The sequence below is a fragment of the Lepeophtheirus salmonis genome, chromosome 14 (assembly GCF_016086655.4).
Source record: "Lepeophtheirus salmonis chromosome 14, UVic_Lsal_1.4, whole genome shotgun sequence".
NCBI classification, from domain to species: domain Eukaryota; kingdom Metazoa; phylum Arthropoda; class Copepoda; order Siphonostomatoida; family Caligidae; genus Lepeophtheirus; species Lepeophtheirus salmonis.
The window spans coordinates 26,079,762-26,218,758 of record NC_052144.2 but is presented as its reverse complement, the minus strand read 5'-3'; the positions used below and the strand labels follow the sequence as shown (position 1 = coordinate 26,218,758).

The 138,997-nt window shown below is 30.8% G+C and overlaps 1 long non-coding RNA gene across 50 annotated transcripts; it reads right to left on the bottom strand.

Moving 5' to 3' along the window:
- Positions 1-71,351: 71,351 nt before the first annotated feature.
- On the bottom strand, positions 71,352-138,312 carry LOC121129277 (uncharacterized). 50 transcript variants are annotated; one of them, XR_011783538.1, is made up of 11 exons: positions 137,941-138,278; positions 137,791-137,877; positions 137,559-137,741; positions 137,088-137,437; positions 136,599-137,002; positions 134,970-135,815; positions 134,561-134,906; positions 133,958-134,482; positions 133,802-133,893; positions 133,644-133,728; positions 71,352-72,089 (listed from the first exon to the last, which is right to left on the bottom strand). It is a non-coding gene; the product is annotated as an uncharacterized lncRNA (long non-coding RNA). The 50 variants fall into 50 exon arrangements; XR_011783539.1 differs by having other exon boundaries at positions 134,970-135,608; positions 135,668-135,815; positions 137,056-137,741; positions 137,941-138,277; XR_011783532.1 differs by having other exon boundaries at positions 133,644-133,893; positions 134,970-135,608; positions 135,668-135,815; ... (1 more) ...; positions 137,056-137,437; positions 137,941-138,276.
- Positions 138,313-138,997: the final 685 nt, after the last annotated feature.

Here is a 138,997-nt window from a genome sequence, read left to right as displayed (position 1 = left end):
AGCTGTATTAAAGGATGGTCCTTTTTCTTGAATTCTTTTACACATTTAAATATCAGATGAAGATGTAAAATGCAAGTTATGGTAGCCTTTGCTCTTTTTGACCAATTAAAACAAAATGAAAATGAAAAACTTATAAAGTATTTTCGATAGAAAATTTGTTTAGCTAAATTTCTTGAAATATACGTTTTGTTGTAACACGAAGTGTTTAGATGATATTTTGATAAAAACACTCTCTTTCGAAGAAAATGATCAAATTTCAAAACTTTGAAGCCGTTCAGCTACTTCTAAATATTTTTTTAAACCGTTCAAAATTTATATACGATGCCTTTTGTATAAAACGAAAAATTTGCAACCCTTGCGGCTCAACATTAATCATATTTAAGAAATAAGCTTCATCCTAATGAACAGCTATGGATTTTAGAAAATAAATTCCCCAAAAATTGATTTTTGGGAATAGTTATGGATTTTTGATTTTGATTTTTCCAAAAAATTGAGTTTTGAAATATTTTTTGAATAGCTATGGATTTTTTTTCCATTTTTTTTTTTTCATAAAACATCCAAAAACCAACCCCCTCTAAAGTATAATCTTGCGGAAGCCCCTGTAAATATTGGCTAATGAAATGTCATGGAAGGAAAATATATATATTCAAAGAACTATTATTAATTAATCCTCTTGTGGTTTTTTAGTTTTTTTTAAGGTTCAAATTATTTTTACTACAAAATATCCAATAAAACTACTTGTATATTATATTTGTGGTTTGGGATTAATTATATTGCACAAAATTAATTAACAAGCTAGAAGCTACCGTTTCATTTTGAATACGTATTAATTTTACATGTACAATTATTATAAAAAATGAAAATAATAAAGTATAACTTTTTCCATGAATAGTATGGAAAAATTTCTTTGTCTCCCTAAGATTAGATTTTAGAAAGATTCCTACGTCCAATTTTCCATGTCTGTGTATACACTCACATGATAAAAAAGTTATTCATGTAGTAATATATTAAGGGAAATATAATGTAATCGGATGAATGGCAATATTGTCAATGTTTTTTCTAAACTAATTTAGGAACGATAAAAGGAATTATATATATATATATTTGTTTTATTGATTTTTTTTGAAAAAAAATTTAAAAATTAAAAATTTTTCAAAAAAATATCAAAAATACAAAGCAATTCACAAAAAAATTAAATTTTTTTTGAAAAAAATATTCAAAAATTAAATTTCAAATTTTCTATTTTTTGATAAAAAATATCAAAAATCGGTAGTTATTTACAAGAAATTAAATTTTTTGAAATAAAATCAAAAAAATTAATTTTCAAATGTCGTATGTTTTGGAAAATATTTCTAAAATGAAGAGCTATTTACAAAAATTGTTTTTTGTGGAAAAAATACAAAAATCCATAGCTGTTCACAAAAAAATACATTTTTTTGTAAATAAATTTTTCGGAAATGGAAAAAAAAGATGATTTTTTTACTTTTTTCGATTTTTTTTTTTTCAAAAATTTAAACCAATTTAAATAAAATTTTAAAAATCTATAGCTATTCACATAAAATTCAAGAATTAACAGGTGTTCACAAAAAATATGCTTATTTTCCTACTATCAGTATTATGCACGTTCCTTTGTTACTGATTCCCAAATATTAACTAATTTTATTATAGGAATCACAGTCGTCATAGACTCAAAATTATGCTATATATACAAACATCCGGATATTGTATACATTTGTACTCTTACCAAAAATAGACTGACATGCAGATTTAATAATCAATTCTTCAATATGATGCCTAGAGACTAAATGAGAAAGAGTTTTTCCTAGAACTCTAGATGCTCCTTTATGAACTCTATTATTTGATGCTTTTGTATCAAAAGACATAGCGGATATTTTTTTAATTCATATTCCACGCGATCATAGAATAATTACATGTAGCATTAGCCTATAGTTCAACAGTTGCTCTTTCAATTATAGGGATAGCCAATATTTTTTCCTTAAAAGAGGCTCCAATTGCAGCAAATGTCAATCTCTCTACATTTTATACCATTTTTGAATCCCAGTGAATTGTTATTCCCCTCGGAGACTTGGATGTTACTTCTCGGAAATAGTATTTCACTTCTTTGTATATATTGGTGCGTGTATACGGAGATGCGATAACTCATTTGGGCAAGGTCACTTTCTGATTTATTGAAGCGATTTGATCAGAGAACAAATTCTAAATCCTTTTGAACTGAGCTTCCTGGTTTAATCATGGGATTTAATCATCTTTATTTGAAAAACCATTATCGTTTGCATTATCAAGCCGCTCTTTTTCTTTTTCGAAACGTTGCTTTTCTTCTGATTAATTTCTTTTTAAACCATATTATGCCAACTAAGATTTTTGTGTCAAATTTTAAAAGATTTGATGCATCTTTGTTTGTTAAATGTAAAATTACGCTTTTTGTAGAGGTTGGACTTTTTGGGGTCCCAAAAACGCCTAATCTCTTTATGTCTTTTAGACATAATATTCATCCTTACTGACTTCAATCTTTTATAGTATAATTCCACAATTTCTCTACTAAATCCTTGAAAATCATTTTTTTTGTCTTTCGTCTAAAGACTAAAAACAGTATAGTGGATAAACATTATTGACCGATGCATTTACACAAAATCGGAAAAGAGGGCACTTCGTAAATTAATCCTATAATTACTCAGTTTTGGTCTAATCTGTCAACTATACCCATAAATTTATTTTATTATAAACTGAAATTAAGTTGGGCTGTTCAATGTTGAATCTACCACCTTCTTCTTTGATCTACCGACGTGCAATTTTTACTGGTTCCTTTATATATTATGTTAAAGCAACAATAACGGCCTTATTAACTCTCCATTGAACAAGATTGATGCTATACTTTCTTTCGTTTCCTACAAAAGAGGTTAATCTAACTATTTTTTTTTATATCAATGACTTCAATCAAGGCTGTATTCCCAATTATATTAGGTCGAGTTGTTCCAGTTGCAGCAATTCTAAAGTGTAGGGCTTGTAGTAAAGAAGTTATCCATTTTTACATGGTAGTTCGAGTGGGAAGTTTTTGGAAACTGAGTCATAAGTTTAATCACAACAAATCCTTCAAGTCCGATATCTTTGTTATAATACCTGTATCTTCCTGCATACTGATAAAATTGTATGGCGTAGCCAAGTGGTGTCACCGTAACCCATAATTTGTATCCAAATTTGACTGGTTTGTTTTGGATGTACTGTTTACAACTATGACGCCCATAATAAGGTATCATTGATTCATCGATACTTACATTCCATTCTAGAATAATATTATTGGCGTAGTTTTCGTTCACCATTTTTAGTAGGGCTGATCCAAATTTATCGTGAGGGTCCAATTCGTCATTGTCAGCAAAATGCAAAAACTTTAATATGTCATTGAGACGATTTTTCGTAAAAATATCAGTAACAATTGAATTCCTCATATCAGAACAGATTTCCCGATACGTAGATCGTCTAGGGCATGTAACATGAGCAATACAGTAATAAATGATTTCAACTCATCAGCCTCAATTCTAAAAATTGTACTTTCCTTTTTGAGCAGTGTACCTTGCAAATAGGATCAAATGTGAATGAGAATCAATTTCATAAAATATTACAAAGAAATTAAATATGTCCTACTATTATGAACAAAATGTACTTTCCCGCAACTTTTGTCCTTCTAAAACTTCACCATGAATAAAACACTGTAATAACCAGCTTCAGCTTAAACTGACGCTCAAAAGCATCGATTTTCGGAAAATATAATGTTTGTATTTAGAAAACTTATTTTTTTCAAGAGAAAATATAGATTATAATTAATAATTTTTTTATTTTAAAATTCATATTTATCATATTTAAAAAATCAATTGAAATTTCTATAAAACAAATCCGTTTCCAATAAATATTTGTAAATATCAATTACTTTTTAGATGAGAAAAACTCATTTATTGGAAATTACATATAATTATATATCAATCTGAAATTTAAAGTCATATGTTTAAAAAAAAAATATGTATAAAATATGTGTTAATTTTCTTTTTGTAAGCCTTATCTTTCGTAATTTGTCAGAAGAGGTTTCCGTACAGGCTGGCGACATCCTCGATGTACATCCAGCAAGTCAAATAAAACGTACCTTGGATGTTTTTTATTCTTCTAAGAAGTAGTGAAATCTTCGTTCCACTTATTTTATTTTTGTGATCTAGTGAGACCTCTAATACCTATGGTGGAGGGTATCATTACCAATAGGTTTGGCATATGTCTGCAGGTGTCACATTGGCTCATTACTCTTACAATGAGAGGATAAAATTATTTTAAAGTAGAAGCTATAATAACAAAGACTCTCACGATAAATTAGCCATGCAAATCAAAAAGGACTCCTCTTCCAAAACAATCGTGAGATATTTGGCCCCTATGGAATTTTAAACTAATACACATTTTATATTTTCATTTTATAAAGGGGACTTTTACCTCATCTTTTAATGACTTTTAAATCTTTCATCATGTATTTAAAAAACAATTGTTTTTGAGATGAGATTAATGAAGCATTTTAGAACTATCTCTATTGGGCAATTTCTATGCCTATCTTCTTTAGATTTTCATGTAACATATGGAACAAAACAAAAAGTATGGGTCCACACGTCCCGGTAACAATTGAGTTGGAGGTTCTCAGTGTACATTATGTTTAAAAGGAACTCGTTAAAATGAAAATATACAATCCCCTAATGCTTATTAGATCTCCGGCTGGGTATACCGGCTTATATTTCCCTCCCCCTTATTTGTTGGTTCGTTTTTTTCTTTTTTTTGTAACCCACTGTATTGTGTTTAATATCGGTATGTTATATGTCGTTATTTTTATTGTATAACGCAACCTTTCCTCCAAAAAGAAACAGAAAAAAGACCCAAAATCATCTGGTAGTTAGTCAAATAAGTCAATCACACCAAGCGCTATTTATATCTTATATTCTCGCAGACTATCACTGTCATATTATTTCTTCACCATTTTTAAAATGAATGACATATTATTTAATTTGATACTGTATTATTATAGTATTGCTTGGTAATATTTGATTAAAAGAGTCGTTATGATTTGTTATTATATTATTTCTAGGAAGAAATAGGCAAAATTTCTTCCTAGAAATAAAAAAATGGGCAATATATATATTATATAAACGGCGAGGGATCAACAAAAAATTGTATTCCTGTTCTTTAGGAAACTGAGCATATGTATGGAATAACTTATTACTTTGTGTATAAATGAAAAAGAAGAAATGATGAAATAGCCATCAATGATCAAGGGAGAAGAGGGAATCGACAGCTGAGAACAAAACACATAGGTAACGCCGTGGTTATATTGAATTTTTCCTTTGTCTATTTATTTTAATTTATTGGTTTTATCACCATTTAGAATAAGGACATGCTTTTTTTCTTTAAAAGAATACAATTTATAAAAATAATAGATAATAATTCAGCAGTTGAGAAGTATTTGCTAACTACCAATTTTGTATGAAAGGATTGAATGTAGAAAACAAATTCATAGAGAAAACTCGAGAGCAATAGTTTTGTCCACTGCAAATAGATATGGTGCCTTTTCTTTGAAAATAACAAAGTTGGGTGGTGATTCCTGGGATCATGCTATTGACATTGTCAAATACAAACTGTCAGATTTGACTAGATATATGACTAACTTGAAAACAATTGTTTGAAGGTATGAAGGCTTTCATTGAGAGAGGCCAATGGATTTATCTTTATGTTTTGAATAGTTGATTGTGTGATTGCTTATATAATTTCGGGATCGTTGGAATGTTTCATCTTTTTTGGATGTAGGTTTGGGCTAGGAGGCCTAACTTTAAGCTAAAATGCTTATGCAAGTTAATGTAAGGCAATTCCTTCTAGCAATTCATATTATATTATTTTACGTTTTGTATACATACTCGTGTCTATATGTATGATGTGAATAGATATATAAAGGTTACAAGAAAGGTAACGATGTGTAGAATTAAAACCCTTTATATGCATTTATTCTTCATAAATTGATATTTAGTGCATAACCCAAGGTGTTATGCCTTTAAAGGTTGAACTTACAATTACATTGTTTTTTAGATGTAGAAACACTTTTTCCTCATTATAATTAGTAAAAATGTTTTATTTTAGATTGTATATGTACAACAATAAAAAATTCTGGAAAAACTCTGAAGTGTATATTTAGAAATATATTTGTTTATCTCGATTATCTACAATTTTGTATAAGTACTCTTATTTATTATTTCGCTATATTTATCATTGAAAATTATTAGCGAGTAAGACACACTACAGAGATCTCCGTCAGCAGATATGTCGTCTCTTAAAGTTACTATATGTTTTAAAACATTCTCTCAGGCGAGGAAGACATTTCAACAATTTTAACATCCCAAACAACAATTAAAATTCTATTTCAGCTCCTCCTTCCCTATATTAGTGTTCTGGATTTGGATTTTCTGATCTCCTGTAACAATTTATAAGTTAGGAATATACGAACTATTAAAAAACAAAGAGTCTACGAGTTGAAGAGAAAGGCGTCACAGAATCACTACGAGTCAACTTCGAGTCCTTCTTCTTATTAGTTTTAGAGGTTAAATTTGAGAGATACAAAGAAGATTCATATGTATATTAGTTTTATCATTGTAGATCTACACCTGAAATTAATGTATTTATCGTTAAGATATAAATATCTGAAATTTTAAGTTGTGAACAATAAAATATTTCTAGAGAATGATATAATTACTTAAGTACTATACGGATCTAAACAGCACATTTCTCAAAAATCTTTAATCTTTGTGACTGAAGCCATATTTTCAGTAGATTTACTTGAAAATCAGCTTGAATTGTCCATATAAATGTTGGAAAAAAGTTTATTTGATGTATCTGTCTCCAGTATGAATCATGGGCTGAATTTAGACTCGTAAGGAGTAGAAAGAGTTGCCGAGGTAGTTCCATGGCATGTTATTCAAAGTCTCCTTGGCGGAGGCATTCAGAGAGTTATTGATGGCATAAACTGATGGCTAAATTTATTTTAGACTCAAGATTTAGGTATGGATTTTGGGGCCCTTATTTCATTCACAATGAAATCATAGCAGTACAGCTTTTTTGCAGGTGGGGACGGATCTCGGATCATAAGACTCCAAAATAGCATTACAAATATTTTGCATTCTAGGGATTGGGACGGCGGTCACATTTGAGACCTTCCTTTTTAAAATGTCCATGTTGTTACTTATGAAAATCGTTATAGTCAAGGCATAACAGAGTTCCTTCTCTGTAAATTCAATCACCTTTATATCTGGATCAGCCGTCGCCATGATCGCAAAAATTCACTTAAGTTTGTTGGCACAACAACATTTCTAACATGCATAAAAATGACCCCCATCGTACAACTGCACTATAACATAATATCTACAACTAAGCCACAAGTAATTTTCTTAATGTTTCGAATCACCTTCTTTATGAGGATCAACACCTCTTTAATTGGATATTTTTGTTTTGTTGACAAATGAAAAATTTATTATGTGATAAACATATATAGATACAATTTCAATACTTTCAATTTACTTTAACATTCAATGGATGGTTTCTGTAAAATCATAATAATACAACCAAAAATATTAATATTACTGCGTCAAAGATATTTCAGCCAAATTTGGAAAAAATCTTTGTTTTAGAAAAAACTTGTTTTATTTTATATTTCATAAGTACATCAGTAACTATCAACGGATTCGAGAAGCTCGTGAAAATCATTATACTTTAAGAGTTGAAGAGGGCCGACCGGTGTATGGCCCGTCCTTCTCTTACTTTTAAATATTAAATTATTTTTTATAATCTGATATTTTGTATTTATTTTTTTATATGCTGTTAAATTAATTTTACAACAAAAAGTCGTCATTCATATCTTATTTCAAATTATCACAGTCTAATTTTACTCAAAATACAATAAAACTATTATCATCGACATGTAAATAGTTGAAAATCACAAAAATATATTTATATTTGCCTAGTCTACGCAAAAATAGCTAAAAGGATTTTTTTGAAATTGAATGTTAATTAGATTTGTATTCTTTAATAAATTGTCATTAATTTCTACTTCAAGTTATTCTTAATAACCCATTGAAGACATAATAAATTGTACTCAAATAAGAAAAAGTAAATCTTTCAATAAAAGAATGATAGATTCATGGAATCCATCAGACAAATTAAAATTTCTCATATCAAATAAATGTTTCAAACTATTGCTAAAATTTTTTGGCATTTCAACACATCCTACAAATTTGAATACAATACCTATTATTAATATTAATATGTCAATGAATTAAATGATGTAAGACATTAAATTAGGATTTTCTCCTATTGTTGAATTTTTGTTCACGGCTGGTTTTAAGTTGATGCACGACATATATAGAAGAATTCCATTGCTAAATTATTCAAATGATCCTTTTGGGAGATTGTTTTTATCTCATTGAAGAGTACTGAACCATAGAGTTTCTAAAAAGCTTTTTGTAAAGCAAATATAACAATATTAAATTTTTTTGTAAGAAATATTATGAATTCAACTGTACTTTTTTAGTATGAATTTAAATGGGATTTCTAAAGATTGTTTTAGGTGTGAAATCATTTTTCTCTTCAATCTATTATGATACAAATTTAAAAGCACAGGCACAATGCCTCTAAAAATGCATAAATACATGCATATATAACGGCATTATAATAAAATATAAGGAATGCAATCGTTCTCTTTGCTTAATCACATAATTAATAAAACCTTTATCATTCTCTTATTTTAAAAAAGTACGTTTAAACAATGAAAATAACCAGAATCATATATCTTCTCATTTTGTAAATACTCGTATTATGAATAAATGAGCTTAAAAGTAAACATGAATAATTTATAATGTTTTTTTTTCTTTGTTAGTCATTTTGTATTGTAAATTTTGTGTGTAAATACATTGCATCAGAGCAGGAGAGAAGACATGTTTTGGATTTATAAATATTTTTATCTATCAATTAATCACTCTTAATATAAAGAAATATGCAAACGAAGTTTGCTAAATCATACATTTGGTATTTCCTAACGATTCATTTCTTTATTTATATCCAGAGTCAACAGAGTTTCAAATTAACTAAAATACTTTTATGAGCAGTAGTCAGCTGTACAGAAGTAAGGTTTTTTAAAACTTATTGAAGATTATATTTTTGGTTTGTTATTTGGCTATTTATCAATTTATGTATAATTCAATCAATAGAGATCACACAATTTTATTATTTCATGTTATTTACAACTGTCAAAAACCTTTTATATGATATTCTGGAGGGACGTAGATAACAAAATGTATGTCCCTGATTTAATTTTTGTTTTGATAGTTTTTTTATGCATTGCAGTTGACGTTTTGTCTGGTCTATGTTTTGTCTATTTAAAGTTAAGTATATTTGACGTTTTGTCCATTCGATGTTTTGTCGGTGAACGTTTTGTCCATACACTGTTTCTAGGCACCGAGGAACCCTTATAATATTCTATTGTTCACCACAGCCCACGGATTGTGTAGGTGAACTGCTGGTCCCTAGTCAAGCTAAATTTCTTAGCCGTCGTTTTCCTGAGTATCAATAAATCCTCCTATTAACCCTTCATAAACTCCAGCTCTCAGGTTGTACAGGTGAAGTGCTGGGCGGCCAAAATACAGATTAAACTCTGCTACCACTATGTTTGTAGGCATCAAGGAACTTTTCTAATATTCTATAGCACACCAATGCCAGCGGGTTGTGCTGGAGAACTGCTGGTCCTAAGGCAGAGTTAAATTTCTCTGCCGCCCTTCCTTGGTCATCAAAGAGCCTTCCTAATATTCCAAAATAAACCCTGCCTATCAGGTTGCACAGATGAAGTACTGAGCCTCAAGGCAGTTTCAAATGTACCACCGCCACATTTATATGCACCAAGAATCCCTTCTAATATGATATAATGTATATAATTGTGTATATGAGCTGCTGTGTCCCTGAGGTAGGTTAAATTATTGCATCTCCGCTTCCCTGAGCATCAATAAGCACTTGAAAAAACAAGAGCCTTCAGGTTGTACAGGTAAAGGCAGAAAAAGTGTTACCAGAACCGTTTTCGGAGCCTTAAGAATCTACATGAAAAATTTCCGTAACATCCATTCATTGGTTTGGGCATGATTGAAGGACCAGCACACAGAGACATTCACATTTAATATACATATATCTAGATTTTCGTATTTTATGGCTCGAACAACAATAATAAATGTGGGTGTTAGGTGCCGGGCGAAATTTATGTAGCATAGTGTTTTATTTGAGCTTTTTTTTGCTACAAATTTTTAATGTATAAAAGCGTTGAAACTTCATTAAAATTGCAGAGACTATTATGAAAAAATTAATGGGGAAATTAGATTATTATATACAAACACTAATATCAGTAGCATTAGTGAGGGTCAATGATGGACATAAATTGAATATACTTGGACAATGAATACTAACAAATTTTGATGTCACTTCAAAAATATACTTATTCAAAAAGGGTTGACTTCTTTTTTATAAAAATGACATTTTGTATTTCCCCAAAGAACATTGTTTACTAACGCCATCTTAATAAAACCACTTGCAGATTTACTTGTATTTTTTTATATGAAATGGTTTAATTATTACTAATTATTTACCTCCTCTTAATATTTCATTGTCAGTGATGCATAAAACTATCAACTATTTTACATAATGACATTTCCCCTCAACCCCATTTATTTCGTCATAATTTATAAATTAATGCTATTTCTACGTCGTGTATTGGTTTTTAAAATAAATTTATAATGTTGATAAATATAAAACGCATTAAATGCCTATTTCTATTGGAAATATCAGTGGTTTCTAAATGGGGGTACGCTAACCCCTTGGGGTACTTGGAAGCACTCCAAGGGGGACTTGGGATTTTGTAAGAATATTTTACAGGTCTACAGGGGGTGGGCTGGAGAGGCTGTAGCTCTCCACCCATTCAGAATTTTTTGGTTTTTACTAGAAATATAATATTAAATTTATTTTTTTTTGAAAAAATTTTGTATGTAAATTTAATTTAATTTATTGTGAATAGTTATGGATTCATAAATTTATCTCCAAAAATTTAATATATCATTTTTTTTCAAAAAATTTATAATTGATTTTGATTTTTTTTCCAAAAAACTTAATTTTTTGAAAATAGATATCGGTTTTCGAATTATTTTTCAGAAAAAATTTTAATTTTTCGATTTCTTAAAAAAAAAAATCCAAAAAAGAATGTCGCTCTAAAATATAATCCTGCGGACGCCCTTGTCATTGAATCTAAAAATGCTTTGTACTGATAAGGAAGTACTAAGGTTAAATAAATATTTTACAAGTGGTATATCACTGCAAAAAGGTTGAGAATCCCTGGGATAGATGATCAAATTATAGCCCAAAATTTAAATCATAATCTTAATATTTACTTAAATGTACATATGTACAAAATAGATAAAAAAATTAGCATTGTAAGAAAACGAAAAATAAACAAACACAACAATGATTCAAATGAAATAAGTATTAACCACTTCTTCGTCATCCGTTATCTTTAGACAAGATGAATTTTATCATATTGGACAAGACTCATGGATTGTGACGAAAATCCTTAATATGAAGCATATATATAATTCCATAATTATTCCAACAGACAACAATCATTTATGTGTACTATAGTAATAAAACATGCCTGTGAAGGGAACGCAAAATTGAACAGCGTTCCATGGAACGCCGTTCAATGAACATAAATATATATTTTTTAAAGTTAACCCCTAAAAATGAGATTTTAGCATTCTGTTATAATAGTACTTACAAAAAATTCAAGAAATCAAATTTTATATAAATTTTTACTTTTTAAATATGATGTAAAGGGCTGATAAAGCAAATACAAAAGCTTGTGGCCATGGCAAAGGGGGGAGGGGGTCTTAGGCTCGTCGACGCTAGGATGGGAACGTCACATGCCCAATTTTCAACATAGCCAAAGATATTATAGTCTAGAGGATAATTATATAGGGCGAGGAATGAGGCCACAAATTGTGTTTCCCAAAATCGGAATAATTATCATCAAACCTTTACTGCGTGGTCCTGGTCTTGTGCCATGGGGTGGAGTCCTAATGGAACACATAGTTTGCCTCTGGGTAGTTGGACTTCACCCAGGATAAGACCACCTCCTTGAGAACAACCTTGTACTCCTTGCTCCCGATTTTCAGGCCTTTCAGGAACAAATACAGGGTGTCCTTTTCCTGATTGATACCTAAATTCCCAGCACCATCGTAGAGGATGACAACTTAGTTTAGTTGACCGGCAGAACCTCATTGACCGCATAGGCGAGAAAGTGGTTGTTCCTGAAGTTTTTCAACTAGTCAACGGTCCAATTTTTCTTGTCTTGTTGCTGTGCTGGGCACAAATCAAATTGGCTAAACTTTGTATTTTGGCCTTCATCTCAATAATGAATGAACTAATTTTACTCAGTTGTAGCTTATTTGAACGCTAATATTCACCAAATTATTGTGTAAAAAAATCCAGAAACCTTTTTATCAAATGAGGGCTTCCTGACACTATCAAAGTGGAAGTCCCAGTTTGCTCTCTGACAGTGTATATAGTATTACCATATGATAGGAATGCAGAGCGGATTTGAAGTAATGGTTGAACGCTGAACGAGGGAAAAAAATGACCGGAGTGCCAAAACGGCGGAACACTTACAAACCTGCTATAAACATTACATATTTAAATTGAAATATTCGAATTGAATATCAATTTTAATCAAAAATTACAAAAACCACGTCTAAAACTCATTTATTCCAATATTAAGGCAAAATATCTTTGAAGCAAAATTGCCTTGAAAAAATGATAAAATGGTTTAAGGAAAAATAGTTTGAGCAAGCACCCGTGGAGAAAGGAAATATACACAAATTCTATTCTGTTCATTGCAAAACATATAGACTCCAATTACTGCCAAGGTGAACCTCCATTCTACTCCAAATCCAACTAAGACGTACACTTATAAATCCCTATCAAATCCTCATTATTACTCTCCGTCTTTCATGAGCTTATGAACAAGTGATTACCTTAGGCATAGGTGTATTGTCTTCAAGAATTAAATAATAATAATATCAGCTTTGATACATAAGAAAACCTGTTTAGATTGCCAGCTAGGAAGAGCCACTCTATTTTCTGGGATAAATTTGGTGAACGGTTCATACCGACATATATATCTAAAAAAATATATAGTTATTAAATAATTGTTAAAGTCATATCAATTTGTTTATATTTTACACCTAAATTAAATTAAAATAAAATTAATGATTCGTTCGAAACAAATAGAATTCAGTCTTAAGACTACATATTTTCAAGGGAATAATAATTATTTTGTCTGAATTTATTATATATATGATTAAACAATTTCTTCAAATACAAAAACGATTTATGTACATGGAAGCTAAAAAGGATTTCATTATATATTCAAATTTATTTATTTTCTTTAATGTCAAAAATCTTGAAATTTGTTGTATAATGCAGGGAAAATTAATGTTTTTTAGATTACATTATGTTTAATCTCTATAAATTTATGTCATGAAATTCTAATAAATTAGAATTGTTAGCACATACATACATACCGGGTGGTCCATTGAAATTTGAATACTTACTACTTCAATAATTAAAGCAGGTTCAGTGATTGAAATTAATTCATATTTCGATATATTAAAAAATAAACAACTGATTACAAAACAAAAACAAACCTGAGCTCTCTAGTTTACGTACATGTCGAGAATAGGACATTTAAGAGTGATCAACGAATTTCCATTCGCACACTCCAAGCAGTTGGGTGTCTCCAGGATCACAGTCTACTTCATCAGCAAGTCCAAATCGTTGGAAGGAGGAAAGGCTCTGTTAAAAAGACCAAACTGGACTTAGAGGAGCTAAAGAAAACAATCCAGGCCAATCCCCATGAGGACTATAAAAAAGTGGGTGGAAATAGTTTTGTTGTAGTAGAGAGGTCACTTTTGACACTAACAATAAATAAACTATCTTCTCCGTTGTAAGACTCTTTTTAATAAGTATTTTGAGTTCTTTTGATCTATTTTTTGACACTTTTGCCACCTACAGCCCTCTGATGCCGTCGACTACAACTTTTGAGTGCATATCGAGAGGAAGGATTGTAGTTTCCATCATCCAAACACCGAGGACCTCAAAGTCACTATCATCCAGTATTTGGACGCCGTGACAGAGGACTACATCCGTAGCGAGTGTTTTCCTTCACCGTAGGAAATCAATCATTGCCGCTCAGGTGGGCTACATTAGTGATTAAGAGACCTCAGACACACATCAATTTATAGCATTATTTTGTTGGAATGCTATTCTAAATTAATAAATTATAACTTGTTGAAGTTTAAAATTCAAAGTGTTCATATTTTAATGGAACACTCGGTACACAAATGCTTGCTTTTTTTTTTCGTTTGTATACTTAAATACTGAAGCAGTTACGTAAAATATATACATAAATAAACATTTTAGTAAGATTACATCGCAATGTTACTAAAATTTACAAAAGATATAAAACTGATAAAATTAATACTATCGGAGGTAAAAACGACATTCACAATAAAACAAAGATAATTTATGAAAATACTAGAACCATCCTCAAATTTAAATTTTAAATTTTCTGAAGATCATTTTTAAAGCATTTAAATGTTGTCCTGAAGTTGTTTGAAGGTCTTAATTTCTTCTCCAGCCGATATGATTTCCGAATTATTTACACAATCCTTGCCTGTCGTAAACAACTTAATTATTACAGCGGAGATTTGTTATTCACCACTTAACTTTCTGCCATCCTTCATTTCTCTAAGATAATTTAATATCCTCTATCTCCAGTTTTCCGAGAGCTTAACAGCTTGATATGATCATCACAAATTTTTACCCTACATCTGATGAATTAGGAATTTTTATTTTAAGATGCCAAGGGCAAGATAATTTAGGCAATTGCTGCTCTCGTGAGGGAGAACTTGAATCTTCCGTCCGGGTATTATATTCGTGAGATCTGTTCCTATCGTTATTCTAGAATATATATTCGTTGTTGTAATTGTTTCCTCTATTGCAAGGTTGGGTATTTTGCCATATGTATAATCAACTTTATATAAATTTTAGGGATTATTTTTGAGACAAGAGAAATTCCTCTACCTAGTTGTGCTCTGAGTCTTTTAATAGCTTCCAAATAACTTTTATGAATCAATCTTGGTAACCATTTTTTTCTTCCAATATGGCGTTTTCTGCAATTTTTGGAGATACAGTAGATGCATAAAGTATCGAAGGTATTACCTGGATATTATAAAGGTCAATCTTCTTCTGAAGATTAAATCCTCACCACTTACTCAACCTTTGATTAATCTGGGAACAAACACGATCCCACTTACGCAAATGAAATCCATCCCTATCCTACTCTAGGCCCAGAATATGTATACTTGTTTTTACCATTTAGGTACTTATACTAAGTTCTTGATTAGGGGTCCATGATCCTATGGGGAGAATCGATGTCTTCTCTTTGTTCAGCTTCCCGCCAGATATATTTCCTAACTTGGTAAATAAATTCAACAGCACTTATATCCCCTTGATTAAGTTGATTAAGCTCCAAGTTAGCTTCTATAGATATAACCCAGGCCATCCTTTCAATGGCGGCTATAAACAGGAGAGGAGCTAGAAGGGCTACCTTGTTTACAACTCCTTTTCAGTAAGATTGGATCCCTCTTCATCCCATTAATCGAAATTGATGATGTAGAAATTGGACAAAAGTGCCCGTACATATTGAATTAATTTTTCCTTTATTCAGATCTTCATGAGGCGAATGAATGGTAACATTTTTCTCAACAAGAACCGGATTTCCATAAGCATCTTTATGTTGAGCTTTTAAGCTCCTCACAATACCATCTCTATTTTCATCTGATTTTCTCAGTATATTCTCATCCTCTACGTGAGAGAAAACAACACCAATATATAGCTCCTTATTAAAGTCTATTACAATAATATTTCTAGAGCCCGGCCAAACGTGAATGCCCTGAAGAACTGAATGGCTCAGTTTCAGTGTTCAAAAGACCATATCTTCTACTTTGATATAAGTGGGCCGTTTAGGTGAACGATCTTCCTCAATTCGTTTCAGATCTATTATAATCTTACTCTGAATGGATTTTGAAGATCTTTCTTAATTGCATTCTCTTGAACTCTTGAAGATTCGTTCTTAATTATTACTTTTCATTCGTAATAAATTAAAAGATTAAAATGACAACAAACCTGCCGTGAGGAACATAACACGATGATAACAATTTTTTAAAAAAGGAAGAAGAACAAGACTAGAAAATATCTCTTAAGTGATGCCCCGGAACAGTTTCTCCAAGATTTCTTCCACAAAAGAACATCCACAAACGTTATCAAAACTTTTCAGACAACCCTTTTACAGATTCATCAATTTTATCCCGGTTAAGTAGTGTTAGCAAGCTTAATAAAAATAAAGTTAATGAATTAATCTTTCCTTACTTAATGTAATAATAGGTAGGTTAACTCTAGGATTGTTTCTATTATTTTGTTTACGTTGATTTTTTTTTTTTTTTTTTTTTTTTTTTTTTTTTTTTTTTTTTGCTTAGAGTTTTAAACTTATATGTAAAGAATTTTGACAAACAATTATTTCTTATATTTAACTGTGTATATCTTTGTTAAATCTTAATTAGAGTAATGTTTACATTCCCAGTAAGACTTGCTTATTAAATGTATAGAACATAATTGGTTCTAGATACTCATATCATAGTAAATGGAATTATATCACCGTAGTTTTATTTAATAAACGTTTATTAATTACTAAAGTATGGGATAAAGTAACGTTTATCTAAAGTGGAGAGTAGACTAGTCAAAAATTGATTTATTTGAATTGAAACAGTAGGACCCCAAATTATTATTAGATTTAATATGAAGAACATTTTATACAAGAATCATCTCATTTCATTAATCGTGCCGCACAACAATTTAAAGGAATACAAGAATAAGTGTTTATTCAAATTATAAACATGTTATAAACTTTATTTTTTTATTGATAATATAATATCTACACTATTAACAATTGATGCAACTCACATTAAATATTTTTCATTTATCTAGAACGTTGGACATAGTAAGTACTTTGTGCTAGAATTTAGAACATCCTCCAGGCATTTTAGTGCAGCAGGAGATTGTAGAAGACATCAACTAAGCATTTGAGACATTCCGCTACAGTTCATCGGAACGGAAAGCTCATCACTGATTTTATTGATGATCGAAATATGGATATACCTCCCATAATTGTATCTGACGGACAAAAGTCTAAACTACTAACTGACCTATAAACATTAATCTAGTAAAAGAACACATACGGCAACTACTGTTGTCGAAGTTCTAGAAGATTCTAGTATAAAATACCGTGTTCAAGTCATATAATTTGATATTACAGCAAGCAATACATGTAAAAAAAAAATATAAAAAAATAGGACCCAGTACTTTCATTGAAGATAAACATGAAAAGTATAATAGAACAAGATATTGGAACATTTTTCCATGAGTGTATGGGTGCCACATCGTCACTAGATGTTCCTTTGCTCAAATTAACGTCAATCAATAAAACTAACTATAAACCTGGAACTACAGATGAAGAGGTGACTAGTATTTTGTAAGGTATACGAAATAGTACTATAGAATTTCGAAAAGATAGTGGCGAAGAGATATTTTTCAAGCAACGAAAATAGATGAATAGTAATTATATATCTTACCGATGGCTCCTGAGCGTGGAGTTATGTTCAAGTCCCCTGGTTCAATGCACCATGCCGTTGGCTTTCAAAAGTTATATATCATCTCAATATTTGGATATTTAGATTAGAATTCAAATTGACTCTAAAGGAAGAACGAGGATTACATAATACTTATGTTTTCATTGTAAGAGTATATAATCAAAACCTGGGCCAATGCATTTCAGACCTCCAATGCTCTTTTGAACGATTTCAGTCAAATGAAGTTAAATAATAGACATATTTCCAAATCCGCCTCATGCAAATTTCCCAGACTTTTTTGGTATTTGTCGGAGGAACTCGTTGGACTCGCCTTCTTTGATGATAAAGTATGTTTAATTACAAAAAGATAAATTTTTCACACTCTTAAAGTTAAGAGCAGGAGTCCCATAAACTGAATGCATCCGAAAAAGTTAATTCGCTCCACGTATGCCATGATCTTGTTGAAAGAGGAGTAGCGCTCATCACAGAATATAGTGGGTTAATAACAACAGACAAGTCACAAATTCAATGTGTTCTACATGTCGTGGAAGACCATCGAAGGATTGACCTCAACACCAACAAGAAAATACTTACCAAAATTCCTTAGTTTATGTCTATAACTTACAATAAGTAATTATTTATATCTTTGATATTATAAAAAAATATAAATATACTGATTTGAAAATAAATTTACTAAAAAAATAAAATTATTGGAACAGAATAAATCATATGTCTAAATATGCAAATATAAATAACGTATGTACTTGTTCATTTATTTGAAATATCATCAACAAAAAAGGACAAAATGTATCCAAATGATGTGTTTTTTTGTGGGTACAATCTTCAACCAGCATGACCTAGATTTTTATTGCTGGTTTTATGTGTTAAAGTCGAATTATAAAGGTAACTTTCAGAAAAGAGGACACTACGTGTCACTTTTTTTGTTGAATTTAATGAGAAATGCAAATTTTCATATTTGTGTGAGAGGACAAAATTATTCAAAAATCCCTAGTCTATATTTTCGGCTACTATTCAAAACTGCTCCAACCAGTTAAGAACTGCATTTCTTAGCATGAAAATAATAAGTGCATATCAACGATATACATATATATGTGTAGTCGTAATATTTATAATTTATTTTGTAATACTTGTCTACAGTTTTCGTCTTGTACATAGTTCAACTTTATATTTTGCATCGGCTATTGATGGAATATTTTTTAATTATTTATTAGACTATGAAAATTTCATTGTTTCTCAGAATATTATGAATGTCTGAGACATTTATTATATTCAGCTTTGTGTTAAAGGTATAATATTGAATATACATATTATTGGCTAATATCTTCATAGGGTGCCAAAGTGATTCGGATTGGCCCTGTTTGATTACATAGCTGATCAAATACTAACACAAGGAATTTTTATATACTAGGAACAAGAGCAGGTAAAAACGTCAAACGTTATGCACTCCCTTTTTTTCCGACTTTTTTTCGATTTTTCAACTAGCTTTGCCTGAGGCCCACAAATTAGTAACTAAATCTATCTAACTTGAAGATATAAAATCGACTGGAATTATGTGTTCAGAAACTCGTAACTATGAATTGCAGTTTAAGACTATTGATTTGAATTTGATATGGTCAAAATAAATCATCCACAGCTTGTTTCACAAATTCTGTGGTTAGAAATGAAAAGAGAAATAAAATTCTAGTGAGTGATATATTTTTCTGTTCCTACAGCGCGAAAAAGGAGGGCACAGGAGGCTATGGTGGCACTAAACTTCCATAAGAAACCAAGATTTTTTGAAAAACAACTAAGTTTAGAGGCACTAAGCAAATATTAACCCATTAAGACCGAATGCTTAACATTTATAGAATATTTGAACAGTTTTGAAGTGATTATTTGTTTTATGAAAAATGAATCTATAAGTTTCAAAATTTGTATATATATTATGTGACTATTACTTAACAATTAAATAATTGCATCCAAAAAGTATGCAAAAAAAAATACGAAAAAAATAATTACATTGTCGTTGAGACAAGGATTTTTTTTGATAAAGCCTATCTCACATCGAAATGACATTTTTGAAATAAAAACTGGATTAATGAATCTCAAAATTTTCACAAATATTCCCTTATTATTCTTCTAATTTATCGTATAAATTAAAATAAAAGTATATCTTTAAAAGAAAGTAAAAAATTATTGTTAGTATATAATATTTATTAGTCGTTATACTAAGTACAAAATGTGAGGCGCGTCTTTTTTGGACTTATTATTATGAACAAAGCTACAAATATTAATATTGGAAGTACTTCATATCCAATAATTAAAGTATTAACTAGATCATCATGAGGGTTTTTCACAAAAAGGTGTAGTAATCTTGAAATAATCACTTTGAGGGGCGTTTGCAGTTGGAATGGTTTTTACATAGAAATTAATATTACATAAAAAAATTGTTTATTTCTATAAGAAAAGGCTATTAGTTGAAATTTAGTATCTTCTAAAAAATGAAATGTTAAAAAAATGTTTCCTTTGCCCCCATTTCACAAATAAAATTCTGCTGACGCGCCTGCACTTTGAAGAACAGAGGTTTAGAAGATATTCCTTCTTTTGTAAATAGCATCACAAATTTTCCTTGTTTTGAAAAATGATATGTTAAGGAACTTTAAAAAATTAAATCCTAAAAACCATTTGATAAATTTAAACAATTCTAGTTTTCTGTACCCCAGTTCACAAATAAAATCCTGCTGATACCCCTGTACTTTGAAAAACAGAAGTTTAGAAGATCTTTTTTAAATAGCCTCACAGATTTTCCATTTTTGAAAATGATATGTTAAGGAACTTTAAAAAATTAAAACCTAAAAACCATTCAATAAATTTAGCCAATTGTAGTTTAAACTAGTGATGAGACGACTTTAAAAAAATACATATGCCGTTTCCGATGTGCAAACAACTATAATAATTATACAATAGTAGATGTATAACCCACTATTGTAAACACATAGCCAAGGTATTTATTTAAAAAACGAGACCAATACCGACTTTAAACAAAAAATAAAAGTTGTTCAGCATTTAGATTTGCATTCCTAGGGCTATGTTTCATTCTGAAAAAAATCTGATTCATGGGTTCTGAAGGACAATTTTGTTATATTGCTAATAAGTTGAATATTTTGATATAACAAGATCGTTTCCCTGTGTCCCCTGTTTTTTTAAGGTGATGGTTTTCGATATAAAAATGCACGAAAAAATAATCAAAAAAACAAATTATTGTATTAATGGAAAAATGGAGAACGTATTACGAATTAAAGAAGGGGAAGAAAAGAATTAGCAAGTTAGTCTTATTATGGTTAAATGAAGAACATAAATCTAGTGATGATTGCCAAAGGGATAGAAAAACTTTAAATGTTGTCTATCTACTAGTTTTACTAAATTCGGAGTTATTTCATGCATTTATGAAATAATAAACTGAACATAAAAAAACGTCATCTCAACACATAATTTTCAGTTCTAAGCCCCCTCCACAAAATAATTGAAGGTTACAATGCCCCTGGTGGGATTTATAAAAATCATATTTTTTTCCCCCCCCTCTTTCCTTATTCAACTTCTTAATAAAATATTATTCAAGAATTAAAAGGTTCTAACAATAAAGCAAATCAATATAATTAAATATTAGGCAGGATACACATAAATTTATCAATGTATAAAATATATAAGCAGAGGAAAGAACACGTACACATTCAAGTGCGTAGAAAACTAGGTGACTAACACTTAAAATATCAAAAATATAACTTTATTTATATTGTAATTTTTTTAAATTTATTACATTTTCACATAAAAGGGTATGTTCACTTAAACTTTTTTTCTTACTTTATATGTAATTGCATATAAAGGAATACTCATGAAAAATTAGGATACTTGGTTTTGCAAATAAACCCAGTTTTTGTCGAGATTGTTGGTGTAATGAACTGGAATTTTATTTTTCTCTCATATACAGGCGAGATTTTATTACTATTGCTTCTAAATGAAGAAATGTAGCTAAAAATAGACTGTTCGTATTGGGATTATAAAATGTATTCTTGTTTTTTTTTTTTTAAACAACAGATAAAAATACTGAATAAAAAATTGTATATGATAGCATAAAGTCAGAATTATATGTTTCCTGTATAAACAAGGTCAATTATTGTATCTAAAAAGATCTTAAAATTATCAATTATATAGGAAACTCAATTAAAATTTATGTATTGCGGCGCAGTTATCAAAATATTGCATTACTCAAATTAACTAAGAGAGTATTTTGCTTTTGAAAAAATATCGATAATAGTCATAAACTTTAGGCAATTACCAATTATTCTGAAACAATACATAATCAAACAATATAGTAAATTGTCCAAAATTCAAAATCAAAGCAACAATAAACACCACAGGCTAGCATTTCTTATCAAGAGACAAAAAAAATGATTGAACTTGGACTATTTGATGGAATCCATTGACTCAATAATTATTTAAAAAAATTATATACCAACCCCTGCAAAAAAAAAATTCTTTATAAATTGGCCACGTAAGCTATATTTACAAATAAGTCATATCCAATCCCTGAAGATATAATGTGTTCCCTCTGCAAGAATAAAACATAAACCTTCTCTCATTTGTTTTATGAATGATGGAAAGTTAGTTCCACCGTAAGAATGATCGAGTCAAAGATTTTAAAAAGAATTTAACTACGACCTGACACTTGACGATTAGCTCATTGTCACATCCTCTAGATACAATGAGTTTCTAAAAATTTAATACCTTATCTCCAAAATTCAAGCGATACATTATGCTGCAAAAACAATCTTAGCCCTGTCTTAGAATCCAAGAGTACATGTTTACTTTTTAGAGGTTTTGAATGCTGTTCATCTCGACAAGCCTTGCTATTTAATTAATCAGTGTTTTTTCCCCTCTGTTTTGCTGATATACACCACAATACTAAGAAAAGTTTATCCTTTAATGTTGTATACATAAATATGTACGCAAATTGTTTTTCTTTTTAGAAGAAAAGGATTTCTTGTGCTGATTGGGAGTAAAAATAAAATAAAAGAAGATATTTTATTTTAAAAGAAGAACAAAAAAGAAGGTGCTTGTGTATTGATGCACTACGTATATAATATCATGCTTTATTTATCACGAATGTTGTCTCGGTTCCTAATTAGGACTGAAGACTAAATTTCCGTCCAATTCAGTCCCATTCCGGCCCAATTTAGTCATAAAGCTTATAAAAATTCTTGACTGTTACAACACTATTCAGTAGTGGAATTTATGTGATTTATAATTAAATATTAATTTTAGAAAAAAATTAATGTCATTTAGTATTATGAAAACTTTTCTAATTACATTATCAGCCATTTTAATATCATGAAAAGTTTGCATTTCGATAAAAATGAATTTTACAATTTTTATAATAATAGTAATCAGTTACATTTATATAATAAATGAGTAAATTTTTTAGTTTGATTAGAAGATATTTTAATAATTTTTCTACATTTTTGACATTAAGACAAGCAGAGTATTTGCTATTTGACCTCATTCCTGTTCGGTCAATTTTTCTCAAAAAATCGCATCTTTGACCAATAAAAACTTCATCTACTAAAAAAAAACTCTATTCTGGACATCTGACAATAACTTATATCTTGCACACAAGTATTCTATATTTTTAATTGTTTTTTCGACTCCTCTCGAACTTATCTCAGCTTTCTAAAAAAAATCATTGTCTTGAAAAAGAAGAAAACAAACTGGTCAATTCTTAGAAGGTGGCTAGACTTCAACAGATTGCCTAGGAATTGCTCAAAGGAATGCCCTTTTTAAGCATTCGTCATGATGGTACGAATGTAAAAAAAAATGATCTGAATCATGATTTCCAATTCAATAGCATAATTAGTAAATAATTTGGTCGTCATTAACAACGACCAAATAATTATTATTATTAATCTAAAAATCGTTCAAAAAAGTAATTATTAGCTCAGTTTAATCAAATCATATCAATTTTCTTATAAGCTTCCTTTATTTTCAGTCTCAACAATATTAGACTCACGATTATTAGACTATCCCGTGATATGAAGTAAGTAATCAAAGAGTCACTCCAAATTATTTAAACGAGGAACAACAACTAAATAATAGAAAAAAAGAACCCAACGCCTAACTAGAAAGCAAAAAAGCGCCCAATTAAAACCATAAGTCTTTTATGTATCCACAATTCCGTGGTTTAATGGAGTATTTTTTTACATTATAAATTGCGTATCAAATTCGGAAATATTGAATGAACACTTTACATTTGTTTTTTGTTTTTTTTTCGAATAATGTATTATGTGCACGATATATTATTTTGATAGTGGTGTTATCCAATGTTTAATAAAACTGTAAAAACAAACGAAACAATTGTTGAACGTTGTTTACATGATAATGCTCTAAATAAAGAAAGAAGTTGTTGTGGCACAAAAAATTGAGTACTGAAGTTTTTATAGTAAGAAAATATCAGTGTTTATATATCTGAAGACTATGGTATCAGTTATTACCATGAAATCGGCATTGAATTGCAGAACCTTCAATTTAACCACTGTTCATGGGGTGTTTGAGCTACTACACGACTCATACACCCTTGCATCATCTTAAAAATGGTTCACACATTGAGTTATGACAGGAACACTTGAAGTATTTGGATGTATTTCATAAAATTATGAGTTGTATTTTTGCAGTTCACAACTCTACACATCCAGTTCTGCTACCCAGTTTTAAAGCCTATGTAAACCACTCTTGGAGATCTGATAAAGGAACGCTTGGAAAACTCTGCGGAGTGTTACACCAACTTCCAAGAAAAAATTCTTAAATTTCAAATCTGTTTTACTACATTTAGGTAAGCAACTCCAAGTTTGATAAATGTGTGATAAATATTTTGAAAAATTAACAACTAAATTAAATTTTTAGATAGAATATTCTTATAAATTTCCCTTAAAAACGGCTCAACAGGGTATTTATGTGTTTTAGTAACCAGCTTAACAAAAAATATATTTACAGTGTTAATACTCCTATTCTCTTTAATATATAATATCTTCATAAATAATGAAAATGCACGCGTCCGCTTTGATTAGTAATTCTGCATGTAAGAAAAGGAAATATAAAATAATGTATAATTGATCCTGACGTCTTTTACGAATATTAGTTTGACACTGATATGATAAGGGACCTCTTCTTGTCTTGTTTTTTAAACTTTGTCAGGGACCTTCGATGTATTGCGATAATTTTTCATCATAATCTCCTCATCACTTTTGAGATCCAAAACTTTAGGAAAGGATAATTCCTAATATATTTTCTGCTTTTCAGTAGATAATTGAACTTTATTTGAAATATTAGACAAAGGTTTAATTAAATCCAAACAATTTATCAATGTTCTGCCCAACAAAACCACAGATTGCGACTTTTCTAGTATAACATTGGGTGTGATTCGTAATTTAAATAAGGAGGATGAGAGTCGATCCACACACGTAATCGAAGAACATGACAACATTTTTTTTAAATTGTACACTAAAACGACGAGGATATCATTTTTGATACCCATTTGGGATGCAATTAAATATTCTGAGAAACTTATTGATTGTATTTGCTTATAAGTTCTTGAATTTTCATAATTTATTTTATTAACCACAAAAAGTACAAAATTAAAAATTAAAATCAGTAATCGTTTTGTTGATATAGTGAACACTACTTAGAAAGACCTGGGTATCATATTTGCTATCCAATCATTTCAAATAATCTTTTTGTTCTACAACTGCGTATGGACAGGCTCAAGCAAGTACATAAATTAATGAACAACTCTACAAAGGAATCGTTTACATTCCTTGTATAATTATAAACATAGATTTTCTTAACTAGCTATTCTGATTCCCCCTGTTATAGTGCAAGGATGTCCAAAAAAAAAATTATTCATTGAAGAAATAAGACAATACCTTGTGTCCATATCATACTCCAATTCCGAATGTGATGATGATCGAATTGGAATAAGTTGAAGAATATATCCAATCACCTCAATCAAGTAGTTCTGATTCTCATGATAGTTTTGGTATATCCTATATGTTTTTATTTACAACTTATTGGTAAATTTAATATTTCAAGAAATGGACAAATTACAATCAAGTCACTCAATTCCTACCTTATAACAATCATAGATCAACTGACTTATTAGGAGTGTCAATATATGTCGGCAAGGATAACACCATTTGGCAGAAACAAATCACCTTTTAAACTCTTGATAAAATGTACAACAGTTGAGGCTCATTCCAAACTTTAGAACTATATACCACCAAACGAGAAATACTCCAACTAATTGCTATAATGTATGCGAGAGTAATTTTAGCAAAAGTCATTTGGTAAAGAAAAATGGGGAACAATCTCTTTTGGAACACTATGGATTGTGACAGATATAAGGAATGATTGGCATTTATTCGTTTTGATATTTGTTTCACAAGATTACAAAGACTCCAACATGACAAATTCGCCTTGATTTAAATGCTATCAGATCGACTCGTCAAAAAATATAAGTCAGTGTACACAAGCTAGGTAAAAATATTGAGATTGATGAGCAATTATTCCCAACAAGAGCTAGGTATCTCTTTTTTGGATATGGGGCAATGAATTATGATAAATTTGATATAAAATTTTCGTCAGCAGTTGATGAATTGTTCAAATACTTTCTAAATTGATAAGCTTACATGGAAAAAGATTCTCAAAGACCAACTAATAGATCCTTATCAGAATATGTATTGATGAAGATAATGGAACTGTATTTGGGTTAAGCAAGAAATTTTACAATAGATAATTTCTTTATGGTAATGTCTCTTGCAAATGAAGTTCAGAAAATAGGACGAGTATTGTTGGAACTATAAAACATTCTCGCTATAAAATACCTCCTAAACAAATTGCTTTCAAAAAAGCACTAAACTCAATAAAATTTCCTAAATAGTGGAAAAAAAATGACTTCCTATCAAGGAAAAAAAAACAAAATGTTTCAAGTTTAAGCTAATTTCACAAAAGTTTCAAACGGATAAAAAAGGTTACCAAATCAATTCAGTGTTATAATGAGACTAAGTATGGAGTTGATATTCTAGATCTTTATTCAATCAAAATGTATTTTTTTTAATATTTATATAATAATTTTGATTTTGATTGTTTTAATGCTGTGTCATCTTGTTCAGAGAAGTGACTGGTAACACATTACTTTCAATTTTAGCAACCACTAACAATTAAGAATATTAAAAAATTAATGGGCATCTTTTTTTATATCCACCGTCATTTAACAACGGTTCTATTGTTAAAAAAATTATGCGTCTGGTCATTAGACGAAGAATGAAATAAAGGCTAAGGAATATGTTTTATGCCATCACGAATTATATAATTTCGGAATTCTTGTAAAGTAAAACAAGTAGCATTATCAGACACAAGACTAGTAGTAGCCAATCCAAATGTAGAAAATACAGAGTGATAACAATGGTAACTAGGATATTACAAAAAGTAAAATTTGTTTAATATCAATAAGACTCATTTTTAATACTGTTATTCTCTATAATTATTTCACCTAAAATAGTTTAAAACTACATTAATTGATATTTCTCCCTTCTACATCTTTGTTTACGTTCACAAATTTTGCTTTAACTGTTTATTTTACTCAAATATAATTAGTCTATTTTATAATTTAATACATAACTAACTTTTTTAATATTGAAGTACAAAAGCCTAATGCATAAAGCACTATCAATAAAATTTAATTGTCAAATTGTGCCAATACTAAAAGCAGTAATTAGTTTATCATAAATAAATGTACAATTAAATTAAATAAGCAGTAAATTGCTGTCAAAATACTCATTAGATAACTGGAGTATACATTAAATATGTAGGAATGTAAGCCTTATGCTTTTTCTATTAACTGATTAATTATTCTTATTATATTAATGATGTACAAAGATATGAAAAAATTAGCTATTTTCAATGTAAAAATATTATAAAAGCTAGTCATTAATATGGATTTTTTTAAATTTACTGCCATTAAAAGAGTAACAACAAGAACGTTGACAACTTTCCCCAGAACAGCCATATTTTATAACTATAAAAACCCTTTTTTCATTGATATTAAGAAAACTAGAGAACCAATAGATTTCAAAATTGGACCAAGAAATAAAAGGACTAAATATTACTGCCTTTAAAAAATGGTGCCCCCAGTAATTTTGCCTGACACCATTTCACCTTAAACCCATATTGCCTCAAGGATATTTTACCTTAAAATATAGTTAAATAAAGTTTATACTGTCGTTATTATTTATTTTTAGTTAAAATTCAATTATGCGTTTCGTTTATTACTATAAAATGAATTAATTGTTTTCTTTTTCTTTTGGAATAATAATGAAATTATGCTCTTTCAAATATTATGCATGTTTGTCAATCCATGAGTCCATGTTTAGATTATGTCTGATCATAACTACTAATGGAGAAGTGATTAGCACTTTTTCTATTTAAATAGTTGCTTTGTTTGTTTATTTTTGTTTTTCTTATTATAATAATTTTATTACATATTTTTGATGGTGCATGCATTAAAATTTTGGAGTATAATTCTATCATTTTTCCAGCAGAAAATAACCATTGAATGTGTTTTATAGTAATACACTTAACATATTATGATAAAAAAAATGGCAAGGGGACATCAATCTTAACCAAAAATAAAAAATAAGACTAAATTTCATTTATTTATATATTAAGGCAAAATATCCTTGAGGCAAAATGGCTTTAAGGGAAAATTACCTTATGCTATGAAAAATTAATCCCTCTAAAGTCTAGATTGATTATTTATCGAACCATAAAATGTATTAAAAATATGCAGAGCAGTAGTCCCCTCAAGAAATTATGTGCGTACTCTCGTCTCAAATCAATTAAAAATGAGGGCTCATAAAATTTGCTCGTATATGAGTATTTGATAACTCATAATGATTGCTGTTAATTTTTTGTAATTGATATATATTATTCTAAAAAATTAAGAGAAATGATATAGAATAATAATTTAATCTTTAAAAAAAATCTAAGACTATATTTATTTTATACAAAATAAAATAAAATGAGTAATTCAATGTTTTATCTATTAATCGTTTTATTCATTGACAAAAGTTTTTTTGTTTTTTTTCAAAGTTTCAATCTTTTAAATTCTGGCATCCATCCTTAAATAATTGACAACCTTTAGAAAATACTCTCTTAACGGTATCTGAGGACAGCAGTGTGCAAATCAGAAGGTAACATTTGTGCTTGATTAGATTGAATATTCTGACAAATATTCAAATATATTTGAATAACATTATTAAATTGATAGAATTCACATTACCACATACAAATAAGATAGTATTAAGTGCTAAAGGATAGATATTCCCAAGCAGGGTCTCTTGAGGCAATTTCAAGTTTGTCGTAGGATTTGTGACAACCATACATTATTTGCAATAGATTATAATAATCTAAATAATTGGTTTAATTGATATAAGTGTGTCAATAAATTTTTATTTGTCTTTTGTTGTGCCTTGGATACAAAAGTTTGGGAACCACTGTCTTACAAGAAAATGTTTATTACGAGGTTTTGTACACTATCATCCAGTTAATCCTGATAATTAGTTTAAGCTTGAATACATGGTTCTCAAGTTTTTGAACTTATACTTTTGTGAGAAGTTGAGATTTTATGACAATTAAAAATATAAGAAAATCGTATTTTAGTTGGGAAAATTCGAAAAAAATATATAAAGATTTATCTTGCTGAGGGTTTTCCACTCACAAAGGAGCTGGCGGTGTTTCTGAGCTAAACTTAGAATGATCAGCTACATGAGAGCAAACTTTGAGGCAAAAATTGAGGGATTTTATCGCTTTTTTAAAAAGGAGAGTGCGCTCCCACTCTTGATTGTTATACAAAACAATGAGCGCGCTCTGTCCGAAGGTGGCGCAGGCTCCTTGGAAATGAAAATAATCCTTAGTTGTTCTTTATAGCCTCCTGATGGTCCTAGGAGCCATAGAGAAGTCTTTGATTATGCGATTTATCCACTTCCTTCATATTCCTCTCCAAACTTAATAAAAACTTCTTAATCCTCTTTTAATTATGTCCTCCACTTCCTGACATCCTGGAGAGGTCTTCTTAATTTATTTTTATTTTGGCCTACTTAAAACCAGGCTCCTAGAACGTATATCCGTAATCATAATCATATCAACTCCAGAATCCAGGAGATCTGAGATGCGCTGCCTTTTTACTTATTGCTCGCTCATGATGATGAAATGATAATATATATATATTTTTTTTTTGTTTATGTAAAAAGGACAGAAGAAACAGAGAATCAAGAAATAATCACTAAACCTTTTCACAATAATGAGAAAATAAGCATAAATAAACTGTCAAAGTTTTGCTGCCCTACCATGAATTTATTTATTTTTTAAAACTTCCAAATAATATTTATCCCTACGTTCAATTTCCCCATAAGATTAATAAGACTTAAATTTAATAAATAAGTTTTAACATATCACATTTTATCTTCTAATTTTTTACATAGTTTTTCAACGAGGGCTTTCAAAAGTAGTTAAGAAGACAGTATGCCGGGATTGGAAGGAAGTTTTGAAAACACTTTCAAAAATTTTTTTTTTTTTGATAAATTTAGTGATTTTAATTAAAAAGCTCCAATCTCTAAAAACTTAGGTTCTCACAATTAATTGTATATATATAAAATCAATAAAAGACGCAACATAATCACAAGGTAAGAAAAAAGAGCTTACATTGACGTTTTAGTCAATAATATTAATAAGGAAACCATAATTTACTATGTAAAAAAAAGCTTAAATAGGTATTCTAGTTTCGTTAAATTGTGTAGTAATGAAAAAAATAATTAACAGATATAAACGTCAATTACCGACATAACCTTTATTATTTACTCATCGCAATTATGCAAATTTTGAGAAGTTAAGAGTTCTTATTTACAATTTTCCTATGAAAAATGTTGTAAAAATTAGCAGACAATTGCTAAGAAAAACATTTCCTAGTTACCACCATGAGTACACAGTACAAAAGGAGGATTGAGATAGCATCTCTCCTCCGCGCTAAATTTTCCCAAAAGACCATCGGGAAATAGACTGGGGCTACGAGGAAGACAACTCACAATGTTTTCTATGCATGAAGGGAATTACTCTGAACCTCTCAAAATTTGCATAATAGAACTGAGTAAATAATAACCGTTGGGCTGTTATATATATATTTTTAAAATACACTCAAATCCAGAGACTGCTAGTTCTAAGATGAAAAGTTGACAATATCCGGAATTGTAATATACCCAAAGTGTATAGAAAAACACAATTTTTGAATACTTTTGAAAGTAATCCAATATAACCAAATTTTGACAATTTTTATTCTTTTTGTGTTAAATTACTAGTATTTTTCGGGTGATCACTCATGATATGCATTGGTATTGATTCAAAAGAATGTGCAATGAATTAAAAAAGAAACATACAAAAATAATTATTCTGGAGTTAGCTTACAAATTGTACTAGTAAAAAAGGTTATTATCATGGAAAGTATTCAAGCTATTTTTTTCCATCAGACTTATGAATCCGTTTGAAACTGATACCAAATATAAACAAAAAAGTTGACTATATGAAGATTTTCCATTTCATGTTTCTTCTGTGTAAAGTATTTTAATTTTTAATTCTTTTTTAAATGGTATCTGAGAGAACGTTTACCATAAGTGTATTTTTATTATATCCGAATTTCTTATTTGCAGGTTTGATTGTATATCATACAATCTATTGTAATTAATAATTATGGGGTAATATGTTTTAGAACATTTTCCAATGGGATATTTAACTTTAGCAAGCTCTATAAATAATAAAGTTGATGAGAAAGGGAATTAACCCATTCAGAAATGGTTTGATCCCATATCTCTAATATTTTAATTATAGATTAGGAATAGTTGAAATCATATATTTGAAAAGTCACAGATTCCTCAGTGTAGCATTTTGTTTCATTTGGAACAAAATAAGACGGTATTAAGAGCCTAATAACGACCTCAATGAAGCCAAAAAATGTTCGTTATTGTGTAATTATACATTATTTTTGGTGGTTCCTTGCTCCCACCAATGCAAAAACAAACTAAACAATATCATAAATTCTGATTTTTTAATGTTTTAATAAAAATTGTATCGATTGTTAATCATTTGAAAGCCCTATTAATAATTCCGTCATCACGGAAGTAAGGATTTTGCCCCGATTTGTTTGTGTATTTGCGTGTAACCCAAATTACTGAAAAAGTAATGTATAAATTATTAAGAACTTTATAGCCAGGCTATAAATGTTAGCAGTACTACTCCATTAAATTTGTGAAGTTAAAGTGACCTAAAACGTTATTATTTTTTATTTTGAAAGTAAGATTTGAAATACAGTTACAAATGGAGTCTTGTGCAACTTTCTATGAAGATTACAAATTGTATTAAAAGTAAGAGGGTATTACATTCTGAGAGGTCCAGGTTAACTTCACACAAAATGTTGAATACACAAAGTCACCCTATAGTTTAAAAAAAATTGAGATACAACACTAAAATTTGTGTTTTTTGTTGTTATTTTTAAGAAGAAATTATTTAAGCCAGAGGTTCGTAATCTAGCACTCAATACCTCTAAACCATGGTGGACTCTAGTTTGACTATTGTATTAGTATATGAATTGGTTTTTGTACATCTATCTATTTTTTGGAAATACATTACAATGTAACTTTTTCCTCTCAGTAAGAAAATTTAACAATCTTATTTATTATTTTCTCGGGACTTGTAAATCTTTCCGACATAGTGTAAAAGTTGTAGTGAAAGCAGATAAAGAACTTTATGAATAAATTTGTTTATATATTTTAAATAATTTCTGAGAAATTGTACTAGTTTGTGCGGATGTATCTACAAACCCCGAATATTTACCAGATTAAACAATAAGATAAAACCGAAAAATATGTTTAGTCAATTAAAATTTAAATTCAAACCGGATTCAATTTATTTGGACTATTTCTTTTGAAGTAAACAATTAAAAATAAATAATATTTTACTGCTAAATTAATTTTTTTTTTACTTCTTGAAAATCTTCAGAGTAGTTTTATGTGGTAGTATTTTTTTAATCACATCTTTTACAAATGTTATCAATACTCGTATTTTATAGATATTGATAAATTTTGCATCAATGTTAAGTTTCAATAGTACAATTTTTTCTACCCTATCAACAAAGCTGGGATTTGTATTAGAGCGCAAGGAGAAGGCGGGAGCGACGCATGTGGTACACCTTAATTAAGACCTTTGCTTATATCATCTACCTGTTCGAGAAAATCAATTAGTGCTATAAAGAGGAGAAGCAACAACTTTTAAAATGGCATTAGTCGAGAGAAAATATTTTAATTATATTTAAATTCATATATTCTTAATTTATTATGTATTTTAAAATAAATTTATACAAAAGAATGGCGGAAATTCTTTTTTAGTTGAAGATGTTGACAATCCCACGATTGATTAAATAATGAACAAAAAAATAAGAAAGAGCTCATGCATCAATCGTGTTTCCTTCTAATAACATCAAATACTTGAAGCAAAAAGATGACAAAGGTGTTGAAGAGACTAAAGACTGCAAAAAGAGGATAAATTTGCAAAGGTCATAGAGTGATATATATTTTGAAGATTTTTTTGAGAAATTGTCGGAATTTTTTGATATTGCTTTAAAAAATATACATATAGTTGTAAGGCATTCAAAAAAAATACTAGAGTATGAATTGATTTTCTCCATGGATCAAAACTGTTCAAGAAAGATCAAGATCACTTACTCGATTGATCATAAAACAAGTCTATCCAATAACAAAAGTCTGATTTTTTTTTCGAAATCAAGAAAGTAATGACCAAGGGACTAAAAAAACAGATCAAGAAAAATGGTGAACTTAGAGAAAGAACAAGAAAAATCAAAATGAGCTTTTTAATAAAAAAATTAATCAATTTGGATTATGAGAGTCCTTTATGTAATGAAGTAAGTGAAACAGAGGAATAATGCAGAGCTCAAAGACTCAAGCCAAATTCTATTCAGATATGGACTTTCAGTTCGTTCAGTTGCGGAATATGGCAATGTATTATTAGAAGATCTGAGGCTTTCACCTCCCCCAAAATTTGCTTGCAGTTACGAAGATTAGCAAGTAAGTTCGAAAATATGGAATTATATTCACCAAATGTCTAAAGAAATAAAAATCATATGTATAAAGTTTGATGGCTGCAAAGATCCTACGAATTATCTACCGGGATCTGAAAATCCTGAAATTATGGAGGAGCATATAAAAGGGATTAAAGAATCTGGAGAAAATGAGTTTTTTAATTAATAGCTGAATTTGGAAGTCTTAATTGAGTCAGAGCAATTAATATAGGCTGTTAATATAGGGCACAAATGTGTTTTTACTAGAATTCTGGATGAGAAATTAAATATTCTATTTCTATGGACCATTTATTTTCTTTATTTCATTGAATTACCTTTTAAAAAGCTTTTTGAATTATAAAATGGAAATTTAAGTGGACCAAGATTTTTAAAAGATTGTTAGGATCCCTTGTATCAAACTTTTCTAGTCATAAGGATGTAATATAATTCGGAGTGGCAAAAGGATTTGTTCCAATCATTATTGGGTCTAAAAAAAAACAAGTTTAGTAGGGATCAAAAGTACTTTATAAAAATTTACTTAATTGTTCAAAATGGCCCAGATTCGGTTACCAGCTTATTTCTCAAAAAACATCCAGGGACGCTTCACAATACAAGATGAATCATTACAGCATTAAGGCTCTAGAAGATTTACATCCAAAAAAGAAATTCATCAAAAATTACTTACGAGATGGGTTGTCATTCTTCTTAATATTTATGCTCCAACTTTTTTTTCGAATAAAATTTTCGAATTAATCATATAAAGCATGGTTTACTAAACTTTTTTTTTTTTTTTGTTTCAAGTCAAGCAAATAAACATCTAATAAAAATGGAAATAGATGTTTCTGAAACTTCATTTAAAGGGAATTCATCCTTAGCTCTCCCAAGAAATATAATTGTATGTGCTTTATTTTATTCAGATAAAGATACCACAAAGAATGTCGTCAACATCATCATGAAGTTTAGCAAAAGTAGATAAGCAGGATCAATAAGGTAATATATACGACGCAAAGATAATTTGAACTTTAATACAAATAGTTAGTTGTTATTTACAACTTTCTAACCAAGCCTCCATTAACAAAATGAATTGAGAACTTCGGAAAATTTGGATCTACCTGATCTTTGTCTTTCACAAAATAGCAGAGTAACAGCAGATGAACTAAAAAGACAACAAAAATTGATAATGATTCATGATGTAAGACCGAAATTATCTTACAGTTTTCAAAATTCAGACATTACAACCTTAGCTCAAGATGAGTAAATCCTTACTCTAGTTAATTGAAATACATTGTATATACATTTAGTTTAATTAAAACTAACTCTTGAATTAATTTATATTAAAAAAATCAGAATTTTATATTTTATCTCCTGCCCCATTGGCCTTAAAGTTTTTCCAAAATGCCTTTTTTGATGATTTTGTGTATTTTTTGGAGGAAAAGTAAAGATAAAGCACACCATTGAATGTCAAAGGAGACATTAAACCAAAATATAAACATTTTTGAAGAATAGTTTTATATATTTTATTATCTAAGTACCAAGAGTATTCAGTGAAGGTAACGATAAATATCTAGGTAACCGGACTGCAGTACTAAAATTGTATACTCCCATCTATCAGTGTTATTTTCTATATTTAGCATTTTTTTTGTGGAAAATATATAAATATTTTCGAAAGACTTACCTCAATTTCTTACTTAAAAACAATTTTTTTAATTCCAATTTGAAAATAAGAATAAATGTATATTTTTCATCCGATTTTGATCATTTTGAAGGAGTTTTATTACTGTCTCTAAGCTTTGACCGGAAGGAGCTATTCTAATTCCGACTAACAAAAAATATCACAAAATGTTCTTAATAATACCTTAATTCCTGTCGTGATCAGTTCAGATTGTGGTTATGTAAAGTTTGTTTTATAGCACTGACTCCAATAATATAGTATCGCCCTTTTTATTTTTCATTGTTAGAGTAGCCATTTATCTAAGGACGAAGAAAGTATCAAAATGGAACTAGTCTGTAGTTAAATTTCGTGTTAATGGCATCAGATGAAACAGGATTAAAATCATATCCAATTTTTTTATAGATTTGTCTCTGTAAAAGGACTCTCGACAATTACAGACAGCGTCCATGTCGAGAAAATCTCCTCATCTACAAAAAAACATTCGAAGCTGTATCATTATCATATAAATCTTTTGACTTATGAAGTAGTTTTTTATTACAGATAGGTTTTTTTTTAAATTTCTAGACCAACATACTTTTGTCAGAGAGGTAAGACTGACTTTAAGCGATTAATTAATTGAAAATAAAGAAAGAAAGAAAAAAAAATTGTGTAAAGAGTATAAAGGGTACTAAATTAATATTTAGTACCAAATATGCCATTTGTTCCACATTTGCAACATAATTTATTTTTGTTTAATTAATATATAATTGTTTTTCAAAAATCATTTTTATAATACTCCTATGCCATGCTTTTCACGCGATAAAGTTTTTTTCAGAGCAGAAGAAAAATAAAGCAATTAAGAATTAACACATAAATTTGATATCCAATTAATAAAATCACGGTTAGCTTGGACTACACGTTCACCACTTTCCCAGAAACAACATCCCACTACCTTCTTGAACATCCTACCGGGTAAAGTTCGGAACGCCCTCCTTATCACAGCTCTCAGGGATCTACTGGTGCTTTGGGTACCTGTATTAAAATTTAGAAACCCGTTACCGCAAACAAAATAGTCTAAAAGGTTCAATTTGGGTGAGTTGGGAGGCCAAGAACTCGGCCGGACATACAGCCCATTTCCAAATAATGATTTTTTTATGGTGTGACTTGCTTTCAGATTAAAAGTCAGTTTTTATGATGCCACAGATCCAGGGGAACACTTTGGTATGCAGAACTTTCATGTTGAACCCGGAATTGACCTGAATACTTGAGGATGAAAGGTGATGTAACGTGACCTTCACTATTAGCATTGCCAAAAAACCATAAGTTGCATTGTTTAATTGGCCTTCATGATCCTAGTAACGTAATAAAGACTTTTTGACAACCATCTATAAGTTATCGAATTATGCTTCTGGGTTTGACAGCCTTGGTTTGGGTGACTGTTTTCTCTTTATTTTACGGTGTTAGAAGCTATTGCTTGTGACATGCATACCGTAGGTACTGTTGGTCATTATTGATGACATGATGTACAGTTAAAAAGACACAACATCGATGTTGTAAGCGATCGAATTCCTCGATGGCCGGGGATCTAATCAATTTTTATTTACTTTCCTCAATATATGCAGGATGTTACTTGATATGGACTGATTCCCAGCCAAAAGGCTTCTGGGAAATAATCGTCAGTGGGTCTTTACCATCCTGTTTGATTCATGTTCTAAATTTTTAGAGATTTGAGCTTTTAACCCGACCACTTTAGCCAAAAAAACGCGTTGCCTATATTAGCATTTAAATTGCACAAAATACATAAAATTACATATTGAATTTATTCCTGATTAAAAGAAGACAGAAGTTTTGGTATGTGTTTGTATTAAAACGAACTTGTAGGTGAAGGTGATGGGAAACCTATTTTTATGAACTTTTTACATACTATATATAGTGGGCGATTTGGAACGTTTTTTATTGAGTATAGATTTTGTATGTCACAGCCTTCATTTTTGGAGAATATTCTCTCTAAAATTAACTTGGATCATTCAAACTAGGTTTATCAGCACAGGATATATTTTTGGCGTAATGGAGAATTTAGACATATTTTTTGTGCCTGTTATAAAAATAGACAAACTTTGAAACCTATTTATTGTACCATATCTTAAAGTGTATCATCTAATTCAATGAATTTATAAGATATGCATGTCTCTTAGAATATGAGGTAATTTTTTTGTTATATACTTGTTCATAAAATATAATTTGTAGGTTTCAGAAAGACATACATAAGTATTATATAAAATTAACAAATAGACTTGTTCCACCATTGTTTCAGCCTTCAGAGTTCAGCCATCTTTCAGAGTTCTCATATTTTTAGAATTTATATTGAGACTTGAATTCACTGCTCTACTCAGTCAAATTATCCTATCCAACAAAATCAAACATTTTTTAAGCTCTAGAACATCATATGCTCAACTTAGTAGAATTTTATCCCCTGATTCCAAATATGGCCTTATATTTTTGTCTTTGAGCCCCGTGGCCTTCAGAAAAAAGCTGTACATTTATTTCTATTTTAAAGGTTCAAAGCTTTTTTAAGCGCATGATGTTGAAGATAGGGATAAATTTTGATGAATATATTTCAATGCGTACTGTTAAAAAATTTTAAACCTATTTTTAAAATGTCAGTATAATGCTTTTAACTTGAGTTATCCTTGTTTAAGGTTGAAAATAGATACTTTTTATGCATAGGTAATAGCTGCAAGACAAGTATATTAAAAAAAAAAATGTATCCTATTTGATAGATGAAATTCTGATCTTTAATTAAAAAAAAAGAACTTTCTCAAAAACATTTGATATCGTTGTCAATTTGAGATAAAGGTACACCTATATTTGAAGGATAAAATCATTTTGAACTGATCTCATTAGAAAAGTCCATATATTAGCATATGTCAGCTAGAAGAGAAGAAAGAGATAGATACAAAGAGAGAAAAAAATGGAGGTATTTAAAAGTGTGAAATGCAATCCCTCTCAAGAGTAGGATTCCAAATTTGGGATCAGTGTTATCAATGAAGAAGAGTGTATTTGTAGGACGACATCTCTGGCAATGAAATCCCCTCTGAACTTCACCTGGCTAGTAGGATTTGCTCTGAGGACTCCCTTCAATGTCCGTCTTTTGGAATCCTTCGCTCACTACGGGTCTGCCACGAATCATCTAGGGTGTATGGAGCTTTCTAGCAAGTTTGGGGGCCAAAATTCCGGCAAGATGAAGTCGTCAAAATTGCCTTGCGGTCATTTAAGACTTTTTTTTATAAATGTCAGGGAGCCGAGTCCTGCTGCCATATGTAAAGCCTACATTACACGAACCATGTCGATCCAGGACTTCACTTTGGTCTCTAGCATTGTTATACAGTCTCTCTCCCCATGTGGATTCCAAGGAGGGTTCTGTGCCTTATCCAAATATTTGGGACAACAAATTGATTTTATTTTCTTACATCTGGTACAAATTTAAAAAAACTATCTAACAAAACCAAAATCGGCTGCCTAAGTACGCCAAAGTAGCGGCATAGATAGCTTGCACACCCGTATTCTGATTATAATATTCAATAGGGCCTAGTGAACGATAAAGTATTGTTGAATTTTTATATTCAATCTACAATCAATTTATTGATCTTTATATAATTGAATTGTGCAATGTCAAGGCTTAAAAACAAGTTAATTTCTTTAAATATAAAGTTATTAAGGTTATTAAGAAATGCCTTAAACGTAATATAGATGAAAGTTGCATTTTTAATCTCTTTAGAAAGAAACTAACCTCCTAAAACAACAACCAAATACTGCCATCATGTTTAATATAGATTAATTATATTTACCTGTAAAAAAAAGTATATTTACTTTATTTAATTAGTTACAACCGGCCTTCTAAGTATTTGTTAAAATGAATTCTACTTTGTTATAAATATCTTAATGATTCAAAATAAATGAGACATAATTTTTATACTGATCCATATATCATCTTGTTATAAATTAATTAAATTTAATACTTCCTCCAAAAAAAATCTATGGTAAATATACTTTTTTAGGTAAAATGAGATAATAGTTTTATTTATTGTCTTTATTAATTAATTATTCACGTAAGCTTTTAATTAAAACAACCTTTAATTAAAATATACTACTCTATATAATCTTTTATGAGGAACTATTTTGCAATAATCTACAAGTATATACATACACCTTTTTTATCCAGAATTCCTACTTTAAATGCAATTTTATTTTCAATAAGTTTCATTCTCTTTAATAACACTGTCCAACAGCAAAAATGATACAAAAACAGTATATTCTCTATTTAATAGAATTCCCCTGATTTTAAATATGGCCTTATTTTTTCTCTCATAGACTTGTGTCCTTCACAAAAAGGCCATATTTTTTATATTTTATCTTTTTTAAGGTTCAAAGCAGTTTTAAGCCCTCGGTGTTGAAGATAAGGATAACTTATGAATTTATTTTAAAGACAAATGTTAAACAATTCTAAAACCATTTTTAAAATGTCTGCATCATACTTTTAACTCGAGTTATCTTTGTTTAAAGTGGAAAATAGGTGCCGTTTTATAAGGTTTAAAGCTTCGAGACGAATTTATACAAAAAGTTTAAAAGTATTGCATTTGATAACTGAAAGTATGAACTTTAATTTTTTTTAAAAGAGCCTTTCCAAAAACACCTATACTGTTGTCAATTTAAGATAAGGCCACGACAATATTTCAAGGATAAAACTCATTGTTGAATCGATCTAATAATAAAAGTCACTAAGTATTCGTATGCCCAACTACCAGAGAAAGAAACAAAAAGAGAGAAAAAGAAAATAGATTTGCTACGAGGACTCTCTTGAATGTCTGTTTTTTGGGATCCCTTACTTACTACGGGTATGCAAGGAGCCCTCTTGTGTCCATGAAGCTTGGAATAATTTATTTATACACTTTGAGACATGAGGCTTAATGTTATATCAAATTGTGTAATATATATTTTTTTCTCCTATTTTTTCTCTCTTTTTGTTTCTATCTCATTTCTTCTTCTCTCTCTTTGTTTCTATCTCTTGTAGTTGGGGCATAGGAATACTTATTGACTTTTATTATGAGATCTATTCAACAATGAATTTTATCCTTGAACTATTATCCTTGCCTTATCTTAAATTGACAACGATATAGAGTGTTTTTGGAGAGGCTCTTTTTTTTAAATTAAAGATCATACTTTCAGCTATCAAATGCAGTACTTTTAAACATTTTGAATCTATTCGTCTTGAATCTCTGATCCTCTGAATAAAAAGCATCTATTTTCTACTTTAATCAATGATAACTCGAGTTAAAAGTATGATGCAGACATTTTAAAAATGGTTTTAGAATTTTTTAACATTCGGTTTTAAAATATATTCACATAAGTTATCCATATCTTCAACAGCAAGGGCTTAAAACTGCTTTAAACCTTAAAAATAGTCAAAAATAACAAAAAAAGGTATAGCCTTTTTCTGAAGGACACAAGGTTATGAGAGAAAAAATAAGGCCATTTTTAGAATCAAGGGATCAAACTGTACTAAGTTAAGCATACACTGTTCTTGAGAACAAAAAAAAGTGTGATTTTGTTGGATTGTTTAATTAAATTAAATTAAAGTCGTTATTCAATTTTTACATTGAATTAGTTAAATATTCCAGTCGAAAATATAATATTGTATTATTTGACTTTAAAATCAAGTTTGAATAATTTTAATTATAACATTGGAATGTTAGTTCAACTATAAAAAGTCATTTATTTAAATAAATAAAGGAATTTGGGATCTTGAAATGGTAATTACATGGAAAGCAAATATTTATCAAAAATTTAATTAAAATTAAAGTAGATCCTATATCATGTATATTTGTAAATATTTTATGTCCTATTTAGTAATAAGACTAAAAAATATAAGATACCACAAAAAGGCAATAAAACATATTTTATAAGTAAGAAAAGTTAAATTTATTTTTATACTAAATAAAGTAGGTTTTCCGGCGTTGCCACGAACATTAAGAAATTAATATTAATTAAGAACTCTTCTGCTTAATATATAAACCAAAAATAAAGACCGTAAAATTATAAGAATGATTTTCATGTTGGTTTTATTAGTATGAGTATACTAATTTTTTCACACAATGAAGAAGTAGTTGCTTTATTCCGGGATAGATGTCGTACTCGTAGTCTTGCAGCTGCTTCCCTGTGCATCAAGGAAATCTCCTAATATCCTAAAATACACCTCAGCTCTCAAATTTTACAGGTCAAGTACTGTACAAAATTTCTAGGCACCAAGGAACCCTCCTTATATGCTATAACACACGCCAGCCCACGGCTTGTGTAGGTGAACTGCTGGACCTGAGTCAAATTAAATATACCTGCATCCTCTTCCCTCAGTACCAAGAAAACTTCCTTTATCCCATTATACACCCCGGCTCTTAGGCTATGGAGGTGAAGTACTGGCCCACAAGGGATTTTAAACTGCACTGCCACCGCACTTTTTAGCAATACGAACCCCTTCTAATATGTTAGAACAACCCCGTCCAAGGGTTATGTATATGGGCCGCTGGTCATTCAGGGAGGTAAAATTCTTCCACTGCCGCTTACTTGAGCATAAAAAAAACCTTCTATTATACAAAATGCACCGTGTATAGTTGTAGAGGTGAAGTGCTAAAAAATCAGTGATTTTCTTCATTTTTCCATGTCTCTTTACACAACTTTTCATTGATAGATTTTAAAGGAATATATATTAAAATATTTAATGCTATAATTAGCCTATAAGAAAAATTAGTAATTGTCGATTCTGCAAAAATCTAAATTTTTGTGGTTTATCTGGAATAAATCTGCTTAAGACGATTTGGACGATTTACAGTACTTTAAAATTCTTAGGCAACAATAAATTAGATATCACCAATTGAGCACTTTAATATTAATATCTGTGGAGTTATTTGCTTTTAAAGAATTATACAAATTTCAAATTATGGAAATTGTTATAAACTGTTTTTTTTTTTTTTTTTGTATATTAGAAAATAAAATAATTAATTGATTTTTATAATTAAAAAACTCAACAGCTAATACAATTAGTTTAATTTTCTAAAATATTAAGTAAAACCATTTATAGAAATATTTATTTTTGATGGCATACGTACTACCAAACGGTCCATTAAAATGAGAACACTTTGAATTTTAAACTTTAACAAGATATAATTTATTAATAATCAATAGAATATAAATAAATATGGGTCTCAGCTCCCTTAATAATTAATAGAGCCACCCTTAGCGGCTCTAATGGCTTCTATGCGGAGGTGTAAGGCCTGTCACCCCCTGTAGATAAAGTCTACTGTCATGGTATCCCAGTTGGTTGACAGTGGATTGAAGACAACGGTGTTTGGATGACGGAAGCTGCAGGTTTCCAGAGTTGTCATCGAGGTTGTAGGTGGGCAAAAGTGTTAAAAAAAAGTTCAAAAGAATGATTCTTTACTCATTTAAACGGAGAAGATGGGGTTGATTAATTGTTGGTTCAAAAGTGGCATCTCCACCCTTAGAAGGCTTTTTCAGCAACTTTTTTTGACAGCTCTCGGGACAATCTGTTCTGAATCCACGATATCTCTTGTATGGGCCCTCAAGGACTTGATGGGATTGGCCTGGACTGTTTTCTTTAACTCCTTCGGGTACAGTTTGGCTTTTTATGATAGTGCCCTTTTTCCTCTCCTACCTTTTGGACTTGCTAAGGACGTAGACATTGGTTCTGGAGACTCCAAGCTGCTTGAAATGCTCGTATGAAAATTCGTCGATCACGTTCAATTGTCCTTTTATCGACTTGTACGTAAGCTAGAGAACTCAGATCTGTTTTTCTATGTAATTATTTGTGTATAATTATATAAGTGGAAATATCAAATAATTTCGATCACTCAAACTTCAATAGCTATTGAATTAGTAAGTGTTCAGACTTGAATGTATCACACGGTACTTTAACTGACAGTTAAAAAAATTAATAAATCTTGCCTCCAGAATAAAATCCCTTTCACTCCACCACTACTTCTACAACTCAATTACCATGTACTAAAAAAAGGAATTGATGTCGTCGTACCAAGTGTAACAGGTGCGGCAAAAAATCTTTACACTTTGTTTTTGCTACAAAAATCAAGGTTTTGTTACTAGGGTAAAATTGTTCCGGTCAAATACTAAATTTAAACCAAAAAAGAAATAAATAAATAAAATTAGATCTTCGTAAGTATCTTAGAAGCCGAGAAAATACCATCTGAACGTGACCAACGAATTTCGGTTCGCGTACTTTTGGACGATGTCAAGAAACTAACGGAAATTACCATGGGTCCAAACCAACTACCTGGACATGAACATGGAGTTCCAGCTGGATGGTGCCCCTGAATACACGTCCAAAAAGACCTAGAAGTGGTTCGAGTACAACTTGTCTTTCTGGCCAAAGAAAATGTGGTCCCCTTACTCACCATATGCCAACCCATTGGACTTCACTCTTTGGGTGAATTTTGAGTCCAAGGCCTGCACCGTCTGTCACCCAAATATAAACAACCTCAAGGAAACTGTCAATCAGCACAGGTATTAGTATTTCCCATTTGGATCCATTCTAAATTTCAAGCTTTGAAGATTTCATTAATATAATTACATTTTGATCAAAAATATGTACTTGTTAAACTTAAAAACAGACATCCATTATTTTTTTAGTCACTATATGTATGGTTCTTAAGTTGAATCAATGTTACTTTCAAATTACTTTTTATGAGAATTAGTAAGGTCTTATGCAACACAAACGACGTTTGTCATATTGTATTAACTCACTGAATACTGTTTTTGTTTTTTTTAATGTTCCTTTAACTGGTTAGATAAAGTTGCACTGATTAAGTATAAGTAAACATTATAGTATTACATTTACTCCACTAGGAATCTTTTGGGTGAAATCCATTTACATAAAGTATATTGATTTCTCTAGGAATCACCTAGGTGCGAACGTATACACATTGAAATTTTATCCTATAGTCACATAATAAAATGTTCTAATTCCCTTAATGGAACAAGATTTTAGATTGAAGGAAGCAAGAGTTAATGTAAGTAAAAATACCCAGGTGTTAAACTTAATTTTATTAATTCAAAAAAATAAAGGCAGCTAAAATGCAAGAATTAACTTTGTCATTACTTTTCATTTAGAAATAATTTAAATAAATACTAATTTATAAACACTGAATTTTAAGATAAAGAATTGAAAACGAAGATTCAAAACGAAACAGAAGGTGCTTCACGGTACTTGGAAAATTGCTAAAAGTACAACTTTTCGTGGCGGAACATCAAAAATTTCATCCAAATATGTATTTCAAAAAATCCATAGAAATAAAATAAAGAATATGTTTTTGTTTTTTTAAAGACTTATACATCTTTGTTTCAATTTTTTTCTTTTGTTTCAAAGCCCTATTTGGAACTTATTTTCTGCGTTTCCAATAGCTTATTTCTCCATCGTTAAGTATTTTAAACCTGTATCAATTATTGAGTGTTATTTTTAAATTTTTAAATTGTTCGGTTTGACACGGGAATCGGATTAAAAAACTAAATGTTGTATAATTTAAAATAAAACTATGTATTATTTATATTGAAAGCCTAACTTTTCAATAACAGTGCTTTGAATTTTCAAAAAGCTTCTTCAACTTATTTAGGTACTTCTAACTTCCTAAATAACTTTCAAATCATTCCACCGAAACGCAAAAAAAATTTTTAAATAAAAAGGCTTCGGAACAAAAACCCAAAAGAAAAACACGTAAATTTTTGCATTAGTTTTGTTTATACAACATCAAATATATCAATTATCAAATATAATAAATTTTTTTAGGTTTTTCAGTATCCTCTTGCCGCACAAACTGTAGTCTGGAATGTGACAGGTCGTTTTTCCTTTACATCTGGTATAACTTGCCTTTTTTTTCTTCATGAGTAAGAATACTCTTGGAAATAGATTTGACTTTGTTTATGTATGCCCTCTCTTTTTCTTAAGAACATATCCTTTTCTTCTGCATAAAACTTTTATCTTGTACAGTATTGATTGCACAAGCAGACGGACCCCCCCATACTATAACTTTTGGGATACGTCCTCAACTATTATTACAATTCCGTCATTAACTTCGGGATCGCCCATGATACTTGAATTGAGTATCCACTTTTTTTTTTTTTCTTAGTTCCTCCAACTAAGGCTTTAATACTAAGTAAATTTCCTAGTGATCTGAAAGTTGAGGATCTATGTTAAATAAATAATAAGTAATAAGAATTAATTTTTTCTCCTACGAATCCCTTCCTAAGGAATAATTCAATTTTTGACGACACTGACTTAGAGTTCTTTTTAATAGAAAAAACGCATGACTCGAATTGTTCATTTTGCATCCTACGTCTCAATAAAACCAAAGGATGTAATAATAGACGACCGTAATTTTGTGGATTGAGGATGGTAGTTTATTACCTTGCTTGTTGGAACTCTGTTTATCTTTAGTTTCACGTTGAAATATCCTTCTATAATTGTTGGCTTGTGTGAGACAATGTGCACAAAGTGTAGTCAGATCCGGCTCGTCAGTGTTTGGTCCATATAGATATATCACTTCAAAGGTAACACGTAGATAATAACACTGTACTTTACTGAGATTTCCCTCTCAACAGCAGTATTAAACTTTTGGAATACAGTCGACTTGACAAGTAAAGTTACTCCACGTTTGGGTTTTTTGTATTTAATCATTAAAATGTATTTTAGAAAATGTACCTTATTTTTCAAACTTGTATAATTAATTATATTACTTTTTTTTTTTATCTCTTTCAAAGTCAACAGCAAATGTCTTAAGAACATATGTATACTATAAAAACTTTGAAAATTAAAGACTTTTATACTTTGAATTAATGTTTAATTATTTAAGATAACTGCTTAATGACTTGCCGAAAACACAATTTAACTGTTGGAATAATCGATTTACTATACTTTTTTGTTTAATATTTTGAAAGAAGATATAATTCATTAATCTATGTTCATGATATATCTACTGAGTTTGAGACCCATTTATTTAAACAATTTAAGTAGAGTAATTTTGAGTGTAAAAAAGACTTCTATTAGAAATTAGGAGATTTGATATTTGTTTACGAATATTAGATATTAATTTACTCTGTATGTACATTTTTTTAATAATAATCAACTCTTTGTTCCATCTCTTCAAATTCGGATACTTCAATAGGGTACTTTCTCATCCCAACGTTGAAAGGGTTATTTAAGGAATACGAAATTTATTTTCGCGTAGTATTTACTAAATATGATATTAAATGGATCAGTGAACCAATTGAGAAACAGACTGATTCAAAGGTGGTCTAAAAAGTTTTGTAGCCAACAAAGTACTTTTTTGAAAAATATCTTTTTTTTACAAAAATTACATGATTAATTGTTTTTTTCCCCTTGAACGATATAATTACCGAGTGGTCCATTAAAATCCGAACACTTTCAATATTAAACTTCAACAAGATATAATTTATTAATTATCAATAGAATTTCAACAAACTTAATACAATCAATAGAAGTGTGTTTGACCTCTCTTGATTATTAATTTAGCCGCCCTTAAAGGCAATAATGGCTTCCAGCCGGTGGTGGAAGGCCAGAAATCCGCTGCAGATGTATTCCTTTGTCAAGGCGACCCAGTGATGGCTGACAATGCCTTTGAGATCCTTGGTATTTGGATAACAGACACTCCAGGCCTTCCCTCGGAAATGTTCCCAAAAAGCCTAGTCAAGAGGGTTGGCCTGGGCTGTAGGGGGGGGGGGTCAAAAGTGTCAAAAAATAGTTCAAAAGAGTCTTGCAACAGAGAGTTTCTTTAATTGCCAGTGTCAAAAATGGCCCCTCCATACCTGCGAAAAAAAATGATGTTCTTTCCACCAACAAAAAATTATTGTTAAATTTTTCAGATAGCTCTCTGAACAGTCCATTGTGAAACCCAGATATCTGTTGGATGGACTTAGGAAGATTTGCATGGGCGGTTTTTTTTAAACTCATCTGGATCCAGTTTGGCCTTTTTGACAGAGCCTTTTTTCCTCTCCAACATTTCACACTTGCTGAGAGCGTAGACCGTGATCTTGGAAAGGGAGTGTCTTCGAAAATTTCAAGGTATGGATTATTTATTTCTTAAGTGTAGTCTTGATTTTCTAAGATTGGTTAATATGTTAGCAAGGAATTCCGGCATCTAGTTTTAATTTGAACCCAGTATCTGATCCGGTACGGGCTTGAGACAGTTTTTCTCGGCACAATCCAGCATGCAATGTCCAAGAAATAGACGTGGTTCATTCATTCCATATTAAATCAGTCAAAAAAAAAATTCAAAATTTACACCAAGGTGTTTAGATTTTCTTCATTTTTAGATATGTTTTACCTTTTACTGTAAAAACTCCCGGCCCAAAATTTGTTCCCGAGTTATTGATGTTTTCATTAAGGCCCCATTTACATGTATGGACTGGCTCATCTAAGGATCCGAAAACTAATTTAAGTAATATTTGGAGAAGTAATCGTAGAAAAAGACTAAACATTACCTTGTGTGATCATTTTTTGATGTAAAACTAAAAGAAAACAATAAATCCCCATAGCTCAGTAACAACGCGCTCAGGAGATATTATTCTCTTGAAATCAATGTGCATTCGATCCCAGGTGACTCCTAGAGAAAGAAATATGTAATATACATATGTATATGGATTTCACAAAAAGATTCCTAGGTTAGATGGAGTAATTGAATCAGTACAACTCCATTTAACCAATTAAAGCACCATAAAAAAATAAGAACATAAAAAAGAAAAACAACATTAGAGGAACCATACACGAAGGCATTACCTTTCAAATCACTATTTCTGTTTCAGTGACCGCACCCTCCTCTGCGGTACATATCTCACAACACACCATTTTTTTTTTTTTTTACATTTTTTGACAAATATATTTTCTATATACTCAAAACTAAATTAGCTGTCAGTTTTATACATAATACGTAACTTTAGTTTTTTATGGTTGCAAACATAAAGAAGGAAAGGCTAAAAATATGAAAATGAAACAAAACAAAGAGCAAGATAAACACCCTCATTATTACTAAGAAGTGAAAACGAATGTCAGTTTTTGAATGACTAGGGGCGTCAGCAGAATTATATATATATATATTATTTTGCCTTGGTACTTGGAACTTCTTTCAAAAAGTTCCAATGTTCCATCTGCTGTTTAATTTCGTGGAACTTTTATTAATCCCTATTTTGAAGTAAAAAAAATCACTTTGAAGCAAAAAAAATAGTACAACTCAAAATTCATTAATTGAGGGGGCCCTCCCAACCCTACAGATGCTCCTGATGGCACTTCCAACAGCCATTCTCTACTTTTAAATTACGGGGAAGGGTTCTGGTAAACCATCTATTCGTGCTGAATAAGCGTTTACCCTTACACAAAGTGAAAAGAAATACAGATAAATTCCAAAAAAGGGAGGAAATTCTCGGGAAATCCCTTTTCATCCCTTTGTTTCTGTCTTTTATCTCCTTAGTCATTTTTTCAATCTTTTTTTTTACCTTTTTTTCTTCTTCTTTTTGGAGTGCCCACCAGAAAAGAAAAGTTTTGTTGCTCAACACATATTAAGTTACAATATATGACTTTTATGGTAATTTGTACATCTAGATATCTTAATCAGACAGAAATGACAATAGAAGCAATGATCCTTTGGTTATTACCAAACCTTATGTTCACCAAATGATATCTCATTCCGTTCTCCAATCATTGACTTAAATTTAATTTCACAAGAATTGCATTTTGAGGTGCCTACGGCATATCGTTATTGTTCATTGACATTTTAAAATAGCGTTAGTAAGCTTTTTTGGTTAAAGAATTGATATGCTTCCTCCGACATATAAATATGTAAATATTTAGTACAATTTTATACTTAACCAGATTCAGATTTTGTCTAAAAAGAAAAAAACTTAGATATGATGTTAATTTAGGAATAATCATTCAAGAGTAAGGACAATGTGGACGAACTTTCATATATCCATAAACTTACAAGGTTACATAGTTGTTAATTTTACTACAGGTTCAATAAAGATGAACCAACATATTGTTAATATAGTAAAAAAAAAGATTTAGAAATTTAATTTAGAAAAAGAGAATTTACAAAATTATAAAAGTTACATCTATTAATAAGTGATGAAATATATATGTTGAATTGGTCAATGTCAAGTCATACGCCCTCTCCCAGACATTAAAGTTCTGATAGAATTTAAAAAAAAGACTAAATGTCTCATGTATAAATTTAATTAGTAAGTATTAAAATTATTTATATTGTTAAAGTATGAACATGATTTATAAGCTATGATAATGAAAATGACACCCAGAAACATTTAGGATACAATCAATATAAGAAACAAAATATTAAGTTTCTGAAGATGTATTAGCTCAAGAATGGAGGAGCAGCCTTGTTCCATGAGAGAAAGCTCCTCCAAATAAAAATACCTGCAAATGTGAAAACATATCTTGGATTGAGAAGAGTAGACTATGATATAAAAACTCACAATAATCATGGTAAAAAATCAACTTTTGGAATACACACACAACTCAACTACGAGTCAAGGGAGTCCATACAACATTCCCAATCGAAAGATGTGTATGAACGTGGTGAAGGACGATTTCAAAAATATGTTTGTTAGGGCAACAGTGAAGACGGATAATGTAGATCAATATCGCAAGACAGTTTGGGATCCAGTCCTCAATCCAACAGAAATGTTCATGAATATACGGATATCGTCGGGGGTCTTCTTTACTGGGAGATATTTTAATGACGCTCGGGCGCACTGTGTGGATTGTAATCAAGTGAAGACAATTTCTCACATATTCCGGGACTGTGGGATACTGAAGGGCATCATTGAGAACGTTAGGAAGAGTGTAGGAGAGAAAATAAGAAGAAACCTTGATCCAGATGAACTTCTGTACGTCATCGAAGAAATCAACGAGGCACTACGTTTGCCGTCGAAGGTGATATGCAAGCTCCAGACTCATATCTCTGTGGTATGTTTCAGAGGTGTCTACCTTTCAACCAGAGAAGCGAAGGTGGCTCTCGAGAAGTTTAAATTAACGCGAATGAAGCCGGACTTTTAATGCCTTTAATTTGACGAGAATGTTGTGGTGGGGATTGTTCCTTTTTATTATTTATTTTTTGAACATTATGTAGTGATTGTAGTTATTTTTAAATGTATGATATTAAGTTGGGTAAGTAAGAGTTATCTTCACTACGAGCAATTGCATTGCGTAGATGTCGCTCTTCCTGTTTTCTTCAATTCACCTTAAGGCGGCTTCTAAGCTACCTGTAGTTTGCGTTGGTGTCTCCAACACACCCACTACGTACTTACGTACAACAATAATAAAAAAAAAAAATGCATTTTGAAGGTAATACTTTTTTGAGGGATGTGAATAATAATTTTTACAATTTCATAATCACTTAATAATGTCACGTTTTAACATTTAAATAGTAAAACATTTTGTTTAAAAAAGGTTCCACCTTTTTCCATTATGTAAAAAGTTGCTGCCATCATTTCTATGAATTATTAATATGTTCTAAGGGTCTAAGTGAAGCCTCATTATATATATTTTTTTTAAACTAATTAAATAATTTTTAATGTTCATATCATAAATATGAAGTTATTAACTTAATATAAAACTTTTTGGTCTAAATACATTTCCTAGGTTACTATTGTGTAGGTTCACGATATAAGGAGACAAAGCAAACAAGGAAAATACATTGAATTTATCTCATCTTGTTAAATTTTCTATGTGTTGGAAATCAGACAATTATATAAAATTATATGAAATTTTTGTAATTGGATTATTAAAATTCCAATTACAAAAAAAATTGTATGGGAATCACTAACACCTGGGGTGTGCAAATATAATAGACTAATTGACTATAGTAAAGAATATGAGAATTTCTTCAGAAAATACAGTTTTACAATTAGAAAAGGAACAATTGTTGGTACTTTTGATCGTTTTTAGTTTTTGTTCATTCTTTGTAAGTTCATCACTGGGGAAATATTTCTCTCAAAATACATAATTAAAGAAGCTTTTTTGTCAATAACGTAAAAATACTACTTTAAAAAATGATTTTATTAAAAAATTACAATGTTTTAATTGTAGAAAGTTGAGGAGTAGGGTGGAGCTTATTTTTGAAACGTTCAAAATATGAAGTTGTTAATTTTAGTTTATAAAAATTGTTGTCTTACTTTGAACTTTTTTAGAAATGTTTACAGGTAGATGAATGTAAAAGGTTATAACATCAACATCATCAATCAGAATACAAATGATAGCTCTTGATTGTTGAAGTAAATGAATGATTTAGAGTTACAGACAATTCCTCTTCATAATTGATCCAACATATTATCAGGATAATATGAATTATGATAATAGCACCTCTTTGTCAAGTTGATTATTTCCCGAGGTTCCATGAGTTGAAGTGAAGCAACTCGTACTCTGAAAGACTCCATAGATACTTGGCTAGAGTTAGAATCCGATTAGAGATTTAACAGTTTATTGGAGGTATCCATGGAATAAATGGCATCATATCGCAGAACTGGCTCAATTATATTCCTTCCCGAGACAGAGTTGGAAAACAGACATGATCCTTTATAAATTATATTAATTATTAATACGACAAAAGCGGGAATAATGATTCTTCTTATTCTTTTTATAATTTATTCTTCTAATTTATGTACCGTGTGCCTTTTCCTCCCTCTATTTGTTCTCATAAAATGATATGAGATCCTTCATCTCAGTGATTATCAAATAATTAAGGATGTATTTTGAATTTTATCCACCCAAGAGATAAATATTCAAACAGCATTTGCACTCCTATGTATTTATCTCCTATATTTTTGATATTTCTTGGTGTCTGAAATTAAGAAACATGATTCGAATAACGTCCAAAATTAAAAATTTTGATTTGAAACTTGTCCGAATTTATGAATTTTGGGCATTTTTGATAGTGTTTTTAAATCTTTAGTAACCTCTTTATTCGATCTTTTAATGAAAATATTTTGACACAAAACTTCTTACAAACATCAATGTGTTTATTTAAAAAAAATTCAAATATAACCCACGATGTCTATATAAAATATATGAACATAAACACTTCTTCGATGTGTCCGACGATGCGTAACTTACCCTATTGAGAATTGCATTAAATATTTTGTTTATTTATCTACTGCATTTTGGTAGATACCAATGGTAAATGATTTATTGTATTGTTTAACTCGTCGTTTCACTTGGCTTCAACTCACCACAGAAGTCATATTGAAATTTTAATGACTCATACTAAATTTATTTTGAAAGACTTTTTCATTTACAAAAATTTCCGACTTCTTTTAAAAAATTGTCACCAAGGACATCCAAATTTACACTTTTTAGTTTATCTAAGTTAACAATGTGTTTACTTCCAAAATTTAGTACCTATCCATTGAATTAGTGGCTGTAATACGCTAAAGAACAGACAGATAGGAAGAAAGCTACAATTCATGTCACAACACTTATTGTTCTTTTGGAAATGTAGAATGGAACTTTTAATATAAAATTATGAAATATTTTGGATATTTAAAATTTCTTTATCTAAATTTGTTATTTTGCTCAAAAAGCTGTAATGTGTACTTTATAGATGATATCAATAAAAGAACTATAGTTTTTTCTAAAAAAATGTAAAATTTCAAATTTTTGGAGCCATTGAACTACCTCTTAATATTTAAAAAAAAAGTTTTAATGTGAGCCAATGAAATCTATAGACTAAATGGAACTTTTTTTACACCCTAAGTTCATCATATTTTGTTGATAAAAAAGCTCCGCCCTTTTGAACAGTTTACTTTACCCCCAAAAAATCAATTAGTATACATTTGATGTAAAAGTGCCTTTTTTGTATTGTAGCATAAGTCTCTTTCCCAAATTTTCCTCGCCCTCTACAAAATTCCCACCCTTAGGCCTAATAACTAAAAAAAAGTGTTGAAGTTACTATGAGCATAAAAATGAGAAAATGCAATATAAATATGTCAATTTGGAGAGAACACATGGATGCTGACGGAGATGCATATAAACAAGCTTGCTAACATTGTCAAAATAAGGAGAAATAATCTATAGAGTACGAAAATCTTGTAGGCTATCAACATTTACTTTTTTTATAATGAGACTTGTGAGAATTGTGAGGAATGGTTCTTAAATCTGAAAATTGTAATAAAATTATGCCAAAAAAAAAAATCGTGTCTAGATTTTTTTTATTGTCAGGATATTTCCGTTATCATATTGTTTTTTTTATTATTATTTCTCCAGTTGTACATAAATGCACTAATTATTATTATTACCACAACTAAAACACAGTATTCTGTAATATAATACATAATTGAAATTATTCTATGCCACAAAAATAAATATTATTTTTTTGTATTAGTTATTTATTTTATTTTTCTCCTTTTTATATATATACATAAAGTAAGAAAACATATTATAATAAATATTTGGATATTCAATAATTATTATAATTTTGTATGACAAAACATGAAATACAAAGGCCCACATCCCATTTATTGCACTGTTTTCGGACAATAAATTTGTATTCATTCTTTGAATTTTCAAAGCGTTCAAAAGATATGGTGGCTGATATGCAAACAAAAAGATTGTCCAAAGTTAAATTTGTTAAATTATTAAAGCTGTTAGGAATCATTGATTTGAAAGATCTGCATTGAAGTAAAGATGTTATTATTATTATTATGTCAATACTGATCAGTGGATATATTTTTAGAGTTATATATATGCAATTGTCCTTATTTATTAACGGTTCCTGTTTATATTAATTATCTTGTTGCTACTAGTGTAGAGTGTATGTATATAATCCTTCTTTTGTCTTAGTTAATTAAAAGACGTTTCAGTAAGAACAATTATTCTCCCGATATCTTTATATTATCACAATCCAACAGGTATAACACATTATTTATATATCATTTTAAACAACTATTTATTGAAGGAATTCGTCTCCAGAAAAGCACATAAAATATACTCCCTTTAAGTGAAGACATTTAATATTCACTTAAATGAAAGGAACGAATTTAATAGCCTGTTTTGCTTAAAATTCGTTCCTTTCATTTCTTAGTTTCTTTTTTTTTTAGAATGGGAAATTTTCTATAATACACGCAAGCTCACCCAAACAGTTAGGATTTAGATTCTTATTTGATTCATTCAAAATCCGCGCTGTACAGGGACTTTTTAATTACTAAAACCCATAAAATGAGATGAATTATTTTTAAAAGTCGACTTTTTAGTATTTTTCCTTCATATTTATAGTATGTATGATTAGGACTATAACAACATTTAATCATAATAAATTATTTAAAATAATATTGATAGACAAGATACATGTAAAATCAGGTCATTTCAATAATGTAAAATTTAAAAAATTACAACCAAACAAATATTTATTCATGTACGTTTTTAATCGCAAGTTTGTATAATATGTTAACCAAAAGTTTTGATTCTATCTGGTATCAAATCAAATACTTTCAAGAAACTCCACCCATAAAAAATTATACAGTTTTATTATGAATATATGAAATATATGAGTATGAAAAAAAAACTCGTTAACAACAAACCACAAAAATTATTTTTTATATTAATTTATTGTCATATTATAAAAAACGAGATATGAAAAAAATATACCACTTGTTATTCGAAATCTGGGGTGTTGGTAACCCAGAGTATTTATTGCTACACTTCAAATAAAACATACAATCAGTACGGGCACATGTAAAAATATCTTTAACTTTTGGTGCCTTAGCAATAGTTTGCCGGATTAGGTATCCTAGTGCAGTCCGTCCTGAACGAGTTCTTGGGAATGTCCTTGAAAAGGTTGAATATTGTCTAAAAGCTGTGTCCTCTCAATCAGGGAACCAGATGAAGGGGTTTTTCATCTCTTAACCCACGACATAGTTGTCTAATTTCATGGTGTATGAGATGATAGGGTCGCCGTAAGATACAATGCACACTGATAAACTGAGCCAAACTCTAACTCTTTGGAGCATCGCACAGCTTTGACGGCAAGTATACTCTAGTATATAAGACATAATTCGTCAAATGTTGCCAATCCTTTCAAATTCCAATAATTTTTAAAGGTTCCTTTATTCTTAGTACAATATTATTAAATAATGTCAGTTACACAGACCTAACTAACATAGTTTATGACAAGTATAAATGAGAGTCTACCTACCTATATGTAGTGATGTAAATCGTATGAACTTTTGGATGTCTCATTTTTTTGGAATTGGGAATCTGAAGAATTTTTTTCCTTAAGAGTTGTCATTATTATTTACCTCCGGAGTAGTCAACTTCCTTCCCTAAAAAATAGATTGAATTATATTCAAAACGGGATAGAACATTGTTGTGTACTCATAAAAGACCTTGGAGATTTGTTGCAGAATTGTAATTGTAAGTCCTTGTTGGACTCAGATTGGAATTTGGGATCGAAAACCGAGTAATTATAGCAAATGTCCTTGTTGGTACCCTTTCCTCCTTTGTCACAGCTGATTGTAGTTGATCTCCTCCAAAACATATTTCAAAATTGTCAGGTTTACTAGGTTGATTTTTTGTTTGCTTTTTTTTTTAACATCCCCATTATTCACACAATTTTCATATATACATCTATGTATAGAGTTGTATAAAAACGGCATGTATAAATGAATAAAATCTTGCAGATTTTTACTTCAATTCCAAATTTATACAATTTTATACTATATAGATTTTAAAAAACGAGCGTCTTTACCTAAAGATTATATTAATGTAGAAAATATCACGGGAGGACATTTGTATATTTGGTTGTAAATTCTCTGAATTTTTAGTGTGCGAGTCTTTTTGTTCTTGCAAACCTGAACAACTGTTTATTTTTATTTTTCCAAAGCTGTTCTCATTAGTATTTATATGCTGAGTAATTTCAACATCATATAAAACGTAAAGTAACAATAATGATTTCTAGGGCAGGTATCTTCTATATTAATAAAGAAAAAGGGGTGTCTGCAAAAATATATATATATATTCATATATTTTTTTTTTTTTTGAAGGAGCATGGTTTTTGAATTTTTTTTTTTTAATCACAAGATAAATTTTTTGGGAAATACATAACTATTCACAAAAATAATATTTTTGGTAAAAAATTTCAAAAATCCATAGCTAATCACAAAAAAAATTCAGTTTTTGGTTTTAAAAAAATTGAAAAATTTAATTTTCTGGAAAATAATAATTAAATAATATTAAATTTATTTGTACAAAATTTCAAAAATCTATAGCTAATGTCCTTTTTTCCATTCTAGTCATTGTTATGAATGTTAATTGGTTGAACTAAAACTAACTCCTCCTAAGCTGTGAATAATTTCCAACAATTATTAGAAGAATTGGATAGTTAAGAACCGACTTTGGGTCATTGTTCTGTTTATTCATAGAAAAAGGTTGCTTAATACAATAAAAAAAATAGAATACATAAGAAAAATAAGTAAACTGGTTTGTTTCATGGTGATGCTATCTTGTAAAGAAAGAAATAAGTTTGATTTTTTGAATTATGTGAGGCTATTTAAACACATTGAATTGTTACAAAAGGACAAAATTGTTCAATTAAATAATACCTCGGGAAAAAAAATATTTTATTCCAGAGTTCTCATACTTCCAGAGTAGCTTCCCATAAAGGCTACTCTGTATGGGAAGAAACACCAACAATGCCGCTTTTTATAAATACAATATTAGCATCACTGTAGACGACCCTTTATTAAATCATTCTCTTGGGAAAAATCGGTGTGAAATTTGGACTTAAACACACCTAGGCTTATATTTCCTAACCAAGTTTTACCTTCCAGTTTGAAAATATTATAGAATGCGAGTTAGAAAAATAAAACTAACATTATTTAACTGTCAGATAATTTGTAAACTTTTCAATGTACTGCCATATTTGAACTATCCATAATATTTTGCGGGAACATACAGTCATTTGGAAATCCCCTTGGATATGTTTTCCTTCTTTTTTTTTAGCAGCAAAGGAATTCATATCAGAAATTTCTTTTTAAGTATAATTATTTGACGTGAAACAGAGCCGAGACCTACTTTTCTTCGTATCAAATCAAACTTCATCATGGCATCATCTCTAGTAGGCATTTTCCTTGGCTCTCTGTTATCTTTTAGTCCACATAAATCCCATATTTTGCAAAATGTTAATATCAGAGTAAATAGTGGTCTTGCTACAACACATTTTTACGGCAATTACACGCTCAGAATAGCCTTCTTCGTGTAAAGTCACTATTTTAGCCCTTTGTACATTATAAAAGCTGGCTTTTTGGTTTATTTTTGAATGATATCAATTATAGCTAATATGCTTGTCCTGCAAGCTTCATATGCGAAAGGGTGATAAACACACTTACTAGATTCACTGGAGCATGATACATACCTTTTTGTATAATACACGTTCATATACGTCAAGATCAGAGGGGTCTTAAATTTTTGCAAATGACTGAAGCTTTCTTTATCAAAAAAGTAATAAAAAAAGTTTAATAAATCAAAAATCCTATTTTTGTTTCATAATGATACTACACATTTAAAGTTTTGTTTTACAAATTCATATCGGATTTCCTATTGTCCATACATTGAAAAAATTGAACTTGAATAACTTAATACCTGATGATTTTTTTTTTTTTTTTTTTTTTATTTTTTGTTTTCTCTTAAAATAAATTATGCCTTAGAGGTTTAAAAGGAATAAAATTTTATAAGCAATTGTTATAGGTTTGATAATGGTAAATAAAGCGACATATCTCTATATTAATTGTGTGAATACATATGTAAATAATAACAATAATTATTCATATAATATACAATATATCACATGGTGCAGTCGAAAAGGAAGCCCCTTATTAATTAAAATTCAGGGAATTTGTGTTATTATTTAATTGTAAATTAAATAAAAATCATAATGGTAGGACAAGAAGTCAAGGATGGACAACCAAAGGTCCAAATTTATGAAGACTCTTCATCGGAAGATTGGACAATGTCCATTGGGAGTCATCAAGAAATTAATTAGTGAAGAATCCCAATTACAAATCAGGGTATTCAAGCTAAATTAGCTGTTTATGAGCATGGACTTAGTGAGGCTGACTCTAAATTAAATAAATGTAAGGACCTCATGGAGGAGTGTGCAGAATGGGATGTAATGTTAATACAAGTTCTTTTTGAATCTCAAAATTACAAGTTTAGTTTGTCGAATTACAATAGTCTATTCAAATTCATCGTGAAACATTTTTGGAATTAAACCATAATGTTAAAAATAGGACAATTGATTTTCAACATATTACTATAGAGTCGTGTAGAAGAATCCAAATAGATATTTCATTAAAACCAGAACCTCTAGAAGTCAACGATAGTCTTATGGAATTTAAGAATTGGATTAAGGCTTTCCGTAGATTTTATTCTTCGAATTTAATGTCAAAATTACGGTTGGATGAGCAGTGAAGATATCTAGATAACTGTCTTTCTTGTCGGGGAAATCTCAAACAGTTCTTGGATATGGGTGACATTCAAAGTATTGATGCTTGTTTAGATGCGTTGAATGGGCATTACCAAGAAAAATACTCCGTCCTGAATCAGAGAGTTGACGTCAATAAATGTATCCAGTCGAGGGAGGAAAATTTTACTTCATTTTTTAACCGAGCAAAAACCCTAGCACAGGAAGTAGAGCTCTAAAATTGTACAAGGGAAGACCATTTGGGAATATGTCTTGTTGTAGGACTACAATACAAGAATCTCCAAAAAGAAATACTTAAATTGAAGAAACCTACTCCGTGATATCCGTGAGAAGTGTTTATCATGGGAAAGTGCAGATATTAAGCAAGAGCTATTGAACACTCAAAGCCATATCAACACGGCAAATGGTGAATGATTACAAAAAAATATATTTCAACGTCAGTGCAAAAATGTCAAAGATGTGGTGAGAGCCAGAGACATAACCAAAATGAGTGTACATCAAAAAATAAATAATGTTTTTCATGCAATAAAATAGGACATTTTGGATCTGAATGTAGAAATAAGAAGAATTTAAAGCATGTACAAAATCAGATTTCAAAAAATAAAAGGACTGAGATTGTTAAAATACAGAACATTGGAATTAAGCAAACCAAATTCAGGAATCCGACTACAATGATGAAATAAAAATTTATCCAAGCAAAACACTGTGGGTGAAGAATTTGAAGTAAATGCAATACCCGATACTGGAGCAACGGAGACGTTAGTTCCATTTAGTATTATAAAAGCAGCCAAGCTGAAAATAGATAGAAGTTAAATGGTCAAGATTATAGCAGCAAGAGATCAAAGCCTTGACTGTCTAGGGGCTGTGAGTATGATGGTCAATTTTCAAGGTCACAAGGTAAACACTAAAGGATTTGTGTCTCCTAATATCGACGAAGTGTTACTGTCATAAAATTTATTAAGGGACTAATTTGGGATACCAGGAGATTTTCCTAATAACATTACACAAATTCATAATCGTTTTTTTTCAATACAAGCAATTTTGAAAATCATATTGTGGAGATCAAAAAGAAGGATCCACTTGTATTTAATACAAAAGATGATTTAAAACCAATGAAGGGCAAGAAAATGCATATTTATTTGAAAAAGAATATAGAAATTAAAACACTGGTAACACGTCCAATGCCACATGCATATAGAGAGGCGACTTTAGCAGAACTACGAAAAATGGAGATACAAGGAATAATTGAATCAGTTGAGAAGCCAACAGAATGGATAAGTCTGATGCATATTGTTCCAAACAATACTCTGGGTGATGTGAAAATTGTCGTGGATTATATAGGATTCAACAAATTTGTAGATAGATCAATTCACCCTTTTCCTACACCAAATCAAGTAGCAAATGCCATTCCCCCAAATGCAAAGATATTTATTACTCTGGATGCATCAAAAGGCTGCTGGCAAGTTCCTTTGGATGAAGAAAGCAAAGCTTTAAACACATTCCTAACTTGTTGGGCAAGAAAACAATTCACGAGAGCTCCAATGGGTTTAAATCCTTCAGGAGATGAATTTTGCAGCCGAGGTGATTCGGCAATGAGTGATATAAAAAACATTAATAGAATAGTTGATGATATTTTGGGATATGGAGAGACATCAGAAGAAGTCAACAACCTCTTGGATAAAATTATAAAGAGATTGAAGAAAATGGGATGAGGTTGAATCCAAATAAGATACAAATTGGAGATGAAGTTAAATTCGCGGGCCTCATAATAGGAAAAAATGTTGTTAAATGGGATCCGTGTAAAATTGAAGCAATAATTAAATTCCCTCAACCCAAGAGGATTTCACAGCTTCAAAAGTGTTTTTTTTTTTGTTGGGTAAACCAATTAACTTAGTTTTCAAAGGATGTTGTACTTCCTATGAGTCAATTACGGGGATTATTAAGTTCCAAAAATGTATTCCAATGGTTACCTGATCACTCAAAGGTGTTTGAAGAAGTAAATGTTGTGTACATCACCAATCCTCACTCACTATGATCCAAAGAAGCAAGTGTAAAGAATGGCCGAAGCATCAAGACTACATGGATTAGGATATGCACTTATGCAAGGAGAAGAAGGATGTCAACAATTGGTACTTTGCAGGTCAAGATTTATAAGTGAGACTGAATCAAGATACGCAACTCATGAATTGGAACTACTTGCTATACATTTTGGGCCATCGACAAATACAAAATCTATCTTTTAGGAAGAGAATTTAAAATCAAGACGGATCACAAGCCGTTGATTGGTATTATTAATGGAACTGATCTGGAAGCAATCAATAACTCACGTATACAGAGATTTATTGAAAAATTCGCCCCATACACCTTCGACATAGAATGGACGAAAGGGAAGACTCATTTTATTGCAGATGCATTTAGCAGAGCTCCAATCAAGAAACCTGGGGAAGAAGAAATTGAGGGAGCCAAAATATGCAAAGCATAAAATGCAATAAGTGTCATAAAATATTAAAAGAAAACAAAGCATTAGATGAAATGTTTGATGCAGCAGAAGAAGACGAAGATTATATAATGGTATGTCAGTCATTACAAGAAGGAAAGGACGTCAAGAAGTTAGCACCATTCATTGCATCTTTACAAGAAAATGTGGAACCGTTTATCCATTGAAAAATAAGCTGGAGGAAGATTAATATTAGTGGACAATTCTAGAATTATAGTGCCAAGGAATATTCGTCCAAAGTTCTCGAAGGACTTCATGAAGCCCATTTGGGATGCTAAGAGTGAAATAAAGAGCAAGAACACTATACTATTGGCCGTTTTTTCAGAATGACATTACTAAAAAAATCAGACTTGTGAAAAATGTCAACTATTTTGAAATAGTCAGCCTGCTGAGACAATTATCGAGAAATTTGTAAAGAGACCATATGAAGCGACGTCAGCAGACATTTTCGAATAAGGAGGGAAATATTTCCAAGTTTATGTAGATCAATACAGTGGATGGCCCTCTGTGATCCAATTTCACAAGGCTCCAAATACAAAAAATGTGGTCAGTGCGTTAAAAGGTCACATGATGATACTTGGAATTCCAAAATGTTTGAGAACCGATGGGGGAATAGCTTTATTATGCCTAGATTTGATTTACAAATATAGCATTTTGTACAAATTTTTTGCCTCTTTGCAATCTGATGTTCTTCATCTTCGTGGAAAGAACGTAACCCCTTCCCCTGATGTAGGAGTTCAAGCTAAGATCGTGCTCCTACTGATAGGAATCTCTAAGCTAGGATATGCCAGGATTTGCTTTTATGAACCTCTCGGGCCAAGCCAGGAAGTGGCCAGTCAACTTTTTGGCTCCGTGTGAACCACGCGAGGAATGGGAAAGGTACTTACCGTCCTTCGGTCCCATTCAAATGCCATAGACGGTGCTCCTAGCAAATTTGTCACTTTTATGATTGCCTTAGAATCTTTGCCGCCCTCAAACAATTCTGCTATGACTTTACATTTGTCCTTTTACAGCTTCATTGTGAAACGGAACAGATTAAGTATAAATGCAAAAATTGTTCTCTTTGGATAATACTTCCATCTGAAGTTAGAGCTTGGCAAGAAAAAACAACAACAGTGGATTTTAAGAAAACACACAGATACTTCAGCCCACCTTGAATATTTAGTTTGTATAAATTTTTGCTTTTCTTCGCTTTTGAGTTGAGGTTTTGTTGCAAAAGAGAAGTACAGTTTATTAAATATATTTCAAGGGTTAAATAATTAATTAATGAAAAGTATCTAATAAAGGAAAAGTTATCCTTTGTTTTATTTTGTATTTGAAACGTAGTATATGTATTCCTAATTTAAAATATCTATTCTTTCTTCATTTACCAAGTTATTTTATGTTAAATATTAATTTAAGTTACTATTTTTTTCTTGTTTAAATACAGGGATTTATTTACAAGTTTTAAAATATATATAGTCAAATCATGTATTTATAAAAAAGTACGCTTCAAGATAAGAAAGGCCAAATAGGACAAAACAATTCAAATACCTAATTAAAGTTTGCCACTCAAACACTACAATATAAAAAGAAACACAAAATTATTAATGAGTAATCCATCATTTGAATAAAAGTTGTATAAAAAGAACAGCCGAAAAAAATTTGCTCTGAACTTGATAAATTATTTTAAAATTTACTACAACAAAATGTTATATTTCCATCAATCTTAGGTTAGTCAATATAATAATTAATAAAAATATATTAAAAATTATATAGTTATTAGCTTATTAGTTATCTGTTCAAATGTTGGATACTCCATATTTGAAATTAGGGAGAAAAGTAACTCAATAATACCTGGAAAACTCTTTCCGGGATTTTGACGTATAGTTAAACCAAGGAAAATATATTGTACATCAGAAGAAAGTTTTAAAAATCTATAGCAGACAAAATACAAAACAAAAATTATTTTTTTTACTTTGTTGGTTATATTAACATATAATATAATATAAGAAAATAAAATAAAAAAATATATAGATATTCCACTAGAAGAAATAATAAAGTTGGGAGGATGATCCCATATAAAAGATTAAAAAGATTTATAATTTTTTCAAGTACCTGATTAATATTTGATGTAATCAGTAAAGTAAATAATAATTGAATGCAGTAAAATATATTTCATGATAAAAAACGCATAATTTGTGTTGAAGTAGCTAAGAAGTATAAAATTTAATAAAATATTTAGTGAATGGGCTCAAGAACTCTTGAGCAAATACAATCATTAATTAATAGAAAAATATATTTTTAGTTGTTGCGACAATTACTTCTTATTATTAAAGCTGAATCAATTTAAATTTATATATTTATTTATTTTTCAATTTTCATGAATGTAATTGAACATTTTGATAAAAGTAATTTAATAAACATTCGCAACCCTCAATAAGATGCTCAGAGTAAATTGCTATTGTATTCATACTAATGAATCTCACATCTTATTTATTCATTATAATTACACTGTTAATAAAGAAAAAATGTAGTATGAGTTAAAAAAGAAGGGTAATCCCAAGGTTATGGATGTCAGAGATACATTTGGAAACGAAGCTTAACATTGACAAGGCATTGATTTGTATTAGAAAATTGAATATACATATTTTAGTCCCACTTATTGGGATAAAGATTTCTCATTGCAGCGCAATATGAAATGTTTTGGCACTTTTGATTTTGCAAAAAAGTGACAAAACTCCAGAGTTATGGATGTTACGGAAACATTTGCATGGAATTGCTAAGAAGCTACTTATGTCCTACAAGTATTGTCAAGTGATTGTTATCTTTATTATTTATGTCAATCATGCATATTTGGACCGACCATGACTTAAAGATACGAGACTATTTCCATTCGTTAATGTTTTTGTTTTTTTACATAAAATAGATAAAATTACCAGCTGCAAAATATTTCAACTTTTGACTCTTATTATTTTGTTTAAAAAAACAATATTTTTTTAATCAGTGATACCTCTATATGTAAACATAAACTAATCAATCTCTAAACATCAGGACTATAGCACTTTTATATAGAAGATCAAACTTGGGCGATGCCCATGGTAAATCTAAGAAGCAAAATAGAGAAGGGAATGAGTTGTAGAATATATGACCTTCCACTATGTCAAAAAAAAAACCCGGAAAATCTATATGACAATTCTCACAATTTGAATAATGTTTTGGAGAACAGCAGTTTATTTGTCATGATTTTTCACTAGATTAGTTTAGATCCGCTATGAGGAGTAGGATATAAACAAATCTCCCCCTACATATCTTACCCAGAGGACAATCTACAAATCTACTCTTAGTCCAACAAGACCTTACACTTATCAGTTTTAAAGAAATCATTGTCACAGCTTATCTTTTATGCAGTCCTGAGTACATTATACTTAGAGGCTCTCCCTGAAATAATAATGATAACAGCTTTATAGAATAAGAAAAAAACTGTTTAGGTTGCAACAACAATAAGTATCCTACTCGAGAAAGCACATATACATTCCAAATATACATTTTATATACACACTGACTTCAGTTACATAAGTCAAATTGATTAATTGTAGTATTAAAATGTATGATTGATGCAATCCATATTAACAATAGGTGGAAAAATCAAATAAATAATTTTTTATTCTGGACGTAACATTTTTTATAAACTTTCAAATCTACAGCTACAAGAATTTATTAGTCTACCTAAAATATTCTAGAATTTATAAAGGCAAAGTGAACAACTCTAGGTTTTTAAAATGCAGAACGTGCAGAATTTTGGATGGAATAGAAAAGGGCTTCAATTTAATGAATATATATCTATAACAGCTGATTTCAACGAACGTACATTTTACACACATTCCTCTTGATAAATATGAGCCATTGCCTTTAAAATAATCAAATTCGGTTATGACCATGTGACATTCAATTGTTGATCTGAAGGGATCCAATTGACATGCAATTTACTATTTGTGCATTTAAAACTTTTTTAATATATTGCGTGTACAGGGTGCGGAAGCTATCTATGCCGCCACTTCAGCGTGCTCCCTTGAGAAAAATTCAGACATTAGGCAGCTGTTTTTTTGTTTTTTTAAGAAAGCATGTTCAAACTAGCACTAGTTAAAAAAAATGAATCAATTTACAAATATGTTGTCCCAAATATTTGGAAAATGTACAGAGCCCTCAATGAATCCACGCATGGAGCAACATCATAAGTATGACTCGAAATGACGTTCAATAAATCAAGTTGAAGCCCTGGATTAACGTGGTTGTCAAAATTAACCTTCTCTTCTTTAAACAAGCTTTGGCTCTTGCAGGCCTTGCGAGAGGGGCCAAGGGCCAAGGGCCAAGTCTTGTTGAAACAGGTACTCGAATTCCAGGCTCAGCTTTCATCAAAGGTATCACTTGGTAAGACAGGAGTTCACAGTAACTGTCAGCGCCCACCCTCTCCTTCGGATCAAAGAAGATGAGAGGCAAGACGCTGCCGTTTTTGCCGTAATCGTTTGCAATTTTCTTCCTTTAGCAGCCCAGGTGGCCTTGATCTTGTCTGTTAGTATATATCTCTTTTAGAGGCGGTATAACTTCATCTTGAGTTCAGTGTTTATTATCCTAGAGACTGTTGTAGGGTTTACTTAGTGCTTTTTGGCAAAAGTAATTATCGGAGTCGGAATAAATGACTTCAAAAAACGTTTCAGGCCTACGAGGAATATGGAAGGTCGTTTTTTTCGCTCTGGGACTTTTTCTCTTATATGCCCCATCCTCCTTCCAGTGGTTGTAGACGTCGTATATTCTGATCTTTGGATATTTGAGCATCATCTTGATGTACGCTGAGGTGTTTCCCTTGCAAGCATATTGCATGATGGTGTTTCTCCCGTTATCCTACATTGTAAATACTTGTTTTGAATTAAAAGTTGTTCAACTAACTTTAAGCTAAGGCTCATCCTCTCCCTTGAAATTAGCGAGTTAAATACTTTCTTTACTGTTCAGGATGTAATTAAAGATGATCCGTATTTACCTGAAGGACCCTGTAGAAGCTAGAATATTCCTTTATTATAATGGCATTACGTGAACACTCAACTTTCATTTCATAACAAGCATAAAATCCAGATTGTATTGTGATTAAAAAACTTCGGAATTTGTTAGTTGTAGAGTTTATGGGTAAAAAAGACAAACTGATTGAATTAAACTATGATTGAAATCATTATTAATGAAAAAAGAAGCAAGTAGAAACAATTACTCATCCATAATTATTTTTTAAAGATTATATAATAAATGTATATGTCATGTTCATCAAATCAACTCTACAATGGAAGAGAGGATATATAGAATATAGTGTTTTCAATAGTTGAAAAGACAGCTTTTATGTCATTCAAAATGATAAATAGCTGTAATAGTGTTTCTTATTGATATAAATGAACTCTCAGAATATATTTGATAATAATATATAAGACATTTTGTATCAAAAACGAGATTTGAGTAGCAAAAATGCAGAAACGAATCAAAATATATGCTCGTTATACGTGTTAAAAAGGAGTATATTTATTTACTTGCAACATCTTTAAGACTAAAATACTCATAAAGTGAGGAAAATAAGAGCAATTTTGTTATTGTATTGTTGAAATACATACTCTTTTTTGATGATACATATTTTTTATATAAAACCCGTATCTTGATGCAACTCAATAATTTTAAGGAAACAAAATTTAAAAATATCATTTTTTTTTAAATATTTAACAAATTTTCAAATAAATACACGTCATTAGAAAACCCATTTTTAACGTCAATTCAAGGTTATTTCCTTATTTACATTAATAAAATGTAAAATAAAAAACATTCTTCGATATAAAATTCTGATTTTTGTTTTTATGGTACAGTCTAAAATAAACTTAGTGATTACAAAGTGTGCAAGCTATCTGTTCTGCAATTTTTCAAATGCAATATTCTCTCCAAACAATTATTCAACTAAAAACATAAAACCAGTTTCCCAATACTTGACAGATTCTGATTTGTTTTTATCAAATAAAATCTCCAGTCTTAATTACAGTTTATATACGAGGCCGAGAGCGCAAAAAGGCCTTCGCCACTTGATCCCTTGTCAAATCCTCAAATTTGTTCTTGATCCAACTGATACCATAAGTTCGTCTTTGGTGATGAAGGGGGTTTGGTTGTCCCCCACCCCCACATACAAAATTGGATTAAGATCCAGTGTGTTTGGAGGTCAAAAAACCGTAATGATGAAGTTGTCAATAGCTTATTAGAGCCATTGCATTGTTGTTGCCTCAAAATCACCATTGGAGGGCTCAAATTCCCTCGTAATCTTGCAATCTAAAGTGTCACTGAGTCTTAGGGTTTGAGCAATTGTTATGTTGCTCAATGCCTTTTCCAAATATTTAGGACAAAAAAATCGTCGATTAACCCAATTTTTTTCGCCTAAGAGAGTGGTATAGATAGCTTTCACAACCTGTATAACTACTGTTGTTTCGATCATTATTTATGACTGAATATTTTAGTCTTGTCTAGTTCAGTCCTACAACTTCTAAAGGACCTGTACCAGGGATTGTTAGGATCGGTCTTAAGACTTGAATAAACTGTACCAAATTAATAAGGACAGACAGAAAGCAATGTATAATATTTAATTATAAGATCCGTTTCTAGCTTTTATAAATACCTACATATCAAATAACTTTAATAAAAGTTTTATTGTGAAAACTAAAAAGTTACATCAGGTCTACTTTTTGTATGAATTTTGTCGGATAAATATATTTTTAAGGATATGTACATTTATTTAATATTTCTCATCTCCATGTGAATTTTTTTCTGACTTTCTCTTGTTTCTACAATTATTATACCGAGTTAAAAACTTTTAAAGAACAGTTTTTCTTCTGAAAAGAAAAAAATCTTACAATGATGTATACTATGAATACGAAAAATAAAAAAAACAACCTATCAACTTTTTTTACGTATAACTTTCAATTCCATTTTGTCTTTTGGATATAATTCACATTCATGAATGAATAATAGTACCGGATGGTTCATTGAATTCTGAACACATACTAAATCAATAATTAATGAAGGTTGAGTGATTGAAATTAATTTGTATTTTGATATATTATAAAATAAACAATTACTTACAAAAAAAAAAAAAAAAAAAAAAAATACAAGTCGAGAAAAAGACACTTAAACATAATCATCAAATTTCAGGTGTCTACGGTGTCAGCAAGTCGGAAATGTTGGTGAGGAAGAAGGGCTCTGTCACAAAAAGGCCAAATTGGATCTGGGGGGAATTAAACAAAACAGCCAATGCTAACCATCTCAAGTCCATGAGGGCATATGGAAGAGATCTGGGAGCTTAACAATAGACTGTCCAGAGATCTATCAAAAAAGTGTGTGGAAAAGGTCTTATGAGGATGGAGAGGCCACGTTCGACACCAGCAATGAAATAAACCCATATATTCCGTTGCAAGACTATTTTGAGTTCTTTTTTGCCAGTTGTAGCCCCTAAAGCTCGGATGCTAACCCCTTCGACTACACATTTTAGGTGCATGTCGAAGGGAAGAACGGCAGTATCTGTCATCCAAACACCCAGGGCCTCAAACCCAATTTCAGCTAGTACTGGGACGCCATGACAGAGAACTACATCCACAGTAGGTGCCAGAGCATCTGCCACCGCCTGGAAGCCATCATTGTCACTAAGGGCGGATACATGAATGATTAAGAGAGCTCTGACACATATCTATATATGCTATTAGTCTTGTTGAAGTTTAACATTCAAAGTGTTCAGATTTTAATTGACCACTCATTATTTTGAATTTACTTTGATCTATTTTTTACGAGTGCAGAGTGTTTATTTTGCTCCAATGTAAGAATATATTATTGTTGAACTTAGAGTGTTTTGAAGATGATTTCTCACGTCATAGTGAATTGCTTGAAGCTAAAATATCAAGGCATAACGATAGGATAGATAACTTATTATTATTAATAATGAAGGGAAGTCCTAATTATTTTTATAGATATTTCTCTATCCTATTATGAGTTGGTCGTGACTCCTTTTTTTTCTTCATTCTCTTCTTTTTTAATAAACTTTACATGTGTTTAGTCATCTCTTGCATTTTTACTCTCTTAATAGAGTATGAGCAAACTAAAAATATATATATTATCTGCAAGGTGGTGTGACAGTCTGCAGCTTTTTGTTGAATAAATGGAGCATGGCCAGAATAATTTCGCCAGCCCTCTCTCTATCTGAAAATTACGCAGAATGTACGTGTTATTTTTTATTAAATAATACTATATTTATCGAGTTGTATTATTTGGTCGGTAGACGGCACCACTCTATGTGGCTTTGTTTACCAACAAATATAATAAAGCAACGTGTATGCTCCATTGAACAGAATCAATTCCTAAGGATTGTCCTCCTGAGATAGATTCAAATGAAGTAATATACAAGACTTTATTATTGAAAGGGACAAAGGAGCCACAGGGTGAGAGAAAACTAGAAACAATAACAAACGACTAAGAATTTGGAAAAAAAAGTTACAAAAACGTTAAACTGACTTATTTAAGTACAAAAATAATTCAAAAGGGTAAATTTTTCTTGAAACAATATCCTTATCGACTGGAATGACAGCAAAGGAACAATTTTTAAAGGGGTTCACCCTAGACTTTTCAGAATACATTAAAATTTTAGCAAAACTACTGTTCAATGAAGATGAAATATTAAGAATCAACGACTATATCATCACTTTGTAATAGAAGATAGACACGTATCTAGATAAGAACACATTCAAGAAACATTTAAAATTGATAAATAAATAATTTCAAATATAAGAGGCATTAATAAATTATGTATAATTCAAGAACCAATGAAGGTCATAATTAAAAACAGATTAGTGACTAACTAGGTATATTAAAAGAAGTTATTGAAAAATTTGGAACTCTGTTTGGAAATATTGAAACGGTGCAACCTTGTTTTGTACTTAATTTTAAAGAAGAAGAGAAGCTTACTACAACATTTAATGAATTTCTCAAGAGCAAAAAAAGTTTTTAATAAAACTTTTTAGGCAGCTCCCATTAATTTTACCAGGGGTAAGGTAAAGTTGCTTGCAAAATTTCCCGAATCTAAACGGCAGATTGTTTTTCATATAAGAATTGAAAGTGTGACTTTTACAGGAAAGAGAAAATTTTGACAAAGAAAAAAAAGCTTTTTTTGGACGTGTGTAGGAGTACCATCCTGCTGGAACACCATGTTCATGTCTGGGTAGTTGGTGTGGACTCATGGTAACAACTTATCTTCCGTTGTTTTCTTGCTAGCGTCCAAAAGTGGACGGACAGAAATTCGTTAGTCATGTTCAGATGGCAAATCACACAAACCTTCATTTATGTAGAAATAACGTAGTGAAAAGACTTTTCTACCGCACCCGGTATATAATAATATATTATTCAAATTTAATCTTTTTATAGCAAACGTTTGTGTCTGTTTCTATTTAACAAAAATGAATAAAGAAAATGAATAAATGAATAACAAGATCAAATATGGATCTTTTGAAATGGTTGGATATCAAAAAGTCTTTATTTGAGTAGTAATGGAATGGATTGATAAGGCATGTTGACTCAAATGTTTATCAACTTAAAAGTTTTATATACATACTTTGATATCGGATCCCACTTGTACATATTTGATATATTATTAAGAATACACTTTCTATAAGTTAGTCGAATACAAAATGACACAAGAAAAACCCCGGTTATATTACATATATTCGAATTTAAAAAGAGATTATAAATGCATTTTTTTCTAGTGTAAAAAGTTTTATAAAAATAATATAATAATGCAACAAAATATGATTTTTCGAATTTAATTTCTCTAATTAATCTTAATAACTACCTACATACTTAGCCTCATTGCTGATGTAAAATCATACTTCCCGGGCCAGCTCTTATTATTTATTCATCCCTATTATGCCATAGTAGAGGTGTTTAGATGCATATTTTACGATGGCCCGATGAACTATGCTGTAGAACACATGCTGTGGATTGCCAATAAAAATATTGCCCTAGTCGCCACCATGAGCACAAAGTACAAGAAGAGGATGGAGATTGCAGCGTTCCTTCGTGGGGGATTCTGCCAGAAAGTCAACTGAAAACAGACTTGGGCTTTTAGGAAGACGATTTACAATGTCTCCATGCGGTTGAAAGTCGAGGAGAATCCCAGAAACTCTATAGGAGCAGGCAGGAAACCCCTGGGTTCCATCCAGTTTTTACCACCACTTGGAACTCCCCATCAATTCTAAGGGTGGATAAATTGACAAAAAAAGGTTATTTGGATTTCAATAAATAATTACTAGTTAATAAAATATATTGGCAAAGGAACCTGCCTTGGATTTGAATACTTTGTGAGTTAAAAATGATAAATAATTACTCTTTACCAGGTATATCAGGACATACTTACCAATTGGGTTGTTTCAGATATAAAAAAAGTGTTTTAGACTATGTTGCATATGTGCAACTAAAAACATCCAAGTGTTAATTTACAAATTCTTCTAACAAATAAATGAACTGGAGATTAAACAGGAATATTAGGAGTATTCCTTGGAAATAAATGATAATTTCAATAGTATGGATTAAATTAATTTTTGATTTCCAGTTACATGTGTAGTGGGCGTTATTTCATTAGGTCTTAGGTTTGAGCCAAGATTTCTTACTTTAGCTTCTTCTAAAATATAAGCCATCCTACAATTTCATAGGATACTGACACTAGGCATATTAATAAATTTAATTGTAACAAATACAAATGTCAAATTTATTTTCAGTTTATGAATAATTTTCAGACACGAAGTATGCTGTATATACAATATATCTGTATGCATATACTAACCCTCCGGTAAAAATACTTACAAAACTACACTTATAACAATTGAAGTTGACAGAGATACCCATAAAAATAAATTTTGAAATAGTCAAAACTCTATTATTCATGTCTAAGGGAAAATTTAGTGTTTTATTGCATTGGTTTAAGGCCGGTATAAGGACCAAAGCTTATTTATTGTAAAATTTTGAACGATAATCTGGAAGAATACTGTCGTTTATCTTATCCAACGTCCTTCTAAGTCAGAAGTGTTTTAAATATGCTATATTTAAACCTGGTCGATGATTTTTTTAGGCTGTATATTTTTATCTTAACAAACTGACACCTTGGTTAATGATCAATCATGCCCTAAATTAGCCAAACCCCTTTATTAACTCTTCAGATCCCTTCAAGAAGGCAAAAGAAAATTATTATAATATTTATTATATAAATGAAAATCAAAGTAAATAACAAATTGGTTTTGAAAAATGAATTATTCATTACTTTATCTTCATTAAAATGAATAAAAAATCTAAATAAGCACCAAAAAATCGATTAAAGTGAAGGACCTAACTTAGAAACATTTTTCCCCTATTTCATCTTCAAGTGCTTTATATCGAGGCTGAAATTATAACTACTATTTCAATATTTAAAAAATACCTCCAAAAAAGGGCAATTTCAATTGATTTTTTGTCAATTTAGTTTTTAATATTTATTAAGAAATTTAAAAAAAAAATGTATAGTTTGCGTGAATATATATAACAATAATATTCCTGGGGACAAACTTGAATCGCTTATTAGTTTATAACTAACTATGTAAATAATAAGGGTGGATACTAATCAGTTATTTTGAATATGAAGCATCCATATACCTGGTTTAATCCCCTTAGATTTAAATTATTATTTATATATTGAGTTATAAGCAACTAAGCGGTTCCATCTCCCCCCGCAATATTATTTTAATCTATATTCACACAACCTTACAAGCTTATTTTTTGAAATTTCTTTATAAATATTTAAAACTAAATTTACCTTAATTCAATCAAAATCGACCTTTTTCATTTTTATTTTATATGTCTTTAAATTTTTAAGAACTTGTTATTAATTTATCGTATATTCATTGTATTAAATACATGTATTTGAGCGTAGTATTTTGTTGTTGTTTTTTCCTTGAAAAGTAGTGTCAAATTTTTCTGGATGAATAAAGAAAAAAAAAATCAAATTTAGGCATTTTAGGGATTTTTAGAACAAATTACTTTAACTTCGTTTTGATGGAATTTAATCAAGTTTTTTTAGAAGTTTGTTCATTTTATGTTATAAAATATTAAATTTGAACCCCCAAAATGTTGTCTTCTTTAATTATGAAGTCAGTGAAAATTTTCTATATTTAAATTTCAGGGTAGCCTTAATTAAAGTCGAGGTAGTACAACTACGTAATAGTGTTGGATTTCAGTCAAATGTTTTGAGTTCGTTCGAGTTCAAGTTTTTGAGTTTTGCATGAATTCGAGTTCGAGCCTTTGAGAATTTCGACCAATTTAATGTGTTTCCTCCTATTTATATATCAACTCATTTTTTTTTTTTTTTTTTTGTAAGAAAAATGCATCTCTATATACATAAATTTTTCTTTACTTCTGTGTTATACTACTAGTTTGAAAAATCATTACTCTTATGTTTCAAGTTTAAGTAAAGTTAAACTAAACTTGCTAAATCATCTTGTCTTGAATTACGTATTATTATAGATTTCTAATTGTTTATTTTAAAAAGTATTTGCCAATAGTTAGTGCACCAACAAAAGCATACCGAGTGTTGAATTAAAATCAGAACATTTTGAATTTTGAACTTCAAAATGATAAAATTTATTAATTAACTATAGAACTTTTAACAAAATTATTCTATAAGTAGAAGTACGCCTGAGCTCTATTAATCATTCATGTAGCCTCCCCTAGCAATAATTATGGATTTCACGTAACAGCGGAAGGCTCGCATCTGTCTCAGATTTAGGGTGCCTTAAGTGTCGAAAAAGAGTCCAAAAATAACTCATAAGTGGCTTGCAACAGAGGAGATGGGTTTCTTTAATTGCTGGTGTCAAAAGTGGCCTCTCCACACTCATAAGGCTCTTTCCAACTATTTTTTTAATAGTTCTCTCTACAGTCTGGTGTGAAACCCCAATACCAATAGCCTTCATGGACTTGAGGGGGATGGCCTGGGCTATTTTTGAAACTCTTCTGCGTCCAGTTTAGCCTTTTCCATTCGCGCACTCCAAGCACTTCTTCCTCTCCAAAGTTTCAGACTTGTTGACGGCGGAGACAATGATCCTGGAGACGCCCAACTGCTTGGAGTGCACAAATGGAAATTTGTAGATTATGTACAAGTATTATTTTCTCCTCTTGTATGTAAGCTAGAGGGCTCATGTTTGCTTTGTTTTGTAACTAATTGTTTATGCTTTAATATATCGAAATATCAAGTAATTTTAATTACTCACCCTTCAGTAACTATTGAATAAGAAAGTGTTCACATTTCATGGACCAGCTGGTAACTGGAAACACCTCTTTTACTGCCACAGCTAACCATGGGTCGTCTTTGCATGAAAAATATGCTTATCTAACTTTCATGTGACCAAATACTAAAAAACAGTTTTCTATTCTTAATCACTTGACGAATTCTATACTTCATATATGAATGAGTACCAACGTAAAGAACTTTACATTTACTTATAAACCATTTGATTTAACTACTTTATGTGAGAAAACCTTTTTCATATTAACTGATATCCAAGTCTTCAAGTTGCTATTTTCAAGGTTAAATATATAATGGATCTACTTTGCTCAATGGACAGTGTGCATCCTTCAAATTAAGACTTTGATTCGTTTATAAACCTATTTGCAAATCCTCAGCCTGTAACGCTGTTATTTTTGAGTCTCAATCTTGACATTATTTACTTTTTAAAAAAAAGAGAATTTATGGTATTCCAAGTAGTACTCATATTGCTGGTTTTATATTAACAATATATTCGACAATTTCTTAATTATATTTCTCAACACATGTAGAATTAAAATCGTTATTTTGATCAATGTAGTCAAATAACTTAATTTATTTGCTTCTGGGTTGAACTTATTACGTGTTATATGACCTTTAAGTCATCTGTTTATATAAAATACACTCCAAAGTTTACATTCATCTCTCAGTGAGAGGTATATGGGTTTCACATTATCTAGCCACATATTTTAAGGTTATAACTCAAAAAAGCTTGAAAATCACGGTTCTATTGGACATAAATAAGTTTTTTAACATGGGGCTGCCGTCTGATAATTTTGATCCAACCGTTATCATTTACTCATCTCTATTATGCAAATTTTGAGAAGTTAAGAATCATTGCTTTACAATTTTCCTATGAGCAATGTTGTAGAACATATAATTAGATGTCGATTGTTAAGAAAAATATTATCCTAGTCGCACCAGGAGCACACTGTACGAGAAGAAGATTGAGATAGCAACACTCTTCCACGTGAAATTGAGCACATTTTCCTCTAATAGTGATTTATATTTATACTATCCCAAACATTTTTGATGGACCCATTCAGATCCGTTTAGTAAATTGATACCCATTGCAAGATTATTTTTTTATTCGAATTGCCCAAAAATCACCAGAAGAGTTTGAGTAATGCTTGAATCCAAGACTTCGAACTTATATTGTGTAGATAGTGTTCATCTGTTTCATCAAAGATAAAGTACCTACATTTTTACAATATTCATTTAATACTATTATTTGTTTGTAAAAAGTTATTTTAAAGCCCTTGTTTATATTTCTATTATAAATACTTAATATGTTTTGTACAATTATTCTTTAGTTTATTTCCAAAAAACAAAACAAAAAAACTATTTTTTTTTTCTAAGTTGGTACGATTAATAAGCAGAAAGTTTACTCCAATTTATGACTTACTACAAAATTATACGAGTACTTACTTTCTACTCCTAACTCGTAAATTACTCTCACCAAAAACTTTGATCACAATTCCAAATAATAATAATAAATCCAAGAAGTTTATTTTAAAAAAGTATAGCCTAAGGAAAAGCATATTGAGATAGTTTCGAATAAAGTTATATCCAGAGGCAGTAACTTTAGATGTGAAAATAAGAAATGAACATTTACTTTAACATATATATATATGTATGTACAATATAAGGTATATTTCGTGAAACGAACTTAAATTTTTAAAGATAACCATGAATGGAGAGGAAGGGCATATATTATTCTCCTTCATTTCAATTTTGATATATAAAATGGAGGGGCTTCAAACGTGGATCAAAAGACAACTGTCAAAATTTAAAAACAATATGCTACTTCGTTTATGAATTCTTGTGCTAAGTGTGACGTCACTTTAGTTATTTTAAAAAATATGGATCAAAAATTTCCACTGCTTCTTGATGAGGAAAAATACTATTCAGGCTAAGCAATTGCTTTAAAAAATTTATTGGCGCTCTGCTCCATAAAACGTATTTAAAAAAATAATATTTAAAAGAAGCCAATTTGGAAGTAAACAACCATTTTTTTTTTTCAGTCCCATCTTCCTTCACTGACCTGCAATTTGGAAGTGGTTTTTTCCATGACCACACTCCCTTTTCAACTCTTATTTCCTTCTGCCTCATCCTCTTGCCAATTGTAAGTCTCTGCTTCTCCACTTCTGACTGGCTACTACTGGATATCCAATTCATTTCCATACCTTCAACTGTCATAGTGCTCTGACGTCAACAAATATCGTCTCTTGCTCTCTATTACTGACATTTCGGGCAACTTAATTTCTCACAAAGTGGTACTAGCTCCCTCTACTGGATTATCCTACATTAATTTCTTGAGTCACCAAACCTAGACCTGCAAACCTCATCACGAAACTTTCAGCCATTTTGAATTCATTTTGATTTTAATATTTTTTCATTGTTGTAATGCATGTGTTTTTCGCCGTCTTTTCCTTCAGATTCTAATTTATTAACGAACTTCCAAGACACTAGCTAAATCAACTATCATTACAAAATACTGAGGAAGTATTGCTACTTTTATTCTATATATAAATGTCCATTCTGGAGAAACATCATAATTAATCATTTGATTACAAATTTGTATATATATTTAGATTTCTGTTTCATGTTATAGATTTTTTGTCTTTCCTTGGATATATTTTTTTATTAGAATAAAGGTTCTTAGTATTAAATGGTTGTGACTGACTTAGACTGGGAAATTGTAAATATTATTTTTTGGCATTTGATGCTTGTGAAATTTCATTAAATATTATAATTAGATTTGTTCTTCATTTTAATACCCTCTCCAACGAATAAATACAATAAAATAATCATGGTGAATGAAAAAAATAAACTTAAATAATTTGCATTGATTTATTAGTTTTTACCGTTTATTTTAAGGCTTTATTTTTTATTTTTTAGAGATATGAAGAGTTTCAATCATTTAATTGTTATTATTCAAACAAAATATTACAAAAACTTCTGAAAAAAATAGAAACAAAAAGATAGAAGATTACAACTCTGATCTAATTTTTGAAACTTTTCTCAAAAAAATTTAATTTTTTGAGAAAAACTGTATATTTTGGGGGAAAAAATTCCAGAAAATTTAATGTTTTTAATTTTTTTATTTACTTCCAAAAAATTTAGCATTTAATTTTTGAAAGAAGTTAAATATTTTTTGTTAACAAAGGAAAAAGCTCACAAAAAGGTCAACATTTATCTAATTTTTTATTTTAGTGTGTGTACTATGTATGCTTTCTTATTTTCAGCGTGACTTGTTAATTCGATCGTCTGTTTTAGTTTGATATAAAAACTATGTTTGTAAAGTTTCAGTATGGAAAAGCTGTTGTTTACCTCTATAGCTATTTTGGAAATGACTTTTAATTAACCACATTCTCAATTTGTAAAGAGATTCAGAAGTTCCACAGTTATAAATTTCAAAAGTTTAAATAAACTTCCTTTTTTCATGTGATACTTAGGAATATAATCAATATTTTACATTTTGAAAAAGAAAAAAATTGTACCCTAACGAACTACTTCGGATACTCGAATGATCAGAAACACTGTACCAATGTTAACTTCGTCAGCTATTTTTAGTTTCGTTTTTGTCTTGTCTCGTCTCGTCTTCGTCCACAAAATCAAAAATCACACAATTATCCACAATACTTTTAGCTGAAAATGTAACTGAAGTTAAAATGACCATTGACCACTCTATTATAAATTTTATAAATGGATCGGGCATTTTGCACAATACCCGCTTTGATGGGAATTTTGTACATTGCCCACTCTGACGTGCATTTTACACATTGCCGGTAACACATACATACACATTACACAAACCCTTAATTATTAATTAAATTAAATACGCTTGAAGTAAAGTTTTGTGTTATGAGTTTGTTTTAAGACCATGGAGGAATGTTGCACTAACCATCAGCATCAGTAATTGCATTTCCTCCTCCTTGCACGCGTTTTTTTTTTTTTTTTTTAGGGGGGAGGGTTGTAATCGTAAGTATTAGATTTTGTTAGAGTTGCGTCAGTGGCGGCATAATATAATCTTCGTCAGACATCCATCATTGTTTCGTCGTAATTATCTTTCATTTCGTCTTTGTCAGATTTTTGTCTTCGTCTTGTTTTCGTCATGATTTTTGTTAGATTTTCTTCTTTGTCTCATCTTCGACATGAAAAAAAGTTTCGTTAACAAAATGATTTCGTCTCGTCAGGCTTGACGAAGTTAACACCTCCAAATCGAATAAAATAATTATCAGTTCTAAATTTTTTACAAGTGGCTAAATTAATTGAAACTACTGTTATGTAGAGTATCAAAATCAAATGTACACATAGTTGATCAACGAAGAATAAGGGAAACACTTTATGAAGTTAGGCAAGAAATATTAAATCAATTTCAAATATATATATACTACTAAAGGGTATCAAACATCCATGATGCAAATACCCTAACGAGTATTTTCAATGGTTGTCTAGTATATTTTATACATTATTAATTTATATTTGTTATATTTTTGGATTGATGTAGTTATATATAAATTCATTTCCCAGATGGCATCCATATTCATTATGAGTAAAGGTATACAATGTACATAACTATGTATTTAGAAACCCCCTTCCATACAATACAATGAATTTCGACTTATTTAGCTAATAACTTTCTTTTTAAAGTAAATCGCTCATTATTAACAATTTCTTAAAATATAAGAATTCGGCCATGATTAAGATTTATATGTTCAAGTTGGTTTATATTCAACTTTTAAGGTCATGGCGAAAGATAATACACAAAGTTGCTATGTCATTATAGTTTCAACTTTGCATGCCAATCATCATCAAAGACTGTTGAAATTGTATTTAATCATGTTCGTCTAAGAAATCCTTTAATACATCTCTGAAGTTCTTTTGGTTCGATACGATTAATCTTCTGATCACATCCGAATCTTCAAATCCATAATGGAATCATTCGGTTAGTTTTAGACGATTAATTACTTTTACAATTTGTTTGAATTTATTGAAAGGAAATATTAATATATTAAAATATAAGGATGTATCATTTACAAATCCTATAGTTCCTTCATTTTAGATACTAATTTATTGTATCAAAAATTTGTGGATGTTGCTTGTTGTAGGAAAGACTTTACTAAAGAGACGTCACTATTTGATGAATTTAGAGAAAAGGTACTCCTTCGAATGACAATGGAAGCAAAACTTAGTTGGCCGAAAATTAAAATTTATTTTTGTAGAGTGCTTAAAATATCCTCTTTTATCTGACAAGTAGGATAAAATTGAATTTGATTTTTTACGCCTCCCTGATATTATGTTCAATACATACAATTATACTCTCAATATTGTGAAAAATATTCTTATCACGTATCTGAAATTGGGATCGATAAATAAACAATAGGAACGAATAAATAAGTTTTATTTTTGAGATCCAAAAACAATAGAATCAAAGTTTATTTTTTTGAGTAGATAAAAACTTTCTTAGCAGAATTCTTTTACAATTCCTGAAGAAAAAAAAATAATATTTAAATTGCCCTCAAAGAACCTTAATTTATTAGGAAATTTGAATTAAATTTATTAACTACAAAAATCATTTTTTTTATTTATTTATAGGGGTAACAGTTATTATTCAATCATCTCTATTATGGAAATTTTGAGAGGTTAAAAGTCTTATTTTTAAAATGATCAATGTTGTAGAACACATTGCTAAGAAAAACAATGTCCTAGTCGCTACTTTGAGCACACAATGCGAGAAGAGGATTGCGATAAAATCACTCCTCCACGCAGAAATGTCCCAGAAGGCCGCCGGGGAGGAGACTGGGGCCTTGAAGAAGATGATTTATAATGACTCCATGCATGTATGACATTGTATATATCCTAATACAACTTTTATTAGCAGCAAAAAAGGTAAATGAGGCTAAAAACACACATTTATTTCAAATTCAAACTAATTTTCACAAATCCCAAATAAAACAACTATTAAAATCCTCAGAGATTGTATTGGAGTGTAAATTATTTATTGAAATAAAAGTTTCCTCAATAGCAATTTTCTACGAAAATATTAATTGAATAATAACTATAAGAGCATAAATATGTTATTTCTACGCTTTTGCACTGATTGAAAAGGACAGGGCTGTGTTTAAAGAGGAAACTTTTATTTTGTTTTACTGGAATTCAATTTAAGTTACCCATAAATTATTATCTACTTAGATATATTATTTCAATGCATATGGTTTTTACTTTTATTTATTTAGAAGTAAAACTTTTTTCTATTCATTAAATCCTTAATGAACCCCAATTTAAATATCTTTCATATCAAATGTATCTCCTAGGATTCTATTTTATATTTTTAAAGTTATCCATTTTAAAATAAGAAAATTATCTACTCATCGTGAATGGATCCCTGCTGGTTTCGATTATAGTACCTCATTCGCAAGGAAAGTCCACTCCTGTATGAGGTGTGATAGTTTTACTCGGATAAATTCCCACCTGTCATCCCTTGTGGAATTCGAACATCTCTTGAGGCGGATGATCAAGTTTGATGTATCTAACTTCGATTGCCTCAATTTTTCTATTACCGATCAAGACGTCATAGAATTAGCATTGAAATTGAAAAAAATTATGATAATAATGTTGACTATTTGCTCGTAACCCCCAATAAAAAATGGGAATCACTTTTAAAAATACCAAATGGAACAAAAATCCTTGGAAATGCATATTTTCTAAATAATTCTTTCTTTTTTTAATTATACATTGTATATATTTCATTAATATAGGCTATGATATTCCTCATCACTATGCGTTATAAATAAACTATAAGGGTCTAAATCAAACTAGATTTTTTCATCCTTTTCCTTCCTAAAAGTGGAAATATATCAAGTTTAGAACATGATAAAAAATCAATAGAAGTACTATAAAATTATAAAGAACTATTTTACATCAGTTTTATTAATCCACTTTAAATTTGGTTAAATAACTATAATTCCGGATATTGCAGAATTCAGATGACTCAAAAAACTGAGATCAGTTTTGGATTTTGCACTCATAGATAAATTCGAATATTTTCTTCAATTTATATGTCCCCCCCCCCTAATTTATTTTTTTGTTATTTACACATTGATAATTGTATTCATTGAACAATAGATTAGATGACTCAGATTTATAAAGTATTTAGATTTCTATAAATTGTATTTAGAGAAAATCTTGAAAGATTTTGTCCGTTAACGTTGAGTTTATTTATTAGCAAAAAAAAAAAATGTAACTTTTGCTATTTTTAATTCACTTCACTTTAATTCACGTTCAAAAATATAAAAGTAGGAAATCAATCATTGTGGAGTTAAATACTTTTTTGAGCCCACTTAAGTTTATCATCAATCACTCCGGTCAAAGAGTAATTTATGAGTGAACGATATTCATTCTTTTTTAAAACTATGATCCAAAACAGTGTGAAACTTTCTCTATTTTTATGAGTCAGTATTTAGACACAAAAGGACAAATTATAAGGATTTAAATTGTTTGACATTCCATGTAGGATCTACTAGTGAAAGCCACTCGAAACTCGTCTAGGAACTCATTCCCAAGGAAGGAGAAACAAGCAAGCGGGTATGTGTGTTCCCTTAAGCGAACGAATGGTTCTTATAAACAAACAAAAAATCGATTATCAAATAAAAAGTGATTTGTTCGAATAATTAATTAAATAACTTCACCAAATCTAATTAAATCAATGATTTTTCTTTGGCATGTAAAAATACTAAGGAGGATTCTTTACGTTTATGGATTTATATTAATTACGTTAGAGATTTGGGAGTTTTTAAACAATGAGACGTTTCGTGAAAGTAGCGTCTCAGATATGCGAAAGTTGTCTCTAATGTTTCTGACCTCAACGTGAAGTTGGCAGTATTCATAAATAAAAACCAGTCACATCTATATAGCATCCGCTGTAGTTACTCACCAAAGTTTCAACAATTTTGGACGCCCAGTTTGTAGGTAACAGTCGATTGAGCGAGTGAATCTGAGTGTTTTTGTGAAAATGCAAAAATCGAGTATTACAGTGTTGTTGTAGTTTAGACGTAATAAATCCGATTTTTGGGCCAGATTTATTTTTGTAGATGAAACTTGGATACGGCCGAAACAAAAATACACTCCAAACAGAGGACCGCAAATATGTTCGTCAAATAAAGGGACAATCGCCTTCGTGAATATTATTTTGCAGAGAAGGCGTAGAGTACTATTTGAAGGGGTTACAGAGGTGGGAGCATCGCTGGGAGAATTGTGGTGAGTTACAAGAAGAACATGAAGAGAAAAGCTATTCTTAAATTTTTAGCTAATGTATTTGCAAGTGAAAGACGGAGAGTAACAACGTGTGTTTGATCGGGAATGAAAAGAATACCTCCTTGTTAGTCTCGGAGTAGAATTAAGGATTGACATCGGAGTAATTGGACCCTATATCCCCTTGCTTATACAGAGTGGGATGTGTGTTTATTTCCTTCCTCCCCAGGTTGCTTGGAGCTGATCCAATAATACATCATGAAGCTCCTCTCCTCCCAAAAATTCTTCAAATTGTCAGGATAACCACGTTTATAATAGGTATCTTGTCTCAAAGTATTTTAGTAACAACTAAAAAGAGTTTAACGATTGTTCTAGCTCATATTTTATTCAATTCTAGTGATTATAATCTTACCCTTTTACTAAGATCATCCCATTTGAAGCAACTACTTTTACATTGGTACAAATAAATGGATTAATATTCAAATTGCATTTAAAAAAAACCTTCATATCAGGACAGTTTGAAAGTCTGCGTGAAGTTAGAGAGATGGCACTACTGGGGAGTATTGCTGTTACGTTTAGTTAGTAGCATCTCTTCTTGGAAGGATACACCCCAACTTGCAGCAAAATTGGTCAAAATCTTTCTGTTCAGCATTCATTTGAATCGAGGAAGTTGAGTGATTTTCCAAAAATGGACGAAAAAGAATATCGTGTGTGGATTAAACATTACTTTATCAAAGGCAGAACACCTCATGAGACTAAAAAGAAGCTTGATAAACATTATGGGGACGACTCTGACCCTCAATAAGAACAGTTTATAAGTGGTTTTAAAATTTTCGGAGAGAATCAGATTTCAGATTTAGGGTGCCTTAAGTGTCGAAAAAGAGTCCAAAAATAACTCATAAGTGGCTTGCAACAGAGGAGATGGGTTTCTTTAATTGCTGGTGTCAAAAGTGGCCTCTCCACACTCATAAGGCTCTTTCCAACTATTTTTTTAATAGTTCTCTCTACAGTCTGGTGTGAAACCCCAATACCAATAGCCTTCATGGACTTGAGGGGGATGGCCTGGGCTATTTTTGAAACTCTTCTGCGTCCAGTTTAGCCTTTTCCATTATCGGGATGGAAAATGACTTTTTTTGTGGGCCAATATTGGGTGTTTTTCTTGCATCACGGTTTTAAACGTTCTAATAACGATGAATAATGTGCACCTGTTTTTACATAGTTTACCCTTTTCCCGATAGTTGATCAAGATCCTCCATTGCGAATGCAAAAGACTGTCGCCATAATTTTTCTGCCGATTCTTATATTCAAAAGAATGCCAAACAGAATGAAACAGGCCAATCTGGCGCTGAAAGATGGTGTGGTTTCTTAACAAGGGATGTTACCAAATAAACATAGCTTCAATACTCCTCAGTAGTGCCATATCCTGGACTTTGCAATGACTTTTCAAACGACCCTCGTATATTAGGAAATTTAAATTAAATTTATCAACCACCAAAATCTAGTTACTTTTATTTATCCCCATGTGTATAAATATATTTACCCTAATATACATAGGGTAAATGAAGCCAAACACAAACTTATTTCAAATCGGAGCCTTTATTAACAAATTTCAAATGAGAAGAACTTTAAAAATCCTAAGACATTGTGCTGGAGTGTAACTAATTTAATAAAATAAAAGTTTTCTCTATTAGAATATTTGAACAATATTTGAAACTTAAGTTCTTCTTAAAAGTAATTAACTACAAAAATATTACTTGAATAATGGCTATAGAGGTATATATATGCTATTTTGTTCGCTTTTGCACTAATTAAAAACGACGAAACTGTGTTTCAAGAATAAATTTGTAATTTGTCTTACTGAAATTCAATTTAATTTAACTATAAATTACGAACTACATACTTACATTATTTCAATGGGTATTTTTTATTTATATTTTGTAAGATAATAAATATGAATATATGTATGTGTGTTTGTTCTTCCATCACGGTCAAACCAATGGATGGATTTTGCTGAAAATTTTTATGCAGCTTCTTATGGCTCTAAAAAGGGTTCTGCTAAAAATTTTTGGTGTTTAAGGGCATTGTGTCCTATAAATAGGAATTTTAAGCTCTTCACCTGTATAACCTATGGGCCAGTTTGTATTTTAGATAATAAAAGGGTTTTATATGCTCAGAGAAGCGGTGGTAGTAGAATTTAGCCTACCTCAGGGACCGGCAGCTGATATACACAACCCATAGACAGGGGTGTCTTCTAACATATTAGAGGAGTTCTCGGTGCTTAGAAACGCGGCGGCAGTGCAAAACTGCCTTAAAGTCCAGTATTTCACCTGTACAACGTGAGAGCAACGGTGCATTTTTGGATATTAGGAGGTTTCCCTGATGCTCAGGAAAAGGGGCGGTGCAGAAATTTAACTTGCCCTTGTCCAGCAGTTCACTTGCACAGCTGAGCTTGGTGTATTTGAAAAGTTTCTTGGTGCCTAGAATCAAGTGCGGTAGTAGAGTTTAAACTGTAAATTGACCCAACACTTCACCTGTACAACCTGAGAACTGGTGCGCATTTTGGGATATTAGGAGGTTTTCTTGATGCTCAGAGAAGAACCTGAGAGACTGCAAGGTCGGCGTCTGACTTAGAATAAAGTAATTACTTCCTCATTGCGAAAAATAAGAGTCCTTTCAATTAGTTAACTGATACTCATAAAACCAAGATGAGAATAATTCTTAAAATTAACGGTCTTTATTTTTTGTTTTATATTAAGCAAAATAAATCTTAATTAACTTTAATTTCTTAATGTCTCGGGCACCACAGGGCAAACCTAGAACAGCCTTTATATGAAATGCGAATGTCTGTGGGTGTATTTGGCAATCAGGCCCAAACCAATGCATGGATTTCGCCAAAAATTTTCAAATAAATCCTGAAGGTTCCAGAAATTGTTATGGTAACCATTTTTGGCCTACAAGGTCATGGAAGACTAAAAATAGCAATGTTCTGAAAAACGAGTTTTTTGACAAACAAACGGCTACATCATATAAAACAAAAAATAAAAACCTTAAAATTCTAAAAGCTATTCTCGCTACATGTTGGTATCTATCTTTGCACACTTTTTTAAAAGGAGATTATATGGTTTAGAGAATTAAAAAAAAGACAGGAGAATGAGACAAAGGAATTTTGAAAGTCATGGGAAATTTTAGCTATGGAGAGTTCAACTTGAATATTTTTTCTTCTCTAAACCTTATCATCCCTTTAAAAAAGTATGCAAAAGAGTTTAGAATTCATTTTAATTTCTAAATGCCCACACAGCGTGGGGCAAACCCTACTCTAGTATATATTAAACGTAGGTCCTAATATCTCTTTCATGCCTCAAAATGTACCCAATTCATCTAGATATTAAAGAAAATTTAATAGATAGGCTAGCCTTGAAATATCTTTGATTTAAATGTTATATGCTCTAAGTCAAGGTAATAAACTTTTTTTGTGTGTGTTTTCTGAACATTAAAAGTAGTTGTTTTTGCAGCCCAAAACAATTATTATTGTCGGAAAGTTTTATCCATGAAGAATATGGCTTAAATTATTTTTTTGTCTTTAACTAGTTCATAGCTTGACAAAAGAAAACTTGCAATGCTTCCTTTTAACTTTTTTTGTAAGCTGATCAAAATCCGGAATAAGTGGTTTCTCCGATTTTATTTAAACAGACGATACTAAATCCAAAATAAATCATGGAGGAGTATCATAATGAATGGAAATCATGCATTTCCTTGTGATTATGAGATATACTTTTTGCAATCCAATCTGGAGTAGAAAATTTAGGGGGGAAGGAGGGATCAATTACTTTTTGACCCCCTACAACTTTTTGAAAAGCATTGACAATAAAAAGTTGAGTAATTAGTGTGCATCAATAAAAAGGTGTCAAATATTTCTTTTTGTGAAAAGTAAAGATACAATTGTTTAAATTGTTCATTTTGATAAAAAAAAGTGTAGTTAACAAAACTTTTACTATTTTTTAATTTTTTTTTAAATTAACAATAAAACTAAACGGTATTAAATACACTAAAAATTTATTCATAATGTGTAAAAGTTTGCATTATGAAAAAATTTAATTCGAGGGCAATGAACATTTCAAAACAAATAGTTATCTTTACTACTAGTACCAAAATGTAGCTTATTGTCTTAGATTTAATTATCTTTGGGCTGTGATAAGCTAATGATGAGACCGACAGGCAGAAGGATACATTACATTTAAGCATTATTATTCCTTTCAACAAGTCAATTTGGGAGTACCCATAAAAATTTATAAGAACTTTTGATTGCAGTTTTATTTTACTAATTTATTTATTTTAATTTTATTACATATGATGCAAAACCAAGTAATATTTTTTTCTAAATCAGTAAAATTCAAAACTTTAAGGGGATTGAACTATCTCTAAATATTCATAAATATGATTCAAACATTGTCAATCATATATTTTTAATCAAAAGTTACGCTTTAAAACATCCTTATTTTAACTTTTTCAACGAAAAAATAAATAGTTGATGCCCTAATCAATATGTGATATCATTATTCCCTCCTCCAACTTTTCAATTGTTTTTGGCACCCAAAAGCACATATTTTAGGAGATATTTATATTGTAATAATCCACAAAAGGCTAAGAAGATCATTATAACTAAGGAAAGGTGATCTGTAGAATGTGAAGTTGTAAAAAGTAGGACATAACGATATGAAATAACAACCCTGAAAATTGAAAGAATTTTTAGGAAGAAAGCAACCAACATTTTATAGAATAACTACAATATCTTATGAACAGAAGGAAATAACTACAAACCTTACCCCGTTTCTAGCAAGAAGTACACCACTGATATAAACCCTCGATTTTACTCTAAGTCCAACACTAAGACTTACACTTCAAATTCTTCAACAAATCCTCAATTACTGAGCGAGATTTCTAAATTAAAACAATTTTTTATTAAAAATCCTCGACTGGGCTTTCTGTCAGAGATGTCAATAAAAAAGAAATTTGATTATGTTAGTGAGATTTATAATGAAAACCTTATTTTGGACTTCGAATCCCATGGGGGACGACGGGAGAAGAATTCGTCCGAGGAAAACTTCGTAAGAGAATAATGTGGACTCCTTCTTCGAGAATGAGATCCTATGATCGAAATAATATAGTGATCCATTCACGATGAGTAGATAATTTTACTATTTCAAAATGAGATCATTTCAAAAATACTAAAAATTAAAAAAAATTGAAGTTTGGTAAAAATAAGAAGAAGAAAAATGATTTTGGTTAAACATCAGTTTTTATGTTTCAAGTTTATATGCATACGAATTTCCATAGAACTGTCTACAAATTTAATTTTTATCAACGAATCTAATGTTTCATTGAAAATCAAGTTTTTTCAATCCTGGAAAATAAAAAACAAAAGTTTTATTTTCAAATATTTCTTTCTTCCCAATAACTTTTTTGATTTTCAATAAATTTAGAAAAGTCTTTATTTTTATAGTGGGTTTTTAAGACGCCGCTCACTTTTTGATCTAAAACTCAAACGCCTATCTAACCTCATTGAGCTCCAAAAACATTTTTTGTCTTTGGGTATCGAATAACCTCACTTCTTCGACCCCCAAGAAAATTGACAACCCCTTTTTAGCTTGACCCGGTTTGAAAGAGAGGCCCATGCAATTTTTCAGACTTCTAGGGCTAACTGTGTGGGCACCCATGGAGGACACACAATAACAAACTCTATTATATATACAGATATCATATATATATATTTATTTCATACTTTTTTATGCCAAAAGAGCTTTATGTTTTTGCGGTTCATTTTTCAGATGTACATACAATTATTTATGTTGTCCTGCCAACAAAATATATGAGCTGTATTTAAATGTATGGCACATATAACTATTATTTATATATAAAAAATACATCACTGTGTTCTACCTTTATTTTTCAATAGAATAACTTTTTTTATATATATGATTGTTGTCAAAATAATATAAAATAACAACGTGGTTCACTAAGAGAATCTAATGGGATGGAACAGTTGATAATATTAACAAAAATAGTAAAAGAATACTTTTACTAAATTGATATATCAATATATAATCAATTCAGAATGTAAAATAAGAATTACGTGAAATAAATTTGAGCAATACAGTTAAAATATTGTTGTAAGATCTACTAAATAATCTGCAATACTTAATCTTAAACAAAACCTGGATCTTCATTTAACTCAATAATTTTTAAGGAACAACATTAATAATCATTTTTTTCCTATATTCTAAAGGTTTTTGAATCAAAACCAGTAGATGGAAGATTTCTTTTTCTAAATTTGAATATTATTATTTTTGTGTACAGGGTGATCCGGATAAATTGGGAAAATCTTTAAAGGCTTATAATGAAGAAACTTGAAGGAACCATACATTTTTATTATTTGAAAGCTACATTCAATTATTCATAAAGAGATCCACCTTTCTTGATATTCTCGACCACACGGTGGTGGAAACTTTGGTAGGCCTGGGCGACCTCGCGCAGATCCAGCTTTACCATTATACTGGTTAAGGATTTGAAATGTTAACTAACATTCCCTGGATAGATGACTAGCCCAAGAAAAAAATTACAACTTCCGATAAGACGGGCATCGGCACAAAAAGGAAAAAAGTGCTTCTTGCACACAAAATGTCGTTACTTATGGAGCACGGATTTTTGTCCTGCAAAGAGCACGGATCTGAACTTATGCGATTTACATCTCAGTGAGAGGGTCGAGCATTAGGCCTGTGCTAAGTATCATTCGTCTATGGAGGTCCTAAAGAAGTCCATAATCCGTACAATGACAGAGCTGGAAATGCACGGATGAATGTCATTTAATGTAGCTTTAAAGAGAACACCTAAAAAAGATGATAAACCATGTCATAAGTAAAAACATTTATTAAGTTGAAATAATTTTTTTCGAAATTGAAGCGTACAATTTTTGGAACTATCGTTCTTTTTTTGGACTAAACACATAATTTTCCCATTTTCGAAAGGTTGAAGTAGGATCAAAGGCCCAAAGATTGCTATTTTGTATACGTGAGCCAATAAAGACAAAAGTTTTGTAAAAAAATAACTGTGCCAAATTTTGGTAGAGATTGCAACAATGTATTGCACTTTGTGGAAGTGCTTAGGCTTAGAAAGGATATCTATATGTTCAATTGTCGTTTGTTGTTGAAGTTTTGGAAATATAGGCATTATTATTAATATTTCGAAATGTATCGTTTTAAGCAGGTAATACAATATATTTAGATATAGGCTCTAAATCAAGATGTAATAAGTCATTTTTCGGAGTATAAATCAAGATAACATATATAAATAAATGCAATTAGAAAATTCCCGATCCATCTATGTTAACCCTAAGAATACCATAAATTTTCCCTTCCATCATTACGTCAACATCCAAAATATTAATTCATCATCACGTTGGTAATAACAAAAAAAAAATTTGGGACATATATTTCCTTAGAGATTTTTTCAAAAATCTAAAGGAAATCAAAATTATAATTAAGCAATTGCATAGTAAATTACAAGCTCCTCCGTTTCAAAAACAACCCTTTTGGAAAATTACAAAAAAATTTGAATTTCAAAAAATATCATCAAATTTTGAAAATGTAATTTATAAATAAAATCATAAAACACCATATTTTCATTCTCAATCAATATATCCGCATTTCCCCTGAATGACCAGTTCCAGCCTGGTATGGAACTTTGCATTGCAGTTCTATAAGAAATTCAGCTCTAGGTTGCCTCAGGCAGTGATGGTGGTGGCCCTCAGTTGGTCCTATTTCTTTATTGGACTCCCGAAAAAGAAAAAAAAACTCGAGGTACTCACAAATTAGTATTTTTATAAAATACTAATTCAGAAAACTAACAATTTTTTAAAAGTTTTTAAACGCTATATTGATTTTTTCTTTACATATTTTTATATCATAGAAAATGCAGAGCCCACCAAAAGACATCTACTCTTTCGGTATGTCAAAAGCAAACATTTAGAATCGAGTTACGAATTAGAAAATAATGTGTTCTTTTATAACAAAATAGTAAATATATATTCTCATTGAAAATCTATGTTATATATTGACATTCAACTTAGGAACATGAATGGATTTTATACGTATATAGTATATGCATCAGGCATATCATTTATTAAATTTGGGTATGTACATATTAATGTTGCAACTCTCAACATATTTAAATTTATAGGCAGATATTGATTTTACAAAGAAATCTTGCATTGCAAACTGAAAACCAAAGAAAGAAAAATAATGTAGAAAAAACGGTTGTCAGTATGTGATAAATATTTCTGGACGTTGACATTCTTATAATGTAACAACAACACATGAAGGAACATGGTTTATCAAATAAGTATGTTAAAAAAATCTTTATAGAAAGTTATTAATAGATGAACAATGTACAATCGTTACAGAGACTCAAAGGAAAGGGACAACAAACATACTAATGGGAGAAACAATTATTGTGACAGTACCTTTTGGTTGAAAACGTTCTGCAGAAGGACAATTTGGGACATTTCGCCAAAAATGATATTTAATACATATATTGATATACTATTGTAGATTTTAATTGAATTTAAAATGATAGTATGATAAATAAGAATTTTTCATATACCATTTATCCATTTAATTCTAAACACTTACTAATTCAATAACTAATGTAGGTGAAGATATTGAAATTAATTCATATTTCGATATATTAATGTATAAGAAATTAGTTACAAAACAAATTAAACCTGAGCTCAATAGCTTACGTTTAAGTCCCAAAATGACACTTGAACGTGATCAAAGGACAAACTGGAGCTTGTGGAGTTAAAAAAACCCAGACCAGGGCAATCCTCTCATGAGGTAGCATGCGATAGATCTCTGGGTTTCACAACAGACTCTCCAGTAAGCTATCAGAAACATCTGGCGGAAAGAGCCTTGTGGGGGTAGAGATGCCACTTTGGACACCCCCAATGAAAGAAATATATTTCCTCAAACGCAATACTTTTTTAAATGAGTCTGTCGAGTTCTTCTGAACTATTTTTGACACTTTTGTCCCCTACAGCTCTGATGCTAACCCCCTCGACTAGACCTTTTAGGTGCATATCGAGGAGAAGACCTGCAGTGTCTCTCATCCAGTCACCGAGGCTCTCAAAGACACAGTCAGTAGGAACTATGACGCATTGACAAGCGACTAAATCCACAGTGGGTGTCAGGCCTTATCCCAGCTTGGAGCCATCTTTGTCGCTAAGGGCGGCTATATTAATGATTAAGAGAGATAAGACTCACATCTATTTATAGTATTAATTTTGTTGAAATTCTATTGCTAATTTATAAATTATACTTGTTGAATTTGATAAATCAAAGTTTTCATATTTAAATGGATCACTTGGTACTATATATACCAAGACTACATGAGTAAAAAGACTATGCAATTTTCTTCTGTCTCGCGTGAGGCGTACGCTAGTCGACATACACGTGAGAACCTATGTTTATTTTCCCTTCTTTTAGCTCTCCTTTCTTATTGTTTACTGCAATTTTAAGACTTTTATTTGTAAATCGGCTTCCTCCCTAAATCCTTGAAGAATCCCTGATCGCTATATTGCTCCTTCTTGCCCTGCAGACAACTCCAATTATGAAAAACCAGAAGGTCTAACTTTTCACAGGTAAGGTGTTTAACTTTTCACAGGAAACAAACTATTGAAAACTATCAAATATTTGAAGTATCATTACAGATTTTCTCATGATCCAAATGTAAAAAAAAAAAAAATGAATTAAAGCCATCGAAAAAGCGAGAAAAAATAAGAAATATCCATTAAATTTGCCGTCAATTTGCTCAGTTCATTTTTATTCAGATTGTTTCATGGCCGAGAGTTGTGATTCGTTGACTCGGAGGACGAAGAAAAAAGGGAGACTCAAGTTCTTCAACGACGGAGATTGAGAAAAGAATCCATTCCTAATATTTTCCCAAATGCACCTTCCTACCTTAGCCAACCTGTTCCTGCAACTCGAGGAAGATATAGTATCTCCCAAAATAGAAAAAAAAACTCTTCAACTTAGATATGTGCTTCAGGTGGAGAGTTATTTTAATGTTGCCAAGTTTGACTACCTTTTTGACTTTACAATTAAATTAGGTAAGATCGATTTTAATGAAAAAAGTGTTTAGTGTATGTTATTCTTATGTTCATTACAGATGAGACAGAACTCGTCGATAGATTGGTATTGACAAAAAAATTAAGATTCCATTCTTCTTCTTCTTTCCTACATATGAAGGAAGGAGGAAGAAAAGAAAAAAGTTAATCTTTTTTTCCGTTGAAAGACGTTGCATTCTTACATTTAACACTTATGTCAATTAATTACATTTTACATCTTACCAATTCATGGAAATCAATAGTGGACTCTGTTCTTCCTTTGCTGGGCGTAGAAAAAGCATTGAACTTCAACCAAAGGTTGAACACTGGAGATGAATTTTTCAAGGCATCAGGACTTTCAGAAATTAGACAATTGTGAAGCGAGACCACAGATGCCACACCAACCATTAGGATGATATTTGCAGTTTGGAAATTATTGGAAAGAAAACAGTTGACTTTGCAGGTCAGCTAATCCTTTACGCTTGATCTAAAACAGACATATATCGAGTCACAATATCTATTGTAACTTTCTTAAGAAATACGAGTTCATTGATTTCTTCTTGAGAAAAATTTGTTGACGTTACTCCATCGTCATCACATCAGTAAAATAACAGGTTTCACAAAAGTTACAAGAGCTTACCAATCCATTAGAATTGACTCTTTATCTAGTAGAGAAAAGATTTATATGTTCATTACAGATAAATTTTATGCTTCAAGGCAAGTGCAATTTCACCGTGGGAAGCTGAATGGCCTTGAAAATGATAAAGTGACCAATAAATATAGTATATTCATGCTTTCAAGAGTTGGTGGATCATGAGGATACAATTCAAATAAAACCCTCTTATGCAGTCATTCAGATATTGTCAAAGATTTGAACTTTTTAACTAAAGAAGTCACCAAATTGGGATTTGAAGTAATCGGTTTTGGAGTAGACAATCATGCTTCAAACAGACGGGCTATTAAGCAAGACTTGTGCAATGGAGAGTTCAAACGTTCCATTTTAAATCCAGCTGATCCACAAAAACCATTTTTCTTTTGAGATCTTGAGGGATCTCATATTTATAAATATATTAGAAACAATTGGAAAAAAGAAACAATTTTTGAATGTCCATATTTTGGCGGCAAACAAATCGGCTCTCCCAATTGGATCCCTATTTTTTAACTCTATCAGATCATTTCTGTAATTATTCCTAGGGCAGTGCATCGTTTCTATGAAAAAGCTCTACTCCAACATTAAATGAAAAAAATAAGCATGAAACTTTGTAACATCATATTTCACGAAAGTGCAATAAGTGATATGCAGTATTATTATGAAAAAGCCCATATTGAATTTAAATCTACTCTTAATTTCTTAAAAATAATAAGGAAGTAGTGGAATATAATGAATGTTAGGAGCTCCAGAAAATTAGTATTATGGATTCAATCCTGGTTTGAGGAGTCAAAGAAAAAAATTACAAATTCTTTGACAAAAGAAACATTTGAGGCATTATCAAACTTCCTTATCTTTGGAAGCTGCCGCTTGCTACTTGGTAGAGGAAAATGGGCTTGAATTTGTTTTGTTCAGGAAATTCTTGAGTTATTGCATTGAGTAGTGATTTGACCAATATAGAAGATTGAATGGCTGCAATTATATTGTTACAATCCGATAGTTACTTCAATCAGAAAGGGCCATTAGACTCAAGGGCATTGTGAAATATACTTTGTTGTTGATTCGAGGCCTTAAAAAGCATTGGAAGAGACTATAAACATAGTGGAGTGAAAATATATAGAAGATATTGCCGTTTTTCTATTTGGATAACATGGTCATTCCTATTATAATCGAAGACTAATATATAAAAAATATATTTTATTCATTCTCTTTCTAAAACAATTAACTGTGAGGACGGCAAAATTTATTATTTTGTCATGCCAAAAAATCAGATTTCTTCGATTTTGTTTTGATGGAGATTCTTAGATGGAATATTTGAAGATATTCAATCGAGGTGGACTGAAATCTCATGCAAATATTTTATATCTTTTTGTTATAATTATTAATAACTTTTGTCATACTGTTATGAGCCACCAAAACCTTTTCTGAGAATTCTGAGAATCCACGACCTTTGTTTGCATCTGCAGGGGTGGTGCAGATAGAAAATGAAGAAATCCGAGGGGCACTTTACTATAAGAATATAATACTGGTCATAATGTCTTCAAGGACAAAGCTACTGTCATCTCAGCAAAAATGTTCAACATTTTCCTGCATAATTTTGTCCCAACAAAAATGATCTACTTGGACTTGAAAATAAAAGAAAATGGTTATGATATAGGAATGATAATGACAAGATAATGAATGATCTGTAAGTAACCCCCGAAAAATAATAAAACTTATCGGAGAAACTAAAAAAGTAATTAAGTGTTGAATAAGTGAATTGTCTTGAATAGATCAGGATAAAATGCAATAATGCTTTTTATAAAAATAAAAAAATGATTATAAAAAATAACCATTTGACTTCATTTCAGATCATTAGATGATACAAAATAAAATGGCATGGGTGTTATGGACGCTTCTTTTGAGTTTGCGATTTCATCTTAGGGCGGCCACGTAAAAATCTGGGGTGGCAAATTAAAGAATATAATTTATATCACCTTTTATAACTTAAAAAAATAATTATTTTCGTATTTTTGTCTCTTTCAACTTTGATTTGGCCAAAAAATCACACCACTGCCTATGTTGTTTTATGTACCAAACTATAGGTGTGTGTGTATTTATAATAAATAATTATTTACATTCTCTTTCACTTATTTAGGTACGTTTTGTCTTTTTATGACGGCTCTTGTACGCCTCCTTTTTTAACGCGTAGTCCTTATATTTATGTAGTCCTAGTATGTTTATATGTCCTATGGTAAATTATTGAGGGTTTTTTGCAGATTTTTATTATTTATATTAATAATGGTTATTATATAAACAGTATGGGGTTCAAATGTAGTTCGAATCTTTACCGTTGTAGTATTTTAAATAAATTAAACAATAAATAAACACAACAGCAAATATGATGAAAAATTGTAATCACTTTTCGGTTATCAATTAATTATCATTCTACACGATGGATTATTCATATAGGGAAAACACTACATGATTGAAGAATAAGTAAGGTAAGTGCCCTTGCCATAGAATTGGAACAAGCCATACGCACCGCAATTAACCAAATTACATAAAGTGTCCAATAATTCTTTTAGATCTGTTTCGTAAGTTTCGTAAGAATTTTCAGGATTTCCCAAGGCACAAAGTGACATAGGCCTGCTTGCACTTTCGGCCTTGTAAAAAGACTGTAATTGAGGCTGGAGGTGATTTTTTAAATGAAATAAATTAGAATCTCTCAAGCTTTCAAGGGTTATACTTTTTGTAGTCAGATAATCGGTTGGAGAGAAACTAGCATTCGAAAAAGAAAACCTTTTTCGTGACACAGATAGTTTGTACACCCTGTATATTGCATTATAATTTACAGAGTGAGGACTCAAAAATTGAAATCCTCTTCTAGCCTGTCTACCCTGAATACTAAAAGTCTGACAATTTTTTATTAGACGCCACTCGAAAGAAATGACAAAAAGCAACACTTCGATGTTTGTTTTGTTTTTGTGCGATATAATATGTTCGAGTAACAAGCACAACGGCAGAGGGATTGATATCTCCTCCGTGCACAAGTCGACAAAAGTGAACACTGTTCTGAACATGAACAGTCAGTCGCAGCAAGATATATATCTACTTCTTCAATGCCAACCAGAAAATCAATACGAAAGTCTTCTACAAGGTCCTCAGGTACCATGTCTTGAAGAGCATGTTACCCAGGGACAACTATGTGTTGTCACAAGACGACATCCGGGCACAAACGTACAAGAAGGTGCTTCATTTCTGCAGGTAGAAAATGGCTGGCTTCTGGTCGGCAGACTTTTGGCCTTCGTCCTCGCCCGACGTGAACTCCTTAAAGTTTTTTGTTTGGTGCGTCTTGGAGAGCAAGAGGAACAAGACTTCTCATCCGAATGTCGATGCCCTGAAGGCTGTGATTACGGAGGAGTGGAACAACTTATCCTTGGACATCATCCTTACCAGATGTGCTGCTTCTGTTTGTACACAAATTGAAGCCATCATTCAGAATTGAGGTAGAATTAAAATTGCAAACATTTGTTAAAATACCAACATTTCCTTTAAATTTTTGTAATAAAAAAGCACAAAATAAAAATATGGAGAAGTGAAAAAGGCTTTAAAAAATTTTAAATTTCAATTAGCAACAAGAAAAATGCTAAGGACATGATATCAGTTGCAAGATAATATAAAATAAATAATAAAGCCGCTGAACCTGAACTGGGCACAACCTTGCTATTAATGTATGACACAGTACTTTACACATATAAATAAAACACATATCAAATAATAAGAAGAAGAGGGGAAGAAGGAAGCAATGAAGAAACCTTCTTCCCAACCATACACTAAAATAAAAAATTGGGGGGAGGGCTTCCAACACTTTTAGGGCTCCCCTCCAAAAAAAAGGATCTAGCGACACAACTGGATAGGACAATAGGGAATATGACTTCAATTTCAAGACTTTAAATATTTGCTATCATTATGAAACAAGTACAAAACGTTTCTGATTTATATAACTTGTTTTATCACCATTTGAAAAATAGAGTTCAGCTGCTGTTTCACCTTTAAACCATCAGTTTTTACATATTTATTTTAAATCTGCTTTGGTTAAATCATCTTTGTATTATTTTGTGAAATTTTACGTTCTTTCAATTATTATAAATAAATTTTATTAAACTATATAACATGCGAGGCAGTGAACGAAAACACTTCATGTATAGTAAAATAAATCCTAATATTTGATGTTTTGTATAAATCAACGTCCTTCCTACTGCATATTTAGCATTTAATGTTACCAATCAATCTTTTAGTATCTAAGTAGTACATCACATGTCATAACAAAATAAGACATCCTTGTGATTGATAAAGAGGAACTACAAGTACAAATAACTTATTTTATGTTTTTCTCTGTTATTTTTTGACCTGGGATATATTTTCAAGAAGAAAGGACAATAAAAAACATTGTATAGCACATTTAAACACTTTTTGTCATGAAAAAGGCAGAATGTTGGCTGCTAACCTTACTGTAAACTATATGTTTTTAACCTTTTTACATGAATTACGCAACTTTAAAATCCCAATGGAGGCATTTCCTCCAATCAAACTAGGTATTGTACATATTTTGTCATAATTGAAGTATATTTAAATTTCTTCTGAGCTTCAAGTTGTAAGATTAATTGTGACTGAGCCTTTAACAAACGTTTTTGAAAAACAAATTTCTCTCTTAATAATTCTCAATTTCTTCTTAGATTTTTTTTTTTTTTTTTCATTTTGTTCTTTTTTAAGATCCATTATTCTATATGAATTAATTAGGTACTGAAACGTTCATGAATTGTCAGGTATGTCATTGTGGATTCATCTAATCATTGCATAAAGTACTCGTCTCCTTGTGCTTTATAACGTATTAAATTAATGCAGACACTACACAAATACAACTTGTTTCTAATCAAATCAAATTTTACAGCATAATTTTATTTTTTGTTATTTTTAGTGATGTAAACAAGCTGGGGCTTACTAAGCCACGCACCCAAGTCGAATAGAGTTGCACTAATTATGTAAACATCAAAGTACTACAATTACTGTCGATATTTATTAAACCCAAGCTTTCAGTTTGGTAGGAGTATTCACTTCCAAGCTGGAAAGATCCAAGCACAAGCCAATTATAATACATAATCGTTATTATTTGAATGGAAAAAAGAAAATTGTGTGGAAATACTATAAAATATATTACACCCTTAAAGATGTGGATGCTTCCAAAAATCACTTATTCCATTTAGAAATGAGGATACGTAGTAATAATTAAAGGCCATTAATGATTGGATGTCAAGTCGGAATACTTATTTGAAACTCTAAGATACTTCTATTTCGCTTCTTTTGGTCATGTTGGAACCAAGATACTTAGAGCAGAACTTGCTAGGATCAATCTACACTATTAAGAAGAATTGTTAAATACATGACGTCATTATTAAGTAAAAGTGGGAACATTTCTGAGGGCTCGTACAGGCGGGCCACACCTCGACTGGCAGAGCAATCGTCCACCTGATAATTCCTCGCTCATTTACTAATTTGGTGTGTGTACCTTCACTCCCGTTCGATTTTTAAAGCCATGAGAGTGATCCCACTCAATTAAAAATGAGCGGCGCTTACTTTTTGGCTCGTATATAAATATTTGAATTTGACAACTCTTCATGATTGCAATTAATTACCCGAAATTTATATTTATTATTTATAATTAATTAAAAATAATTAAACTAAGTTACAAGAATAAATAAAACTTAAAGATATAACTTTTATTTTTAAATTAAAAAAATAATTAATCCAATTTTTTAACTGTTGAATATTAGATTCATTGAGTAAAGTTTTTTTGGGTTTTTTTTCAAAGTTTTCATCCCTTAAACTCTGGCATCTATACTCAAATAATTTTCCACCTTTAGAAAATACTTTTTCAACAGTGGCAGTATAAATCGGAAGGTAACATTTGTGCATGATTAGATCTAACTGCAATTCTGCCAAATATTCGAATATCTTTGAATAACAATGATTAAATTGATACGACATTCAAATATGACAATATTAATTTTATTGGGTTGTGATTCCCAAACAGTTTGTCTTGAGGTAAGCTCAAGTGTGCCGCACAGTTTGTGACAACCATACATTATTTGCATTAGGTTATTGAGTGTGATTGCTCTTATTATTATTAATGTATTTATGTACATGCCGAATCATGAGTTAAAAATATGAAACATTTAATGGAAAAATTTAATTTCCATAATAATGCCAAATTTAAAAAAGCCTTAGCCGAATTTTGGAATACACCAAAGGGAGACTGTGATTCTCCAGCTGAGATTATGTTTAGAAGAAAACTAAGAGGAGAATTAACCATGCACGAGAAAGATCAATAAAAACAGCAAATTACTTTCCAAAAGGGAGAGAGAGTATGTTTGCAAGATGAAAAATCAAAGAGATGGAAACGAAAGGCTATCATTATATCAAAGCATTGGCATGGAAATTCCTATGAGGCCAAAATGGAAGACGGGTGCACTTCATATAAAGCGAGATTATTCACAAATGGAAGCAATTTCAGTAAACCTAAATCTCCGACCAAGCTGAGACAAAGTCCTCTTTTTACTATATAGAAATAACTATTTGAGTTTAACTCTCCTTAAAAGGAGATGATGTGTGATTGTTTTTATTATTATTTATGTATTCATAGTACCTTATATGTATTACAAACGAGTAAATGAATACAGACTAATTCCTATATATACTATCAAAGTAACAAGTGTTTTAATTTATAATCTTTAAGGATGATTTAGTGCTACGTATTTGTAATCATAATAATACAAATAATTGATTTAATGAAAATGAGTGGGTCAAAAAAAATTAATTGTCATTTGGTGTGCCTTGGCACAAAAAATTTGGGAACCCCTGTCTTAGTATACATGTTATTACGAGGTTTCCTGTACTATCATCCAGTTAAGATTTTGAATTTATGCTTACGTGTGATTTCAAGATATTATGTCAATTTATAACATAAAAATATAAAAAAATCGTATTTCTGTTGCGAAAGTTCGTTTACAAAGAAGAAAGATTTATCTTCCAACGTAATCTCAACACACAAAAAAGCTGGCGTTCTCTCTGAGGGAGCTAATGTCTGAGTTTTCTTGACCCTTTACCCACCTGCTCGACCATTTGGAAGAGCACTTATTGAATGACCATTTCTCCGATATATGCAAAAAAATATATTTTCTTTTAGTTCAATACATAAAAAATACTAGCACATTTGTTAGAATGCACTTTTACTATGAATCGATGTCTAACCTGTTTGGTTGAGGTAAATAACAAAACCCTGTAGGGTCTTTAACAAAATAACATTGATTGTTTTTTATCTATTTTTTGTGAGAAAGTTAAAGAGTTGAAGTGGCCAGCCACATAAGAATCAAACTCGTACACTGAAGACATCAAAGAGCCATAGATGCAGCATAGAAAAAATATTCTAGCTTATCTAGCATCAACCGTCAATTTTTGAAATTCTTTAAAATTATTCTTTAATTGTCAAATTTTTGATGTTATTCCATAAGATGCAGAAACGGATAAATTCATACAAATTTATATAAATGAGCAAAAACTCGAGCAATTTTATCGCTCTTCTATAATGGCGAGCTCGTTATTCAAAACAATGAGCGCACTCCCGCTCTTGCTCCAGAATTTTGAGCGGTGCTCACTAATGCTTTGTCAACTGGTTATTTTATTAAAAAATTGTATCTATATTAATAAAGCCAAGTTTGTGGGTGTGAATCTATAAATATAGGAAAACAAGTAACTGGGTGCACTGTATATAATGCTTCATCATGTAAATCAAATAAAAATACTTTGATCAAAGGAATCGAAATGTATTTGTAATAAAGAAACACGTCTGCAATATTTATGTTTTTTATTGTTATCCTATTTGATTCACATAGGAACCCAACAATATACAGGGTGCACTGTATAGAGTAATGTAAATATGTAAATCAAACAAATATTTTAGATAAAAGAAATAATAATGTAGTCGTAGTATTGAAATATTGCAGGCATGTTCATGATTTACAAGTGAAATGTTTCGGTTTATTTTTGTGATTGGTCTCTTATGTATACGGGGTAAGGTAGAAAAAATGGACGGTTAATTAAGGTTTATTTTCTACTTACTATGAAAAGGTTAAGTGATAATTTTTTTATATTCTGTTTCTGCCGTCCTTTTTACATAAACAAATTAATCTAATCATTTCACCGTCATTAGTGAGTAACAAGCAAAAAGGCAGCGTATTTCAGATCTCCTAGATGCTGGAATTGATATGATCAAGATTATATAAATTATTAAGTGTTCTAGGAGCCTGGTTTATAAGTTGGCCAAAAAATCAAGAAGACCTCTCCAAGATGTCAAGAAGTGGAGGGCATAATTTAAAGAGGGATACGAAGTTCTTGTTAAGTTTGGAGAAGAATATAAGGGAGAATCCACCTAAGTCAATAAATTACCTCGCTTACGGCTTATTTCTGGTTCCTAGGACCATCAAGAGGGCTATAAAGCACAACTTTCGATTAGTTTAATACACAAGGACTCCACACCACGCTTAGGTACCCCATCTTGCCATGGCTGAAGGCCAACTACCCGGAGGGTAACTACGTGTGGACTTAGGACGACGCCCTCTCTGACACGTCCACCAAGTGCCAAAAAATCTCTGCAGACAACATGGCTCCATTCGGTTTCAAAGAAATATGGCCCCTTCCTCACCAGATTTGAACCCACTGGACTTTTCTATATGGGCACTTTGGAGAGGGAACCCAATAGGAGCTCACATCCAAATGTGGACTCACTGAAGTCCACCGTAGTGACTGCATGGGACAACTTATCAGAGGACCTTGTCATCAACTCAACTCCTGTATGGTCTTCAGGCAACGTGTAAAGGCTGGGATTGATAATGAAGTTGGCCATGTAGAGTGAAAAAATATTTTCAGTAACCTTGTTTACATATTTTGTTAACATTCTTTTTTCTCATATTTTTGGAAATATAAAATTATTGATGTATTTATAAATCCATCAGTCGAGTCCCCGTTTTCCAGCCTACTCTGTATATTCATAATTCATGGCGTATTATGTGTTAAGATTTAAATAAAAGAAAAACGCTTGTATATGAAATGATTTTGTTTTGTGTTCATAAGTGAGCTCTCTATAAGACGAAAGTACTCATAAATCATCCCATAATATTATTTTTTTCTTGTAAAACTTTTTTTATTATTTTTTCATTCTTGAGGTGGGAACACGTCATATGAAGTGATATAAGTAGGTATGTTAACAACATAGAAGGTGCTCCAAACATTTTGTATGCGAAGGAGGGGGAAGTTTTTTCTTTAAATACATGCATTTAACCGTCCAAAAACGTAAGAATGAATTTATTAAAATTTTATTATAAATAAGTAAATAAATTCTTAGCAATGCCTTAATTTTAAAAGTTACATTATTATATTTTACTAAATTATAAATTACTTTATACATACATAATTATAAAAAATACAAATATATTAAATATCTATTTCTGTATGAATGGACTGAAACATTGGATGAAAATTTCCTTAAGTTATAAAATTTGACAAATTGTTGAAATTTCCGTCGTTGAAATTGAATCAAACACATGACTGTAGCCAGGAGACCTATCCTGACGATATTAGATAATCGTAACTACAACCAAAATGTAAAGGATGTCTGAAATTCTTCATTAGCATCCTTGGGGTAGGACGATTGTTGAAGATACTTATATTAACTTATGTATGTATATTAAAGTTTTAGTTGATACAAAGAATTAGTTGGACTAAGGAATATTCGATGTACATGCCTTGTCGCTGATCAAATGCAATGAACTCCTCAACTGAAAAAATGCAATACTTTGATTATTAATCAAAGCGGGTGTAGTGTAATAATAATCCTCCGATAATTATTGTTAGCATACTTATTAGTATCTTTTTCTAATTTATAAGAGAATGGGAGTTCAAAATCTACATCCTAGTTCAAGTTCTTTGTTTCTATTTATAAATTAAGATCACGTAATTTTTCTCTTTTTTAACTCTTTTTTATTCTTCTTCTATTCTTTTCTTCACATAACGTGGAAAAAAAAGACATACTACATAGCCAATAAGAAACAATAATATTGCAAAAGAGGGAACCGGATTTTCGATCAAAGAAATAAAATTACTCCGTTCTTATCAAGAATGAAAATAATATTTTGACATCACGGAAATCAGAAGAAAAAGTTACATCAATTAAAGTAAAATATTTTCTGCAAATCTTAATTTGTAATGTTATTTCTGTGGTTCCCATGATGTGTGCCGCACCGTCATTTCATTTTAATTCGACGGATCCATAAATTCCATTAATTGGGTTCATTTTAGCACCATTTGTTCATAATTACGAGACTTGGCTCATTTCCAAATATTATAACTATATCTTCAAAACCAACTGAGATTGTGTCAAAAGTGGCATCTCCACCCTCACAAGTCTCATTATACCCACTTTTTTATATCTCTCTAGGCAGTCTGGTGTGACACCCCGAAATCTTTTGCATGGGACCTCATGGACTTGGGGGAATAGGCCTAGTCTGTTTTCTTTAACACCTCCGGGTCCATTTTGGCCTTTTTCATAGAGACTTTTTTCCTCTCCAACGTTTTTGACTTGCTGACAGAGTAGACACTGATCCTATATACGTCCAACTGCTTGGAGTGCGCGAATGGAAATTTGTCAATCACGTTCATGTGTCTAATTCTCGGTTCTTACGTAAGCTAGAGACATTGGGTTTGTTTTTTGTTTTGTAACTAATTGATTATGCTTTAATATATCGAAATATGAATTAATTTCAATCACTCAACCCTCTTTAACTATTGAATTAGAAAGTGTTCAGATTTCAATGGGCCACTCGGTATTTGCCTTCTTCTTTTTGATAATAGTAGTCAGAGTTGTTTTGCAAACTTATACGATTATGAAATACTTTTGGCAATATACCTTAGTTGTAAAAATAATAATAGACAATTAGATTGTCTACCTATTCAAGCCACATAATAGTTCTCATATATTAAAGCAAATAGCTAGTAAATGTTGAGAGATATGTCAACTTTTTACCAATTTTGATTATATTCTAATAATTTAATAAGGTTGAGTTATTTTGGACTATCATATTCTTCTGTTAATAATTTTCTATGATATTAGCAATCCTTCCATAACTTTTCTCCAATAAAAGAGGAAAAAGTTTACATAGCCCCTTTTTCTTACTTTCATCTTTGTATACTAATAGTCTTTCCACAAATTGGAAAAAAAGGGTACTACCCTTTTTTACTATATTAATTATCCAATAGATTAATTCTTACTCTTTTGCTGATTAACAATACTTCGTTTCCAACAATAATAATATGAAAATGTTTGTTGTTTATTAATGGTACAAAGTTCTTAATGATATTCTTCAAAAACCTTTGATCAAATATGAGGGTTTCAGAAGCCTCGGAGCATGCAATAATTATGTATCTCTAAATTGTTCATATATATAAAATTTAAGTAGCTATGATTTTTTATTCTAAGAAAAGTACAAATCATCTTTGCAGGTTTTGATGTCTTCATTTAAAGAAGTTAGAGTCAACAGTAAAGATCAAGGATTTTGTTATATATTAACTGGACATAAGTATAAGTAGATAAATTGTGCTTTAATAAATGTTCTATCATGTCTTAAATATGTTACTTGGTATTTTCTAACATCAAGAAATTTTTTATTTTACATAGGTATTGATATTTTTATTTAATAAGATAGTCATTAGATGGCAACTTTAACTTTCAAAGGAACAAAATATTTTATTATAGAAAGATAAAGATGGATAATTTTTTATTTTTCCAAATAAGGAAGAATCTCTTTTTTTATGTTCCTTTAACTAGTCCGATAGAGCTGTACTGATTGAGGACGAGTAATCATTATAGTGTTACAATTACTCTATCAGTTGTAGAAATTGAGCATATATAATAAGTATATTTTCTTCTCTAGGGACGAAGGAGGCGCGAACTTAAGCACATTGACTTGAGGGGAATAATTTTTCTCAAGTTCATTGTCCATTGAGCTACGTCGTTCCATTAAAATTGATAAATTTAGTCTTTAATTTAGGCTATGGAAGAGCTGGGTGTTGAGGAATTTCGCATATTAGTAAAAAATGGGCCTAAACTTAAAAACATATCAGCGACAATATCTCTGTATATTGTTTGCTGATAGTACCGAAAATGATATGTGAGGAGGATAATAGTTGAAAAACCAAGGAGGGCCCTAAAAAAGGATCAACTTATGAAGAAAATCGCCTTTTACTTGATGAAAATAACATTGTTCCCTCTAAGGTAATGGTAGATAATATTGCTTGCATTGACTCCTCCTCAGCGAATACAATTGAGGAAATTATAGCAGCACCTTCGTGTGTTCAAAATGAATACCGAAGAAAAAATACAAAGGAAAATAATAAGGACACATCAACAATTTTATTCAAGAAGAAAAAAGCCCAACAAAATCCCAATATCATTTTAATATCGAGGACGAGGTCTTGTTCGGTTTGAAAAATATCTTTTTCAAATTCGTGTCACTCCCTACAGAAAGATCAAACTCCCAATAAGCTTCAAAAGAATTAATTTTGCCTTATTTTCAAATAAACTATCACTGTATTTTAAGAAGCGGACCAAAATCGATTATTTCTTCTAGGGATTAAAATATTAAATTTGGAATAGGTAAAACACTGTCATTGAATACGAGGGGTAGAAGATATCGAATTTCTCGGCATTATCTTAAGAAAATTCTACTCCATGGAAAACCGGATATTCTCTGTCTCCAAGATTTGAGGTCCCCTACTTCCAAGTCTTGCTCACTAAGTGGCAGTTTTGATTTCCAAACAAGTATAATCACTTTCACAGGAATTGGGACACACCGGTGAATACTTTCTTTCGTATCAAAGACTATGAAGAACCCCAATTGTGCGCATGAATTATTGAGAAATGAAGTTTAACTTAACTCATCGTTAAACTCTACCTTTAATCCAATAAAAATGGCTAATTTATTTACCTTCACTGTTAAATTCACAAGACTACAATTTATTAGAAGGAAAAACAAAAGAACAGTATCATTTCAAAAGGATCTTGAAGATGTTTTGAATAACGGAACTCTATTTTTATGCTTAATTACAGCAGAAATATCAAATTTATATAGTACTTCGGAGATTGTTGAGATGGATTTCAATGAAAAATTGTCTCGAAAAAAAAACGCATCTAAAGGATATAAAAAAAATTCCTGAAAGACCGATCAATTACATTAATCAAGAAAATCATTGACGATTGCCAAACTATCACTGACCCCCAGAGAATTTTGAAGCTCTTTCAATGACGCTTCCTAAAGTGAAAGAACTAATTTTCCTCGTTCTAAGTTAGGAAAACAATCAATCTTGACGAAGAATTTTATATTAAAATATATATAAAAAACCATTTTAGGGATGGAAAAGCTTCTGGGACAGATGGCATTGGTTGGAAGATATTCAACCAATGCATAGATGAGGTTGTTCCCTATTTAGTTGAACTGGAGAAGTGTATGGAAATTTGTGAGAAGTTTCTGCAATCCATAACAAGAGACCGGATAGTTTTGATCCCAAAAAAGGGGGTGGCTGCCGATATCAACAAATGGAGAACAATCACAGTGCTCAATGAGAGTTATCCCATTCTTTTGGGCGTTCTTGTCAGTAAAGTAGAACCAATTTTGAATTCCAAACTTGGCAAGGAACAAAAAGGCCTCCTAAAGGGCATAAAGTGCAAGAAATGTAGAGTCTTCTCTTGAAATTGTACATAAGAAGGGAATTTTTGGTGCAATTATAGCTGTGGACTTCAGCAAAGAATTTGATTATGTCCTACACATTCATATTTTTAAAGCAGTCAAAAGACTTCCAGAGACGGAGTGGAGAGCTTATATTTCACACCCATTTTACAAATGGGTTATGCTGGGAACATATTTTATCAATGATTACTTGGTGGAATTATCTCCATCTTTAGTGGCAGTACATAGGATTATTTAAAAAGGAATGCCGTCATTTTTAAATGTAGAAATAAGTTTTATTTTAAAAACCTTGTGGAACCAAAACAATTAGAATGGTTAGCCTTATCAAGGAGCATTATCTCATTTCACGATTTGAGCAACGACTTAATGTTCAACTGTGGGAAAAAATTGTATCCATTAAAGAGAGCCTCTGACTATCACATGATACGCATTCCATGGAATTTGAGATTTTCGTTTGCATTAAATTATAAGAAGGAAGCTTACAAAATCCGCAAGAAGTTCTTTAAAAAAATTGGACAATTTCTAAAATAATAGATAAAAAGCGATTTACTTCGCAATTTCAAATATTTTGGGGATGCATATTCTTCAATGCTCCTTGCAATGACTGTGGAAAATTGTTTAACATAGTTATTCATGCTTTTGTGGACAGTTTAAATAATTTTGTGCATCTAAATTGTTGATATTTTTGTCTGAATCCTACATTTTTTAGTTGAATAATTTTGTTAATTTTTATTCATTTGTTTTCTACCAGATCATTTCACTAATTTTATTGAAGATTTTTATGAAATGTGATAAACTACTACAGAGTATTTTTATTATCTTTTGACTCGCCGTGCTAATTAATACCATTGTATCGACTTTTCTTTAGTGATTTAATTGTAAGCTAAAATCTTTATTTACTTATGTAACTTCTCCAAACGAATAAAGTCTTTATTTTAAAAAAAACATTTAAAGCAAAATACTATTTTAAAGCCGCTATGGCATTGAAAGCCAAAAAAAAATGTTACCAAACCCATATCTTGAGCCTTAAGAACCTACATAAAAAAGTATTTCTTTGTTTGTCTATGATTTCCAGACAACCACAAACAGACATTTGCATTCAATTCTATCTCTAATGATTTAAAAAAAGGTGAAAAAGAAAAATTAATCCTTTTTTTTTGTTTTTGAAATGCTTAGAGTAAAAGACACTCCCCCCCCCACTCAAGCAACATTATGAGGTTAAAGTCCATAATTGCTACAAAAAAAAAATCATTTTATAATCATCATTATTCAATTTCTTTAATATGAAATTTCATTTCATAAAACATAATTTTTCTACTAATAAATAATGTAATTACAATTTCTTAGACTGAATTATATAAATGTTATGAAACTAAAGGGATTGAACAAATCGTGAAAAAAAAGTTCAACTCCGATATTTTCTATGCTGAAATCCATTAATATTTCTCCCTAAACACATAATAACACAGTAATTCTTTCAAGTCATCATTTTTTATATATATTTTTCTAATAATAGAGACTATTTGCTGAAGTATTCCTCCTGGGCAACATTATGAGAGAAATTGTTAATATATAGATTACTTTTTCAATCACTCACTTCCTCATTTTAAATCTAGAAATTCAATCAATAAATTTTCAATTTTTCATCTTTTCTGCTTTTCATATGCTGAGAAGACAGCAATAAAATCATTGCTCTATAATTACAATACTGATTGAATTATATTCCTCTGTAAATCCCCATATAAAAGAATCAATCATATATTCTTAATAACTACGTATTAATTCTAGTTAATAATATAATTTGGTGAAATCATCTTATGACAAAATTATTTTGAGCTGAAATGTCCACAACAATTAATATTAGATCGGTCCAAAAAAATATAACGCACCTTTAAAACAAAAAGGTCATTCTGTCAGTCCAGTCCTGATCCATTTCTTAGTTCTAAGACAAGTTTTGGTATGTTTTAACTACGTCATGTTATCTTTTGAAGTTTCATGATTAGCTGCGATCATAAATCATCATTCATAACCTCGACATTGATTCAAAATAAGGTCTTGAGTGAAATTTCATGATCTTTAATCCAATAAATCTCTACATAGTATCATATGACCTGGAAATTGTCTCTCAGACATTAGCTTCTGCATATACCCAGAAGAGTAGTCAATAAATCTTTGTTTTATTTTAAGATATAAAAAAAGTAAGTTGAAGTGGAAATTCTGTACTATGTAAAGATGGGGCATTCGTCAGGATACCTTTATTTGCACAGAACATTCTCTTAATTGTGTTTTATGATGAAATAATTATTAGTATATATGATAAACATCGTTTGAGAGACCAATAATATCTTCCGGAATGAATGTTAAAATAGTTGATTCTGAGATATCAAGGATTTATGAGATATTGTCTTAAGATTAGCTTTATTCACCATGGTCTTTATTCGATATTCTTAGGATGACAGATTTTTCTAGAGGATCTCCTTCTTTTATTAAATAATTCCTCTCCTTTCCCAATCTTAAACATGATTATTCTAACCTGAATTATGGATCTGGGTTAGACTAATTTATTATGGACTTGACCTCGGAACATTTCCTAGATATCAGAGCCAAGGTAGCAAAAAAATATTTTTTTTAAGTATTTAACTATATATATGAAGAATAAAAATTTCTAGTAATGTCTATTCAACTTCAAACATTGCTAATGCTCAGTTTTATTATTACATTGTTATATGGGAATAATTTATGAAGTCCACATCTTGTGGATGCAATTATATATATAATTATATATAGTTAGTTTTTTTAGTCCGTCATCCCCCTAAAGTCGGCCTCCAAGAAAAAGCCCAATTCCTCAATTGCTTACATGGCCAGGAAGATGTAATGTTAGAGATATTTTAGATAAAAATATGGTCAGGGTCAACAATATCTAAAATTTGACTCCAACCTTCCTGTTAATAGTCCTTTCGAACCTTGGTTATATAATTTTTAATCCACAAGAGTTATGAAACTTATTGTAGATATATGAACTGAACCCCAAATAATTAATTAAAAGTTTTTTCCCAATTTTGTCAAGGGGATCCACTATTATTAAAAGATGTCACTGACTTCTTTTAAAATTATGAGGCATATTATGTAGCTTTAACTAAATTGGCTATTAATTTCAAACCCTTTGCTTTCTGTTCAAATTATAAAAAGAAGGACTGCCTGGGCTATTTATGCCTGGGCTATTTATGTAGCAAGTGGTCCATTAAAATCTGAACACTTTATTTTATTCTTTAAAAAGATATTATCTATTAATTAACAATAGAATTTCAACAAAATTAATACTCTAAATTATCAAAAATTATGGCTTAAAGGCAGGACAGAAGGCCTGGCACCCTTTGCGGATGCCGTAATCTGTCATTGCGGCCCAGTGCTCTCTGACAGTACCTTTGTGGGCCTTGGTGTTGGGATGACGGACAATACAAGCCTTCTCCTCGACATGCAGACAAACTCTGTAGTCGAGGGGACTAGTATCAGAATGCTAAGGTCCAAAATTGTCAAAAAAGATTTCAAAAGAACTGAAAAGACTTATAAAAAAGAGTCTTGTAAAAAAATAGGTTTTTTTCATCGCTGGTGTCAAAATTGGCCTTTTCACCCTCACGAAGCTCTTTCCGCCCACTTTTTTAATAGCTGTCAAATGGTGTGAAAACCCAAAATATCTTGAATGGGCCCTCTTGGACATAAGGGGATTGGCCTGGCCTGTTTTCTTTAACTTCTCCAGTTCTAGTTTGGCCTTTTTTTGACAGACCCCTTCTACGTCTCCTTAAATTATACTTTCATAAAGTATTGAATTATTAAGTATTCAGGTTTAAATGAACCACACGGTAAAGTAATAAGATCTATCATCTTTGTGCCCTTTATGATAGCGAATCTACTCACAAATAAAAAAGTATTAATGAGAATCTATTTAACATTAAATATGTTCCCATTAACTCGTACGATTTAATAATATTAACTCAAAATGAACAAACTATGTTTAAAAGTCTAGATATACTAATATCAAAATCTACCTTTAAAACGATTCTGATTCCTTATTATATAAAAAGTAATTACATTAGCAAATTACAAAATGATTTACTTTTTTTAATGTTAAACTATTTATTATTTAGAATTAGACAAGAAAAGACATAAATATATCCATTCTAAAATGATGCAATGTTATTGTCAAAACCTTACAAACTTCTATTTTCGTCTATAGGGTTATTTCACGGCACAATATGGCTCTGTATCGTAAAAATGTCCTCAATATTTTACTTTAAAGGTCAAACTTGGATCTGTAGAAGGTTTTAAATGTCATTTTTATGTTTTACCACTTATAACAACACTAATAAACGTGGTTTTAGACCAAGGGATGAAATTTGTTTATTTATAATACGGTATGTATGTTTCTGTGTATTTTATGGTTGCCAAAAACCGTTGGGCCTAGGAGGCTATATCAGGCAAAGACGAGGCTGACAATCCTTTTTTTTTTTTTTTTTTTGGGGAGGCAATGTCAAAAACAGTAAGAAAAAAAAAAATCCAAAAGATTATATAACATAATGACATTATTCTCCATAAAATTTTTTAGTTTTGAAAGTACGAATTTCTCAGCTAGAATTATTTTTCATGTATATATGTTGGTATGTTATTGAAAGTTAAAACACATTTTTTTATAATTTGATGGTGATAACTTAAAAGAAGGTTGGAATTTTTTTGATAAAACTTACTACATAAAGGATTAATTTAAGTTTTTTAGTTCAATGAAAAACCGAAGAGGAATTGTTAAAGAGTCAAATACAAAATTAAACCACTGAAAAACTGTCCAACAAGTTATTAATATGAATGATATTTGTTTAAAATTTTACATGAACATATTACATTGAAATTTAGTCAATTTAATCGTGCAGTATTTGATCTTTAAATCATATTTTGATATCATCAATATAATCAATTTCAGTTCGTGAGGCATATTCTTAACCAGGTAAATCCCCTTCTTCTTTTCGTTATTCTCGCAACGTGAATACTATTATTCTCCTTTAAAAATAATTATCACATTATGACTCACGTGTCAGTATCTTTAACTGAACCTTATAAAAATTGGTTTTTATAACACTGATCATAAACCTTAGAAACTGTGGCTTGTATGGACTTTATCACTTTTTTTAATTAATTTAAACTATAGTATTCATAACAACGGATACGTTTATCATACTGTAACAATCTTGAGAAAAGATATCCCAGCTGGCTTTCATATTATCGCCACACGATTCATAATATAACATTTCATATAATATACAAGCACTATATTTTAATGCACTATAAAATGCCATAATGCTCGCCCGCCCCGAAGTGGTTTAAACATTGACCATTAACAACAAAGGGTTAGTCCGCTCAAGAAATCCTGAGCGCGCTCCCGCTCAGTTACTAATTTTGTGAGTGCGATCCCGTTCGTTTTGTAAAGCAATGAGCGCGCTCCCGCTCAATGAAAAATGAGCAGTGCTCATTTTATCGCTCGTATTTGAGCTTAACAACTCTGTATGTATGTATGTTGCAAAAAAAATCTAATTCATTTTTTCCCCTTTTAAACCTGTTTTATCTAATAGATAATGGTAAAACATACATTTTGATACCGAAATCACGTCTAGCTTTAATATCAAGGAAGTTATGACCAATTTATCATCGCAATTTCACGCTATTTTTTCGTAGTGTTAAATCTGTTAATGTTATACCTACACCAAAATCTGTGATATCAAAAATATGATATTTCAATAAAACAACACAACTTTCTTAAACATCAAGAGAATTGAATGAAATTTTCATGAATTACAGAATACAGTACTATGCAAAAGATGATATTTTTAAATACGTGCAATTGAATTTTATAATATGAAATTCGAGTATATGAATACCACGCTCTCCATACAATTAATGATAGTTATTGAAAAAAAAGGAGAAGCTAACAATTAAGACAAAGTGCTTTCATATTGCGCAGAAATAAAGATTAAAGGTGCTAATGTCGTTAACCCAACATTAGCACCTTCAATCTTTATTACTGCGCAATATGAAATTAATTGATGTACGTAACATAACCAGATTATTTGGAAACTGTACCAAATACTACAAAAATAAATCTTTTAAAGTCCATTCTAACTTTTATTCGATCCATTACACTCTATCCGTAATTTTGAAATGACTTATTTTATATCGAATAGTGCAATTAAACGAAGCAACCGATTGAAAAAAAAAGAAACTGTGGGAAAGATTTAGAATTTACTTACATTAAACATAAATGACATCAAATTTATTTCCCCAATTTAATTAATAAACATCCAGCATTTCTACAGGGATACCTAAACACTTGTAAACTTCCGCACACGCCTTCTGCAAGATACTTTTACTCTTTAAATTGGCATTATTATGTACTTTATGATTGCAAATAAATTACAAAAATTTATCCTAAGAAATAAAGACAAATAAGGTACAAGAATGAATAAAACTTAAAGATTTAAACTTATATTTAAAATAAAAATATCCATAAAATGATTAATACAATGGTTTAACGATGAAATATTATTCATTGACAAAAGTAATTTTTTTTCAAAATTTTAGCCATACAGACTTTGGCATCTATCCTTAAATATTTGACCACCTTTTCAAAATACTCGCTAAATGGCAGCTGAGGTGGGCAGTGTTGTATTTTTTTGTAGAAATATTGATTGATCTGCTCCAACAGAGAAGAATGTTTTATTGCGTTTTTTCCTTTACAACTTTAGTTGAATTTGAGCATATTTATTCTTTCCTTTTTACAAAGTACTTCATTGGTAAAATACAACAGTCTATATGATTCTATTGGCGTCCTTGTGAAGGGATATTCTTGCAATTGTTTCTTCTGATAAATTGATGTACAGCCATTTTAATTAATTGTCTCCTTTATTCACAAATTGATATAACCATATTATATATATTTAATTTTGTAACAAGTGATGGAGAATGCATGAAGTACTTGATGTATAAGTTGTGTAGTTACTTTTCTTTTCTTCCCAATGGCCAAGGAAATACGCCTAAAAACCATGAGGGCTTACATGAATTAGATTTTATTCTATATCAGTTTTGTAAAATATTTTCTAACCTTAAAACGATAATAAATTGTTATCTATTATTCAGACAAATGTATATATAAATCAGAAAGGAACATTCGTTAAATCTAACGGCAATTCTGCCAAATATTCAAATTACTATTAGGAACAATTATTAAATTGATAGAATTAACATTACCACATGCAAATCAGATAATATTAAGCGCTGATGGGAAGTGTGCCGTACGATCTATGACAAATATACATTATTTGCAATAGCTTATAATAATCTATATGATTGGTTTAATTAAAATAGGTGTATGAAGAAATGTATGTCTTTTGGTGTGCATTGGGCACAAAAGTTTGGGAACCACTGTCTTAGGGGACATGTAATTACGAGGTATTGTGAAATTTCCTCCAATTAAGTCTGATAATTAGTTTGAGATTAAACACAGGGTTCTCAAGTTTTTTCTTAGGCTAGCGTGAGGTTTTGAGACTTTATGTCAATTTACAACCTAAAAATATTAGAGAATCGTACTTCAGTTGGAAAATTCGTTTTACAAAAGGATAGATTTTTCTTCCAACGTAATTTCCACACACGAAGAAGATGGAAGTGTCTCCGAGGGAACTGATGTCTGAGTCTTCATAGAGTGACCAGCTACATGAGAGGCAAACTAGTCAAACGAAGACAGCATAGAGCCACAGATACAGCATAAAAAAACATTCTAGCTTTTCTTGAGAAATAACTTTAACCGTCTTTTCTTGTAATCTTTAAAATTATTCTTTAACTCTCAATTTTTTCTATGTAATATCATAAGATGCAGAAAACTGAAAAAGCAATATAAATGAGCGAAAATTCGAGCGATTTTTTCGCTTTCGCTTACTAATGCTTTAATTAACAATTTGTAGGGTTGTTGGAATCATTGAAAAAGAACGAATTTGATTGGCTGAAAGATATTATATACAAAAAAGGAATGAAACACGTTGGTACTCTTGCATCTTCTAATCAACTTTTCCTCAGTATGGTACTAATCATCACCAATGCAACTCCCCTTACTGCTCTCTCACGTGCATCATCATTATGCCAAAGAAAACGTGCCTTTTTTCATGGGTTTCTAACAACGGAGGTACTTATATGTGGAATTATGATTTGGAAATAAAAGTATATTTTATCGTTTTGGCCAGTTTCTCGTGCCCATCTCGTTCCTTATGGCAAGTAATCCGCCATTCCAAAACCTCCCGTCACATCAACAACTTAAATGTCTTCAAGAACCACAAGATTCAAGGAGACAAAGGATAATTAAACGGTTCATCATTCAATTTGGACGTAGCAAAGTTGTTTGTGTCTTGTGGCATCCCTTTAAATGTTCTGGATCATCCCCATTTCTCCAAGTTTATTGAAAAATATACTGGAAAAACTTCTCCAGGTCGATGGGTCGTCAACAACTTGGTTGTGGAAGTATGTCAAGAATTTTTGAGTAGAATAAAAGAAAATGTGGAAGAAAATGATATTTTCGTTGCACTAGATGAGACAAGACATCATCAAGGGAGGTCAATGACGGCAATTTTGATTGGCCCTTTGGATGGGCATTTCTGTGGGAGACCTTACCTTATTGACTTGATTGATATTCAGATTGCAAACGCAAAAAATATAAAGAACATCGTCATACGCTCAGTTTATAAAAATGGAATGAATGTTTTGTTAACATGTAATTGTTAACTCGTAAATATAAACAATATTTTTTTTTAAATAATTTGTTACTTTATTGCCTCATTTCTATTCTTTAGATTTCGTGCCAAAGTTAAGAATTCATCCTTTATGGTCAGTGGTCACTAAGAAGTTATGAGTACACTTCCTGTAATGATGGGGTTGATGTTCTCTAACTAACAATATATTGTGTCTTGCATAAATTTAAAGAATATAATATACATTTATAAAGTTATTTATAGGGAAGTTATATATTAATCATATACAATAATCCTTCTTCCTTCATTTGTAAATAAATACATAATTTAAGTTAAAGATATATTCTAAACGATACTCTCTTAATTCGGTTGTAATCGATATTTACTTTGAACTCTTGATCCAGCGACAGATACAATTGCACCACTGTCATTTGTAGCTATTATATTTTTGAAGTAATTTCCTTACCCATTTAATGCATCGATGGGTAATTTATTCATTTCAAATTTTTGAATAGAGTTGATGATCAAAATAAAGTTTTCTTTTAGACACCTGCATACTCTTGCATAGTGACTTCTCTTACCACATCTTCTGCATTCGACACTTTTTACAAAAGCAAACTTCCCCATTCTTATGAGGAAATTGGAAACCACACTGTCTACACAATCTTTCTTGGCTCTTGTTCCACGATCTCCTACAGCTTTGACTTCTTGATATACATTGAATCCACATGACTTTGTATTTGCGATAACAACCTTTGATATTAAATCATTTAGACTATTTTGATTGTTCTTTGCTGTTTCTACTATTCTCCATTAATATATACTTTATTTGCAACATCAAAACATCTTAATTGTGCTTCACTATACTTACAGACTCCGGTCAATTTGTTAGACGTCATCTTTGAATGCTCTTTCAAATATAAGTTATATAGTTGTATCTCGGGTCTAACGATGTTATATTTACTTTTTAAGCACTACCAAATGCACGATTGAATGATAGGTTTGATGTTCTCTAATTATATTTGGTCTTACGAGTCATAAGGAAATTGGGAGTGAGGCTTGAAGTATTCAAGTTGTATCATTGTCCATATCTGCAGTACAGCACAAATTCAAACTTATTAATGGAATTGATATTTGTGATAGTAATTATTCATAGTAGTGATTCGTGCGTTATAGGCATTGAGGGCACTAAAGGACTCTTAATAAAGAAAGGGGTTACTTAAACTATGAGTTGACTTTAGGAGGATTGAACACAAAGAGTTTCAATGAACGATTTTTAGGTGAATAATATATTTTTCGTACAATATATTTTGTCTTACATAATTTTACAGAATATAATATGGATTTATATATAGTTATTTATACGGAAATTAAATATTAATAATATACAAGAAGTCCCTTAGGATGATTTTTATTCTAGGGGATCACACATTACTATTGCGCCATTGCATAATAAGATACTCAACTTCTTCCTCGCGAAGTATGAGTATTTCGACCAAATTGAAGACTATTTCTCCCTTAGACTTAGATTGTCGTGACAGACTTTTCTTTATCTAAATGGTTTTACGTCCCCATGTAAGGAATGAAAATCTACAGCCTCATGTAAAAATTATTATAGTTAGCATTTAATTTACACACATGCTATTTACGATTTGTTATATCCACCTTGTATATTGATATTCATAACCAAAGTTTTATATTATGCTAATTAATAGTTAATACTATTTGTATCATAAAATAAATTATAACTAACATAAAGACATTTTCTTGATAATATTATTTTGATTAAATAATACCCAGTAAATTTTCAGATAAGTTGTAATGTTAAAAAAATTCATAATTAGGATATCTTATAAGTATGTTCGAAATTACACATCAACCATCAAGTAGGATTTATGAATAAAAGTTTATTTATGTCCGAAAGAAAACAGAGGAACCAGATAGTTGAAGTTGTATTTGCGGGTGTGGGTCCCACAACCCTACCAATGTGACTTCTCGCTTCCTACTTGACCCGAGCCACGCTGGGTAAGTTTTTCCCAGTAATGTATATATATAAAAGTATGCAAAAGTATTTGTAGAATCGATGTTATTGAGTCAATTCCGATACTTCAAAAAGGCCGATTTTTCCGATTCGAATGCATATATATATATATATTTGAAAGTAATTATCTAGAAAGCTTATAATACAATTATAGACTTTTGAAATAGTTAAATGATACATTTATTGTTAGCCTACAGGGTTCGGAGGAAAAACGTGGACTGTTAATAAATGCTAATTTTGTAATTAAATAGATAAGTTTTGTGATTTTTTCATGCATTTTCCAAATCTCCTGTCTTTTCTGCATAAGTAAACGATAATAAACATTTCTCAAATCTTTCATCATGAGTGAGCAAGAAGCAAAAAGAAAGAGGATCTCAGACCTTCTGGTTGCCAAAATTGAGGTGAAAGAGATTATGAACATTGTGAAGTGCTCCAGGAGCCTCATTTTAAAGGTGGCCAAGATGAAAAAGGATGGGAAATACCTCTCAAGGAAAGAAGGAAGTGGGGGACACAACTTGAAAAGGGATTCTGAATTTCTGGGGGACTTGAAGATCAAGGAGGATCCCACAAAACCCATGAATCGCCTCTCTAACAAGTTTGACGTAGACAAGGGGACAATCAGGAAGGTTCACCATACCGCCATGGCTCAAGGCCACCTACCCAGAGGACAACTCGTTGTGGACCCAAGATGGTGCACCCTCACACATATCGGCCGAATGCCAGAAGTTCTGCACCGACAACATGGCTGATTTTTGGCCCAAGGACATATGGCCATCATCTTTGCCAGATTTGATCCCGTTGGACTTTGCTGTTTGGAGCACTTTGGAGAGGGAGACTAACCGGACATCTCACCCGAACGTGGACTCCCTGAAGGCTGCCATTGTGAAGGAGGGGAACAACTTGTCCGAAAAGTGCATGATCAACTCCTGCAAAGATTTCCGCCGCCGTGTGGAGGCTCTGATTGTTGATGAGGGGGGCCCATATTGAGTGAAACTGTTCGAAAAAAGTGTTTCAAAGTTTTGTTTAAAAAAATTTCAAAATTATTTATCAAAAAATAAACACACAAACGACATCAAATTTCGTGGTCGTCACAACATTTTGAAGTCAATTATTAAAAAATAGAAAAACAGCACAAAAATAAGGTGTAACATAAAAGACAACCACAATGTCGAAATATATCATTCTAACTAAAATAAGAAGGAAACACACGCATAAGGGTTCACTATAAAATTATTTAGGCAAAAAAACTTGTGGAGAATATCGTTTGGTTAATATGTGGCGTGGTAAAATCGTCGTGTACATTATCATTGCGAGACGAAATTGTTGTAGGTAATCTCTTGCGAAGCAAAATTATTGTACGCAACATGATCAAGGGTTGTTTCATTGTAAGATCTCATTATCTGGTGCAATTTATATTATATTTGGGCAAACAAACTATTGAATGATAAAATAAATTCTATCAATGAGTAATAAGGACACCTTTTAATATCTAAATATGTACCCTGGTCCTCAGGTTGTACAGATTAAGTGACGGCTCCCAAGGAACCCTTTTACTATGATATAATATAGCCCGACCCACCGGTATTACAATTGAACTGCTGTGCTCTTAGGAAATTTAAATTTCTGAGCCGCCACTTCCCTGAGCATCAAAAGATCATCCTAATATTACAAAATACACCCCTGCCTTCAAATTTTATAAGTGAATTGCTTGGGCAGGGATGTATAATAGCATATTAAAAGGTATCACACCAACGATTTTGTGTGGAACCTTTTTACCATAATCTTTGAACTTGACACCACGCAAGAGAGGGAGGGAGTCTGAACCGGACTTAATTGATTAAACAAGAAATAAATAGTTCTCACAGTTATAAATCGTCTATCTATAAAATCATCCAGACCGGATGTCCTCAGAGTTCTACGAAACGCTCTGCTCAAATAAATTTTATATAGAATGAGTCTACTTTTAAATGGGATCGAGTCTTTGAAGTTATGGCAACTAGCCTATCTTCTGCTTTTTGTTAATATTTATAAAATAAAAATATTAATTATTAAAAATAATAGCCTATGAGCAGGTATTTTTGTATAAAAATTAGTCTTCTGTTAAGTCATCCTAGTACCAATAACAACATTATTGTAATATAAAAGTGTACTTAATTAAAAATTCATTCTCTAAAATAAAAATAATGCCCCATTTTATAATAATTTTCAAAATATGATTTAAATCAGCCAGTTATATTTTACTCAGATCAGAAGTCAATAAGTCTACATACTTTTCCACCATCTAAATAAGATAATAATCTTAAGTTTAACTTTTACATTATAAGATAAATGTATTTTTTAGAGGGGAGGAAAAACTTTAAATTGAAGAACGAACGATAAAAAAATATAGTAAAGTATAAATTATCAAATGAATGAAAAAAGGTAATCTCAATGTTCTAGAAATTTTGGTTACATTCATACTTTTTTCGTGGAGTTTATTTAAGATTTATTTCCTTAATAAAAAATAAAAAAACCTTAAACTAAAGTTGGAATAATTATATACAGTTTTACTGGGTCTTAAAAAGCTAAAAAGTTTTAGGCTTTGCACATGTACTTCTTTAAATATTCACATATGTATTAAAGTACTTTGGTTTTTATTTTTATTTATTTTTGTTAACTTGATAAATTTAAATAAAGTTAGTTTTTAAAAAGGCTCCAAAATATTCCCTCTCTTGATTCTAATTTAGTATTTATACGATAAAATGTTGTTGTTTTTTTTACAGAAAATAAGAAAATATGTCCATTTAAAAAGCAAACATTAATACTTATGTTCTTAATCTTATGGCTGATAACCAAAATGAGTTGCACTAAATGGAAATTGTTTGAGATTGTGCGGAGGGATTGAGTTACTCCGTAGCAGGTAGTGTTTTAGTAAGAATTTTTTGCTCTAAACAAATATGAAAACTAAAGAACATACTGTGAAAATAATTTGGTTAATTTTTTTGTATTATTTAAAAAAAAGATGTGTATGGGTATACCGGGTACGGAAAAAAATCTTTAAACTTCATTTTTGCTACATAAAACAAGTTTTTTTTTATGTGGTAAAATTATTCAGGTCAAATACTAAAAAAAATGAAATACACAAAACAAAAAAACTAGATCCTCTTAAGTGTCTTAGAAGCAGAGAAAATGCAACCTGAACGTGACCAACAAATTTCGGTATGTGCACTTTCGGACGTTGGAAAGAAACCAATGGAGATTGGAAAGCAGTTGGGGATCTCCAACATGAACCCGGACATGGACGTGTAATTACAGGAAATTATTTTATTGATAGAGAGTGCCCACTTCAGTTAGATACATTAGCTACAGTTCTTTAGTGTTGTGAATACACCCAATTTTTAGCTCTCAATCATTTTCTTAAATTTTTAACCTCGAAGTAATCTTCTTCATGTTCATCGGAAACTTGAGTTTTAGTTTTATATTTATCACTTTTTCATGGCAAATCAATAAAATTATTTGCACCTAGTTTAGTATTCAGTGAGATATTAGTGTTAAAAGTAACAGGGAGTCAAGTTGCCTCAGAACTTTCGTGGTCAACAAAAATAATGGTGGCATAAAAAAATAGAAACAGATATATTTTTAAATAATAACTAAAGAATTGCTCAGTACATTAAGAAATTCAAATTAATCATAAACTATTTTGCTTGATATAGAACAGAAAATAAAGGCCGTAAAATATCCAAAATTATTCTCGCTGAATGTTGATATGGTTTTTCCACATTATTTTTTAAAGAGATTATAAGGTATAGAGATGAAAATATATTCATGTTGAACCATCATTCGCTTCACAACGATATTATTCCCAAAAATTCATTGTCTTATTCCTCTTCTTTCAAAAAACATTATTATTGTTTTTTTATATATTCTAAGAAACTATCATAGAAAAATATCAATCAGATTTTAATTGATTTGATTAATAACACTGTCAAACAGCAAAAATGGTACAAAAACAGTATATGCTTTATTTAATAGAGTTTCATCCCTGATTCCAAATATCACCTTATTTTTTATCTCAGATCCTCGTGACCTTCAGAAAAAGACCATACATTTTTTTTAATATTTTTAAGATTCAAAGCAGTTTGAAGCCCTCGGTGTTGAAGATAGGGATAAATTATGGCAATACATTTTTAAGCCGAATGATAGATAATTCTAAAACCATTTTTAAAATATCTACATCACACTTTTAACTCGAGTTATCTTTGTTTAAAGTGGAAAATAGAAAAACTCTTTTTTAACAAATTTGGCCTCCCTATATACCTGATGCCAACAACATCGACTACATCTTTTGAGTGTATGTCAAGAGGAAGGCCTGCGGTGTCCTTCATATTAACACTAGGGCCCTCAAAACCACTACAGGCCAACTCTGGGGTGCTTTGACAGAGGACTACATCCGCAGCGGGTGATAAGTCTTCCAACGTCGCCTGGAAGCCAGATTGTTGATTAGGGCGGCTACATTGATAATTAAAAGAACTCAGGCACACATCTATTTATATTATGGGAAAGTGACAAACAAGAAAAAGTAGCAAAATATTACAAGTTGACGTATGTTATAAGAGAAAACAATATTTTATGGATAGTCTAAGAGGGATGTGGTCGACTTTTGTTTTGGCTTCTGTATTCTTAGTTTTAAAATATAAAACAGTAAAAAATATACCAATCTCTATTCTACTCTTTTCTGTAATCTCTTAAATAGGTCATGTCACGGGATCAAAGCAAGTCGGAACTGTGAAAAATCATTCGACAAATGATGTAAATGAAGATAGTAATAAAAATATTAAATCTGCTATGAAATAATCACGTTACCTTTATTTCCTACTAAAATAACTTATGTTTTGATAACAAGCTACGCATGTTACAGGAGAACTGATGTAGATTTGTTAAAAAATACCAGATGTATTGCTTTATTTATAGTTTAAATTATAAATAATATACATATATATGTCAGATACAAATTATCTTTTATAAAAGTGTCGATACAGAGTACTTGGTTATTTATAACCAAACTTGTATACAGCTTAAAAATATCATCCATTTCTTTCACTTTGTCACTATTTTTTCTTTGGCATATTTTCCTATAGTCAATTAATAATAAAGAGTTTGTTGGTCCATCTATTTATCTGCTTATTTTTCTTGGAGAAATGACATTAAAAAAAAATAATGAATGTAACTTTTCATGAAGTACTTTTTCAAAAAGCGTTAGTAGACTCAACGCGGTATTTTCAAAAAGAAAAAGTGAGTACATATATTTAGAGTCGTAATTTTTTACCCTTTTTAGTCTTTCTAGTTTTTTTGTTGTTGTTGACAATCTGAGCAAGTTTTTTTTCAGATTGTCATCAAGTTGTTATCATTATTCTTTTATTTTTGAGAAGAGAATATTAAAGTATTGAGTATCTATCTCTGAGTTGGTAATGGAAAACGGTGAGTAACACCAAGGATTTGTTTTGGAGTTATATTCTATTTTAATATATACAAAGTTTTTCGGTTTGTCGACGTCTAATAACTGTAGGAAATGCCAAGTACTATCGTTTGTTCAAAATGTTATTCAAGGGTATATTTACCCTTATATATTTATATATGGAGATGTCTGCAGGAATTTTGCTTCGGGATATGGATGGGAGGCCAGCTCATAAACTTGATGACTTATATTTTCAGTTTTTTTAATTTTTTTTGTTTATTGGTCAATAGTACCAATATAACAAAAAACACTACAACATAAAAATATAAACAACCATAACTCCAACATGGCGTCGCTGTTGTTATACCGGGCCGTGCAGAATTATTTACCGATTTTTGTTCAGAACATATCGCGGACAATAATGACATTTCGAATGACTTGAGAAACAATTTATTCATACATTTTTAGAATAATAAAATAGTTTGTGATCAAATTTAATCAATGTAGCCACCATTTGACTCAATGACACTGGTCAGGCGACGTCTGAAGCTGCCACAGACTTGCTGGATGTAATCAGCGTCCATGGAGGCCCAGGCCTTGTTGACAGCAGCCTTTCAGGCATTTATGTTCTTGTGTCGTTTTTTGCAGGCCTTGATCTCCACGTGCGCCTAGATAGAGAAGTCTAGTGGGTTCAGATCTGGGCTCTGAGGGGGCCAGTAGTCCTTGGGCCAAAAGTTCATGTTGTCCTTGAGCCACTCCTGAGCTTTCTTGGAAGCGTGGGCGAGTGATCCATCTTGTTGAAACCCCCAAGGAGAGTTGCCGACTATGGATTTGATCCACGGAAGGACCTTGGACGCTAAAATCTTAACATAATCCTCCGCTGTTAATCTGTAGCCAGTGGGGAACCATACCGGCGTCATGGCCTTCCTGTTGGAGGCCACGAGACCCAACATCATCACCGAAGCAGGGTGCTTTGTTGTTGCCACATAGCGGTGCTTATCTTGCACATCTCCAAAGCTCACAACAGAGTCATTTTGCATGTTGAAAACAGGATCGACCGTAAAAGTTTTCTCATCTGAAAAAATGATGATGCGTCCAAGATGAGCTTTTGATATCATTCAAGATTTTCTTGGCACGCTCAAGTCTGACTTCTTGCTGACGTTCAGTTAGCAAAGGCTTTCAGTACGCCTCAGGGACTTTCCTCCAGCCCTTTTCAATGCCCTTGAAATAGTTGATGTCGACGTTCCCATCTTTCTGGTCATGTCGGCAATGGACCTGTTGGGAGTCCTCTTGAACACTGCCTTTACTTGCCTTGTTGAGACAGTGGGATTCCTGCCAGCCCCAGGGGAATGCTTGAGATCACCCCCAGCCTCCAAGCGTTTGGAAACGTTGTAAATTGTCTGCAACGAGGCCCCAGCCTGTTCCTTAATGTTGTTATGAGGCACTCCCGCTCGGAGGAGAGCTGCAATTTCGATCCTCTTTGTTTCCTGATTGGACATGGTCTCACGTGTGGAAGTTGTTACGCTCTCACAGGAAGGATTTTTGTTTATTTTAACAGTAAAAATACGAAACAATCAGATTGATTGCCACAAAACCTCTTAAAAAGTATATTTACATCATCGGTAAATAATTTAGCACGGCCCGGTATTATGAATCTTTGACGTCATGAACAGCACTTTATACTGCCAAATATAACTAATATACTAATAATAATAAGTAGCCTTGTAATATTTGCATGTAGGAGATGATAAAATAATTTGAATGTTCAGATGTTATCTATTTAAAGGCCTGAAGTCCTTGTAAGAGGAAATTAAAGATCTCGTTACCATGTGTAGACTGAAAGCAATCATCAATTATCCATCTTCCTGCGCCCCTCCAGCCCTAGCCTCCCTCCACGACCCACCTTGAAAATCATTGTCTTAAGCAATCTTAGTTTTTTGGTCCCTGCTAGAACTTGGGGCCCTCTGCACTCTACGTATTAAGTGGCTGAGGACCCTTTTGTATCTAATATCCTTTCCCGGGGCCAAAGTTTCTAGCTAAACCCTTTATTGCAGTGCCTTTTACCAAACTGAGCTTGGATAAAAAAGAATAGAGAATGAAGACCGGAACCGAGAACGATAAGGCTGGACCGAGACCTAGACCAAAACACTTGAAATGAAAGTACAAAGAACTGATAGAACTGCTGAACCTGAACAGTGCACAACCTTGAATATATGTATGTTATGGATAGTATATCCTAAGTTAATAGGGAAATGGCCAAACTTCAGAGGGCATATACATTGTATTGCCTGGGTTGATACAACAATTTGTTTCGTAGTATTTTGGACTCAGATAGACTGTCTCCATATTTTGGAAGGGGTCTCAAATGAAATTGGAAATACCAGTACCCCCTCCCCATATTTAAATGCAACTTCCTCAAAAGCAAAATACACGTTACTTAATTTCATCATTGGATGGATGATATCTTAACTCCTTTAATCTACTCTTAACATCAATACGATACTTAGAATAAAAGCCGAGCTTAGGATGAGTATCTGGCATCTCATACTATTTAAAACTATATTGAAAATGAACATCTAACATCACATGAAATGCAAATTTCTCTTTTCAGGAGTATAACTTTCCTTCAGTTTTGACATTTAAATTATTTTTTCATCAGATAGTTTATTTGTTGGCTCATCAAGATAAAGAGCTGATAAGCATAGATGAAAGTAAGGGCATGTTAAAAAGATAAACCAAAAATTAACATGGTTACCCTGATAGTTGAAGAATGTTTGGAAGGAGAGCAGCTGATAAACCTTGCAAGTAGCTATGAGATGAATGAAATAAACACAGACCCCACTCCGTATCTAGCAATTATATAGGTAGGAATTACTCCAATCTCGATCCTAAATTATATTTTGAGTATAACAAGAACTAGTATAACACGATGCATTACAAATATTCAAAAATCATAGAAAATAAAAAATAAAAAAAAAGACAATGTTTAATTTGTTTGGCCTGCGTGATGATATTCAAAAATTGTTCAGAACCTCCAATCTAGTATGGTATTAATTATTCTTTAATTGAAGAATTACTACTTCAAAATAGTGAGATAATTCTTTTGAGTAAGTCAGATACCTTCCAACCCATTTTTTGTTGCTGTTATAAGTAAAAACAGTTTTTGTGGTTGAATAGACATTTAAATAACTGTAAAGAACATTTAGGAAAAACCTTTCTTGCTCCATACTATTATAACTAAAGCATAAAATCAATAGCTCTACTTCAATTTGATTACATATTTTTTGAGAAACAAGTGTATCTTAATGTTGTTTGAAACTTTAGAAAGATACTAAATAACTTTATCGAAACATAAAAAGTATACAAAAGATATCTGTACGTTTATAATTTTTGTGGAAAATATAACATTTGTTTTCTATCCGTTATCAAAAAATATATATAAAATAAAAGTTCTGAGAACCTCTGCATTGTGGGCAAAAGAACACTTATGTGTGACATTCTAAGACGTAAGGATGGTAGAGAAGGAAGAGGAGCTATGACCAAGGAGTCGTCGTTCATCCTTATTGTGGCCCCTCTTACTGAGTTCTATAGAACTCCATAATTATGATTTTTGGTGCTAAAGAAAACATAGCTAGCTGCCTCACTTCTGGGTTTGCAATAAGCTTTCACTCTCTGAGGAAAATTGGCATTCTTTCTACAGCAAGATATGCAGCTTTTTCCTAAAGGATTCCCTCTTACCATGATATTTAACACAATTACGCTGAAAACATTGTTAAGTTTTTCCCACAATGGAAAAGTTCTAATAAACCCTTAAATAATTAGTCAGTCGATTCTTGATAATGAGGGCAAAAACATCGAGAATATAGTTACTTGTTTGCTTTAATTTTTATTATTTTCATATTTTAGGGCCCATATTTTGTGGGGGTAGCCTTCAGTATATTTTTAAATAGTCTGTAAAACACATAAGCGGTTAATATAGAAGTTTTGGGCTTTGAACTAGAAGGTTAATTTTAAACTATAACGTTTATATATGATTAATTTTATTGCAATCCCTCCTCATGTATTTTATTATTGATTTTATTCATTCTTTTGATCTATCTATTATACTGATAATTTAATTAAAAGTTCAATAACAAAAAAGAAACAGAAAATTAATAATTCTGACAATTTGTAAAAAATGCTTAAGCTTTAAATTAATTCATTTTAAAGTTATTATGAAACAATTTTTAACAAAATTTCATATCCCCCCTCCTCCCCCAAAACAAATATTTATTTAGAAATTCATAATAACAATTTAGATATAAGGGGATGGAAACAAGTTTATAAATGCTTCATATTCAAAGTAATTGATTAATTGATAGTTATAAACTGATAAATGATCTAATTTTTCCCCAAAATATTATGGTGCGTGGACAAAACGTCGACGGAAAAATGTCGAATGGACAAAACGTCGACCAGGCAAAACATCGACTGACAGAAGGTCTACCGTAGAATATAGAATAAAGGGCTACTCAAAAGGGTGTTGCGATATATCCCATTCCTACATTTCCCACCTGAAACATACCCCCAGCGGAAGCACCTTTCCTATATAAACTACCAGTAAGGGCCCTCCCAATTCCCCTTATACGTGTTGGGGCTGTTTTCAGTCACCGTCGTGTCCCAAAATGGGATGAAACCCACTGCCACTATTTAAGCAACCACTAAGAGCCCCTCACAACCAATATATACCCCCCACCCCCCAAAAAAATGTTTGAGCTGTTTTCGGGTACCGACTGTCCCCAAAATGGGATTAAACCCACCGCCAATATTTAAATTTAGCCCACCTACATTTACACCCCGAAAAGGACCCCAAAAAATTTGAGACTTTTTCGTGTTTCATCACATTTTGAGGGCCGGCGGTAACTGATATAGCCCAAATTTCTATGTATATATGAGGATTCCTTTTAGTTTATGTAAGGGTGGTGGGATAAATATCTCGGGGTGGAAATGTCTGGAGTGAAATGTCGTAGAAACAGTTTTTCATATTTTGAAATGTAATATACTAAAATGACGTTCACGGTCGACGTTTAGTCCATTCAACATTTTGTCCATTCGATATTTTGTCAGTCGACGTTTTGTCTGTCGAATATTATTGTAATCTATATTTAAACAACCTAATTTATATTGAATTATTATATTTAAATTTCTTAATAAATATGAAATACTAATTTGACCAAAAATAAATCCAAAACGACATTTTTTAAAGGCATTTTTTTTTTTTTTTAAATTGAAATATAGGGTATATTATACAACTTCAGCTAGGATAGTAAGTACTTAGTAAACTAAAAATAAAAAAAGATATTAGCTTCTAAGTAAGCTCTTTTATTTTACTCGAGATATTAGTGTTTATATACATTTGTTATTAATTATAATCAAGATAAAGTAATAAATAAATCATTTTTCAAATACTCAAAGGTTTGTATCAATTTGTTATTTACTTTGATTTTCATCTATATAGTTCTTTCATGTCGATACATGGCACTGAATCGTAGTTATACCCTTAAAAAATAAATATTAAAAGAAAAAGAAGGATTTTATATGCCAAATGTTTTTATAATTAATTGATCATTTCATAGGAAAACTTATCTATTTTCAGCAACAAAAGAATTAACACAAGCCTTATCTCCCACATCATCATCATCATATGATAAAATTTAAGGTGCAATATATCAAATTTTGATACTTTTTCATTGTATTAGAATACCACAACATCTAATAATAAATTACCTTTCAAATAGTGCATACAAAAATGAATATTTTAGTGGAGAAAGAAGTTAATAAATTATACATATAAGTAAATAACAATCGCTACTTTAAATGTCTCTTTATGCTAATTTTACTTATTTTTCGAAAATATTTTAGTAGGTATGTTGTGTGGGTTTTTATAATCAGGTCTTAATGCGTACGAGTATGTACTAATATAAATTGTTATGTTGATGTTTAACCTTTTAAAATATGTTCATGGCAGTTATAATGCTAATATTTTGATTTCCAAAAAAAGAAAGTACACAAAATTCGGCATTTTAGGAAAGAAAAGTTAATATATTGATAAATTAATACCCCTGTTATTTTTTTAAATTTTTTATTCTATTTTTGTCTATTTTTTATAATTAATAAATGAACTTTCATTTTGAGTAAATTATACACATCAACTGTACATTATATTTACATTCTAATTATGTAAATTTTTCCTTCAGACTTTGATTTGGATACGTTTTAATATGGAGAAAAAATTATATTGAGATTTTTTTGGAGAAATTTTTGGAAAATAGTTAAATTACTTCATAAAATCTTTAAAAATATCATTTGTGATAATATATATTCACAAATATTTGAAGTTATTGTAAATACTTCTTCCTTATTTTACTAAAATATTGAGGTAATTTTAAAAAGTTTGTTGAACGATCCATTTTATATATATACTAAGACTCCTAATTCCCTTTTTTAATTCGTATTTAATATATGTGCGTTCTCTGTCTCCAGTCACTCTGTTAAAAAAAATAAGCTATTAGTTCAGAATTTCATTATTCCCAAAATGAACAAAAATCCAAAACATTGCATTGAATCAGTACCGTTTTAAATTTATAATAAAAAATATCATCTATATTATGAGAACGATAAAAAAGGTGACATTTTCTTTATACATACATTGAAAGCAAGAATCAAAATTTAAAAAAGAAGAATAAATCTCTCAGTATTTGAAAAAATAAAAATGTTTAGTGTAGGTTATACAGAGATTTAGTAGATATTATTTTGTACATAATCCTATTCATCACAACAGACAGGTAAAACAAAAGTAAAATTATACCATGTTTATGAAAAAACCTTAGTGTTTACATGCAATGAATGATCATGTCGAATGATATTTTAGAGCAGTTATTATTTCAAATAATGATAAAAATAACTCATAGCTAGAAATTAATCATTACTAGAGTAGGTTTTCCCTCCGTTTCTGGTGCCATTAAGAAATTTCAATTTATAAAGAATTCTTCCGCTTAATATAAAACAAAAAATAAAGACTGTAAAATTTCAGGAATTACTTTCGTTGCATATTGGTATTGATTGACATTTATCTTTGCACATATTTTACCAAGCAGATAAAGTAGGTTTGCATGGTGCTGTCCATTTAATTGAGAAAATAAAATTATTTATGAAGTATGCTGGCTGTTTTTTTTAAAGGATATTATAAAGCTTAGAGAAGAACACATATTCAAGTTGATCAATCGTTCGTTCCCCTTTCCTATTATTGTCAAATGTCAAAATTCCTTATTCTTATTAATCCCTTCTATTTTTATAAGGTTTTAAATTATACATACATATCAATCTACAACGAGGATCATTCTTAAAATTTAAAGATCTTTATTTTCGGTTTTAAATAAAATATTTGTTTTTTTAGTCAAAAAAATTTTAATTTTTTTAGAAAAAGGTCACCATGGCCTTGAAGGCCAAAAAATGTTACCAGACACATTTTTGAGTCTTAAAACATATGAAAAATTTCAGTATAATCCATTATTTGTGTCTGTGTATTTAACAGATAGATTGTTATTTATTAAATTTGTCATGTTCTTTTTGCTGCATATAAAAACTAAAGTAAATTCAATTTCAGTTTTTTAAATATTTTAATCCATTTTATTTGTTTAACCAATTTTTGAATACGAAAAAATCATGAGTATATGAATCTTAGAAAAAAAAATTATAACTATTACCGGGTGCGGCGAAAAAATATGTATACTTCGTTTTTGCTATATAAATCAAAGTTAAGTTTTTGTTAATGCGATAAGATTGTTCCGGTCAAATACTTAAAAAAAATGAAAAAAACTATATCGTCCCAAGTGTCTTAAAAGCCGAGAAAATACCATTTGAACGTAACAAACGAATTTTGCTATGCACAATTATGCACAAATAATTTATTCATCAGAAAAGTTAGTATTAGTTTTATAAGTGTTCTTATATTTTATATGCAAGCCTTCAATCTTGAGTAAATTCAATTTAAAAGTTAAAAAATCTGTTTATTTTAGAGGTTTTGTTTGAAAAGAAAGAAAATCACGTTTTTCAATTATTTTTGTGCCAAAATAATTTATTTTAAGCATAAATAACACTTTTAATAGGAAAAATGTCACTAGAGCGAAATATATTTATTTTAGTAGTGTTATCCTTTGATTCTAAATATGCTCTCAGCTTGTTGATATTTGACTGAAGGCTTTTCGTAAAATTGCAATAAGTTTTTGGTATTTTTCATAATTCTTAAAATTTAAACATTTTTAAGCGCTTGGTATTGAAGATGGGGCACTAATAGTTGAATATATATTTAAAAGCATAATATTAACAAATTCCCAGAACCTTATATATTTTTTTTTAATAATCAAGCCTAGTAAAAAAAAACAAAAAAAAAAAAACGAATACAACGATTACAAAGTAGAACAATTTTAGATAATAATCTAAATATTTATACATATATATTAACTCTTGTTTCGTCTTACGGGTCAAAATGACCCGTTTTCAACTTTAATCTACGAATTAAACATCTTATTGACATTTTTCAGTCAACAAATGTATTGACTTTTTCTTAATTGACCTCTATAGAAGAAAAAATATGAAAAAAAATATTTTTTATCATTTCATTTTTGCTGAAATGACTTGTGAACAAAGATTGTTTTACGAGTCATTTTGACCCGATTATTATAAATGATATTTTTTTTAGAAAATCTTATACATATGGAGGAAACATTTAGGGATTATTGATGTATATTCTTATAGAGACCAAATATGATTAAGAGTACTCTTACTATAGAATTAGTAGATTTAGAGCAACAAAGATATTTAAAACGCAATATGTATATTCATGAACGTTACCCAAAAATAACTTGTAAAAAATTCCTTAATGAGGAAGAGTTGCAAGATCTGGAGGAGGAAGATAATGTTTCAGATGAAAATGAACACTTGACTCATCCTCATATGAAGAAGATTTTTTTTCTAGATTTTGACGTCGCCGAAATAGCCATTCACAAACTACAGATCCCAGCCTATGATTTATCATATCTAGATTCAGATATGGGTCCGGGAAATGCATTAATAGGTCTTAAAAAACCAATAGATATAAAAAAATTACTAATTTAGAACTTCCCATAAAATACGAACAACGTACATCGGGGAGATCTTTTTCCATTGATATCAGAGGCCTTAAAAAGGCTATAGATTTTAGGCTAACTAAAGCTTTTAAATTACGAGCCTACAAATGTGTAGGAAGAGTAGAGGAAAATGATTAAATAAATACCTTGAAACTTTTTGTGGAAGACGTGAAAAAAGAAGGTTATGTTCGATCGGAAGTAAACAGGGAAAGTCTTGCCATACATCCAGCCCTTAAGGTGCAAGAAAATGTTATAGAGAGTAGTTCAATCGTATTTCAAGTGTTGAGTGACCCATCAATAATACCTTCGCTCCTTCCAGTAAAGGGGCAAATAGTCAAATTGAATTGTGAGAGGATGAGAAATCAGTGTTCCAACTGTTTCAGGTTCAGGCACTCTCTGAAAAAATGTAATGGAGATAAGGTTAATATACGAGAATATCAATATCACTTGTTTAACTCACTAGTAACGAGGGGAAAGGTTGATAGAGCGGCAAAAACATATGCTCAAGCGGTACAAAAGCGCAAGTTGGGAGATGTAGACACTTTGTGTTGAAATTAAGAGTAATACATACTTAAAAGGTGAGTCAAAGACAGTATCGTATAAAGATAATCAAAAATCTTGCACTGAACACCCTAAAGAGATATTGAATAGTAATGTATCCATAATTCAACATGCTGTAGTGGTGTGTTAACCTCAGAGAAGGTATCCTTGAACGAGGCTACTGAAGAGTCAATGTCGAAGATAAAATCGAGAAATAACCCGCTTTCAAGTTCAGTGATACAACTGGAAAAAGAAAATACGTGCAGAGTTGATGAAGGTGATACTGGGTCGGTTAAGAGTTCAATCGTCTCGCTAGGTTGTATGAAAAGCAACGCCAGTCTGTTGGAGGAGTCGAATGAAGAATTTTTAGGAGATGGACCTCTTCTTAACATCCATACCAGTAAAGGTTCTTATGAGTGCATGTCAAAGAAAATACTAATATTATCTAGAAAAGAAGATACAAAATATAAAAGACAGAGGTCTCCTGCCACTGAAAAAGGGAAAATAAACGAATTGAACAAACCTTCAAAAGTAAACAAATACAGTCTCAAAAGTAATAGTACAGAACAATTAGAACAACTAAGTATGGATGAATATTATCAAGTGGATACGGTGGTAGTTTTAGACGAAAAGCGTGAAAAAAAAGACTGTCGTTCAAGCCCTCATGAATCCAAATCGCTTAAGTCCAGCCGGGAGGAGACACCAAGGGATAAAAATAGACCTCCGACATTAATACAAAATTTATAAAATTGTAAACTTTAAAGTCCGATGCCTTCTCTATTTCCATTCAATGTCAATTCTATTTACAATGCACAACGGGTCATGAAGTTAGTTAGTTATTTACATTCAATCGGCTTCCCAGATATAATCTGCATAAAAGATAGAGGAAAGAAGTTATAAATACAATACTGAATTTAGTTCATAATACTCACAGAGAGTCACTGGAGTTAAAAACCTTACTCCAATCACAAAGCCAAGTTATTTTCATTAATAACATATTATGTTAATTCGATTTCATCGGTGGTTAGGGCAAAAAAAGTTTTTAACTATTTGAGTATAATTTCTTTCTCAGACATCATAATCTTAGTAGATACTAGACTAGAAGACCCCAATTATGTACGACATCTTATCCCTAAATCTCATGTGTTCATTCTCGCTAAAGCAGTTAGGCATACTTCACACCCGTCCAGAGGAGTTATTGTCCTTATAAAGAGTTCTCTCAATCCCCAGCTTGTGGCTACAGATCCGGATGGGAATTATATTGTGGTAGACATAGACTTCTTTTAAAAAAAAAACATTGTATGCAATCTATGGTAGTAATTCAAACTCAAAAGATTGGTTTTCTAATATAGTGGAAAAATACTCCCCCTCACTGGGAAATGAAGCCTTCATTGCAGGTGATCTCAACGTCACCTTCAAACCAGACAGAGATGATCGTGGATATAAGGGGTCAAATAATAAAGCCAATACCAAAAATCTGGACAAAATTATTAAAACTCTGAATTTGTGCGATCTGGGTTTGACCACGGAAGCAAACTCTCCTCTAATGACGTTTCGCACAAAGACCAAGTCTGGAAGGGATATATATGGACGACTTGATTATGTTTTTTCATCATACAGAGCATCAAACCTTCTTAAAGATTTTAAAGTCCTTAAATGCTACATTTCGGATCACAACCCAGTGTCTACATCATTTGGTTACCCATCTGGACCCCGTAAATCACGTTGGAAATTGAACGTGTCCCTGTTGGACTCAAAGGAGATTCGTAAGGAAATTTCTGAAATGATAGAAAAGAATAGCGTTAAATTGTCTCAACAACCTTATCACATCCTGGGATGCTCTAAGGAATATTGAAATGCCGTCAAGAAATATATTTATAGAAAGAGGGATAGAAGCTGCAAAGTTATGAAAAAATTTAAAGAGTCAAATTGAAAAAATCGACGACAAATCCCCTAGGCGATCCCAGAAATGGAGAAAATTATTGAATATGAAAATAGGGGAGCTATGATCAGAATGAGACAGGAACTGGCCGAATTAAATTTAAAAGGGAAAACGTCCTGTAAGTATTTAGAGGACACTCTTCGTGGGAAAAAGCTTTCATCCCTTAAATTATCTTCAGGTGAACTTACTGAGGATTCAATAAAAATTTCTAGGGAAGCTTGCTACTTTTATCTGAAATTGTATGGTTTCCACGATTGTTTACCAAAAAAAAACTGTGCAGTTTCTGTCTATATTGGAGATTGCTGAAAGAGCAAAAGGGTGGATGCCACTTCTGTCCTATACCAGGGTCCCTAAAAATGAAAGTATATTCGTAAACTTTGACTCAACTATTAATAGATAAGAAATTTTAAAGTTCGTCCGGGGCTATAACAGGAATTACAAGTCTCCAGTACTATCAGGATTAACCTTCGAGTTTTTTAAAATTTTCGACGAGAAACTGGCGCCAATCCTTGAACAAGTTTTTAGGGGCATTAGGTTACATACCAGATTTTATTAGTGATGATGATATTAAAAATTATCGTCCAATTTCTCTACTCAACACATCGTATAAGATTCTTACGGGCATACTTAACCAGAGGGTGGTTAAGATCCTTCCTCTTATTATATCCCCAGCACAGAAAGGCTTCATGAAGTCTCGGAGTCCAGAAGACATTCCCCGGTCTCTTCAGGACGCTATGGATTATTAAGTGCGCACTAAAATAAAATACACTGCACTTCTGATGGATTTCGAAAACGCCTTTGACACATTGTCTCATAAGTTCATAATAGAGCAACTTTTTAGGTTTAGCTTCCCTATTGGTTTCGTAAAAATGGTTTCAGCAATTCTGCGAAGTACTTCGTCAAAGATTGATTTACCACGAGCGAGTAGCTCCATGAAATTTTGATCGGAAGGCCAGCTCGGCAGGGTGATCTACTCTCACCATCCCTCTTCTTATGCTTATGAATGATTCGAGTATTGAAGGTCTAAAAATGAGAAACATGTCGTTAAAATGTTTGCTGTATGCAGGCGACCTTACTGTATTTCTTACAGGGTGTGAAAATGGCTTACTGAAATCTATTAATTCTTTCATGGAGGTGCTCCAGATTTTCTGGAAGAAGTCAGGACTTAGGATTAATCTTGGGAAGACATAAATTTTGTCGAACTTTGAAGAATTCCTGAGGCCACAACTTGGAAACTTTGCGTTCGTTACGTTAACCTCTCTACTTGGAATTGAAGTTGCTTTGTCCAACTATGAGGCTAGAAGCAAGAACGAAAATAAAATAATGAATATGCTCTAAAGAAGTATCATGATTTAGAGGATCACTCCCCTTTCTAGGTACGAAGCAATGTTAGCATGGAACATTTACGTCCTTCCAAAAGTTTTTTATCTAATGAGGTACGTCCCATTCTCGGTCGAACTGTGTGATGAAGTATATATATAAGATTAGGAACGATCTAGTTTGGAAGCTTTCGAGGGCGTACATAGCAAGATAGCAAGTGATTCACCTTCACGGCCCTAACGAGCCATTAAATTTTAACCTGAGAAGTAGAGATGAGTGCGCCAAGGAGGTCGACTTATATTCAGCGAGTCAATTCTTCTGCCAGGGGGAAGTGGATTTGAAGGACTTTATACTATTATGGAGGGCTCGAAAGAGTTTCTCACAGCCTGGGGACCATGTGTCAAATGGGTCTCCGATTCCATTCTTCTTCGCTGTTAGATGTCTGAAAAAATCAGAAAATTAGAAGATTCCACAATCAAAGACGTACTAACCCCGAAGTCCTCGTGAGGAGAAGAATGGAGAGGCTTGGTCTAGACTGGAACTCTTCAAATGCGAGTCCGCGCGTGGTATTCCAGGATCTTTATTTGCGACACAAAGCAAAAATGGTTTAGATATAGACTAGCAACATCGTCTATCTTTACCAACAAGAGTCCAAATACTCCTGAGGAGCGAATGTGTCATTTTTGAGGAACTGTAATCGAGACTTCCTTCCACCTCTTTAATTTTTGGACTTGTGGTGAGAGTAGTTGTCTCCATTACAAGAAGAGGTTGAGTCCTTCCGACTGGCTTGTCCCGACGTCAGTAAATATGGAGGAGGCTCTAAAGATAGAGTTTATCCTAGGCAAAGTTCAGGGGATAATATATGCGGCAAAAGTAAACGATCAACCCGTGCCAGTAGGGATTGGAAAATTAGTCAAAAGACTATTAGTGGAGCTTGACTCTTTTAAAAAAAACAATGCTATTAAACAATAGGGATCTATAACCAGTTGATCTAGGAAAGAAGGAGGGAGGATATTTGCTTTTAATCTCTTTTATATGTATTTTGTATTATTATTATTATAATTTTACAATTATGCTCCTCGTCTCCTTAGGAGCGCGTGGTAGAAACCTTAAGAACGTTGTATTTTTATTTGATCAACTAGTTTTTGTTTTTTTTCACTGTTTATTTATTGTATTTATGTAGCTAAAGAGGTCTTTGGGCACTAATTTTAAACTACAATGTTTATTTATATTTTTTTATTAAATGTAATAATTACCCAATTTATTATGGTGTATTCTTATATATTATATAATGTGAAGTTAAGACATTAAAAAAATTAAAAGATTTTTTCTTCTTGAATGTGATTTGTTCTTGTCAAATGATTGGTAAGATTGAATTGTCCTCATTAGAAAAAATAAAACGAGGGTAGGAAATATACTCATAACATCATGACAATTACTCCTGGATCCACAAGATAATATGTCATAGCCAATTCGAGGGGCATCCTATCATTATTTTGTCAATATATCACTTCAAATATTGAACGAATCATAAAAATGACTAATTTGTAAGATTTTACAAGATATGGCGATAATTAAATAACCCTTGATAAGAAGCTTCTATATCTTATCATTTTAAATTTGTCTGATTCTCTATATATAACTTATATTACAATTTATAACCAATATTTCAATAATAGGGCGTTTTAGTAGTGTCCA